This window comes from Aphelocoma coerulescens, chromosome 4 (assembly GCF_041296385.1).
Source record: "Aphelocoma coerulescens isolate FSJ_1873_10779 chromosome 4, UR_Acoe_1.0, whole genome shotgun sequence".
NCBI classification, from domain to species: Eukaryota; Metazoa; Chordata; class Aves; order Passeriformes; family Corvidae; genus Aphelocoma; species Aphelocoma coerulescens.
Window position 1 is genome coordinate 30674459 of NC_091017.1, and position 144179 is coordinate 30818637.

Sequence of the window (144179 nt, forward strand, 5' to 3'; positions counted from 1 at the left end):
CAGGAGTACAGAAATAGTCAAGAGTTTTTCTTTACATCAGTTTAATGTCACACATTTTGTCCTTGGTTTCTGCAGTGACACATTTGATCCATAATTCAGCCCATACATCCTCAACTATTCTATTTTTAGATTTCAGAGAGATACAGATTGGAATTTATAGCTAAATCTAACTTCCCAAACCATAGTCTGACAGGAGATATCAGAGCTAAGTACACAGTAGTTAGTGAAGAGCTGACACAGTGCTTCCATAAAGTCATCACAAAGGTGGAAAAAACCCAGTGGGTCATCTAATCCATCTCCTTGCCTCTGAAACATTTTTCTTTATGGTACAGTTGTACAAGTGCTGTATCTAAGATGGTGAAAATGTTGTTAGAAGTTTTCTAGGGAAATCCCCTGTCTGACGACCAAGGAAGACACAGATTTCCAGATCAGTTTCAGAACTAATTTTCTCCAAGTTTTAGCCTGTAGCTTCCTGGACAACGTGCCTGAATCCAGTCTGCATCACTTTTCAATGAGTAAACAGGAGTTTGGCCAGAGCCTGTCAAATATCAAAATGCCTCAGCTAAATTCTGATCCAAATATACTTTGACCCATATCTGGATCCTGCTTGAACTAATTTCAGTGACTCCAAAATTGCCTTGTATTATTGATATTTCAACTCACATCATGGTGTTTTTCCTCTCAAGAAAACAGGATATTAGGAGGACATCTTCACCTCATGCTGTGCCTAGGGCCTGGCAGCATACCTTCCTACAGGTCTAGACTCTGAGCTTGTGCTTTTACATGTGAAATCCAGAACTAATGCCATCTTTTAAGCTACCATATCACACTTCAGACTCATTTCACTGGCTCTGTATTTCCATCTTTGCACATATCTTATCTTTCAGCATAGCTGCTTTGTACAATTTTCCCTTCCTTTGGATTAGTTCCATCTATTCCTCTGCCTCAATGAGTTAATTTGCATATTTTCACTCCGAATCTCACACTGTTATTCTGTGCCTGTGTTATTATCCTCTACAGCTTTTTTTGTATCTTCTTTTATATTTCCTCCAGGGCAGTTACTTATACTTTCACATCATCTGCAGTTTCCCTTACTCTCACATTAATGAGAACACCTGCATAAAAACTGAGCCTAACACAAATCCCTACCTCATCCATTTTCCTTTTAGGATTAATTTCACTCTCGTGTGTTTGTATAAAACCCCACTCTTCTCAGACGTCCTTGAATGGCAGGGAGTTGGCTTCTCTGCTGCTCTGATTGCTCCATGCCTTACACATGTTATTTGCCCAACCAACCCTTTTCACTTGCAGTATTGGATTCCTTTTTCATTTCAATCTCAAACATAGGAACTTTCTTACATCTCTCTTGACAGCCAGTGTGCTGTAAGGTGTCTGTTTTCTATGTACATGTGAGCAGTCTAGAACAATTTTCTCAATATTCAAAGCATTTGGTTTTAGGTAAGATCTTGACCTCATGCTTGTATTTATGGCTCTGTGGATGACCAGGCAATTTTAACTCACCTATTGGTTGAGATACTCGTGGTAGTTTTCTTAGATTCGTGGCTCCCGAGGCCAACGGGGATGACTCTTGAGCAGCACTCCCCCGTGCTGACTCTCATTAAAGTGTAGCTGCAAGAAAAAACAAGAAAAAAAGTTTTACAATTGCTACCATAACTTTTAATGAGAGCCTTACTGTTAGATCCTGTGCCATGTTTCTAGTCCCATTTTTCTGGCTTCAAGGCTGCAGGAAGCCATCACCAAATCATGAATTACAAATTAGTCACACTTTAACTTTCTTTTTATGAAATACAAACTAGCTCCTAAGTCTTGGGTTTTCTGCCCATAATACATATTTTCCACCTTCTTAATTGTTCTCTAACTCTTCTCTGAACCCATTTCAGTTTGCCAATGTCCTTCTCAAATGACAGAACTGGACACAGATTCCGTTAGTGCTTTCTCCAGTGCCAAACACAAATATCATCACTCCACTGCTGTTTGAGATACCTCTGTTTATACATCCAAGGACTGCATTAGACACTACCCTGTCCAGGAGAAGCTTATTACCCTAACAGCTCAAATTACGCTTCCCATCCTTTACAGAGATGCTGCTTTTTGGGACACAGGAAGATTTCCTCCCCTCATTTTTATTACAAATTGTACCCAGACCATGTATTTGAGTACTAAACTTCAGTTTAAGCCTTACTTTGTTTAGCTTATTCTCAGTTTATTCAGAGAACCACATTGTCCTGTCTGGCTTTTAAGCCCCACACTGCTGCCATTGTACACTTCTTTGGTTTCTGGCAGTTAGTCAATGATCAAGAAGCAGCCACCAGCTGACCACTCTGGAAGCACATATGCTTGCTCATGTTTACCTACTTATAGGTACTGAAGACTTGTCACCCATCTTATTTTTTAAGATGTGCTATGGTAATTTTGTGGCAGCCTTATTTATTATCAAAATATTATGTAAGATCTAATCAAACTCTTACCAGATGTCTGAGCACATTATATCCCCCAATGCTAGCCAAATTTATCCTATCTTTATCTAGCAATCTATTTCAAATATGAAAGCATCCATTTAAGCTCTTTAATAAATAGCAAGTAATAATTATAAGCTCATTAATTCTCTCCTCTATTTTATTATTGAATCCCATTTAAAATATTTTACCCAGTATGAATGTCAGAATGAGAAATAGCAGGAGAAAGCATCTGAATCATGCCATCTTCTGATTGTAAACATTGGCACAGAGCTCAAGATGCCTCTGTCTCTAAATAGTTATTTAAAATTCATCCTAGAAATATTGAGGTCCTCAACCAGCTCATTAAAAACTCCTGGCCGTTGAGAAAGCAAAATAGTTTATTTCTCTCATTTTAATGGATATTTTAACAAAGTTTTTGTTTAATGTGTCCCAGACTTCTCTGGGAACACAGTGAGACTGTCTATCAGTGATGGCTCCATGTATCTGGTAGGTGCCCTCAAGACTTCTCTCAGTTGCCACCTACCCCTGGAAGTAGCAGTATCCCAATTGCATCTATTTCTCTCTCTGAAACTAATCCCCCCTGAACAGTCAAACTGGTACTTTTGCTCAAAAGCAGCTCTCACAGGTGTCACCTTAGCAAACACTCGAGGCATCTCCCAGCAACCCCTTGAGCCTGGTTCTTGCACAAAGCTCAGGGGGGGAGTCTGAGGTCCAATATGCCCTTTCAAGGAGGTGACCAGCAGTGTGAAAGGCAGAGCTACCTGTTCATTGGGGCTTTTCAGTTTGATTTGGTGAGATGGGAGCTAGCTGTTGCCCTTTTCCTCAGAGGACATTCCTCCTTGGAGTGTCTCTAGTGGATTACCACCAGCCTGGATTTAGAATTAGGTGAAGGCTTCAAGCTAAAGCATTTGTCTACACAGCTGGGACCAAGGTCTAGCAAGGACAGTCTTCCAGGAGTTGCTCATGGCCCAGCTGTCCCCACAGCCAAGGGTGTTTGGAGCCCTGCCAGCAGCACGCTCTTGGCAGAGCCTGTAAAACACCTCTTAGAAACTCAGCCTTAGGGAAGGCACATTTCCCCACCTGAACTGCCCCGTTTAGCCCATGTTTTCTGGTGGGAAGCAAAGGATGAAGGAGAGATACAGACTTTTAAGTTTATATCTCCAGTTAAGAAAAAAAAGGTTCAGATCCTGTTTCGTACATGACCTGGCCTGTAGCTTTATTCAGCAACTTCTGTGTTAAGAAAATATTCAGCAGGCAGGGGAAGGGGAGAAGAGGGTTAGAAGCTTAAAGCTGTTCTGCTGCTACACAAAAGATGGGTGTGAATAAATTATATAAAAATAATCCACCTAAAAAATAAGTAGAAAAATAGTGCTAAGCCTATTTAGACGTGGTGATTCTCACTCTATGTTTTATTTATGAAACTGTAATCCTAGAACAGTAAATAGTGCTATTCTTTATCCTCCCATGAAGATAATGTGGTAGAAAGAAAGGCATGTAGCATGCAAAAAAAAACACACAAAAGGAAGAAAGTGATCATGTAATTAAAAGAGATTTCTTTCATGGGGCTTAAGAATGTTTTAAAACAGCATTACATAATGGAGATTTATAAGTGATTGCTTTCACAAAACATATAGTACACTAAAAATGGGGAAAAAAAAACCCCTAAACCCATCATGTTTTACCTCTTTGACACTGCACAAACACCCAGTGTCAAGTATAAAACCGACGGTTTCAGCTGAGACTTGTTAGTAGGCACAACTTCAGCTACTGCAACTGAGAGCAGGCTTGTGTATGCCTGTGTGAACGGGCTCCACACAAACTCCTCATTTGCTCCTCAATTATTCTTTCTGCACTAGTTCCCAAGAACTATTTAGCAGTCCTGGTCGCTCAGCAATCCCCTGTGGTTTCCACACCGAGGTAAACACTGTCATGTGGGGCCCGAGTCTTGGCCCTTAATGCGCTAATTGAAACTTGGCTTTGGGAAGGAAACAAAATGAGGAGAACTGTGGTGGGTCAGAAACCAAAGGTGAATTTTCCCAGCTGGCCAAAAAGGTGAATTTTTCTGGCTGAATGAGGTATGTCCTGATTTTGTGCCAAAACAGGGCTCCAAGTTGAGCTGGAAAAAAATGTAAACATCTCCCACAGTTTTGGTCTGCCACCCAGCAAAAAGCACATGGTTGGCTTATACAAGTAAGACCCCTCCCTGCTCTTGGTTATGTTCATCCAAAGCTTGATTGCACCCTATGAAGCAACAATTAGCAATGGCACAGAATTAAGCAGATTTGTTCGGTGAATTCAGACATTGTAATAGCTTCTGCTCAGGATTCCCACTTTTATCCATTTAGTAGTTGTGATTTTGGTTTGACAGCTTAACCTGTGTGGTAAGGAATAGTGTAAAAACACTTTCTCTCATAAGATGCACCACAACCCTCTCCTTTACTGTGACAGTGGTATTTCTGGGAGAAGAATTTCTTGCACTCTTCCTGGTTCTGTGGGAGTCCACTGGCAGCTCCTCCATAGCCTTCTGCCCCCCCCTTTTTTGGAGGGTATATTCAATGAGAACACCACCCATGACTTCCTTGCTTGATCTGCTGAGCTACTTAGAAACTCACAAGTCTCTGGGGCCAGATGGGATTGACATGAAGGTACTGAGGGAGCTGATGGAAGAGCTCAACAAGCCACTCTCCATCATATATCATCACTCCTGGTTAACCACTGGGGTTTCAGATGACTGGAGGTTGCCCATGTGACACCCAGCTACAAGAATGGTTAGAGGAGGATCTAGGGAGCTACAGGCCTGTTAGCCTGACCTCAGTGCCAGGAAAAGTTATGGAACAGATCATCTTGAGTGTGATCATGCAGCATGTACTGGGCAACCAGGGGATTGGACTCAGCCAGCATGGGTTTAGGAAAATCATGTCCTGCTTGTCCAACCTGATCTCCTTTTGTGACCAGGTGACCTGCCCAGTGGATGAGGGCTGTGGATATGTTTATCTGGATTTCAGAAAAGCCTTTGATACTGTCTCCCATGGCATTTTCTTGGGGGAGCTGGCAACCCATGGCTTGCACAGGTGCACTCTTTTCTGAGTCAAAAACTGGCTGAATGGCTGGAACCAGAGAGTGGGGGTGAATGGATTACATCCAGTTGGTGGCTGGTGACTAGGGGGCTTCCCCAAGTCTCAGTATTGGGGCCAGTTCTGTTTAAAATCTTTGTCAATGATTTGGACAAGGGATTGAGAGCATCCTCAGTCAGTTCACAGACAGCACCAAGCTGTATGGGAGTGTTGATCTGCTGGAGGTTAGTGAGGCTCTGGATCTGGAGGGATCTGGACAGGCTGGATCCATGGGCTGAGGCCAACAGTTTATGGTTCAATAAGGCAAAGTGCCCTGTCTTACACTTGAGTCACAACTACCCCAGGCAGTGCTACAGGCTGGGAACAGAGTGGCTGGAAATCCGCCCAGAGGAAAAGGACCTGGGAGTGCTGGCTGACAGCAGCTGAACATGAGCCAGCTGTGCCCAGGTGGCCAAGAAGGCCAATGGCATCCTGGCCTGAATCAGCAGTAGTGTATCCAGCAGCACCAGGGCAGTGAATGTTCCCCCGTACTGGGCACTGGTGAGGCCACACCTTGAATGCTGTGTTCAGTTCTGGGCCCCTCACAACAAGAAGGACATCGAGGGGCTGGAGTGTGTCCAGAGAAGGGCAGTGGAGCTGCTGAAGGGTCTAGCGAGTAACTTATGTGAGCTGAGCAGCTAAGGGAGCTGGAGGTTTTAGCCTGGAGAAAGGGAGGCTCAGGGGAGACCTTATTGCTCTCTACAACCACCTGAGAGGAGACTGGGGCCAGGTGGGGGTTGGTCTCTTCTCCCAGGCAAACAGTGATAGGATGAGAGGAAATGGCCTCAAGCTGCAGCAGGGGAGGTTCATATTGGACATCAGAAAGAATTTTTTCCCTGAAAGGGTGTTTAAGTCTTGGAACAGAAACTGCCCAGCGAAATGGGGGACTGATCACCCCTGGAAGTGTTCAAGAAACATCTGGACATGGCACTTAGTGCTGTGGTCTAATTGACATGGTGGTGTTCAGTCCAAGAGTTGGCCTTGGAGATCTTTTCCAACCCTAATGCTTCCATGATTCTAGATGCAGAAGTTTGCAAGCAGTCCTACTCATTCACACTTTGTGGCATATGTCTGGCAATAACAAGAAATAGGTGGTAATTTACTTCAATAAACTCACAGTCACGGGACATACAAGAGCATTTCATAAATCTCTATTGATGGTGAAAGGCAAAATTCATCAATATTTTGGTTGGACTTTTCCTTGAACCTGGAAGAGGGCATGAAGACTATTCCAGCCATCTAATTTAAAAACAAAAATTGAATCTAATTCCTTAGTGTGTTTTCAAGTCCACCCTTTGCTATGAATCGCTAAAGGCTTTAAGGTAACTGCTAACCCATCAGCATTGAGGAAAAAGACAAACAAGGAGGAGATAGTATTGGGAACTCCAGGCATCTTCATTTTTTCATAACCAGAAATGCCATATCCCTATCTCAGCATCACCCCGTTCAAACAGGGTTCAAACAAACACAGTCATAAGCATCCTTTGCCTCACTTAGAATGAGAAAGAAGGAAACAGTCCTTGAGAAAACTGAATGATGAAATAGCACAGCTATTCATCTAGACTAGCTGGGACTGCTGTGAGAAGCAGTACTTCACACTCACATACCATATGCACACACAGACTGATGGCCGAGAGCTGCAGCAGAAGCAAAAGTGAGATGGGAACAGAGAATGATTTGGGATTCTGTAGACCTGAGGGACCTGTGGAAGGAGGAGTGGGAGCTTTGTGTCAGTTTGGCATAGGAAGGGCAATTTTTAACTGGGACTGGAATCACTTGGAAATGCTTTTCAGCATCCAGTTCCCTGAAAACAGACGTAACTCCTTCCAGTGCAGTCCTGTATACACTCCTATTTTCCACGTACACCAGAGGTAAAGGTTGAGATGCAGCATCATCCAATGCTGGAAGTTGCACAGCTCACTGTTTAGCTTCCTGACAGTGACTCCACTGCCACAATGACAGAATACAGCAGATGTACCTAAGTTAGAAACTCTTTAGCTACTGCTGTAGCTGTAAAACTCAGTGCTGAAATACCCACCCTGCTGTTCATTCAGTTTCTCCAACCCATTTTGCAGCATTTTCTGCAGTCCCTGATGTTGTGGTACAACAGACAGATGTTACCCACTCTGTTGCAAACTAAGCCCTCCTGAGCCAGCTGGAGGCACCACAACCCTGCAATGCCTGTTGGGAATGAATGGAAAACCTGTGTGATTAACAATTCATGTCTCTATCCTGCCTCTCTGCAAGAAGGATACTGAGGACTGTTGCTTACCTTTGTAGTGCTTTGAGAAGAATGTAAGAAATTTTCTACCCATCTAAATACATTATGCCTTAGGAAATTAGCTGGTGCACAGAGAATCAGATTATGCAGGACTGGAAACAGTGTCTACCCACAAATCGGAAATAAAAATCTTGACCTTAACTTTTTGCTTCTGCAAAGGCCATCTGGTGGTCAATTGGGCATTGGTTATGCAAGTGATGATGTGCACACACTACAGAGAGGCTTTACAGAAGTGCACAGCACTGCAGCAGAGATCCTCCAGCTCCTGCTTCACAGCTTCCAAGAGAGTAGAGCAGAAGTCTGCTCCCCAGACAGCAGTCAAGTGGATGCTGGCAATATTTCTGAACCGGTGATATCTGCTCAGCGCCCTTGTGTGAATGAATATGAACTTCAGCCATCCGTTTTCCAAAATTATCCGTTCTATTACTTCAAAATTTGTACTTCAACAGAAGCCAAAATACTGCCTGCAGTCATTAAAAGAATTGCAAGCAGAAAGGAAAGGGCCTGGGATTTGCTTCTAGGATGGCCCTGCCATACATGATGCTTGGATAAGAGAGAGGATTGTTTAAATTCAAAGGTGAAAGCCTTTGAAAAAAAAATATATATAATTGAAATAAGCTGTGTGGTTTAATTCCAAGCAATTCCAGTTTCCATATATTTTTTTCATATTGTAACCAGCCGTTTATATGCAGCATAACATAGTTTGCAAACAGCACTAAACTATCAGAGAAATTTTCACAATCCTGAGTAACACATAAAATAACCAGGTAGATTTCCAGTTTTCAGTCTGAGAAAACAACAGCAGGCTACCCTACAATAGGGAAATTTGGGTTTCATGGCACACATGCTGTCTACTTTTAAACTACTGTACATTTCAGTGTAGAAACCCCATCAGCAATTTACCATTGTCAGTGGGTTGCCTGGCTAAGAATTAATTCCTCATTTAGATGGCTCCCTTTTATATGCCTTTATGGCAATCGACTTCTGTTCTCACAACCAGTGACAACATGACTATCAGTCCCAGCCGATAAAACCTCTTCTTCCCTTTCTATTTGCTGGGCTGTAGCTCCTGGCTGGAACTCTGCACTGCAGAGCAGACATTAAAAATCATTTTTCTGGAAAATGGGTGGCTCAGGGAAATGTCAATGAGTGGCTGCCTTTGCTTTTCAAGCACTAGAAAGACTCCAGCTGGTCCCTTAGTCTCCTGGTTAAAGGCAGCTGAAAGCAGCTACCATCTGCTTGCATAATGTTTCTCTCTGAAGACTTGGTATCACCAGTCAGTCATAAATGCCTGTGTCCACACAGACTACATATTTCATTTTCAGCAAGCAGTTTAAGGAGTCTAAGGGGCACGAAGATCTATGAGTTACAGTTTTAGCCTATGGATAAGTAGCAATTTTACCTTGGCAGTAGCTGTATGGGAAAAAAATGTTGACAGCTATACAACACAATGCTGACAGCACTCCATCTTCTGTGTAAGCAGGTAGGGAGAGAGGACTGTGGTCTGGGCAGAAGACTGCATGTACCACCAAACTGAATTTGTCTTTGGAGCTGTCTAGGCACAGGGAGAATAACACTTTTGGATCTACCAAGGACTTGTTCTATCTTTCCAGCAGAACAAGGAAGCTGAGTCATGGAGCTCCATCTGTGCTTTGCCAAGAGCAGTATGCCAAGGGAGATCCCAGCCCCTTCTTACATGCTCTTTCAAGCACAGTTCCTTAGCTATTTAGAAATGTATATGCCCAGCACTTTACACCTCCATTTATAGCAATTTCTTAAACAAAAAGCTGATTTTTGCTGTTACTGGCCCAGCTCCATTCCAATTTCCAGAAAAAAATGTAAAGTGAATATCACAGGGTAGATATTGTGCTCCAACTTCCACTCAAAAATTACGGGGTTTTTTCCCAGTTAATGCTGACAGCTGAATTTAACAGTCAGAACTGGGGCTGGAACTGAATTAGCTGCTCTTGTAGGACAGTGCCCATAGCTGTCCCTGAGAATGCTAGTTCTGCTTATGCCTGACTCCCTTTCATGTAAGGAAAGGAAAATGACATTGGCAGAATTGTTGACCACTTTCCTCCTACCAAACTGAACACTGGAATTAAAAAATCCCAATTTGCGGCTGGATGCTGTATGCAGCTGAAGGATATTATGTTAGATCACTGTCTATCAGGTACAGCTAAATGCAGTTTCATGCCAATGTCTCCTACAGTGTTTTAAGTGGGCTTTAATTAACTACTAACTATTGGTTAGTTAAATGTTTTTAACTGAAATTAAATCAATTACACTTTTTTCCTTTTCCCAGAGTGAACATGCTCTGTGGTATGCGTGAGTATCTTCTTTGCTTTGGGTCAGTTGGATATTTATTATTTATTCAAGTATGCAAAGAGCCCTTTTGCTCCTATAATTCCTACTCCACTGTCCTGACAAAACCACATCTTGACTCCTATTATACAGTCCTGATGAGGAACATGGATTTCACCATGTGCATGGTAGTGTCAATTTAGGAATAAAGTAGTAATACTTTGGAACTGATAGTATCTTCTCCTTCCATTATAGAACTTGGCATCAAAGCTGGTCTGACTCAGCCAGCTCTTTCCATTTAAAAGTTGACTATCAATCTTATTATTTAAAAAAAACTCCCAGAGATGCTTATCATAACATTTTGTCCATAATCAATTAGAAGGTGCATTTGCTTTTTCCAGGTCATTAAGATATTTGAGGCTAAGCAACTTCCAGACTTCATAAAAAAAAAGTCTGCAAAGTGTGATGGAAATTTGAACCAGGGTTAATTCCTTGCACACTTCCATCGATGTGACTGACAGGGAGCCTGGGAGGTCAATTGTCTCAGAAAAATACAAGCACCTCCCATGTCTTCCCCTCAGTATAACTGCTTGTTTCAAAACCTTATCTGAGAAACAAACGCTTCTGCCATGGCAGAAATGAATGGGATTAAAAGTAACATTAAATTAATTTTGTGTTCAAAGCACCTTGACCGACAGTCTGAGCGAGTCACTGTAAATGCACAAACTTCCTCCCACTCTTTCCCATAAATATGCCTCAACACTTGACAGACCTCACAAGTAAATGGTGGATTTGTGACCTTGACTATCTCAGCTTTAAATCAGTGCCTAGCAGTACTACCAAGCTTGGTTTATATAATCAGATAAAAATAGGTGGCAAATCCTATTTACTATTAGGCAACTAAGTGCAAAAGGTATGAAAAGTTACATCTGGTCTAGTCTGTTTCCTTGAACAGGTTTATAGGATTGGCTTAAATGCATGGGTTATTCCAGCAACCATACTACATCAAACCTATGGAGACCTATTAAAAAAGCAATGGGAAATAGTGTGGTAAAATATTTGGCTTTTTTTCTTTCTGCCTTCTGCTAACACAAAACTGCAGCCCTGCCTGGTGACCAAAATTGTGCCGCTGTCTGAATGGAGGCACAATCAGAATTGAAGGATTATTTTCTGATCAAAACAGGCAGGGCTATGTTTTGCATATTTAAATTCTGGGGATTACATTTCTTCCCAGCAGCATCTCATGACTACTAACTAACTTACTGCTCTTTCAGATTGCTGTAGCTTCTCATGAGACTGTTTCCCACTTGAAAACCCAACTCAAAATAGAAAGGTAGTGCTCAGCTGCTAAAAATGGATGTAGGCAGGTAGAAAAGACCTTCTGGTACAATCACTGGGCACAATATACAGGAGCAGACTTAAATGTATTAATTTATTTGAGTGAAGCAGAAAGGTAGTGCTAAAGGACCTACAGAAGCATTGCCATTCCAGGTTCTGTGACCTCACTCAATGTTTCAAAGCCATCTTAGCAATTTTATCTATTGTACTTGCCTGGCAGACATGCTGCCTTTCTGCTAAATCACTGGAAGGAAGAGGATGGCATTTACAACTACCACTGTCTGCCTGCAACACACAGAGACAGAGAAAAGATGGAATTACCTAAAATAAACCATTTTCTCCAGTAAAGTGACTTAATAAAAGAAGGGCTAGTAATATGATGTCTGTAGTCTTTTTATGCCTGTATTTCTTCAGATTTTATCCGACAGCCTGCCTATAAACCTTGCCAGAATATCTGGACTCCCTTTTTATTTGGCAGCAGATAAGGCAGAGAGGCCCTTAGATTTAATATATCTTAGAGATAAGAGGTGATAATACCCCTAAATGAAAGTCCTGGAGTTGAAGTTTGCTTACCTACCCTGGCTTCCTCCAAAACTCCAGATGTAGCACAGTTATATCTCTCACAGTCCCATGGTATGAAGTTCACCAAGGGAAAGTGCTGGATTTTGCAGCTGGGATGGGGCAACCCTGAGTGTATGGACAGATTGAGGAATGAGAGGCTGGAAAGCAGTGCCACGGAAAGGAGCCTGGGGGTCCTGGTCCATGGCAAGCTGAACATGAGCCAGCAGTGCCCTGGCAGCCAGGAGGGCCAAGCGTGCCCTGGGGGGCATCAGGCACAGCATGGCCAGCCGGGCAGGGGAGGGGATTGTCCCACTCTGCTCTGCTCTGGGGCAGCCTCACCTCGAGTGCTGGGGGCAGGGCTGGGTGCCACAGTATAAAAATACATTAAGTTGTTAGAGAGTGTCCAGAGGAGGGCCATAGGAATGGTGAAGGGCCTTGAGGGGAAGCTGTGAGGAGCAGCTGAGGTCACTTGGCCTGTTCAGCCTGGAGAAGAGGAGACTGAGGGGAGACCTCATTGCAGTTACAGCTTCCTCATGAGGGGAAGAGGAGGGGCAGACACTGATCTCTTCTCTGTGGGGAGCACTGACAGGACCTGAAGGAATGGCCTGAAGCTGTGTCAGGAGAGGTTTAGGTTATTAGATCTTAGAAAATTGAAATTTAAAATTAGAAAATTAGAAAATAGAAAAAAAGTTACTGGATATCAGAAAAAGGTTCTTCACCCAGGGTGATTGGGCACTGGAACAGCTCCCCAGGGAAATGGTCACAGCACCAAGGCTGAGAGACTTTAAGAAGCTTTTGGACAATGCCCTCAGGCACATGGTGTGACTCTTGGCATGTCCTGTGCAGGGCCAGGAGTTGGACTCGATGATCCTTGTGGGCCCCTTCCGACTCAGGATATTCTGGGGCTCTGTGATTCTGGGATGCCACAGGACACCAGAAGCACATGATAATGGACAGCCACCGCCCCAAAGGAGGCAGAACAGGGTGGATGGGAGGAGGATCTGGCAGACCTGCTCAAAGAGGGCTTCAGAGCATGGTAGCAGGAGCTTCTCTGATCACCTCTGCTGATACTGCTACATCTGCCTTTTGCAGAGCCTGCAAAAGATGTGTTTTGAATATCTGCTTTCTGGCACTAGACTTGAACCTTTGATGCTAACACTTGAAAAGTAGCTGCAAGTCTTCTAAAAGAAGTAGTGTTTTGACCGTACTGCAATTCAAACCATACACTGAACATTCACTTTTACTACTACTTCATAAATAAGTTTATCAAAGATATTAATAAGAAAAAAGTTGTGCGATGACAAAGTTGATCATATCCTGCAGGAGCAGGATGCTCTCCTTCCTCTCTCATCTACTTTTTGAAAAGTAACTGAGAGTTTTGGTATCCAAAAATAGTATCTCAGAGTTGACATAGTAGCTGTTTCCTGCAATGACCTATTTTCACCGCAAGCTTCAAAAAACCCCCACTTGCATGAGCCTGGTTAAATGTAGGAGAAAGTAACTTTGCACTCAGTGAACAGGAAGTCCCTTGTTCCAGCACACCCAGGGTCACACAGTCACTGTTGCACAGCTCCTTTTGCCAGCCTTGAGAGGCAGAGGCACAAGGCAAAGCAGCACCTCTTTGCCACCAAGGCAGCTGCCTCTGCCAGCTGGGCTGTCCTCAGCAGCAGATAGGAATTGGTACAGCATGGGATGATGCACAACAGCTTTTCTGCTTTCTCTCTCATGTCTTTAAAGGCCACTGATGATGCCAGTAATGGACTGCCTTTCACAGCTTGAATTTATGTTTTCAAGCTGCTGTGTAATCAGCTGAAGGGTGAAGGCCTTCTTCCCTTCTTTTGCTGCTGCATAACTCACTTTTCTCTCCTATCTCTTGTCACCCTTACTCTTTTTTCTTTAACCTTCTGGTCCTATGTCACTTTTCTTTACCTTGCCGAGCCTTATTGATAATGAAACAACAATTTAAATAGCTGGCAATTGCAAAGATATTCCAGAATATTCTGTATCCTTGCCAGATGTGTTGCTAATTTAATGTTGTATATTACACTTGGCAATTCCTTCTTTGTTTTATTTAATTAAAGTTTAATTCCCACTAGTTGTAAAAAATACTATTTTTCTAACTCAGCTTTTGTTCTATTGTGAAACTGTATTTTCAGGTACAGTTTTATTCCATTTGAAGAAATCCCAGATTTTTTTTGTCCACAAGAATGTTTGTCCACAAGAATCCAGCTTAGAAAGGAGCCTAAATTTCATTTGCAAAAATGCACTGTACTGTCATATTTTAAGAGCAATGTAACAGTTCTTTATGGACAAAAGTACAGTCAATATCTTTTAGGTATTTTAATGAGATCTAGTCCAGCTGAATAAATTAGTATTCAAGAAACTGAATTAAATTGAGATTCCCAACACCAAGGTTAGTGGTATGATTGACATGCCTGAGGGATGAGATGTCATCCAGAGGGATCTGAGCCCTATAAACTTTGTGAGGTTCAACAGGGCCAAGTGCAAGGTGCTGCACCTGGGTCAGGGCAACCCTCAGTACCAACACAGGCTGGGAATGAACAGACTGAGAGCAGCCCTGCTGAGAAGGATTTGGGGGTGCTGGTGGGTGAGAGGCTGGACATGACCCAGCAATGTGCACTCAGCCCAGAGAGCCAAACGTGCCCTGGGCTGCATCCAAAGCAGCGTGGGCAGCAGGGCCAGGGAGGGGATTCTGCCCCTCTGCTCTGCTCTGCTCTGCTGAGACCCCACCTTCAGTGCTGCATCCAGCTCTGGATGGACATGGATCATGTTGGAGTGAATCCAGAGGAGGGCCACAAAGCTGATCAGAGGGCTAAAGCACCTCTCCTATAAAAACAGGCTGAGAGAGTTGAAGCAGACAGATGTTCCCACCAAATAAGCAGGAGCTATCCCTGCCAATATCCTTCTGCACAACAGCAGTGACCTCCTCCCTCTCTCGGTTGTCCCCATGGCTAAGACCAGCTACAAACTCAGAAATGCCTCAAAACTTCTCTTAATGCAATACAGCTCAGCCAAACTAAGATCTCAGTGTTCAGGGCTTTAGCTGCCCATCCTGGAGATACTATCTGATCTTCTATCTTCTCTGCTTCTGACCTGTCTCATGTAGGAAATCTTCATTCAAAGCATCTTTTCCTCCTCAAGAGAACTAGAGAGTTTAGCTAACAGAATGATTTGTTTCTGGGATCTTGTTTCAGCCTCCCAATACATTGTACTAGATGCCCCAAAGCAGTTAAGTAGGTAAAGAAAATCAAACTTCCCTGTAAAGGTAATGTCTACCGAGGGAAGGCAACACAGTATCAGCACTCCCTGGGACTCCTTGAAGCTCTAGATATGCTTGATGTTTGTTGCAGGGCAGCTTGGCTCTGTGTGGCACTGGATATGGTTTAGTGATGAACACAGTGGTGCTAGATTAATGGCTGGACTTGATGATCTTAGAGGTCTCTTCCAACCTTAATGATTCCATGATTCTATTGAGAGGTACTGGCAGAGCTTAGCCCACTGCACCAAGCACTTAGACTACTTTTGCCAATAGGGAGTTGGATGTGGAAAAGTAAAAGCTCAGCAGTGTGCAGGCTCACCTTCTGTTTCACGCAAATACAAAAAGAAGAATTTTGCTGTGTTTGTCTTTAGAGAAAATTGATTTGGAATGGCCTCCTACATGGCACAGTTTGCTCTTTGCTTCCTTGGAATTCGTTTTTGTTTTGCCTGTTTCAGACAGATGATCACAGTGTGCACATACTACTGAAAATACGGAGTAAGTAATGTTTAACACCTATGGTCCGCTTTTGCTTTGCACTGAGCCACCCATAGGCAGACCCCTGCAAAACTGAAGAGAGGTTAGTGCAAGAAACAATCAAAATGCTGCCAGTCACTGTGTATCAGCTATTCCCAGAAACACAGCTATCCACAACACGTGGATAAACAAAGTAGTTTGAAATCCTGCCCAAATACTGCACATAGGACATGGCTACAAGGTTGTAATAATGATGATAGCACCATTTATCTGGCAGGGAGTTACTGTTTCCATAAACCAGTATACTTCTGAAAGAGACCTGTGCCTCAAGATACTACAGAGGAAGTGGCAATTAAGTGTAGATAGCACATTGTCCTCTTTATGATAAACACAATTATATAACGTTATTATGCAGTGATATTTTTCATAGTCTGCTTTTGCATATGTGCCATTTTAGAAACACAATAAATAACTGGAGATGTTCTTCCCAGTAGATTGGACTGCCTGAGGTTATTCCCATACTAGAGATTCAGTTCTCATAAAGCTTTAAATAAACTGAGACCAAATAAAGGAAATCAAATGCACCATTAGAGGAATAGTAGAGGATTTATTTTCGAAAGGCAGTGCCCTACAGGATCTGTGCATCAATTGCAGATATAAGTACAAAACGAACACAGTGCATTCCAAGCTGAAGTGTGCTGGTAAATGGGAACTGCTAGCAGTAAGCTGGATATATATTGCTTCACACCTGCTTCTCTGTCCTCCACCATGCAAAAAAAGGGACAGCTTTTCTTCTCAGTTCCTCCCAGTCTCACAATCCTTTTGCTTTTCCATACTAAGGACAGAAACAAGGGCAGTGGAAAGAAAGACACAATAATCACTCACACTGAACTTCTTTCTCTCAGGTCTGTTTAAATTTATTTCCCTCAGCTCTGTTGTGTTATCTGCTGACAGGAAAACAAAGGGTGTGGGTAGACTTAAAAAGGGGATTGATTAGTTTTGATGTGGGAATCAGAATTAAATTGCCAGCAACTATTGATGAAATTTCCTGTGTGATTTGTAAACTAGTGAAAGGATGAAAAGTCATGAAAAGCTTGCAAGACAACTTGCAAGAGTGTGTAGATCTCGTCATCTATATTGAATCAAAACATTGTAGGTCTTCACAGAGAAAAGGAAAATATATGAGTAGTGCCTTCAAAATAGACATTTTCCAACAGGATGTTTCAGAGAGATCTGGAGGATTTACTTTTTATTCTCCTTCAATAAATTCATAATTAAAATCAGATTCTTCATCTCCATGAATCCTGAGACTTCAAGTTTAGACTGTGACCACTTCACCTGTTTTAGGAAACTGTAATTTTCTAAAGCAGTATTTCTTAAACCTTTTGCAGATGCATCTCCTTTTGCAGTTCACACAAGCCAGGGTAAGAGCTACTTTTACCTGCTGACAGGACATCAGTCACACCACGATGGATATTAGACTCAATTGTGAGGATTTCTGACTCCTCCTTTTTGATCCCTAGTGACCACAACATACTGTTTGAGAAACATTGACTTGGAATATAAGAAATAAGAGGGTTATTTGTGCAGCTGCTGGTTTTTTTCTGCAATTCATAGAACAACATTGTTGACATGAAGTCCATCATCTCAAGATAACTATAAAGAAAATATACTTCTTAACTATAACCCTCTAGAAAGTAAAATATTTTTGGGACTACTATGAACAAACCTGAACTCCCAGACAGTTCTGCTGTTTGAAGAATTCTACACAAGTTCATGGAGCCTCATTAGCAGGAAGCAGTTATCTTCAGTGCCAATGCTTGCCCAGATATGGTTCTGTTTAGCAGGAAAGCAGGAGAGAGATTCTGTGACCTAGTGAAAAGTATTACAGAAAACAGTCCTAGCCCTTGCAGAAGCTTTCACAATAGAACCAGTCCAGAGAGTAGTGCTTAGAGAGAAGACACTGCATGGTTTAAAGTGTGTTATTGTACAGTTCACCCTAGACTGTAGATAAGATCTACAACTGGATACATTATAACTGGGAATTTTAAAGCAAGAAGCAAATGTTTACAAATGGAGAAAAAAAGTGTCACTGAACTACTCTCCAGTATGGGGGTTGTTTAATGAAGTGAGTGAAGGGATTTTCAGCTTTATAAAAGACATTTTTATAGTTGGACTGTGTTTGTTAAACTTGCATTAAATTAATCACTGGTGTAATCCCAATGACATTAGGCACTGAAATCAACCACTGGTTGGGGCTATCCAGTTACTACAACTTCAGTTAGATTAATTTCCTCACCCTGAGACTAATCAAGGAAGCACACAGGTCTCAAAGAGGGAAAAGAACAGATAAAATTGAGTAAAGAGTGAAGTTTCATTTAGATGTCTACACCCAAATTAAAGCCCCAAGTTAGCAGTTAGGTCTTAATGTTGGAGGCACTGTTTTTCCATAGATATTTCGCTCCCGGTCTTGGCACATCTGAGCACATCAGCTCTACAGAGTGCCCAAGTGACATCAGGGTCCAGAAATAAGCAGTCTTCTGGCTAAAATTCAGTGCAGTAGATATTTCTAGATTGCTGTAGCTATCTTGAAATCAGCCTCCATAAAAGAATTTGACTGAAGAATATATTCCATCCCATTAAAACAGCAGGAAAAAAAGCATCTGTGGCTGGATCATATAGGTGAATGACAGGGTTTGAACACCTTGTTATGCCCTGGTCTGCTCAGTGGGCTTAGGGGAATGTTGTTTGATTCACTCTGGGTGGTGTGTGGGAGAAACAACAATATTCTCAGGAACTTCAATGGCAAACTTTTACTTGCAAACTTTAGAACACTAAGGTAGAATAAGGTACTTGGCAAATTTTAAACCAACATCCAGACAAAGTAAGGTACTTCATAAACTTTAACTTAGCAAATGTAAACTTATCCAACTTGAACTTACCCAGACACAAGGCACTTATTGATGCATTGACTGGAATTTTTTAGTCTGGCTTACAATATATTTGGAGAAGAAGTTAGAATAAGACAGAGAGACAAAAAGAAAGAAAGAGAAAGAAATGCTAAGAGTAGAAAAATATCCCTACCCACAGATTCAGCCACAAGACTAGATTGTTGCAATTTAGCTGTTGGTAAAAGTGATGGTCACAGTCTTGTTCTGTCAGAGGTGGGGAAAGCCCACAAAACATGAAGTCCAATGGGTTAATATACATTTAGGTTTAGGTGGAATGCCCAGGTACCCCCCCTGAGTGGAGAGTTTTACACTGTCTGTTACAACAGTGTGGATCTGTTACAACACTGTGGATCATGCCCAGTCCTTTGGTGGAAGGCCCCAGCAATGAGTCTGGGTGCACTTCGGGGGTCTTTGATGGTTTATGATCCCTTCTAAGACATGATGCTGCCTCTCACATCAGTGCAGTTGAGCCAGTTATGCCCCATCAGAAGGGATGAATAATATGAATGTCCCAATACCTACCCAGGGATGGGAGGAAGTTTACACTGGGTCAATTATGTGGGGGAGGACATTGGCACAATAGAAAGCACTGTGAGATACCTCACAGGATCTGCTTCTTATCAGCCCTCTTCCCTTACCTGTCCCAAACCCCAGTTTCCTACTAAACAAAGGTTTGTTGTGGTCCTCCCCCGGTGCTCAGCCCTCTGCATCTGGGCTGCTTCTGCGCTCATCCTCAGCAAAGCAACCACGCCTTTTGCAAAAGGCCAATTGTTTGAGCCATTAACCATTAACTTTTCAGTCTCTCACACACCTATGGACAATCTTCTTGTTTATGGAGGAGAGAAAATATTGTTTGTAGCGACATTTTTGGGAGTTATAAATATGTAAATCTGTTATTTATAGAATCTGAGTAATGACTACCCCATATGAATCCTTCATACAAAAAAAGCATTAAGCCTAAGGATCAATTTAGTGCCCTCCATTGATGTATCTTTACCTTGATTTCACTTGTGTTCAATCTATTGATTGCATCTACCTTCTTCCTAGAGGCTTATTATATTAAATATAGCATGCCATTCCCTTGTACTGTATACATAAACAAGATTTACAATTAAAAACAAATGTTTTATGACAAACACTGACCATATGAAATTCACTTGAAGTTAATGGGTACTCACCAGGGAGAAAAGAGACAGGTGGGGTTTTTTTCCAGCTTAGGTAACTAGAAAAAAAACATTCCCAAGACAAATATTAAAATTTGTATCTGTATAGATGAACAAAAATCTTTTTTGTAAACTAGTTGCAATGATGTTAAGAGATCTGTTTTTATTTCTATTCTGTATAATAGAAAATAAATTCACAGCCTGACAGATAGGGTACCAAATCTAATGTAAAATCCCCATTCTAGCAACAAATCCTGATTTCATCACTTTAATGGAGCCTCAGTAACTTAAATGACTTCAACAGAACCTTAAATTGTTTTCACACCCCTCTCTTAGTTTCTTTGATCACACTTCTGTCAGTTGTATTATGAGAACTGGTGAAGTATGCTCCATGTAAATTCAGACTTGGCCTTTTGTACAGATTTATAATTGGAGATGAACATTCCGGAGTGATATAAATAGCCATCACAACCTAATTGAGGACAGCCTCAGTGTAAAGGACTGAGAGATAAGAATGAGACTATACAGAGATCCTCAAACTTATGATTTAAAAACTAATTAATACAATTTATTTTGAAAGAAAGAAAAGAGTGATAAGAAAGAAAAAACTCTTCTGAAATGATTTCAACTATTGCAGCTGAGGGAACTCTGTCACCCAGATGTAACAAATGGGGTTCTACAGTCAGGAGAGGAATTCAGTAAACAGGAGGAGGGTGTCACTTGGCCAATTAAATCCACCAAAACTGTAAAATCTCAAAGGTCATGCCCAAGATAAAGACAGTACTAGGATAATTAATTAAAAATTTGAGAATTGATTTCCTCAAAGAAGCAAAAATTGAATAAAAGACAAGAAAGAAATTACAATCAGCCGACAAAGATGTACAAAGTTTTAGGGAAGAGAAAAAAGAGGACACATTAAATGTAAAATGCAGACATAAATTGATAGAAATTAAGAAAACCCCAAAGAGTTCTAGAAATGCACACTGACTTTGTAAGAGATTAATGATTTAATTCTTTGACATTAAAGCCTTATCTGGACTGAGGATGGTACACTCATGGAGTTAATCTGTGGGTAAATGAAAACTTAGTTATTTTGAAAGACAGAACACTTGATGGATGAGAATTAAATTCCAGCTCCTCGCAAGTAAAATTCAGACTCAGAAAGGGAGAAATTCCTCATAACCATTAAGGATACCCACTTTGTCATTGCTGTTTATGTGGAAAGTGATGACACTAAGATGAAATGTTGGGATGCAGAAGTGTGAGACTGGAGGATTTGATCGAATAGATTTGCAAAGGGAACTTTTTAAAAACGACCATTATTTTTTAAATTAAAACTAGGTTGGTGAGTTCTCTGCATCTTTAATGACTTTTAAGATATTCTAAACTATTTGTACTTGTGAGGAAGAGGAAAAGATGCAGTGTGATATTTTATGTGCTGGTGCTGTAAATGTTCACTAGTTCCATATACAAACATCAATCTGGTACAGCTAATCAGGATGTTGAACTCTGGCAGCAACCAGTGGATGAACTCTGAAGATCTCCAATCACTGCTTTTCTTTTAAGGGTCTGACAAGTAGGTTTTTAGATATTTGAATGAGATTTTTAGGACAATCAAAGTGACTTCAGAAAGAAATCACATGCGCTGAGAGCACTCTGAGATTATGGGATAAATTCTGTCCTGGGAATCCTAGTGGAAGCCAACACTATAATTGCCAAGAGAGAACTCTATGTAAGCTTAGGAGGTGATGCTGAGAATGCTAAGCACAACAATGAGGAGACACAAAACAAGAGTAGTTTACAGACAATTGTACCACATCTTTTCTGTGTCAATAAAAAAAAATTGCACTGTTTTCACTAAGTCATGATCAAAATTTACTGGAAGAAATGCTCCAGGACAAGGTTTGCAAGGAGAAGGGGAGATCTTGACTGTAGGCATAAAAAGAAATATTACTAGTATTTACTACACCTAGTCTTAGATTTTATAGAATCTCCTAGAATTTCCTGTTCAAAATAAATCCTACATAGAGCTAATTGAAGCAATTGCTACTGAAGGTACCATACATCTGCAAGACATGCATTAAACTCCAACATCTTTTGTAAGATGAAGCAAAGAACTGGGCATTATCATAACTCAAAGGTAATTTCAACTTCTTAATTACATCAGCTTAATTGAGTCAACACAATTGTAATAGTTTGAGAAGGGAAACAGAAGCCTAGCAAATGAGGAAATATTTTTCTCAGTTTTTATGATTTTCAGTGTTTCTATCAGAACAAACAAAAGGTAACGTGTCTCTAGCCAGACAAAAATGCAGGAGAATATCCCAGCACATTTTTTCATACCTGACCTACATACTGCATTACATCTTCCTAAAGTTAAGCAGCAACCATAGATACTTCAGAGATTTTCTTTCAGACAGAACATTCCCAACAGTCAGCAAATGCACCATACTGGTATAAGTGGGAGGTGGACTTTTCTAGTATAGACTCACATTAAAATTTTCTCATGAGGTATGTGCCTGAGCTTCACTGAGGGCTTATATGTCAATGGAGATAAAAAGTTCCTATTTCTTGTAGAAAACCAGCTGATCCTAAAGGTCTCTAACAAGGGGAACAAGTTGTCACATTCCATAAATGCACCATTCTGACATGTGGGCAAACCTATTGACTGAAGGTGCAAAACCCTAAGATTCTGCATTCATTTTCACTGAAAAGGTCAACGGTGAGTTCTTTTTTTTCAAGAACAGTAGGTGCTTCTGGAGTTTTCTTTCTCCCTTAATAAACCTTATGGAGGAAGAAGTAAAGGTCAGGAGCACTGGTGTAGGAAAGACTACTGCAGCAATCTAAAAAAGAGCACTGAAGAATGGGCATGAGAGTAGCCTCAGAATATGTGAATGCTCTTCCTCTGCTCCCAGTTCCTCAGAGGCTGCACAAAAGGCACTGGGCTTACCCTGATTTAGGAGGATGGAGTAGATAACCTCTTAACCTTCAGCCCTATTATTTTCCATGAATCAGCAGAAAAAGAAACTCCTTCAGTTCTTGAGGTTCCAAACTCCCATTTTTCTTTTCAGGTGTCTAAATTATATAAACACAGGAATCTTATCACTAGACACAAACCAGACCCAACATAATTACAACTCACATCAGTTATCGGTAGATTCTTGGTCCTGCCCCTATTGACTTTCTTAGGAGTGCAAACACATAAAATATACAATGCAAATCTTTTCATACACACAAAAATTTAGGAATAATCACTGTGGTGGTTCTGCTTGTTGGATTTGATCATCAGTAATTTTGTCAATTTTTGTCATCAAGGAAAGCCCATTTTGTTAATACATTACCAATGTGAGCTAGGATGCTTTCAAGGTATCTAACAACTACTGCAAGTGCCTAAAATACCATTTATTTCATGCTAACTTCATCTTTATTCATCACATAGTACCCTATAATTACACATATTCAGAGACTTTAATAAACAGATTTTTACTGCCACAGCCATCTTCACCATAAAAAAAGATGTCTAGCTGTCAGGCTGGCAAGATTTTCTTTCCTTACAACTATTTTTATTGCATATTGAAAATGAGATTGTAGGACAGCAAAGACAGGTGAAATGGATTCTTGCTCAACATACTGAAAATAAGGGTTTGCTCCATTTTCCCTGACATTACCAGCTTTCTTCAGGCTGCACTGTGTGACCTTTTATGAAAGCCACTTTGTGACCATTTCTGGCAGTCACAAATTAGTCTCTGCTGTTTGGTGGTGGAAGACAACCTGCTAGTTCCTTGGAGAAGCAAACCAGCAGCACCACAAATGATAAACTTCCCAAAGTCAAACATGTTTCTTGTTTCAGCCTTGTCAGACAAGCTACAGAGATCTTTAACTTCAATTATTTGTAACTGTCTGGAAATCAGCATAAACTGTCCATATGGGAAGCTTGACAAAGCTGTCAATAATGCCTGTTTCACTGCAAATCTATGCCAAAGAATTTACTGGTTGTATAAAATTAGACAATGATTTTCATTTTTCATTTTAGTTCCCTTCTCATTATTTTAGGAAGAAAGGAATGGGCCTACCATTAGGTAAAAATGTAAGTCAAGGATGCATGCATGAGGAAAGCACAGACAGCAATGAACTGGCATGCATAACACAGTATCCATTACTGAGCCCCTGGGCATGTATTTGACTGAAGCTACTCTCAGTCAGCTTGCACATTTTTGCACGCAATTTATAGTTGAAAATACGTGTTGCTAGTTTGGGTGTTTAGGCAGGTTAAGTCTGACATCTGATTTTCAATAACATGTAGGAAACACCGGAATAATTTACACTCCCATAGCACCACTATACACTCAGAGTAGCACAATTTAAACAGTAAAATGTATGAGTTTGCATCTGGGATGCTGCATTAATTTATTGCATATCTCTGCAGTTTATTTCTGAAGTAAAACCCAGGCTCTCTTGAAATCAATAAGAATTTTACCACCTGCTTCAGCACAGCCCAGATTTTATCCTTATGATGTGGGCTTGCACAGCAGAGGGAGAGAGACAAAAAAGACATCCATAGCATTTTTTGTTTCATGCTCTTGGCTGAAATCATCAGAACTTGAAGAAGGAGCCTCTCTTAGACAATGCTAGTTTTTAAATTTGTTCAGGAGGTCTAGTTTGGTCGCCTGTGGCTTTGGCTACAAAGGGAGATCCTCTGCGGCTCAGGGAACTCCAGCAGCATAGGAAAAGCATTGCCCTCCTGGGAGCAGCTGCTGCAAGGGCCCCTTCAGGCTGTGAAGAGCTCAGCTCACACTACCAAAAGAGGGAGAAAGGAGGCATTGCCAGACCAGACCGTTCATCCCAGGCATCTGCAAGCCTGGAAGTGGCAAGCTGTGGAGCTTTACAAGCGGGCTGAGGTCTGTTTCTCACAGCCCAGATTTGGCACCAACTGAGTGTTGTTCCTTGGCAGTGTCCATACCGATTAAGATCACTGAAGCAAACAGGGAAAACAGTCCTCTCATCCCTGAAAGCAGTTTCTGCTCTGCTAGGGTTAAGCAATGCAAAGAAGATGGATCTCATGTAGTTTCCTTTGGGAATTACCAACACAGCTGCCTGAGTCCTGTGCCTCTTTGTGATTTCTCACCAACACACAACTAGTGTAAATGATGTGGAAATGCTCCTCCCCATGCAATTACAGCCCTTTTAATTACCGTGATACAAGCACTTCCACACAGAAAGCACTGGAAAAGCTGATATTACTCAGAAATTTCCCCAAGGAAAAGTCAGCCATGAAAACTAAACCATTTACAAATTTTGTCCAGAATGCTATGTGTTTTCCTCCTGGGACATCTCACATCCACTTAAGACTATAGAACAGAGGTAGTTATTCTAACTAGACTATTTTACATTGAGAAGCTTGTGATCTATGTGCTGGTTATCCAGAGCGGGCACAGGCACATGCTGTGCTGAGCCACACCGTGCTACACATACTGCTTGGCCTTCTGGATTGTGCTGTGCTCTACATATACCTTAAACCTAAACTCAGCTAGTTAATCATAATGGAAAAGCTTGATGGTTACTATCACTTGGCAGCAGTGATGATGCCACAACATGTCCTTGTCTTTATCTTGAAAGGAAGCAGCTTATTTTACTTCTAAGAAAGTCCTATCAAAACTTGAAGACCTCCATGCCAGTGAATCTCACCCCTGATGGGAAGTCTGCACAGTGTGCCATGCCCTGACCATAGGTCAGTCTGGAGACACATTTGTCTCGAGGTTCCCAGCATCAGAAAGGACACTAGACTTTATAACTTGCTATCACCTTTGAACGAGCACTCCTGGTGCAAGACAATGTAGAGAAGGAATTGTGACATCTTTATTTTCTCCTATTACCTAAATACTCCTGGAGGCATATTAGGGAAGCTAATTAATGCTAATCAGCAGAAGCAAGGATGGGAGGATTTAACTCTAAACACTGCAAAATAGCTGACTTTCCAAACTGTTTTTTTTCTTTACATCACAATTCCATCTGCTTCTTTGAAAACTCATGTGCTTACATCCAACCAGCCAATAATCCCACCCTGCACTTTGAGAGCCAAGGTTACTGGGTAACTCAGGTACTCAGGTTGCTCATAGTTCACTGAGACAAGGTTTGATACCAAAGCTTTTCATGGAGTCAGATTGCAGGCTGCAACTGCGAGACCTATCCTCTTCTGAAATACATCCCACTCAACTTAGCAATGATACAGAAAGAAATACAATGTGAGAATTATAAACTCCTAGTTAATCCCAAACTTTTGTGGGATTTGCCACTCCAGTTGGATCTCTGTAAGTCTATGAGACCTGATCAGATTCATCCAAGGGTATGCAAAGAGCAGGCTGATGTCATCACAAGACCTCTCTCAATGATTTTTGAAGAGTCTTAGGAATCTGGACAGGTCCTAGCAGACTGGAACCTGGCAGATATTTTCCCAATTTTCAAGAAGGCCAAGATGGATGGCCCTCGAAACTACAGGCCTGTCAGTTTCATTTCAGTGACTGGTAAAATTATGGAGAATATTCTGGGAGGTACTGAAGGGACAGGCACTGATCTCTTCTGCCTGGTGACCAGTGACAGGACCCAAGGGAATGGCCTGAAGCTGTGTCAGGGGAGGTTTAAGTTGAATATTAGGAAAAAGGGATTCACCCAGAGGGGGACTGGACACTGGAACAGATTCCCCAGGGAAGTAGTCACAGCACTGGGCCAGACAGAGTTCAAGAAGCTTTTAGAAATGCTGTCATACACGGTGTGATTTTTGGGGTTGTCCTGTGCAGGGCCAAGAGCTGACTCAATGACTCTTCTATCTCAGGATATTCTATAATACTTCATGATTCTACGACAGATGCCTTTGCTTGCTGAGTAGCACAGACAGAATCCTCTGTGATCGTTGAAGTTGCCACTTGCAATGTGGAGGAAAAATGGCTGTGAGCTCATAATAAGAAGGGAAAAATCAGAGAAAAATACATCAGCACATGCAAAATTAGCAGCAGGTATGTGCACACAGTAAACATATAATTTAGAATCATAAAATATCCTAAGTTAGAAGGTACCAACTTGACTTCCTGGAAATCTGATGTCAGCCCTAGTTGCAACTCACTTTAGTATGCTGCATTTAAAATGCTTCCCTTGTATTTGTAAAGGTTGTCTGAGTTCCCCGTTCAGAAAAGACCCTGAAATATCTTGAGGAGAGAAGTTCTTGATTCCTCAGCCCAGCAGCTGAAATTCAGGCATTTGTAAATGAGTTCCTGTGTTGTGCCATCCCTCCAGTCCCTGCAGGCTGTGATCTGGGGAGCTGGCAGGATACTGCAGCTGGCAGAGCTCCTGCTCCCTGAGCATGGGAGTGAGCAAGGCACACACTGTCAGCTTCAACACCTGCTAACTGGGAACAGAGCTCACAGCAGTGATGCAATATCCATCCTATCACTTGCAAAAATACCCACATCTATATCCACGATAAAGCTGAAGTCATGGGTTTCTTATAGTCAGTTTTCTGGTGACAGCTAATGCTGCTTATCATCCCTGTACACCTCAAGCCCTGAAAGTTCTCTGAACAGCAGTGGATGTGAACAGCAAATTCTCTACTGCAAATGCACTGTGAATAACTTGCTGAAGACCTTATTAAAGAATATTACCTGTGATGAGAGAGGTACCAATTTGGAGAAATCTGCTTTGCCATAATGGGTTCTCAGAGCTGCTTTAATGGAGAGTCTAAGATTACTGCTTTAAAACATATAGAGTTTATTTATTACTACCTGGCTTTTATTTATGCTTTTGGCATAGAAGTGCTAATGCACAAACTGTAAGAAAGCCTATTTTTGTCCAAAAAGAGCCTGAGCAACAGTGAACTCTTCTCAGCAAATAGGCCCATACACCACTCCTGACTATAAAACCAGCCATGAACAGCAAGCAGTTGGCCATAGTTTATTCTTCAATAGATTGTATCTGGAAACAAATGGCTTTTCAAAAAGCAGGAGTTTCAGGAAGCTTAAAAGTCTTTTAAAGCAGGCTTTTCTATTTTCCATCTTAAACACAGCACTGCATTCCTGCTCAAAAACTTGTTAGCACAGCTGAGAAAACATGCTTGATAAAAAGGCATAACCCATCAACTCTAAAGATGGGATCAGGTCTTAGCATACAGAACTGAATTAAGAAAAAAAGCTTCCAAAAATATTTGTGGGAGACACTGACTTTCTGTTTCTAATCTTCTTTCAAGGCTTATCATGAATCTCTTCTTTCTTGCTTATTTGCATGTCTTTCAGTAATTACCCCTTTCCATCATTTAGTTTATTGCTAAGCTCCATATTATTTGATATAATTTCCCCCTATTATTCGATATAATTTCCTCTTATTATTCACCTAGTTTTTATTCTTTATTTCCACCTTGTACTTGCATTTTTAAATGTCCTTAGGATTCCTTGAGGGTTTATTCTTCCAGGCTGCTCACACCCTGAAATGTTAGACCTGACAGTTCAATGTGCCTGTGATCATTCTTCTCTGAGACAAGATGTCTTTTCTTATCTTCCCAGCTTCCCCACAGATGCAGAACATTGTGTGTCTTTCCTTATTCCCCTTCAGAGAAGAGGCAAAACAGGGTAGGGTGCTTTTTTGCTTTTTTTTTTTTTTTTTTTTTTTTAAGAGGGAGAGAGAGTGAACAGGTACTGTTCGTATTTCTTCAGCTACGTCTCCTTCTCCTGAAGTGATGAGCATCTCAGCAGGCCCCAAGTCCTTGCCATTTCCCTTGTAGTCTCTACTGCTGGTAAATCTTCCTGTTTCAGCACTGAGGAAAGAAACACTTCTGTTCACAGATGGTCAGAGAAAAAAAAAACAAACCACAGTAGGATTAAATCTACTGCTTCTTACTTAATTATTTTAAGATTTGAGCAGTTGGTGCTGCAAGAAATCAACCACATGACCTCTTGCCTCCAAAAGAGTTTCCGCTTGAGTGCTGAGCACAACTTCATCTTCAAGCAGGAGTCTGACTTGTCAGGTTTCAGAGGAATAAAATACTTTAAAAGTCTCCTTTCTACCTCCTAGACTGCCAGGTAACAGCATTTTGCAGAGGTAGGTGCAGAAACAAGCAAAAGAAGCAGCCATTGAGTGGCTTTGTACTGCGCCATTATGAAAGAACAAACAGCTTTTTTCGAACAGATTTCCCGATCTGTGAGTCTCTCTCGCCACACACAGACACACATGAGAAATACCTGTAGGCTGCCATCACTCCTGGTAACACAAGGCAAATGTATTTATGCTTGGATTGTTGGACAGTGTGTTATGCAACGTGACACCACACACATGCCTGGGAGAAGAGTTTAGAGCAAGGAACATTTTGCTATTGAAACTTGTTTCAGTTGAAAGGGCGGAGCAGAGAGATCAGCAGAGCAGTGCAGTTGGATGTAGCTGCAGAGATTACTTGTGACCCCTGTGACTGGTCAATCAGGCAAATTCCTGCAGCACTCAGTGAGGGACAGCCACCACATCTCCTGCAATGCCTAGCAGGAAGCATTTTGTTACAGTGACAGTGCAACTCTTCTGGTATAACATGCTCCCCCTCTGCTTCAATGAAATATATCACTGGCTGCTTTTACATAGAGAGATATGTTCTCTCCCACCTTGCCTTCTACTTAATTTCCCCACTAATATCAACCTGGAGACTTCTTATTCATAGGTACTTATATTCCAGGTCCAGAAGAAGTCTTAAAGCTAAAACTTTGTTATGTCCAAGATTAAACTACCAAGATGAAAGTAACCAGTCCAAAAGTCCTATGTAGCATCTCAAACCAAACTTTCAAGTCAGTAGGAAACTTCAAAAGACCAAGAATTGAAAACATTATTGTGGTGGGAAAGGGCAGGAAAAGTTAAAAGTGGAAGAAGAGCTCAGGGCACAGGCCAGCAAATATATATTCTTACTTTAAAGTCATTCTCACCTTAGGCATACTGAGATATATGTTACTTAATACAGTGTCATGCAGATGGATGCACACCTAACTCCTTCCAAACTCTTTGCTTCCTGTTGCCAAGTGGTTACTTGTCATTAAAGACAAACAAAACACATTAGGTATTTGCAATGCAATACAGTCATGATCTGTTAAGTGAGGTGGGGTTCTGGAATGTTCTGCTGGCTTTGCAGTTGCCCCAGTGTCACCCCTGATGCTTTGCTGTACCTTTTATAATGTCACAACTGCCTACTTGCAGCCAGAGAGCACTGAGGAAAAGGATGATCCATGACCTTGTCTCACATCAGCTGCTTTCTATCTAGCACAATGTAGGCCTTCTCTTACTTGAGAACTCCTGGTATTCCTGGAGAAAATTAAACCAGAAATAGTTATAATTCTGAAAATCTCCAGACTTCAGGGCTGGTTTTGCTGGGTTCAGAACACTGGCGTTAAGGCAGACCTAGAAGGGGAATGAAACCATCTGTGTATTGACTGAAGAGTGTATTTTACATCATCACTGAAATTGAGGATTATGAAACTGACAGGAGAGGGAAATCCATGGTGTTAAAAATAGGATATTCATTAACGTTTGAAAAGCAAAAAAAAAAAATCTAAGCTCATGATTTCCCCTCTTCATCTGTAACTCCTATTGTTTATAGATTATTTTAATTAATTTTTTTAAAACTTGCAACCTTATGAACATAGCTGAATCTAAAGTCAGTCTTTGGAGACTTTACAAGCACCTAAATGCTTCTGAATCTCAAGAGACTTCCAGATGAAACACTTCATCTATGTCACCATATTTTTATTTTCCTGAAAGTGGGGCTGATATTTTTTTCCCTGTGATAGACACCAACAATTATCTTTGAGAGAAAGATTGTTCCATGGTTAAAAGTGTGGCCCAGGACTCTGGAAACCTACATTTCCATTTGTATTCTGCTCTACTACAGGTGATCCTTATGATGTTGGGCTATTCATTTGATCATTCCTTGGCCCATTTTCCCTTCTCTAAACTGAAGAAAAGAATATTTCCATGCTTCATGGAAGAGTTATGAGCATAAATTAATTCATATTTATGAGGTACTAAAGGGATACTGATGAGTACCATTAAAAGGCTGACTTACAAATAAAACCCTGTCTGTGTTCTGCATTTCCCCTGATATAGCTGTTTTTCTTTACTTCTTAAAGCAAGGACTTTTTTTTTCAGAGTAGTATTTTTTACTTGTGACATTTCTTGACTTTACGTTGGAACAATAAGTACTTGTACATTGCCGTTCCAGCAATTATTTTTATGCATGATATGCTATATATGAAACTTCCAGTGCCCTTTATAGCCAAACAGAATAGAATAGTTTCTTTTAAGATTTCTTTTTAAAGCCCGTGAAAAAGCACCAGACTTGCAGCTGACAAGGCAGAAGCATAGCACCTTTACACAAAAAGCAGAGGGAGGATAGGAAGCAGAGAGAAGAGCATCTTTTATGATTATCATTCCATCCTCAGGAGGGCTGACTCATGGGTGAAACTGCAGAATAAAACCCAGTATGTATAAACTCCGCTTTCTTACTCCATCTGCACAATAGAGGTTTGCAAGGTGTCACCCAAGATGTTTTCAATTTTGGTGACAACCGAAAAATAAATCAGGCTGAAGTCTCTCAAAAGAAAGCAGAGGAGACTATTTTTCTTTTCTTGATAGGTAAGCTTGAACCACTTTGTTGGCATAAAACCCAGGAAACATTTAGCAGAATTTATCCCTGCTGAGAATTTAAATACCAGCTTTGCAAAGGAAATAATGTGTACAAGTTAAGTTTCTTTTGTTGACTGAATGTACTTATTTCTCTAAGTATATTTATGAAGACACACAAGCATTATGTAGAAATGAGCCATGCAACACTATTCTAAAATTCACACAGGAAATAAAAGCTTTCAAAACATGCAGGGAAAGAAATCCTTTGACTACTATAAAAAGCAGCTTTAAAAGCTTGAGAAAAGAAAGCAATTCAAAATCTTTTCCTATGCTTGAGCAGTATTAGGAAAAATAGGAAGCAGTGTGACACCATTCCAACAAGACTGTTTAAGTAAGCTCCTAGTCAGGGGAATTCAGTCAGCCCTCCAATTATCCTTCCCTCTGAAAGTCATTGAGCTGCATGAAAAAGAGCCATAGAAGAAGGAAGCATTTTAAGCCACATACTGCCACTTGCAGGTCAAACAATCCACGACAGCTACACAAGGCAAGGATAGAAGCACACAAATCCATAGCCACGTAATACAGGCTTCAGTGTGAGATTTGGTAGAGTCACTCCGGAAGAATTTACTTGGCATCCTCGAGAGAGAGCAAGTTTGAACAAAGTTAGCTTTGTCACCACGGAAGAAGTTCTTAGCAGCAAGCATGTGTCTGAGAGTAACTGGGTTGCAATGTCCAGGTGACTGGCAGCACAGCAGGATGTCCTGCTTTTCCCAACACAGAAACATCAGCGTGTTGAGTAAATGCTCTTGGATGACAGAAACAACCAACGACACAGCACGTGGTCAGCTTGGGACTGTACCACGGTGAGTCCTGGCCTTGGGGAAAGGCACATGTACTTTTAAACCATCTAAATCACTCCTCAGGGTTTCTCTGGCTCTTGGTGCCAGTCCATGCTGCCTTGGAACAGGTCTACATTGCACTGACAGCAGCATTCCCTCTGGGATGGCTCTGTCGCATCCCGTTCTTCCCCTTTGCTGAGGGAGAAGTGTAGATTTGATCATTTAGATTTCTGTCTGCCACGAGCTACTTTTCTGTAAAAAAAAGATGTCTGCGAGGCTACTCAGGCCAAGGGCTTGACTCCTCACCTGGAGAAAAAAAGAGCAGTTCAGGCTTTAGAATTCTCCAGACATCATGTACAGAAGAATCAAGGGAGAACCAACAGTCAGGAGGGAAAGGAGGGCAGTAGACCTGCCATTCCCTGCACAATATGGTTCCTGGAGCCTCAGAAGCAGGCAGAAGGGCTGGAAGGCAGCACAGCCATGGTGACACTAGTTCAGTGTGTTCCACTTGGCACATTCCCCAGGCTGAGGTCCAGCACAATTCCACCTCAGGTGGCACTTTAAAGCTGCTGGCTGCATTTGAGCAGCAGCACAGCCTGCCCCCCCCCCCCCCACCCAGGGCTCCTGCGCTCTGCAAGGTTTGAAAAATGAAATACAGGAATGTTGGCCTCTGGGTCTGCATCCCAATTTGTATTTGAAGGGAAGGGGATTCACAGACTTTCTGTTGAGTTTGGAGGAGGCAGGGAGTGGAGAAAAATGAGTTCAACACACATGTAAGGGGTGGCCTTCATCTCGCAGCAGAGATACATTCCTGCTGACATTTAAAATTAGGAACTTGTCAATGGCACCTGAATTATACCCTAAATATCATATTCTGGTACATCCATATTGCACTTGCATGAGATCATCACTATAATATCCTAGACACAACTTGGGCTGATATAAAAAGTAGAAGTTGTAAGAAGTGAGAGACTGTAAATATACTAATTACTTTCCAATCAGTAGGGTGATAGAGCACTTCAGCAAAAGAAGACAACCTGGGATTTGTGCTTTGGGTCATATGCTGCTGGACTCTGACCCACTCAGAGAAGTGGGAAAGAGAATTTTTGGATCTTGAAAAGGCGACAGAACCTTCTTGGTTTTGGTTTTTAGGTTCATTGAATTGTTTCTATGAAGTATTATGAATAGATGAGAAGCTGGGAATATTAAATAATGGTATTCACTAAATTAAGTGGAAATAAGAAAAATGCTGTGGAATTAATGAAACATGCTCCTTGAAGTAAAACTTAATTGCTCTATTTTAGTAGTAGATTATAAACATTTCACTCATTGACAGAGAGATAATAATCATAGAACCTAAGCTCAAAGTTATTACTTACTATTTTCAGATCTTTAGATTTTTGCAATCTTTGTAATCAAGTATCTTGTTTTAAGCATTCTAGAGCAGTTATAAATATACATATTCTATACATTTGTATAGGATTCTTCATGAAAAATTTTGATAGAAATTTGCTAACTTATAACGAGTTAAAATGCTGCTGAAAAGGTCTGAACCTAAATTATTAAAAAAAGAAAATGTGCTACACGTACATGCATACAGCATTAACGTGGGGACTCAAAGAATTGTGTATCTCCAGATTTACTTTGTTTGTTTATTATGACTGTAGTACAGTATTTAAATGTCAAATTTTGGCAAGTCTATATTAGAACAAGTACAGCAGCATTCTAGGAAAACTAACAGTGTATTAATATTGTATATTTGGGCTCTCCATCATTTTCTACCATTGGGCTTTCCAGAACAAACACAAACTTGATGCCTAAATGGAATAAATGTATTAAATTATTTTTTTAAAGTCTTGCAAGAGCCTCTTCAGGCTAATTCTTGTAGTTCAGTTTCTTTTTGTAATTACAGAGTGCATTATTTTCATTCTGCATCCAGCAGGACAAGAAGACTCATTTGCAGCCAGTGCCCCGCTGCTTCTTTCTTTGGACTGACAGGGAACCAAGTCCTCTGATTTCTTCTCCTGTGCAGTTAGCACAAGAGCACAAGCCAAAGACTGAGTCTCTCTGCACCAAACCAGCTGACAGCTGGCATGGCCAGCTCCAACCCAGATGTACCACATCCATCTGGACTTGTTCTGACTTCTGAACAGCCCTTTGGGTACAGCTCCACCATGCTCCTCCAGGTTTGAGATTATGGTCCCTCAAAGCCAGCTTTGGACCAATGCTGCTTCATTTGATCTCTGTTGAGGCTCAGCTAATATGTCTAACAGGACCTGAGCTACTCTGCACAGGTTTGCATCTCATTTATCAGTCAGGGGTTTAACAACTGCAATGGAGAGCTGAGTGTCCTGGTACTAAATCTGGTCAGGTACTCAGCACCTCCTCTCTCACTGTTTTTGTGACCCCAAATATTTAGCTCTTTAAAGAACAGGACAATGTCCCATTTATTTTGTTCCTCTAGTTTTAAATCCTGTATTAAGGCTGTACTTGTTACTTGGCCAGCCAAATAAGACTGTGACTATTATAAGTCAACGGCTCGGAAGCCTGGGGTTTAATACTTCATATAAATTCTGGCACCACTCAATTTCCTCAACAACGTGTTCTCAGAGTTAACTGAAATTCCAAGGGGAAAAAAGCATTTCCATATATTAATGGGGTATGGAAAATGCCAGTTCTGCCTTTGACGAAGTTTTAAACAGATGTATATTTCTTCTCATTAACAAACTGAAAAGGTATGCATTTTCTGTCACAGATGCAAATGTAACATTTGTATGGATCAGTAAATACTTTTCCACTGCAATGTAAATAGGCTTGACAGCTTGAATCTGCCACAAATCTCAGTGATAATTATGCAAATGTCATACAATACCAAAGGAAAACAGTTTCTTAAATATTCATGTGGGAATATTTGTGCTTATAGCAAGATACATAATATTCAAAGTGTACTGACCAAAAAATGTCTGTGACAGCTCTATTGTGCATGAACAGTAAGGAATACTCAGGAATACTAAGGAATACTCATCCTTCATATTTGTGATCACAATAATTATTACAAATCTTTCTTGTTAATCTACCTCCAGGGGTATGGCTTTGTAGTCCACCCACAAGAGATCCAACAGCTAAGTATGCACTGCCACACAGACTGCCAGAATATGCCACTATGTCACCACCATTGCATGCCATAGAGGGCTGCTTGAGGACATGTCTGCTGTCATAACCTGAAGGAAGAGGCATTATCTGTGACAAAAGCATCTTTCTTTTACTGGGTCTTTCAGAGTTCTCGGGAAAATTCTCACCTCATTTGTATGTCTGCAGGTTAGCAGCAATTACTATCTTCAAGGGAATTCCATATATAAAGTTTCAGTTTGGAGGGTGAAGAAATCCCCTCAGTCCAGTATTAGAATTGTAATATTTTTGCTATTGTAACAGTAGACCTTCAGACTCACTCTCTTAGATGTTTGCATCTTACATGATCACCAGGTCTAGACTGGTATTGGGCACAGCATTAACCACTTCTGCCTCTGCACTATTGGGAAGCCCAGTGTCTTCAACTGGCAATATCTGGGGATACACAAGAACTCTGCACAGTCCTTTTTGACAAAGGACCCTTGGCAAAATGGATTCCTGGCATTTCGACAGTTAGAAAAGTATCTTCTTGACAATGCATCATCAGTTGTTGGCTCCCCTTTGGTGTTCAAAGGGCCTGGATCTTTCCTAGCAAGGTCACAGTGCTGCCTATTTCAATGAGATCTCAGTATGAGTCCATCTGGGATACCTACTAAAGATACGGAAGCCTAGGAGGTGCTAATAACCCTTTTGAAGATAAGGAGAGTATTTTTCTCTGAGGTCTGTGGAAACACATGCAAAAATATACCTGTAATTCCTTTTCTGACCCTTTCACACCACTATGATCAGGATTCCAGGTTTTAAGATTAACCCATGATGGATGATAAGAAGGCTGGCCTCTATACCAGGCCATGACCACAACGAAAGTAGCTATAAAATGAGTGATGTGAATGAAACTTGTGCAAGCCCTTGGACTGAAAAATCAGTGATTGGTAAGAAGAAAGTAGATTGAAAAATAAATAGACCCTTGCCTCAGAATATTTCCTGCAATCCTCCTCTTTTATCTAAATTGGTCTTTACCAGTGGAAATTGGTTAAAGGTTGTCACACTAGGGGAAAAGTAATAAAATAGCATATAAATGGTATAATATTTATTGCATTCATCCTGTTAATGATTATCTCCCTGCCAGCTGATGTCAGCAGCAAATTACAGTACAGATGAAATCTCTAATTTTTTATCTGATCTCACCATTCCCTCTTTATTTCATAGTGTTACAACAGTACAGTCTATACCTGAGATGAACTTCCTGCACTTCTGTTAAAGTTTTTATATCTGCATTTAAATTTTGAAAGACTAACCTGTGTTACCAATAATAATGATCTTTAACACAAGGATATCTAAGAAACGGGACATACTCTGACCAAATTAAACATCACTGCATCCTTTCAGCCTAGAATACATCCTAGTTTAGACAGTACAGAAAAATTGACTTGATGCTATGAGTATATATCTTACCTCCTATCATACAGAAAATATTCTTCTGCATCTCCAAATATCTCTGTACTTATTGTGCTGTAAGTGTCTAAAGAATCTAACAATAAGCCTTAGCATGGCAACAACTGTACAAATTCAAAGCTCTGCCTCCAGAAGATCTTCTCACTACCCATTTGGATTCAGGGTTAACATTTCCCTCAGCTGATCTAGTGTAAGAGGGAGGGTAATGTTCAAGAGGAACATAACATACAGACAAGGGCAATAGGTTGTTTTGATCTCTTGAGGAAGCCCCCATTTCACCTTTTCCAAAGGAGCACATTCAGTGCTACTTTACAGCCATACTAATAATCAGCAAGTCAGTTTTGTTGGCAAGAAGGAAAAATCCCCTGTACCTCTGTGGCATTCACCTCTATTCAGAGATCATCCTCCCCTTTGGATAGTGACCTGCACCAGCAAAGAGTCTCCTCAGCCCCTTCTCCGCCACACAAACAAACTCAGTACTCATCTTCTCCTGTTCAGATTGTCAGTGAAGCACCCAATTCAACTCTTAGGCAGGCAGCAAAGGTCAAATAAGGATCCTTAGGATCATGCAGGATCTGTTTTCCTCTTCTTCCCTCAGCTACTGCATTTGGGTGTTAGAAATCACAGCCCCCAGAGAGCTCCTTTAAAAGAAATGATCCTTGTAGTACTTTCTTCCCACATGTAGCAAGAGCTGAACAATTCCCTCCTCTCCAGGTCATGTTGCTAATACAGTGTGTGCAGTATAGTTCTCCAAAAGGTGTCCCCCACACATAGAATTCAACAGGTCCTACTGTACCTGTGCAGCCTTTTTTCCTGTGGCCCTGAAGTCTTAACATAGTCTAGAGATTAAAAAGTGTTCTTCTCCACAGAACAGATGTCTCTAGTTATGTGGTGTACTCACAGAAGCTCTGCAGTAGCTATGTCTTCCACATGCTTTCAACATCCTCACAACTTCCCAGGCTCCCTGATGAGACATACCCTGTGAGCAGCCCTCTGTCAATCCAGACACTTCTGCAGCCCAACAGAAATTGTGGTGTGAATTTACACACTTTTTCAGCTTCACTGATAGGAAAAGCAGAGTTGGTACCAAAGCTGGGAAGTCAGTTTCTCAGCTGCTGTATCCAACTCTTTGTACTTTCCTACAGAATCAAAGCCAAACCACACTTCATGGTGATTTCTAGATCTGCAAAGATCACAAGGCTACAAAGAGGGAGTCCTGAATTCTTATTTTCACTCTGACACATCTCTCCTGGCTGCATTGTTATGCCATAATCAAGTAGTTAATTTGAAACATATTACTGTTTTAACTAATACACCATGTGTAATAATAATAATAATAATAATAACAACAAATACAGCAATGTTAACTAATAGAGCATATTAGGCAGGTGACTCCCACCACCACGCTATTCAGAACTGGCTTGAGTGTGCCTATGCAGCTGTGTCCAACCCACCACAAATTATCACTGAAGTGGGAGTGCTAGGTTCCCAAGTCACAGTGTCATTAGGGAGCTGAATCCTTTTGCAATGTTGTTCCATATATACAATAACCATGCTATAACTATCATATATTTTTCAAACAGTTAACTAAGTAATTTACATATCATGTCTTTTACTGTCCTTGCTTTTTGTTACCTTTGGTGTGTGTCTCAACTGTAATTTAGATTTGGCAGGTGCTGCCTGGCTAAAGGTACTTTGAGTTTCTTAAGCTAATCTCTTGCTAAGCACATTCTTATTTGCAATTTTTTACCTTCCTTGTTTTGAAGTCATTGCTGCTGATCATAATAATTTTGGCAAAGCTTCTCTTCTTATTCCTCCTCAAAGAAAGTCCTCCTCATTCAAGGCCTCATAGCACTGTTAGAAATGTTGAGTCTCACCTGCTTTGCCATGCCATGCTATAACACACACTAGCCATTTCAATACTTTGCAAGACACAAAAGCCCTTTTTTCACCTCTATGTCAGCTCCTGAGTGCATTATCCGGCCTTTAAGGCCCTGACCAGCCTCACCTCAGATCCCCATCCACATCCCTACCTGCTGGGGCCCTTTTTAGGGTCAGGTTGGGTTTTTCCCTTATTCCCTTTTTCAAGCTCTGTCATAGTCTATGCTTGGCCAAGGACTCTCAAACTCTGGACTGACTTCCCAGCTAGACCCTAGCCCTGCCTCACCACTGTTAGCACCCATGTGATATCCTGGTGCTCTGTCAGGAATCTCCCTTTTAAGGGTGAGGACTTTCCTCAAGGATAGTAAGTTTTTGGTCCTGTAACCAGGAAGTCTGTGACTTTCATTGTGAGGAATGACAGCTTCTTCCTTGACATCAAAACCAGCCTACACTGAAGACCAAAACTGTAGCAAAGGAAATAACTAGGGTTTGAGGAAAAAATGCTAGTCCTGCAGTGAGCTAAATACCTGTTCTGTGGCCATGCAGTTTTGCAAATCTTCCATTAGAGATGGAGCAGGGACAGAGATTTCAATCTTTAATCTAAGATGCTTCCAGGATGAAGAAATGTTTCCAGGAATACTTAACATGAAGTCAAACTCCAAGGCTATGCTCTGTTTTACTGTACAATATAACATTTTATTGCCTTGTCCTCAGTTGACACTACTTAAGAATTTGGAGCACATACTATGGAAACACATAGTAATTCAAAAGTCACATCGCTGCACCAATTTTACAAATGGCTCAAAGGATGTTGACTCCTCTGTTTATAATGTTAATGGGAGCTCTTATACCCTTCTTTTTGACAGAAAGTTATCCATTGAAGGATGTTGGGATGAGACTAAATACTAATCCAGTAACCTTCTCGTCACAGAAACGGAAGTCTTGTAATATCTGTCTTGCACCCAGGCATAGTAATAACAGGAGAATATCTTATGGGAGCACTGGATTTGATTTTTTGTTAAGAGGTTACAGTATTCAGGTCTTCTGAACTGTGAATGTTTTTCTAATAACTGTCAATATACTTATGGCAAACTGATTCTTTTTGCACTGAAACTTGCAGAATATGAAAAATAAGCATGGTTCTAATCACCATTAGCATGACTTTAGAAAAAAATGGCATGTCAAGTCATTTCATTATTTCTTTAAAGCAGCGCAAGACATTGCTTCTATGAAATGTACATTGCCTTTGTTCATGACACTCTTTCCTTCTGCTTATTGCTCAGACTATATTCTCATTCAGTGTCCTATTATCTGGTCAATATGAACATGAGTCTTTCTTGATTTGACATCCTTCTTCTCCCAGTTGAAAATTAATCTACTTATGGTATTTCTGATTTGCTAATCCAGCACGCTTTGCCAGCTTGGAACCCAGCATTTCATGTCAGGGCAAGCTGTACTACCTGCTGTGTTGTCTGATATAAAAATCCTGGAGGCTCTTCCTATTAACTGCTCCCTAACGAATGAGAGTTTAATCATTGTACTGCTCACCAGTCAGAAACTGCCCCTAAAGACAATACTTTAGCCCTGGGCATGGACAAAGGCTTCTAAGTATCCCCACTAAACAACTCGCTTCTGCAAGTGCTCCCTCCTGAAAGCTCACGCAAGAAGCATTAACACTGCCGACTGGAAAACACACAAAAAAAGACAAAATTAAGACCTTGACAATAAATACTGTACAGGTATATTGCTGACCAGGACTCAGAGATTAAACAAAGGCAGCCATGGCATAACAGAATTGAGACAAACAGCTTCAGATGACATAAGAAAGCAACTGAGTAAGTTGCTCGCTCTCACTGCTTTGTAAAAATGACTACAACAGGAACAGTGTCAGCAAAGTGTGAACTGGAACCTCACAGTCCTATGCTAGGAAGTGCAGCACTTCTCTTAGATAGCACCAGAATAAGTACTGAGGCTCTGACCAGCTAAACTTTGGGTGCCTATATATTGTCTTGTAAATTGCCACAGCCCGTGGTGTAAATCAAATCTCTCCTGATGGGAGAGAGTTTTTAAAGTCCTTGCCAGGAGTTAGTTCAAGAGACAAATGGAGACTTTCAGCCTTCACTGCTGCTAGATAGTTGTTTATTAAGTCTTATCAGAGAAACAGAGTCACTAGCATCACCCAGACACAGCAAAGAGCAGAGAATGCAGGAGAAAGCCCAATTATCAAGATTTACACAGCCTTTTAAAGATAATTTAACCAACGATTACTAAAAACGTACATTATTTTCACTTTCCTACCAATTATTCAGTAACACAGCCAGGAACTGCATATTTTTTGTCCAATCATCCCAAATTACTTTTACTGCAGAATATGGAGTAGTAGAAGAAGAAGGTTTGGAGAACAACAACAATCCTCCATTTTGATGTTTTTTGCCCTTATCTATTTACTACAAAGAGAAGCCCAAAACCTCTAAATTTTTCACCCTGTGACAATCTTACATAGTCTATCACCTAATTCACACCATTGTATTTTCTAGCTCTTGTCTGATAGTTGGCAATTTTTTCCATGCATGAAGGTCAAAACAGTGTTGTTCAGGGGGGTGAAAACCCTTCAAAACAGGAAGAGAAATATTCTCTGCACTCTGGGTTCCTACAGTAAATGATTCCTGTGTACATCAGGTTTTTGAGAATTTTAATAGAAGACATTCCTTCTTCATTACAGCAAAATAACTTGCAGATATCAGGCACAAGCAATGGTGCAGTTCAAGTTATGTAGTAATGAAATGTTGGAGTCTGGCTCTAAAAACAGCTAGGTAAAAAGAAGTACCATAGTTCACTTCATAAAAAGTACCTATGGGAACCAGAATGACTGAGTGCACCTAAAGTATTAGCACGATTAAACACCTAAATTCAGAATGGGATGGCAGGGAAACATTATCATTCTGCTGTGTATATGAGAACATGAGTTACAGGAGAGGTCACATAGATGCAGTAAGAGCCTGTCCTTTTAGCCTGTTGGATTTTTTTTTTAGAAAAAAAGAACTCCTGAAGGATATACCTAAAACACAAAAGTTATCAGGCACATGCTGGGCAATCTCCCAAACAAAACAGCATTCGAAACTTGGGGCCTCGTTCCTACAACTTCGAGATTATTTAGCTGAACGTCACTTTTCAAAATCTTTCTGTGGTAATAAATTCATATCAGTCTATTTTTTATACTAGCTCATTTTTCCATATGTGAAATGCTCTAATTGCTCTAACGCTCTTTCTGTGCAATTTGACAACCATTAAAGCCACTCCTGATGAAAGAATAAAGTCCAACTAGATGTAACATGATAAAACCATTTCTAGCATTTCAGAGTGTACTGCTGAATCCTGAGTAAACTATTAACCTGTTTAACTGGAAAACTAATTGCAATAGCATAGTACAGGGATCCCTCTGAAAATGAACACGCAGTTTCCATCCAAGCAATGTGCTGCACTTAGAGCCAACAGCTGTGGCTACCTATACTCAAAATACTTCAAATCTATCAGCCCAAGTCTAAAACAGGACAGTACCTTGACGCTCTTTGCGTAACCAGACCCAGTGATTAGGGTTCCCTCACTGCCACCTTCATACAGCTGCAGACTCATCTGTTCTGTACTTCTGGGCAGGAGAAGAGAACAGGAAAGTTAAATCCAGATGTCCTCAGGGCAACATGGATGGGAGGGAGCACAGACTGGCTTTTCCACTCCAGTCTGAGTGACTGGTCAACAGTGGAGAGGATTATCTTCACAGTGAAGCTAGTGTGAAGAAAGAGAAACAATACTAAATCGGGAGGAAATAATTTTATTCTCCACACCTGTTCTTCATTGGTATGAAAGTGAAACATCTGTTCCTATTTATAAATGAGCAATGAAGCTGCCACAGAGTAAGACAATGGAAGCTTGTCCTCATGAGATAGCAAAAGTACCTTTTCAAGATAGGCAGCTCAGGAAAGCAGCATGCATTTCCACATTCTGGAACAGGAAGGTAAATCATAATCTGATATAAAAATCCCTCAGAGCCATATTTCCAACACTGCTGAGTTACTTAACTCACAACTTTTGGAATTCCATTATATAAGTTGTAGAAATAATCACACAGCTCTGGGGACAGGCATAAACACAGGTCTGGTCCTGGCTGCTCTTACATTGATGGGAGATGGACACAAGAGGCTACACATGGAAGAGGAAATTGAATCAGAGGTGTTATACATCTGTCATTGAGTCATGAGGGTGCCAAAAATAAACTAAACAAAGCCAACCAGATTTCTTCATTAACTGCCCAACCAGGGAAATATTTTTACATATATCCATTCTCCACAGCATAAATACAGAAATCTTAGTCATCACACCTCACCTTAGAAAGCAAGTTCCTTTAGCCATCACCTCCTTTGACCACCCTCTTCCCAGCGCTTTTATTCAGAGCAGTTGAGGCCATTTCCTCTGCTCCCTGGTCATTGCCTGGCTTCACCTCTTTCTTTCTGGGTGAGGTCGTAAATCCCAGCAGATCAAGGGATTTAGAACTGTATTTAAGAGACTAGCTCATGCTGTTCCCAGGCGGACCGCAGCTTTAGTGATTTGCTGAATAAAAGCACTTTCTTTCCCCTGCTACAATGATTTCTGACACTACTAAAGCTGTGAACCTGTGCTGGAAAACACCTGAGAAGGTGAATTTTATAAATTTTCCCCTGATAAAAGGCACTGAAGTGTGAGGGGCTTTACTGATCACAAAAGAGAAATGCAAATGCTTTGAGAAGACATTATATTTAGTGTTGCAGAAGCAAATCAGAGACAGTAGAAACGATGGTCTGTCTGAATTGAGCTAGTTCCCTTGATTAGCAAAGAGTATGACCAGACAGTATCCCTTACTGGGACAGACAGGAGCCCATTTAGCTACTCAGAGGGGCTGAGATATAGGGCTGAATGTGGGATCAGCACTGCTTGGAAGAACCACTCTAATCCCTGCTACACTGGGTGCTCTGCCCTGGGTGAGGCTGTGGGATTAGTGCTAAATTTTATTTTCTAGAGGAATGACAGAGCCCTGCATTTACACTCATCAGATAAAAGGCGCTAGGCCATAGAGAGAATTTGCTTGGACACCACTGCTGGTCACATGCATGACCTGGAGCAACATAACAACTCCCTTTTTCTTCAGGACTTTTTCAGTATATTTCAGGAGACAAAAAGTCCTGAGTCTTACTACACTGCAGGAAAGGGCTGGCACAAGGTGAATGCAGACACCTAGCTCAGTGTGGCAATGGCAATGATCCAAATGATCAGAGGAGCATAACCAGAATATTTCTGTTAAAATGAGGCTGCAAGCCTGCAAGCCTAGATCTAGTCAAGGGTTTAACACAAGGTTTAATTGCATAGGATTCCAGGAGTGAAGAGCTGCAGCACATAATACATACAAGCTTTCAGGATAACCCTGAAAAGCATGTACTGATTTTTCTTTCTACTACTTACATTTTCTCGTAAATTAAATTACAATTTTACTGGTTTGGTGGTTGGATGTTTTGGTTTTGGTTGGGGTTTTTTTTTGGTTTTGTTTGGTTTTTTGTTTGTTGGGGGTGGGGTTATTATTTAATTTTTTTTTTCTGGAGATTCAGTGAATTGGATGCTTGAGTTCACTAGGAAGCACTTGAAAAACTGGGCTGCTTGTTAAAATGGTTCATGTGAATCTGGGAGTCTCAGATGAGAGTGTGCCAAAATAGTGCCACAGGACAATAGGGAACAGCTTGTGCAGCATGTTAAACTCCAGTGAGTCTGCCTGAAGGCAAGGCTCTGAACTCTGCTTTCTCTCCAGTACTAAATGTGCAGCTGTCTCTTACAGGAAGATAAGAAAACCAAACTCCTTCTTGGCAAAGCAGAAAAAGGCCTTTCTATTTCTCTATCTTGAACATTTGGACGTTTTTGCCTGATATAGATAAAACAGCACTACCAAAATGTTCCACGTAGTCAGAAGCATTCCTTTGTAATTTAGGTGAAATATCCCCAGAATATCAGCAATTCAGATACCTGTCCTGCACTGGGACACTGGACAATTGGAAAATTAAGGAGGAAGGACTGGGGGATGGAAACAGAGTTCACTGTGCTTTTACATTAACAACTTCGTTACAAAGACAATACAAAGACAGTTTTGTTTTGAGCCACTCCATATCTTGTGATTAGCTTTAGTTTCTTTTCCCGTTTTTCTCTCCTGTCATCCATGGGTGAAGATTTGAACATCTTCATCAATAACAGAGATATTACAGACCAAGTTACATGGAAGGAAGAGGGTGGCGTAGCTTTAGAAAGAAAACAGCTGACCCTCTGGCTAGAGCAGACAGACTCAGATCTTGTACAGAGATGCTCTTATAGTCGACTTGATGTACAAATTTTTATATAAAATTAAGAAAATTGTTGCAGTTTTGTCTCTGAGCTAGCTTTTTGTTGACGTGTACCACTTTAGTAGTGGATCTTCCTCAAAAAACTTATTTCCATTCTAAAAGTCATATTGAACTTAAAGGTGTGAGAAGGATTTCAATAGATTGCACTTTGCTTTATTGTTACCCTAAGTATGTGCTTCAGAAACAACCTTCTAATCTTGGAAAAGTATGATATGGACATTGTAAAACTATGCTGAACAATTTTTCCTTTGAATTTTTGATCTTTAGACCAATTTATCAGTATTGAAAACCATTGCTGACTGCATAGATATGAGTTCTGATAATTCAGTTGGCGATTGCTTTGACTGAGAGTCCAGTGCTCTTCTCGGCTGAAGAGACATTTTAGTTTATTTAATTTAAAAGAACTTCATTTGAAGTCGTGTCATTATGAGAAGGAAGGCAACAGAATGAGAGCCTGTCAGATAATATGAATTATGTGTAATCCAAATGACATATGTTGGATTACAAATAATCACAGTGAATAGCACATACCCACCTGCCCACATGGCTCTGCTGATATAAGTGTCCTTACACTTCATTTCATACTCCCCCTTTCATTTTTTAGTGCCCTACTTTTCTGTATCTAAAACCAGCAGATACAGTCTCTGGGCAAGGACCAAGCCTCTGCTCTGTCTAAAACCATTAGGCTGCTCTTGAATGTACATAAATAAATAGGAAAAAGTTCTGTGAGGAAGAAGCATCAAACATTCTATGTCTAAACATTGCCTTTAGATCTAGTAATATATAGAGGCCTGCAATTCTATGCTCTACTTCTTGGTCTCTCTGCAGTGAATAGAAATGGTATTATTGACTTCAGAAAGAACCAGAAATACCCTAAAAACAGCATATACAAACTATGGTATGTGTTTGTCAAAAGACATTAGGACAGAGGCTAAAAAGTTGGCTTTTTTATTCATATCTATAATGGATATTAATCATGGATATATATCCACAATTCATATTATTTTGCTGTGGAATTTCTGTTTCTTGGTATTTTTGTGGTTTGTTTTGCCAGAAGCTCTTGGAAGGAATTTCTCTACAGTAAAGGTAGGTTCCTCTTAAAGTCTATAATAGGGATTTGAGCAAAAGAAAAATAAAAAAGTGAATTAAAGTAAGAAAGGAAAGAAGGCCCTGCAGGAAATACCTGGCTGTGCAATATCCCATCCTGTAGTTTATCCTGTAAAACACCAGTATTTAAACTTCTCCATGGACAGCAGAGGCAGCAATCCTACAAAATTAAAAGTGAATTGGTGCATATGATCAATCTCATTTGGCATCTGACTATCAGTGGAGAAAGTGTTGGACAAGAGGTTAAAACCTTGAATAGAATCCGGATAGCCCAAGACACTATTTGGTTATTTTCCCAATGGTAAGCCTCCTTGGCTCCATTTGGTCTTGGATATAAAGGATGCAACTCTGCATTTGGTTTTAGAAGGAAGCTGAAATACTCAACATCCGTAAGATCTCAAATTCCTGTATTTCTTTGATTTTGCTTCTACTACTTTTTCTTCAGTGCAATCTTTACCAAGTGCTAATTTTTGCTGGTCTGTTCATTTATGTCCTTGGCAACTTTTCTGCTGCACACAAGCTCAAGTTATATACCTGAAGAGTAAAGATGTCTTCATCTTTGTGTGGGAACACCTATTATTTTGAATGCTGCTGGTCATATTAAAAATTAATTTAGATATGAGGACTTTCTGTTGGCCAAAAAAAATGTACTCTATTGCTAAAATAGAAAAGAATACTATCCTTTCTGTGTGAAAGCATTTGGCTGATTCTTGCTCTGAAGGAATGCTTTTTTCCTTTAAAAGCAGGGGGAAGTTCAGAGGCAAAAAAATAAAAATGAGGCACTAGTCAGGCCAGTAAGAGTGTCTGCTCAGCCTGCAGTGAAGGACACGACTCCCAGATGATATCAAATAAATATTGTTCATTTCACAGCCCTCTTCCTAATGTGACACCTCTTTCAAGCAAATGTGCTATCTGGTACTCCCAGTGCATACACCTCACCACCCCTCACATACACCCCTGCTTGTGAAAGTGTGTGTGAGGAGCAATTTAGAGACTTGCCTGGGAATCAGTCCACTGATCTCTGTCTATCTCCTGCTCTACCCAATCACTGCAGCACCTGTTGCCAGTGGGCATGGGAAGGTAAGGACTGATGAAAACAGAGCTAGTCCGAGAGAGAGAGACATATTGTATGCAGGGCAAAACAGATGAAGCAAATGCGGTGAAAGTCCCAAAGACATAGCTTGTTCTATTTCCATTTTGCACTCAGAGAGATTCAGCTGGGAGGGAGGAAGGGAAAAGAGCCAGATCTATAATTGTTAACTTTCTTTCATCCCCCAATCTCTTGATTCATTTTGAAATGCCTTAATACAACAACAATCCTGTTTGCAAAGGGGGGAAAAGAGGGGGTTTTTATATAATAGTAAATGAAACAGTTTATGCAACTGCAATTGTTTTCTTTTTCATCAGCTTCATCACCCTGGCCAAGAAAACGAAACAGGTAACAGACTTGCACGTAACCTAAATACATGTTGACAGACAATTGCCCTGAGATTACATCTCCAACCAAGCAAAAATGTTAAACTATTGTATCCTCTTTCACTAACTTGGTTTCATTTAAGAGACTTTTCTAGTGCTGGAAATCACACGAGCAATTATTTAGATGCAACTTGGAATAACTTCTGCTGCAGCTTCAGCAGTAAAAGATCATATGAATTTATACAGCAGAAGAGATCAGAAATCTTCTCGGTCTGCTGTTCTGCTTCTAAGTGGCTGGCATTAGGTGCTTCGTAAACAGCATCTATGGCCTTTCACTATGAATGCTACCATGAATGAGATATAGGTGATATTAACATGAAAGGTTTCCTTCTAATTTGTGCCAAATTTCCTATCTTTGAAAGTCCTGTAAGTTTCCTTGCTATTATATTACGGCATAGTCAAGGTATCTTAACCTAAGCTACATATTATTTTTACACTGTTATTATTTATCATTGCTCTTTTTTCAGATTCTCAAGCACTTTGCTATTGATTGTTATGGAATTACCCCCAGTCCACACAGTTGTAAGATTCAGTGTCTTAATCTCTTTTAGTAATTAAAAGGATGATTGATCTTCCCATTCTGCCTTGCCAGTTGGTTTGATGACTTCTTTTATTTCCACTGTTCCTACTCTAGTAAGATGAGAAACCCGCAATTTACTGTAAATGAAAACATGCATTCAGTTGAAAATACTGTTTTCCACAGTAATTTCCATTATGTGCTCAATGAAGCCAGTATCATACTTGGATTTAGTATTGTCTGCTCCATGCTGAGCAGACACCACTGCTGGGCTGACTGATGATTGGTTTTCACTCATTTGGCCGCTGAACTTCCCCTGACTTTCAAAGGAGAAGGCAAGTACAAATAAGTTTGCCCTGAAGGTTAACAGTTTCAGGCTGGCGCCAGTCAAGGTAGGAAGGAAATTTTACACGTCTCCTCCATCAAAATGCTTTCCTTCTTGTGCTCTGCTTTCTAGACATAGAAATGGATCAATATAACTGCATACTGAGTGATACAGTTGTGCTTAAGGGCAGAGGTGGCACCTCAGGGAACTGCAACTTGTATCGTGTAGATTAATAGTGTCCTGAATTGCAAGTGGAGAGAGGAGGTCTTGTAAGGCATCACCCTCACTCACAAAACAAAGTGAAGAGAGTGGAAAGCAAGTTTTTCATTCTATGAGGATAAAATGCATCCAAAAGTTCATCAAGGAATTTCACATGGAATTTCTAAAATGCTGTTATTTTGTTTTCCTGTGAATCTGCTAGCTTGGAAGTCACATCATAAGAGCTTGTTTCTCACTTTTGTTTAGGAATTTGTTAAACAAGATGCATGTTGAGTGATCAGGAAAAATTTTCTGTATAAGTTAAATCATATTTTGTTGATACAGCGGAATTCTCCTCAGGCATGTTTTTAAAGACACTGCAAGGTGAAGAGTGCATAGCCATAAACTGTAACTATTTTAATGACCAATGTTGAAAGAAAAAGGGTACCTAGAAAAAGGGTACCTAGAAAAAGGGTACAAAAATGTAAAAATAATATAACATGGTAGAATTGGAAAGTTGGAACTGTATTCACCAGGATGCAGACTATTCTGGTTTTGTATTAAAGGCTAGTAATTAGAATGAAAGAACACAAGGAATCTCATCCTGGTAGCAATGCAGTGGAAGATGAAGTTATATAATAGAATATGATACAATTTCACATCAAACTGTATCATCCTAATTAAGCTGCAGAGGAACATCTTACAGGGCACATAGGGATAGGATAAGGGGTAATGGCTTTAAACTGGCAGGGTATGCTCAGATTAGATACTAGAAATTCTCCACTGTGAGGGTGGTGAGACACGCCCCGTTCCTGCAAGTGTTCAAGGCCAGGTTGAATGGGACTTTGAGCAACCTGATCTAGTGGAAAATGTGCCTGGTCGTGGCAGGAAGGTTGGGACTAGATGATCCTTAAGATCCTTTCTAACCCAAGCCATTCTATGATTTTATAAGTGTTCATTTGACAAGATACATGACATGATCTTATCATGGACATGATATGATAGAGCAAACCAAATGAATGCAGTTTGACTTGCTTTGTTTACATAAATAGCATAAGAGATGCCATTCACATTTCAAGACACAGAATCTACATCCACGAATTTGAAACATGAAAAAAAGAAAGGAAGAAAACAAAGCCTCTACTAATGGCAACTCACAGTACTTCACTGAGAACAGGCTTTGAGGTAACTCCCCTCAGCCTCAGTCCTAGTGATAAATACAACACCTAGCACTGACCTGCTGAGGGGATACAGAAGAATAAGTTTTAGGGCTGCACTGCATTTCAACTGGTGCATTACGGACTTGTAATGCAACTTGTCAGTCTGCAGCAGGAAATAATGCAGTCCTGCCAAGGCACTGCATCCAACAGTATCCCACAAACTGAGTCCAGATTTTAAAGACCTAAATGGGAAAACAGTTATGGTTGAACAAATCCTGACTGTCTTTCTCAAGTCAGTTCAAAACATTTGCACTTTCAAACAACAGAAACCCAAAAGAACTTGTTTTGGAGTTAAAAACTGTCATAAAAAAGATTGTGAGTGGAACAAGTACCACTGCAAGCCAGTAATTACTAAGACTTGTGAACCCTAGGGGATTAATGATTACTAGAGGATTCAAAGCCAAAAGATGGAGACAAAATCAGTCATTACAGACACAGGAAAACACTGGACAAGGGAATTGTTTCTGACAACATTCATTTCTGACCTGGTGAAACAACACTCTAACCAGTTTCATATTTCTCAAATTAATGTCCTAAAGATTTTTTTGGTAGGGGGCCACAGGGGAGAAATCTACACGTGCAGCTCTGCCAGAAAGCAGTCACTACAGCAGATTGCTTCATGTCTTCTTATTTTGCAATGAAAAATCGAAGGAGTGTTATTTTAGCATAAGGAGAGACAAATTCCTCCTCATGGAGGCAGAGAGGATCCATTTATTATTCCAAAAGCTTGCAGCAAGGGCAGCTCAGAGAGCAGAAGGGAATCAGAGGTCCTCGACTCTGCTGCCCTCATGTTGCCTTAAAGTCCCTGGACACAGGGAGACAAAGAGCTCCTTGGCATAGGCCCAGTAAGTGTTTCATGTTATTCCAAGGATGACTTGGCTCAGAGGAGTTTCATTTGTTGTGAGTGGCAGTGGATTTTTTTCTTTTTTTTTTTTTTTAATATACTTAATTTATTTTCATGTCCTTGATGCTTTCCAGAGCAGTTCTTTTCTCATTGTCAGCTTCAGTTAAGGACATCCTGGGAGTATGTGACATCTCCCTGCAGGCCTGGAGCAGGCCTTTCCTAGGGTTGATCCTGGCTGTCACTTGCAGAAATTTTATTCCACTTTCCATAGTTAAGATTGGAAATTACATTGGAAATGAATGGCTGACAATTTGTGGATAAAAATTAACATTCATTACATTCCTGGTAGTTGTCTGAAAAGTTATCTGGATATTGTCCCTACAAGCATGTAGATGTCCACACCAGCAATGTCATGGCAGAGCACAGTGATTCCATACCCCCCAGCATTTTAGGTATCCAAAGGGGCAGGGTTAAGGTAGTTGTGGTAACTGGTGCAAACTGGGAACTACAGCCTAGTTTGAAGTGAAATTGATTGGATAAAAAAATCAACACCAAACAAATTATAACAGGTGCTAGCATTGCCCAGGTGACTGCAAAGACTGTTTAAATCTCTTTCTAGGAGCTGAACTAAAGCAATCTAATCCAATCCAAGCTTGGCCAACATTTGCCTGCAGTGGTGCTTGTAGTTTGTGCTGGAGCAGCTTGGCTGGGGGCTTTCTGTGACTTCCCTGATGGTTATCCACCATCTTATGTGGGTGTGGAGAGTGTAAACAAAGTATCTATACCTTGCCAGTATCATGGTGTACCAGGGTCATGGTGCTCTCCCCTCTGGGGAGGTAGATTCTGTTCCCTGCCCTTCCTGCATGGGGACAGCCAAACAGGGGGAATTGCTGGCATTCCTTTTGGGAGCTCTGCCCTCCTGCATTGCTCCTGTGTAAAGGAATTAATTGTTTGGGCCCTGTTTATCCTTGGACGTGTATATTGGGCCACTGGCAGCTGGAGGCTTGTTAGCACTGCTGGCTGACTGCAGGAATGTCAGTAGCCACGCACGTTTCGCATGTGGGACGAGTAAGTCTGCTCTTAGCTACCCATACCAGAAATACATTACATTTCGTTTTGGCTGCAACTAGCTTAGAACCTCAGTTATTACAATGAGAAGATCAATGCCAGAACTTGTGTATAATTACACTACTGCTCTTGACTGACAGCTTGTAATATACTTTACTACTAGTATTGTCTTCAAGGCTTAGGAGAAGAAATACATATATATCTGCTGTTTAGGACTAGCTCATTCACATTTGTTTTCTAGCTCTTCCTGAAAGAGGTGATTGTTACCAGTGAAGAAATCTTCAAGTCTCTTCAAAACTACAGTAAATAACCTGCTCTGCAGACTGTAAGCTCAAACAGCATTTTTCATCTTCAGATTAAAAATGTAACAAAAGCTTGTGGCTAAAGGAAAATGAAAATGGGAATGATGTAAAAACCATATCTGAAATCAAGACAATATTTACTATCTCATCACTTAGGGCCTGCTTTGGCTAAAGATGTCTTTTTTTAAGTGTACTGTAACTTTTTTTCCTTGTCTTGCCCAATCAGAACAAAAGAAAAGATGAAATGGTTTTAAATGTTAAGACTATGATCTTTGGTGCTGGCTCTATTGCTAGAAGTTGAATTCTTACTCAATCCATTAAAGGGCACTGGTTTCCCATGTCATATCTAGTTTTGATCACAGCAGAGAAATGGGAAACAATAAAAACAGGCATAATGTGAAACAGATTTTTAGCTTTCTGCTTGATTTTTTTTTTTTTGCATCAGTTTCTCACTTTTGAAAATATGTAAGAGTTAATGTGATGATCTGTAAAAAAAAAAAAAAGCCTTTTTATTTCTCTGTTCTTGTAGGAAAGCCTTGCCTTTAAAACAAAATGATATATAAATAGCAGTGTGCTGGAAGAGTGCTGATGCAAACTGGGTAGCTAAAGTTCCCTGTGGTGACTGACAGTATTTTGAAGTGTGGCTTATGAACAGATCCATTTCTAAACAGACTGGGTGAAATTCCCCAGTTTAGTGCATCTCACTTTCTCACTTGAAGGATGTGTCAATCCATTCAGGTGAAACTTCATCCATCTGAAAAAAAGGGAATGGAAAGGGAAAAGAAAGGCATGGATAAGTAGTCAGAGTTGTAGTGTAAACAACTTTGGAGGTTTGATGTAAAGAGTGATAATAATCTGTCTCCTAATAAACTAAATCAGGAGGCATAAAACCACACTGATGAGCCTGATTAAAAAATCTACTCAGCTGGACTACATAAGTAGAGAAATAGGATTAAAAGATGCAGGGACTCACGTTTCTATTCTACACTATTTTCCTTTGGTCCAGTTTCAAGCAAGGTCAAGACTACTGCTGTGCTCAGTTTCATACTGCATTAGCAACATCTTGCTTGCAGGCTTAGCAAGGCCTTACTTACAATAAGTTCCCTCAAGCAGAATCAGGCTCTCTTCAGTTAATTTGCTTCAATGAAGTGCCACATTGTGATGACAAGCAATAAATGCTAAATTAGATCTTTAGTGCATAAATCATACTTAGAAGTGTCCCTCACAGCAAGGGTTCACAGGCAGCACTGTAATTGTGCTGACCAACAAAGCAGTGCTATCCTAGGCTACCAGCTTGCATGCATGGTTATGGTCAATCTCCTGGAAAACTGGCCCTGTGAGTGGGAGAGGAATTAGACAACTTTTAAAGTTTGAAGCAGTGATCAAAAATTATTGTTCCACTGTGCATTCATCTGTCTGTGACTGCCTTGAGTTACTCGGCAAAGGTAAATGAGCCCAGAAAAAGAGAGGAAACAACTGAAAGATATATGTGATCTTTGCAAGTTTTGAGATGTCATTTCACAAACTATAGGGTGGAAGTTCAAGGAAATCTTTGTTAGTAAGAGGAAGGGAAAAAACCCAACCCAAACCTCAAAAACCTAAACAAGACACAGCAGAGGAAAAAAAGGAAGAGGTAGTGGTGAAGGTTGAAGGTTTGGAGCAGTTACACCTCTATCTGCAAGCTCCTTCTGAAAGCTGCTGACAGAGCTTTGGCATCCGATCATCTCCTGACTGCTGATTAACATAGCACTGTTTTATATTTAACTCAGGCCAGAACAGGAGGGGCTGGGGGGTGGGGTTGCACTGCTTATAAGGGGAGCACGGCAGAAACAATGTTCTTCTGTGTCAGTTCCCTCCGTCTCCCAGCCCTGCTGCACTTCTTTTGATCATTCAGATTTCCTCCAAATGCATGTTGTCTTTAATTAATTGAGTGTCCTGTGGAAAGCGAGGTGCGGGAGACAGGCAGAGAACAGCTATAGCTACACAATTAAAATACAAACCAAGACTGCTGAATTTACTGAATGCAAGTGCTGAAGTGACTAATAACCTTTTTTGTGGTTAAAGTTTTGCTCTGAGAACAGATCCAGGAGCAGAGATGGAGGGCATGGATTTTGAAGATGAAAAGTCCAAGAGGTACTGCATGAAGACAAAGCACGTGGCTATCATCTGTGGAGTTGTGGTCATTGTAGGGCTTGCTGTGGGGCTTGGTGTGGGATTGAGCAGACCTAAACCTACAAAGGCAACAGAGCAACCAACAACAGATCAGACAACAACAACAACAACAGATCGGGCAACAACAAAAGATCAGACGACAACAACAGATCAGCCTCCTCCCCCAGTGGATTTGGGTCCCTGTCCTTCCAAGAATGATGAGTCTGGAGACTGGAGAGATTTTAGGCTGCCCACTTATGTCAAGCCTGTCCACTACGATCTGGAAATCAAGCCTGAAATGGAGAATGACACTTACACTGGGACAGTCAATATATCTATTGCTTTGGAAAAACCAACCAGTGCCCTGTGGCTTCACCTGCGAGAGACCAAGGTTACAGAAATACCCACACTCCAGAAATCTTCAGGACAGCAGATTGTTCTGAATGACTGCTTTGAGTACAAGCCACAAGAATACATAGTGATGAAGGCAGCAGCAGAGCTCCCTGTCACTGATGAAAATGATCCCTATGTACTCACCCTGAAGTTTCAAGGCTGGCTGAATGGTTCGCTGGTTGGGTTTTATAGGACCACCTATACTGAGAACGGAACGATCAAGTAAAGCAGTTTTATTTATTAAACTTTCTTCTCTATTTTTACTTCCTCAGGCCTGCTCTATTCCTGTTTCAGCTTTTCAGCCTTGTTTCACCAACTTGCTGACATTTCTGGGCTGTTCTTTAGTTTTCTTATTCCCCTAAGGAAGATGCTGTTTTCAAAACCCTTTGGCTGCTGACTAGTGAATGTGGGGTGGAGGGATGAGGGGTTTGTTATTATTATTATTTTATTCTGGAAAACCTTTTCAAACTCTCCTGGTACGAGCTTACCTTTGAACTGAATGGCTCCCTCAAAGAGCCGGAAGGATCAAGGTCTGTTTTTATCTCTATAGTACAATAAATAGCATACAACCATTACCACTCTCTTATGTTACCTCCAAAGTAACAGTTTTGGTGTAAAATGTTCTTCTGATAGTTTTCCTGATAACATACCTCCTTGATGTTGTAAGCCTGAGGAATATTCAAACCAGAGCTTCCCTGTCTCTCTTGCAGCTGGTTTAAATTATATGTAGGAAAGTCCAAACAATTAAGGTTATTTTTTACTTTTTTTTGTGCTCCATCTCTTCCTTATTAATACAGCAACAGTTATTGAAAGATTACAAAGTCTCTACCAATTCAGCTAACCCATTTCATTTGCCAGGTTTGCACTACTTCAAGGTGGAAGCTTGAAAAAGCCATTGCCCACTGCTGAAAGGCTTTTCATTTCAGTTAATGTATGAAGAGGACACTCACCCATTTTCTGATATTTACATTTCTGAAGTGACTCATTCCAGCCTTTACAGCTGGGAGATAAACTTGGCTAGACTTTTACAAGGTCCTGTAGCAGGAACATGGAGACAAACACTGATGCGTTTTTATGGCATTTCTTTGCCCTTCTGGGACAATGGTGTCATGAATGAGAGTCTCATCAGCTCCATTCAACCACTGACAGGCAATGCCAGGAGTAGCAGCAGTGACAGGCACCACCAGCAGCAAATCCAAGAGGTAGAGGATAAAGCAAGCATTGATTTTTCCTGTGGAGAACAGCAGGGAACAGCTCAAACACCAGGCAGCTCTTTTCCTCTTGTTTTCCTCCATCTATGACCTCACCATTGCTCTGACTTGAAAGGTGCTTTGGTTTTATACTTTGAGCAGCTTTGATTTCATACTCAGAGCATCTGACATCTCCACAGCAGTTTTAATGTTCAACCTCCTAGCATCCTTCTAAGTTGAGGTGTGTTACTTCCTTTTCATTGGTGAAGGATATCTAGATATTAAATTTATAGCCCCAGGTCTGTCACAACACCAGAACAGCAGGACCAGAACACAGGTCTTCTGAGTTGCAGAGCAGGAGAGGTGAGAGCCTATCCCTCAAATCCAGACAGTATAGGCAAAGCATGTGATGCCAGGAAGAAAGGAGAACTTTAAAGAAAGCATAAAATGTGAGCTAACTTTGACTGTTCCTACTTCTTGAATTGGATGCTGGAAGCTGCAATTGCAAGGATGATCCTAGCCAGCAGTGTGAAAACTCTCAATGCAGAAAGGAACTTGAGGGTGTGAGTTTGTTAGGCTTGAGATGGGCTTTAGTAAGAATGAGTGAATGGTAAATTCTCAAGTATTTTTCATGTGATTGAGTTTGGGAAGATTGTTTGTGAGGGTGGCTGAGGTGGTGTACATGATAGTGGTAAGTACAGCTTTGAAAGTAAAGCAACCACCAGCCAAGTTGCTGCTGTACAGCAGAGGAGAGGGGATAGGATGGGGTGAGGAAGGACAGTGAGGGAAGGGTTTCATTACTTATTAAAAATGCATTTTCCCCTGGCTTTCTACTCAAAACCAATGCTGACTAGAATTAGATTTTTTATTTTGCCTTTGTCTGAGGTAGACACCACCTTTGGAAAATTTCAACCCAAATAGTTCTGTTCTTGTGATGTTGCAAGTAAATACAAATCAGACCAGGTAATAGCAATGAACAAACAAGTCTATTAATAGTGGATGTTAAAGAGAAGGGGGACGAGGTGAAAAGGAGGTCCAATATGTAATTAACCTACTCTATTATCCTTTCTGTACGGTGTTAGAAGCAGCAGGACCTTTTGAGAGACTTAATAACATTGGAAAGTCAGCTCCTAGGGGTGAGCTGCTCCCCAGCTGTTTATCTGTGAAGGCAAAGGTTTGCCAAAGCATTGCTATAGGGCCTTTTGTTTACAAACTGGGCACATGCCCAGGCTCTGCTGTTGCTTAGATTCAAATCTCCCACCACACTTCGTGGAAAACAGGTAGATGTGTGTTGAACATGCCTCTAAGTCTGGGATCCTTGAGAGGCTTAGGGAGAAGGATGCCTCATTTGGGAATCCTGTTCAGACAGATCACACAACCCCCATGAGGAAAAAGGTACTTTTGGACATGCCCTGAAGCAGATCTTGAGATACCTTGGAATCATGACTATTTAAATTGATGTGCCCACGTAGGTAGGGAACAAGAAAGCAGAAACTTTGAAAATGTAGATTTTAGACATAGACCTGCCTAGATGCTCCTGTGGGTTCCCAAATCTAGCTGTAAGCACTTAAGTCCTTTGTTAAAACTATTCCTCTGTCTGTGCATTTCATTTTCCCATTGATAAAAAAGGGGTAACAGTCCTTCCCTACTTTGCATGATGCAGTGAGCATAACTACATTACACTTGTATTGTTTTCAGATACTATGGAAAGGAGGAAAAGAAGAGTCCTTGCCTGGTGTAATACGTTATTCAAGTCATTAGTTTCTGTCAAGGAATGTGCTAAAGCCCCCTTGTATTTTTTCCTTAATATTACAAATAATACAAACATGTCACAGCCTCTGGCTTGGATTTTGCACTACTATTAGTGACAAGGTATGGCTTTCCTTTTGTAGGAATTCTCTCTGTTGTCCATAAAAGAACAAGAGGCTGGGACATGGCTAACAGGGATGTATTTAGGATTTTATTGAATACAGTAGGGCAAAGTTTTCTTCTGTGTACAAAAGTAACACTCCTGATTTTCTTCCTCAATAAGAAAGTTTTCTCAGAAGAAGCAACACATCGGAATTTTAAGAAAGACTCGGAGAAAAGTGCTTTAATTAGTTCAGGGAGGAAGGGTTTGACACTAATGCCTTGTACTTTGGGGGAGGAGAAAAAAGGAAAATTCATCATGGTTCTAAATGCATCACTGTTTTATTTTGGGAACAGCTGGATGCAGTCTCAGCCAGATCTTCACTTCTTATTACTATGATGTTTACAACTGCCATCTCCAGTTCACATTTAAAGGTCTGGACATCAACTTCAAGAGGAGAAGCCACCAAGAAGTGAAGAAAATCTTATCTAAAAACTACATTATGCAGCTTGAAAGTGAATTACCACATTTCATGTTTCTACTGCCACTTCTGTGCCTGCCATAGTCTGGAGTTCTCATCATCTAGCCTGTAGGAAGGGTAGTGCTAAGGTTTTTCTCTCCTAAGGTCTGTCTGCCTCCACAAACATATGAGGATAGATGGATTATCACTTTATAAATCAACAGATATATCACAATGTTATCAGTCTGTAGGAACAAAACATAAATGTGTCAAAATATATAGCCAAGTTTTTAACCAATAGCTCTGAAGCATTGCCCTGGAGGCTTGGAGTTAACTCAATTGTGAAATAGCTCTCAAATCCTTTGAAAAGTAGAGAGTGACAGCAAAGAATTCACCAAGCAAAAGAAACTCAATATTGAGTCTAAAATTATGTTAAGGTGAATGTTCATTATGCTTTCTGCCCATGAGCCTTTGAGCTCCTATTCCAAGGAACAAGAATGGAGAGAACCCAGACATATTACCTCCATCAGGCTTCTAAATGACCCTTGCTGCTACAAGTTCCTAATGACCAGTTTAGTATTTAACCGTCACAGGGAAATGCCAAGGGCAACAGAAGCATTGAAAAATTGGTTGTCAAGTGAGCTTGTAGGATTGCTGCAGATCTGTAATTTATGATGTACACTTTTAATTACTTTTTGGAAAGAAAAACTACCTTAATGTAGTTGGAGCAGCTGTAGAAGTGCTGTCAGAAAATGCTCAACATTCCAGATTAATTGAAGGAGCATCTGTGATCCCTTTCACCATCAATCACTGGAGAATATGCTCTGCCACTGTGTGGGTCATTAATGGGGGAGCCCGATGTCACTGAGAGAAGCAAGCACAATATGAACACTCACAACCTTCACCTTATGTTTTTACATGACCCCTATTGTCTAGCTCCTCCAGTTGGTGTTGCATAACTGAGATAACTTTCTAGCCCTCTCAACACAGCTTGCATAGCATGAGTTATGTACTGGGGTGTTCACCTGAACTTTCCATGCTTTCTCCAGCTGTTTCACTAATGGAGTCAGGGGAGCATAACAGCACCACGAGAAAACTGTATGTGGTAAATGCAGAAAAAGAAACACACAGCAGGATGAGATTTATTGGCATTTACACAATTTTAAGGTGTTGCTTCAGGAGATGTTCAAGACCCTAATCCCAATATATGCTGTAGTGGGTAAGCAACTCTTAGAGTGACTTGTTCATTTCAGATGATATCATCAGTTCTTTATTTTAGGGGCATAAACCAATGTGAAGGCACAGAAGGAGGATGAGCAAAATTTTCACTATCCATGAGGGGTCATGCCTATCTTATTGCCTGGCTCCTAAAAATATTTGATGATAAACAATTTGCATTAGCTTTTGCTCTGAAACCTAGAGGATGTTGATGACAGACTGACTATGTGATGTCAGCTCATGCATTTCTGATGTCACCTGCTCTTATGAATGGAAAAATACGCACAAATATTTGTAGTTGAATTTAGTTTGTGAAATCATTAACAAAATATGCTTAGAAATTACAGAAAAGATTTCAAAGCTATGTAATGAAGTCTTGCCAATGTGTTGTTTGTTTCAGGAGCATTGCAGCTACTGATCATGAGCCAACAGATGCACGGAAATCATTTCCCTGCTTTGACGAGCCAAACAAAAAGGCAACTTACAACATATCCATCATCCATCAAGATGTGTACCATGTGCTTTCAAACATGCCGGTAGAGGTATGTCTTTCCCAACTGCTGCCTAAGTGGAATGGTTCTGTAGAGCCACTGAAAAGTAGGGTGGGTCACCAGGTTCTTGCACATTCACAGACTCTACCACTCAGGCACTGTAAAACTCATGGTTAATAAATATTCCATGAACAGAACTGCTTGGCTGTTCTGCACTTGAAGTGCTCCACCAACAACAATATGGCAGCACACAGTCAAATCCAAAGCAAAAATGAAACATCTCCTCTATCTTTAGCCAGCTGACCCTCTGTTCAGGTATTCTGTGTGAGTAACCCCTGCTAACTATAAATAGATATTGGCAGGTTTTATAGTCAAACTGGGTAGGCTTGGAGAATGGGTACTCTGAAAGACAGCTGTTTCCCAGATGGAAAGTCTAAAATAATCATTAAAACTGCGTACTGGTCCAAAATGAGGATCTACTGATCACAATTTAATGGCAAAGAATCCTGCTAGCCAGAAAGACTAGGATTAGGATTTTTAATAATGGAGGATCTGAAACCCCATCTGTCAGCTCATGGGTGTGGATATTTGTCATCCCACCATGTCTATAATTTCCTAAATAATCCATTTCTAGACCTAGTGTGTCAAATTCCAAGTTTTGTATGAAATTCAATGGCATCAATTATCTACCTCTGGGCCTTCTGGAGGAAGACTGAATGGCTTTCAGATGAGAGAGTTTCTACTGATTAGTTCAACTGAATGTGTAAGTCTATTGTATAATTTCTACTAATAAGTTCTGAAGTGGGAGATAAAGTGCCAAGTTTACCAAAAAAAAAAAAAGAAAAAAAGAAAAAAAAAAAAAGAAAGAAAAAAGAACTTCCAGCCTCCAGGCTGCTGGCATTTGCATTTTTCCAATCACTCCCCCACCCAGAAAACAAAGGTCTGCTTTACTGTGTACTGTCATATTTAGAGTCCCCCAAACTTATTCTCCTAGCAATGCAGCTGAGATATCTATTATCAAGCTGATACAGATGCATCCATACCCTTTGCACATTTAAAGCTCTGACCCACTGTTATTAAAACTGTTTCTATGATACCTGGAAGAGCACCAGGCACTTTGATGAACAACACATGAAAGGAGAGTGCTGTACCTTTCCTCACAGACCTCAGATAAGTGAGGGTACAAGCAAGGAAGTAAGGGGATAACACTGTATGTTATCAAGATTTATTGTGTTTTGAGGTTTACTTTACACCTTGACATGTGGACCTTGCCTCTAGTACGGACCTACAATAATAAGCTTGCAAAGGGCTAACTACTGCTTCTTAATTGATTTGCTAAAAAGCAAGTACAGATAAGAAAATGTAGATTATGCTGAATTCATATTGAGGTTTGACTAAGGGATTATAGCAGGGCACTTTTTCATCTGGTCAAGGTCAGTAGCTCTGTTCTTAGTAGTGAAAGAACTTTGGGAAAAATCTTTTCCACAGATGGAAATGTAACAGTTTCTAAAAGCAAGGCACATTGTATGTTATATGTCCTGTAGTAGTTTGGGTGGTGTGGAGCTTTATAAGCAACATGGCAAAATAAGATCAGCAAAATCAGAATCTTGTACATTTCATTTGCATTTTTCACTGGAGTTGAGTTTTTTTCAGGTTTTTTTTCCACTCAAGTCTTGACTGTTGAAATAACAAAAGATATCAAAATAGAGTCAAAATGGGTAAAATAATGGAAAATTAGATTGTGAATACCTTTGTGAAAAGGGGTTATGAATATATCTGTGAAATGGTTTGTTTGCTCATGGAATCATACTACCTGTAACATTAACTGTCTGTGCTTTATTGTGTTTATAACAAACAAGCCTCGTGAACCCCTGTATCTCTAGAAGGCTAATGTCTTTTATATGATTTTGGCTTTTGTTCTATTTAAGTTAGTCATCCAGTCAGAAGCACAAAAAATATCAGACTATAGCAGAAAAGGAATAGAAGAAATATATATTTAGAAGAGAATAATAGAATAAGCTGAGTTGTAAGGGACCCATCAGTATCATTAAGTCCAACTACTGGCCTTGCACAGGATACCCCAAGAATCACACCCTGTGCCTGAGAGCATTGTCCAGATACTTCTGGAACTCTGTCAGGCTTGGTGTTGTGACCACTTCCCTGGGGAACCTGTTCCAGTTTTCACCCTCTGGGTGAAAACCCTTTTCCTAAAATCAAACCTAAACTTCCCCTGACTCAAGTTCATGCCATTTCCTTGAGTCCTGTCACTGGTCATGGGAAAGAAGAGGTCAGTGTTTGCCCCTTCCTATTTAGTGTTGTCAGCAAACTTAGAGAGAAAACCATCTGGGAAAATCAGGAATGTTTCTTAATTGATTTGCAAAATAAAAACTATGATCAGCACTAAATTTCATCTACATTTAAGCAATCTACCAGTTAGCAGTGCTCATTTGTATTTGAATGAGTTCAGGATAGATTCATTAGACTGGTCTTTATCCCAGGTAGCATCCCTGCTTCATGACTTAAATACGTGATGCATGTATTTAAGAGAGGAGAGAATTCAGTCTCTTCTCTGCTCTGTCCAAAGTGAAGTTATTTTATGCTACTATTGCAAGAACAAAACACAGCATACACCAGAAAATTCCTGTTGGCAAAATTCCTGTTCATGTGGACGATTTCAAATCCCTGATGAAATTAGAACAAGGTAAACCTGTTAAGTGCCAAAAAAGCAAAGTACCATTTTATGTATTGCAGAAGAAAACTATCTTGTCTGTTCTCATGCCTTCAGTAATGAAATGCCAGAAGATGCAGACCTGGAGAGGTGATTTGTTTTTCCTATGCAGTTGCAGCCTTCATACAAATGTTGTACTTTTATGTGTGTGTTTGCAATTTCAAAAATCAGTTTAATTACTTTTGTATTTCCACAGAAAACTGTACAGCTTGGCAATGGCTGGAATCGAACAACTTTTGAGAAGTCAGTCCCCATGAGCACTTACTTGGTATGCTTTGCGGTGCACCAGTTTGACTGGGTAGAGAGAATATCTGCTAGTGGAAAACCTGTAAGTCCTTCTGGAGCCTGAACATGGTTCAGATAACAGATGTGCCTTGATTTGCTTTTTTTTTTTAATCTCCTTTTATACAAACAGGGACATATTTTTTCTTTTCCTATAGCTTATTTTATGCAGCCTGTTTTATCAGATTAGGTGTTCACAGTGGTCCCTCTGACCTTGATGACATTCAGTGTTTTGCAGTCCTTCCCTGTCTCCCATCTTTCTGAGATCCCAGTCAGTACCTCTCACACGAGCACACAGGTGAGGAAGAAGCACTCTTTCTACGAACTGATCCCTGACTCGAAGCCCGGTGACTGAAGGAATGTACAAGTTAGGGGGTACAGGAGAGTCACAGGCCATGAATACAAATACTTTATAGTTTTCTGTGGGTTAAAAAGTGTGAATCTAAGCACTTGGTGTTATTACAGCCGTTGAGACATAGGACTGCAGTGCTGTGTGCCATTATGTACTGGCTTGCTTTATTTTACAACAGTGGCAACAGGCAACTGCCCAGTGTAAGTTCTGTAGAAATAAGTATAGAAGTGATAGTGTCTGCCTAAACAGATGGATATTTGGTAGATGCCCTAAAGAAGAGAATAGGTTTGAATCTGAATCCATTAAATTAAAATAGCTCCTTCACTTAGATGCAGTGGGCAGGCCAATCCATTTCTTGCTTAGATACAAGTCTCCTGAAGGTGTAGCATAAAGAGATCACAAGACATTACATTGAATCACAAACTGAAATCCAGAATACAACTTGCCCCTCAGCAGAAACTCCTCATTTAGCCTAAACCTAGTTTGGGATACTCAACCTGCTGTTAATTATTTATTGGTTTAGATCTTTTTCTCATCTGATAAAGACAGTGATCCCTAGGGCTGTATGCCCTTGCTTCTTCCTCTTCCTTTCCCCTTATGTAACACATGGTCATCTTGTTCATGTGAGCTGGCAGTGCTTTCCTCATTTTCTGGAGACAGTGTCACAAATGGACAGGAAATCTAGAATAAAACCCCAGCCAGGCCACTGTTCCCTTAGCAAGTTAGCTGTTCCTTAGTTTCTTTAACTGAAAAAGCTCATCAAATCCTTCCCTACTTAAGGCTGTTCACTGATAAAATCTGTCTTGTAGAAATCTCCAAAGTTCTGATTCAGCTCTTAGCAAAGACTTCCTGTCACAGCACTGTGCTGAGGCCTCCCTCTGTGCCCTCGCTAGTGTCATGCTGTATGCTTATATTATTACTTGACAAATAACTAAAGCTAAATTACACTTAACAAGCAAATGGAGCCTGGTTTGAGATAGAGATGTAATATTCTTAGTTCCCTGCTGTTTGGCTCAGTAATTCACAGGAGTACATTTTTAGGCTACCCAGTCACACAATTTTGTTAACCAACTGCTCTTCAGCAGAGCTGATCCACTCATTATCAGGGACAGGACTTTGACTATTTGGTTTCAATAGATATTCTCTAGAGTTTAGTTTCTTTAAAAATTAGATTTTGTCTAGATTTTTGTGCAAAACATAGCGTGGTAGGGAAAAAAGTGTACTGAAGAAGTGTGTAACACTTTTTTCTACATGCAGAAGTTAAACATTCACTACTTATCCATGCCACGCTCCAGAATATGGCCCCGAGGTCACTATTTGTTTTTTTTCCCCAAGCAAAACAGTACAGCCCACAATGTTCCTGACTGGTTGTAGCTTTTCTAAATAGAAGGGAGTGTTCACTGAAACATGGTAATTAAAGTGTGTGTGTGTGTGTGGAAGCAGGGGTATTCGTGTCAGTACAGAGGTTGCCTGAAGAAACATCTTCTAATTCAGGCATTGGTTACTACATATTTTATTAATGCTGTTCACTAAACAATGTCTGAGGACTTGCCTGCACTAGAAAACTTGGGGTTTAAGTGAGGTTAAAATCATAACTGTTTCCTTTCTCCTAACATGAACATAGCTGTACCAATATAAAATACATGTGTAAGATCCATCACTAAAAATGATCTTTTCCCAAGGAAAACCAGACTATCTTTAGGGTTTTTAATCACATATATAGAAAGTTTTTCTTCCAACCTTTCCAAGGCTTGCTGTCCAACTTGGAAGACCAGCTGAACAATGAGGTATTTAGATTCAACCAGTTACTGAAAAGAACATTCCATAGTTTGCTGTGTAAATTTCTAACAATAAATCCCTCATCTGACAGAAAGTATCCACATGATCCATAAATTACTTTCATAAACAACAGCAAGAGCATACAGTTCACATGACATAGTAAATTACTTGAAAACTCTGCCATTCACTCTGAAAGCCCTAATGAAGACATTCATGGAATCAATGGTGGGAAATGTGCCTACAGCTGGAAACAATGCTCCTGAGCTGATTACCTGTCAGGTACTGCATGTCTGGTTTGGAAAATCGCAGAGGAGATTATACAAATGAAAACCAAAGTCAGTTCTAGTGCAGGCTGAAGGTTTTGGAAACCATTAACATGGATCAGCTAGGGGACTGAAAACTGCTAAATTGGGTAAAGAGCTTACAGAAGTGGAAATTGCAGATTGTAATTGCAAATTGACCCTGGGGGAAAATCCCCTGGCTGGAATGGATTCCCAATTGAATTTCATAAGCTTTTTTTGGTTTAGCATTTTTTTTGTTCCAGCTTTATTTCCGACCGCTTTCCCATCCTCCCCTCTCACTGGAGGAAGTGTAATTTCATGGTATTGAAATTAATGTGTTGTCAGACTCCAGAAGAGTTCTTGGAATAGACCAGCTCCTTTGCTCAGCTTGGGCCCTAAACTGTAAGACAGCACTGAAGGAGCAAACAAGCCACACCAGCATAGCCAGATGAATGTGGCCCATTCATAAGAGTCATGGAGCTGGCAAAACAAGATGGACTGGTTTTCCTAAAACCAGGAACTTCACAGGGTATAGAAATCTCATCCACACTGGAGATTTTCGGGGATAGGGAAGAGAACAGGTTACATACAGCTCCAGCAGGCTTTGGGACAAAGAGATTGAGGGAAAGATCCCCAAAAGACTCCATGAATTCTGAACTCAAACTTTGTCTTCACAATGTGAAGATAACTTCTCAAAAGGTTTTGTCAAGCTGCAGGCCTCCTCATTGTGGGCATGGGTGCCATAAAGACTCTAGTCCTCTAGAGCTTGTTTCCTAGTGTTGACACCAATAGCCGAATGCATACACCAAGCTTCAGGGATAGAAAGGTCAGCATTCAACACATCATTTTTTTGCATTCAGACATGAAGAGGAGCACAGAAATTGTCACTCATCACACACAGGGCTACCAAATGTGCCATTTTTCCTGGACGTGCTTGGTTATAAAAGAGAGAGCTGATTTTTGCCTATGATTTCCTGGGGCACAGCAACCCAGAAAGCACCAGAGCAGTGACTGGGTGGCTGTGTGGCCCAAGGGCCTGGTCAAACAGCCACTCACCTGCATGGGCCAGCATATCTGGGAAGAATCACAGATCTGGTAAATGCACTGTGTTCAGTGGGTTTGAGATCTTCAAACATACAAGGACAAGAGGAAACTATGATGATAATACGTAGGAAAGGTAGGAAGAAGTTGAATAAAATAAGGTGTTATGGACTTCTGACACATTTCAATACAGATGTGCTCCTAAAGATTGATCTGATTGGATCAGTCAAGATCATTGAACTGCTCAGAACAAGTGGATCCCCTTTGACTGTGCTTGCTCAGGTCTCCTTCTGGAGAAAACCAGGCAGTGGGGAAGTAGGGGCTGGCATGCATTCCAGTCCGGCTCCAGGTTTGGCCACCTTGAGCTTCTGGACATGGGTCTTGCCAGTTTTACACTTTAGACAAACAGTGGAAAGTGGGCACAGATTATGTTGATTTGGTTTCTCTTACGTACAACATTTGAAAAACTTTGTTGAATAAATGTGATAGGGAACAGAATTCAGTGTTCAGACCAGTGTCAGAGAAAACCTGCAGTTATAGATATGCATGTTAAATGCCTTTTCAATGTTTGACAGTTGTCTCTCTGTATTTTGCAGCTAAGAGTTTACGCCCAGCCACAGCAAATACACACGGCACAATATGCAGCAAATGTAACAGAAATTATATTCAACTTCCTCGAACAGTACTTTGATTTGAACTATTCTCTTCCAAAACTAGGTGATTATTAACATTTATATTTTTCATTTTGTTAATTCAGTGTCATGGTTATGTTGCTCCTACAGATCTCTGTCCTTTGGTGGAAAACAGCATGGAAGCATTTGGTTGCTAACTGCTGATATACTATGTCAGGATGTTTTAAAACTGTACCAATGTAGTTCAAGATGTTTCCAAATGTCATGATGGATGAGTTGGTCTCAGTTACTGTTTAGTTACCAGTTCTCACAGTTCAGTTTGGTGAACTGAAGAATTGGTCCTGGCGTGTTTATTTTAAAGTGTCTTGTGGAAAATCAAAGGAAGCATTGGTGTCATCAGCAAAGAACCATCATGATTTAAAACAGAGCCAGAAGTTTCAGAAAAATATGTACCACTTCCATGTGAACTTCGGGACAAAAGTCAGCAGTGAGATAAGTGAAGATGTAAACTGCCAGAGAGTATGTCATATTATTTATTAACCTTAGCTCAAAGTGGGTGTGTATCCACTTCCTAGAAAGATGAATGTGGTCCAGCATATAATTTGTAGTTTCTACTGCTGGGCTAAATAAAGATCTGGGACTAAATAAGAGCAGGCACACTCTCAAATTTTGCCCACAAAATTTGCCCACTTTGTTACAAAACAAGCAAAGAGAAAGTAGTGCATTTGGGCTTCCTTTAGCTTGGACTATCTGGACTCTGGATCTGATTCACGCAGTTTAAAATGCACAATAATCAAGCTGGGAATGCAATCAGAGTTTTGGAAATTCTCGCCCCTAAGATGTTCAGAGAAGTAATTCAGTTAGGTTCCTGAACCTAAAAAGATGGTAAATACTAGCTGCAAAGAAGTCAAAACAATATAATGGGGGAAAAAATCCCCCAAACTTTGAAGACAATAATGCTGTGCAAACTTTTGTTGGCTATTTATACCTGTACCTATCAGGCTAACTTATATTACTTTAACGAAAGATTTTTACCTCCTCCTTTCTAAACAGCACCTGAGTTTACTGTAAATATCTGATTGCATTTCAATGACAACTGAATTAGGGAAACCAGTACAATATGTTTTTCTTTCACACACTGGTCCCCAGTAATAATAGGTACTCACCTGTGCTTTATATTCAAACTTTTATTGTCATGAAAGCCTGTTGACTTTGCCATGGCAGCATCTGGATAAAGGCTTGTCTGTGTGACAGGGTGGACTAGTATCTTCAGGTCAGCAGTGTCAGAGGATAGATGCTTTTGTAGATTCTATACTGTTTTTCCCAGAATGTCTATTTGTTGGATCACTAATCTTGACTTACCATGTTGTTCCCTCATTATTAAAAGTTATCCAGGTCAAACCTGATGAATCAAATATGTTTCTGCATAATGGTTTATTTAAATATTGTATTTCACATTGATTTATGGGTTCTGGCATTATCTTTCTCCTTGCATCCTCATTTTGGCTGTCAGTGAAGCCCTTGCCAAACTATCAGCTTTGATTCTGTAATCAAGTTGTTTAATTTAAAATAAGTAATTTCTATCTTCTGTTGGTGTGGGGCAAGGGTTTTTCATTCTATTCAGTTTTAAATCCATCTGTACTTCTTCACTAACCCACATAGAAAGCCTGTGGTCATTATTTGCAGAAGAAAATGCCAGTTCAATTGAGTTTGCAATTCTCATTTAAACCTGTATTGATTAGTGACCATAAATTAGTGACCCCCACAAATTGCCACGCGGAGAAGCAGATGTTGTTCACTGCATGGGGGATTTACTTCAGTTAACATGTCAATAAATATTTTTAGTACGACAGTGTGACAAACAATGTCATGCCTCATTATGCTACAAATAGTTTCAGGAGGTTTACTGCCTAGAGCACATCACCAGACAACAGTATTCATTTCTGGAGCCAAAATTAAGTAATGTATGATACATACGTTCCCAGGAGATGGCACAGCATCACCTCCCAGGACAGATCCTCATCTAGTGCAACTGATCCTACCTCTGTTAATCTGAGCAGAGCCAGGGCACTTGATATCAGCTGCTGTAGGCCAGTTCTCTTCTTAAACGCAGATCATAGCCTGCAGTCCACAGTAGTAAGCCCGAATCACAAATGGTAAGCAAAACAGGCTGTAAATACACAGAGAGAGGACAAGCTAATTGATTTAAAGGATACAGTAGTAATCATTGTCTCTTTTTTTCAATGCAGATAAAATAGCTATTCCAGATTTCGGGACAGGTGCTATGGAGAACTGGGGGCTGATCACATACCGAGAAACAAACCTGCTGTATGATCCCGAGGAGTCAGCCACATCCAACAAGCAGAGAGTAGCTGCTGTGATAGCCCATGAGCTCGTTCATCAGGTATATTTTAGGACATGAGTCACTTTTACAGTGTTTCAAATATATAGTCACCACAGTTTAATCTTGAAAATACTGTCATTAACTTTGTCTCAGGATCTTCTACATGTGCTCAAAATCTGATTGCAAAATACCATGTTAAAACTGATCCCCATCAGAACTTTAAAATACCATTACTACTGCCTTGGAATTTTTCTCAAGAAGCTAGATGCTTGGGCCCAGACTGTCATCCAGCTTATGAAAATCTGTCTAAAATATCTTAGAGAAACTAATTTACGTATGCAGATGTCTCTTTTGGGCAGGCAAACAGGGACAGCTACACACTGTGGAGGCTGTCTGAAAACATATCCTTAAAAACACAAATCATCAAATCAAGGGGAAGAAGCTAAAAATATTTTCAGTGGCACATGAATCATTAGCAATCTCCCCGGTAATATGTAATTTTATAATAAAAGTGATGTGTTAACACAAGGCAAGGCCTTAATTCCTATTCAAACCCCAGAATTATGATAATTTTCATCTGGCAGCAGGAAAAAAGTAAGCAAATGAATGTTCTATATGGAGATGTGAGATACTGAAATGTACATGTACTATTTATCTAAATTTACATCTTTATGTTTATAATTGTAGTGGTTTGGAAATATTGTAACCATGGACTGGTGGGATGACTTGTGGTTAAATGAAGGATTTGCCACTTATTTTGAGTTCCTGGGAGCAAATGCATCAGAACCAGAGTGGCAAATGGTAACTATTTCTGCCTTGTGGAGGGTTGGCGGGGCTGGGAGGAACGTTTTGGAAGGGAGTAAAATTTAGACAGGGATGATGAAGACTTAAAGTATATTTATAGAAAACTAACATAGTGTGGTGCAACATAAAGAAAAAGTTGGTTTAAGTTTTTCTCCTACTATATTATGGTCTGGAATTAGTCAAAGTAAACTTTATGAAGTTTTAGTCTACAGGGAAGAGTTATTATTTTTTAACAAGTGAATCAAGTGTTTGGTTATTATGGCAAAATAACACCTAGGTGTGTTCTGGACCGAACCTTAACAATTTTGCAGAGTTGCTGAAAGGTCTAACTCTGAAAGATGGAAATTATCCTGTATTTATTTAGTTGGGCTGTACTCTCTTCATGGGACTTAGGATCGTTATCTGCTCTGGTAAGGGTTGGGAACCTGGGCCTGTCTCCACATCTTGAGCTATTATCAAGGAAAATACTGGACTCCCATTCAGCTTCTGCCAGCATTGTAAGTGTCATTTCAAATGCTCCAGCTCAGACAATCTCTACTCTGTGCAGTGCAAAAATAGGTAGTGACAGTGGATGGCTGAAGTGCTAACTGTGCCAACTCCAGAGGCTTTAAGGGTGTTACAAAGAAGTAAGCCTTTAATTTGCATTATACTCTGTGAATAAAGGCAGTTTTCTTGCTCCTTCCTTCCTCCCTTCCCAAACAGATGTGATGGCACATAGCATGCATATTTTCCCCCAGCTGTCCAGGTGTCGTGAGGTTCTGGGTACTGGGAGATATAGACCATATGCCAGTGGAAGGGAGCAGAGCAGGTTTTGCATAGGTTCAGCCTGTTGAAATCTGCTATCCCCTGAGCTTGGTGACTTCAGAAGCAGGCGGTGCCTACTTGCTGCTTTCCCTGCCTCTCTCCCTGCAGAGAGGCTGAGAACAGAATCATTCCTGGGTCACTTTTACACTTTAAAGTAGAAGATCTGTGGTCCTAACTATGTAATAAAAATTCTAATTACTGAGTTTAAAATTTAAAAGATGTTTTTGTATCTAGATACTATGTTCATGTAAGATCTAAGACATTTCAATGTTATCCTAGTGAGTATTAGAAGAGGAAAGCTAAATTGAATTTTAGTCTTTTTTGGTCAATATTGATTAGGAAGTACGGGGATTTTGACTGCTGGCTACTTAATCTTTTTTTAAAAAATTTAAATTGCTTAAAAAAAAACATTATAAGCCTTGGGATGGGGAACACTGCCTCCTTCTTCCCTCCCTCCCTTCCTACCCAGCTCCATTTTTGCAAGAGGAGATCATAATGCTTTGTGAATATTGTCACACTTCTGAAATTGGTAACACAGGCTACTCTTTTTGCCTACTGGGGGCAAGGGAGGGTGGGATGGATGTGTCTGGGTTATGATACACACAGGAAAACAGAATCTGCAGAAGAAAATTTATCTTAGTTAAGGAAAAATTGTATCCTTCTCCTCTTAGATGTAAAGAGTTTGCAAGTCCTTCTCTAAAGGGCATGCAATTTCATTCCATTTCAAATTGCCTAGAGAAGTACAGTTCAAGCTACTTATTTGAGAAATAGACATATACTCCTGCCTTTGTTTCTATTCTAATGTCTTCTCTTTCTCAGCTTGAACAGGTTTTAATTGAAGATGTGCTTCCTGTACTGAAGGATGACTCTTTGCTGTCTTCTCACCCAGTTGTAGTCGAGGTGTCATCTCCAGCTGAAATTACCTCTGTGTTTGATGGGATATCCTACAGTAAGGTAGGATATCCTCCCATTGTGACTTTGGATGCAAAGGAAGTGGCGACTTTGGAGAGGAGATAAAAGTCAGGGGTGCTCATAATTAGGACTCCTAATTCACTTGAGCTGTGTCTGTGCAGATCTTTGTTCTAGGACATTCCCAGCTGTTGTCAGGGCACACAGAGGCCTTCTGGAGCCCGTGGCGTCTGGCAGTATTTGCTGTGTGGGGCAGCAGCCCGGAGCTCAGCACTTGTGGGAAAGTGCTGTGAGGTCCAGAGTGTGAGGGACACCAGCAGCTATGCTGAGGATCACCACTTTGAAGACCCAGCCTATGGTCTCCCTCCATATCAGATGTAGCCAAAGCCACTTTGTCCTTAGAAAAGCCTTAGACATGGAACAAAGCAGGTGTCCCCCTGTATCTAACCAGGGAGTCTCTTGACTCAAGGGCCCCAACAGCACTGTTCCCTCCAGTTATTTTCTGCAGTACATCAAGAGACAAGCCCAAAGAAGCACAGGAGGAGCCCTGTCCCTCTTCCCTCTCACCACCACACCAAGGCAAGGAAGGAGCTGGGCCTTTGTACACTCTTCTCTTCAAACAGCCATCTCCCATGCTGCTTCTGAACCTGATACACAGTATTTTTATTGGCAGCTTTTTGTATGACACTGTCAGTATTCCCTCTATGATGCCATAACACGCTTCCACTGAACACACAAAATCCACCATTATTAAATACAGCTTGTTGCTTTCCCCCCAGGCTCCCATTATCAGCTAAACATAAAGTATACATTGCATTGAGTTTAGCTTTAGCTGTGCTACAGTCTGTAACCGTAGATACTACTTTTATTAGCTAGACTTTATCCATCCATTTCCATCAGTTTTCTGTTTTCAATTGTTAAATCCTCTATCCAACAATATGAGCAGTATTTATTGCATCATAAATGCCTCACAGTCAAATCATAAACCATGTAAAAACCTGCATTGTGTAACACTGTTTTTAAATCAAACTAACAAAAGTCACGAAATAGACAGAGCTAAATCAAGTACTCTGGATCAAAATGTATTTTAGTGGTGAGCTAAGCGAGAGACAAACTTTTGCAGGGTCTGAAAAACAATGGAGAAAAAAAAATCCTAGCTTTTACTCATCTCTTTGTGCCCAGATAATTGCTACATGAACTCATTTTTTTAAGGGAAAACACTTGAGGACTTGTGCATTGTTTGGGAACAGTTTGCTTGGGATATAATTTGGCTTGGGTTATAATTTGGCTTGAAAGAGAAAGTCTTTGCGTAGATTTAGCTCAAATTACTGTTGGTATTTATATATAAGTGCATGACAAAATTAACTTGTTTCTTTTTGGCTTTATTTTGGCTTCTCTTTTGCATTTTTCTTATAAAAACAATCTTTTCATGATAATATTCATCACTAAACAAATAAAGCATAATTTGGAATGCTCTCTGTTAGTCTTACCAGAACAACCAGAGGGCTTATACAATCCTAAAACTCTAATGAATTGCTTAAGTGTCTATGGAGTCATTGCAGCATATTCTGTAAGAGATCCTCTAACTGCTGTGTGATTGGTAGGGCATTACATGCTTAGGAAAGCTCTACTAGAGCAGAGCTGGTGAGTAAATAATTAATGTATATAATTGTTTTAATCTGCTTTAAAAAAGTATTTGCAATTCATCTCTTTCTCTTTAATCCTCTGTCTTAATTTGAAAGGTTTTATTAAAGTAGCAGTGATACTTTTTGTCTTAAATAAGTTCTGTTAGAAATTTTCTCTTGGACGCCCACATTTTTGGAACTTCCCAGCTCCAGAAGTTTAGGATTCATGTTCCACATTTCTGCCACAAACAAATCTTGTCATGTACTTGGCAATTACTATGAAATTATGTGGGTGTTGATAAAAGACTCCCCCCTATACCCCCGTCAGAGAACGTCAGGTATTCAAATTAAGGTCACTTTCCTGAGCCTCCCCAAGTAGTTGTAAGAAAAGAAAGTTATTAAAATACTGGCGTTCCTATAATCAGTGATTTTTGTTAGGATGAGTTTTTCTCAAACAAAGTCCATCATGGACTACAGAGGAATGACAAGAGTAGGGGGAGAGACTGAAAAACAATAGTAGAAGGTGCAAGTGACTAACTATACATTACAATTTAAAGCAAGAGAATTCTCCACTGTCACCAAATGCATGTATAAGTGTGTATTTCTACTTTGGCTTTTAATATAAATGGGAGGGGATTGTTTGTGAGAAGTGATATCAGATAAGAAATGGCTGATAGACAAAGCTGAGGAACTGAGGTTCCCTCGTGCATACATGTGGCTGCATGATCACCATTGAACATAAGCAGCCTTATGACTACCACTAATGGGTATCTGTTCTAAATATTACTGAATTGTATTTGAACATATTCCATGGCAAATACATCAGAATTCTGTATCAGAAAACAGTCATCTGCTGACCACCTTGACTCTCCAACAATAGCCTGGAAAGCAGTTTGGGGCATATCTGTTCAAACAGTCCCTCTGCCATGACTCATCCAGTCATTATTCTCAGACACATAAATAGAGGAAACAGGATTTACTGAGAATTCAGATAACATTCTTGTTTTCATGGGACAACTGGATTTTTAAACCTTCATAGCATTAGGCTCTCAACTGCCTCTTGATTTAGTTCAGAAAATGAAAACATGCTAATCCTAAAATCGTATTTTGAATCTTAGATTGAGTTTGCACTGCTTCTTTTTTTTCTTCATCATTTTGTGCACACTCTGGTTTTTGTTGCGCATGGCTCTTCTACTTCTCTCTCCCGTCTTTCTTCTGTTTCTTTCTTCTTTTGAAGTCCTAATTGTTTGGTTTTTTTCTGTGACAGCCAAGTAACTTCTCTGATCCCAGTTCTACCCTGCTTCAGAGGCCAGAGCTCTTACACCAGTCCTCAGCAAATCTCACTCCTTGAGATGGCATTGTAAAGCCCCAGACTTGTAGCAATTTTAGAGTTCCCTTCCTGTTGTGTGGTCAGCTGAAGTCACTGCCTCTCTCAGGCTGTTCCCCTAACAGGAGTAGTCCCCAGCTGCCTTCACCCCTGCCCTGTTCAACACGAAACAGGAAGCCCTGCTCACACAAACTGGTAGAGTGGCAGGATAGTAACCTGCAGCAGCAGGAGCTGAACACAGAAACAAGTGTCTGATCACAACTAAAGACTGATTCTCACACCCACATTTAAGCTCCACCAGATAGGCATGCCATCCCACAAAGGAATTGGAAGAAACACTTCCTTAGTCTGATGAACGGTTTCAATTTTTGCCTTATAAAATACTCCTTCACATGTTGCTTTTTAGATGAACGGAAATCAGTGTTAGAGCAGTGTGGGTTGACCTTCTCCCCTTTCCCTTTGTCCTCAGGGTGCATCAATCCTCAGAATGATTCGAGACTGGATTACACCAGACGTCTTCCAGAAAGGCTGTCAGGTAAAGGTGGCACCAAAACCCACCAGAACTACAGCCCATCTTCATGTGACAGTAGCAAAACCATTATTCAAAAAGTGAATATCAGAGATCCTGGTATTGCTAGCAAAAGTACTTAGTGCATTTCAGTACTGAGTGGACAACATGGAGGTGAAGAAGTTCCATGTTCCCACAGAAGCAGGAATGTGAACTGCATTAAGATTTGATAGCCAGACAGTGAGGATCTAAATTCCTGACAGCTTTTAGCAGCAAAAACCTCCTCCACCCCACTGTTATCCTGTTGTCAGCTGGGATCCCCTCATTCCACTGTAAAGTGTGTCTGCAGCTTGCTATTGCCAGGATCCTCCAACTCAGCCTGCTATGTAGGGACACTCTCAGAGGCATAAGCTCATCCATTCCCTGATGCAGGGACACCCAGCCCTAGAAAGTCAAGGTAATAGGGAGAAGAAAAGGGACATATATTGCACAGTTCATAGTCCTTTCTTGTGGAGGAAAAACATGGTTCTACAAAATTATAGAAAGACAAAATGGAAGAAAGGGGGCCTCCCAGAAGGAGAACGATTGTCTGTCCTTTCCTCTGAACTGACATTGGTTACAAGAGTTGCAGTGCAGGCTTACCACATTTGTTCTTACTTCCCTCCCTCATGAAGAGTACATTTATGGGCTGCTACAAGACAGTTGTATTTTCCTGTACTTCCCCTTCCATATATTCAATCAGAACAGTTACCCGAGATGGGAAAATACAGCCACGTCGTCCCCAAGAGCCTAACCCTTCCCTTCTGCTCAGAGCCTTCAAGAGCACCAACGTAGGCAGCTGTGGCCAACAGCGAAACAAACAGCACCATCTACTGACTGAACATCACCAGGAGCAGTGACAGGGGAGGAAAACACCCGCCAAGCAGCCAGGGAAGACACAGGATAGGAATAAGGTTTAGGCGTTGCGAACTCTTTGGTGAACACCATTACTCCTTGTAACAGTCGTTTTGATTAAAACTTAGAGGTTACTATGAGTCCACAGGTAGTGAAATCTCATTAAATATCCTCCCCCTGCTAAACAACCTCTTACGTTAGTCAGAAATTTGCAACAGGGTATAGTGGTGTCCATTCAAACAAAACACAAAGAACTCTTCAAGTACAAATTTATTTCATACTAACAAGTCACTCTGGGAAAGGCTGACTTTTGGTGTTATGGGATACACTGGACAGCAAAAGAACTTCGTCAGCTGAATGCTGATCTGTTTCATCTCCCACTCACAATGCTACCGCCCACGTGTGGATACCTTGTGCAACTGAGACGTGCTCTCTGTACCCCTGTAAAACTGAATATGTGTATTGTTTTCATAGGCAAAGAAGAGACACTGCTAGTATTTTCACAGTCTTCCATCTCTCTCTAGGCATATTTGAAGAAACATCATTTCCAGAATGCCAACACACAACAATTTTGGGAAGCTCTGGAAGAGGTATGTTTTGCATCCACCCATACCCTTGCTAAAAAATGTTTCATATCTCACCCACTGATTTCAGTTTCTCAAACTTTTTATATTCTGTAACTCTTCTGTCAATGAGAGATCACAAGCTAGGCAGCTTCCCAGTATATTCCAATATCTCTTATTTCTAGCAAATATATATTATTTTCTCTCTCTCTCTCTCTGTCTTTTTTTTTTTTTTTTTTTTTTTTGGCATGAGACTGTGGGAATGAAAGAGGAAACAGGAAAGGAGGTCTTGCTTACAAATAGCCTGCTACTGAAACAATCCCCCGCAACTCAAACTCATTTCATGTGTGAAAACACCTCTCATGCACCATACACAGGCACCCCGTTCTCTTTCTTCTCTATCCAGATTCAGGCGTTTGAAAGCTCTCAGAAGTATCAATTCCTGAGTAATTCTTGTGCTTATCTCCCTCTCTAGCTTCTGAATCCCAGTTGAGTCATCATCTGTGCCATCATTTTCTGATCTTTCCTCTTCCTTGAGGCTGGGCTATTTTTTTCCATCTATCTCATTATCCCCAAAAGCCCACCTGCATACTGCCAGGTTCTTCCCTGATATTATTTCCTTTTCTTCCAACCCTGAGGACACTCGCACAGCCTAAATTGTGCTTTTGTGTCTCTTCTCTAGTTCCTGTCTTCCCCTTGGTTTCAGACTTCTTGCTCAGCAAAAATTCCTACTTTCTCTCTTTAGTCTTCTGCATCTTCACATCATCTACCTCATCTTGAGAAGGAAACACTAGAGGTGACCCTAGCTCACTTCTCTCACAGGTGGCATCCTGGGGAGGTAGTGACAGCTTTCTCCAGCTGTCCAGTTCCTAGGACAGATGTTCATGGTTCACAGAACAAATCAAATTTTACATTGGTGCAGCTGCTGGTGGTTATTACTGACTCTTCCTTCCTCAAAACAGGACACACTGCAAGGAGGCTTCTGGCTTTGGAAAATCTCCCTGTGTCCTTTCTGTCCTGTTCAGTTTTTCTGTCAGAAAAAAATAGAGAGATCTTAGAGCATGCAAGGGACTTCAAAGGTTCCTCAGTATTTCTTGTCCATATTACTGGCCAGTCTCCTGCCTACATATTTCTCATTTCTTCTGTCGGTGCCCAAGTTTCCAATTCATTTCTTTCTTCAATAACAGGTGCTATAGAAGGATTTAATGGAGGAATTTTTGCTCTGAACCAGCTCTTTGCCCCTTTCTGCTCTTCTTTTTCTTGATACCAGAGATACTTTTTTCCTCTTAGGACTGAATTTCCATTTTCACTGCAACCTGTTCCATCATTCATAGGCAAGTAATAAACCTGTGAAGGAAGTCATGGACACATGGACTAGGCAGATGGGCTACCCTGTTTTGGAGATGGGAAATAATTCAGTATTCACACAGAAACGTTTTCTTTTGGATCCCAGTGCAAATGCTTCTCATCCTCCTTCTGATCTTGGGTAAGTTCCTACTGCAAATGTCGATTCAAACCAGGTAGAAATACTGTACATTTACCCTCTACATCTCCCATATACATAGGTAGTATTTTACTCATTCTTGCTAAACTTATTCTCAGCTTTTTTTTTTTTAAGGACTCCAGGAGGAAGTTAGACACAAATATTGCAAATTTAAAACAACATCAGCCCTTTGTCTCAGGGTTTCTTTCTCTAACAGAGTAGAATAAAATTGGACAGGATCTCTCAGGAAACCTGATTTCCACACACAGTTCAGATTGTTGGAAGTCATCTGTTGCATCACTGCAAATTATAGTCTCTCAGACTAAGAAAACTGCCACAAAATTGTCCAGAAATCAGATACTGTGATCCAAGTATTTTATACCACAGTAGTTTATTCCTTTCCTATATGGCCTAGGATCTATAACGTATCACAGGGTCTTCACATACAATACAGGGTCTTCTCTGCATGTCTTAAAACCATGAGTTACTGGGAAGTAGATGGTCATGTATAAATGTCATTAATCCTCATCACGAACTATTTTTTCTCTGTTTTACTTAGGATCATATTGCTTAATTTTAACCATTTAAAAGATAGTTATCCAGGCAAAGTAAGCCATCTTGGGCTGTTATGTGGCCTGTTTAAGACAGGTGGGATATGTATTGGAGCATATTTAAGTAACAGGTGACTAACCTGAAGGGAAATGAACTTTACCTGTGGGTTGGTGGACCTGCACAGAAAAACGGCTTGGCTGCACCATGGCATTAACCAGCTGATTAACTTTTCAGACCTGCTATTCTGCAATTTCTTAGCCAGCCCCAATTCTGAGGCAGTACAACTTTGCTAACATTTCAGTGAAAGAGATTCCAATTAACCCATATTAGAAGGTTTTGCTCCTTGAACTGGACCAATAACTTAATCAGTAAAACTTGCCAGTATGAACCACAACTAAATCAACCCAAATGCATTTTTTTCATTGACTTCTACTAGCTCTTTTAATACAAAGGGCAAGAAAGAGCAGGGAGAAAATGAAGAAGGAAGAAAACAGTTGTGACTACTCTATTTCCCTCTAATTAAAAAGAAAAAAGGAATGAGCAATGAGAAGGCTCAGCTATCGGTAATTTTGAATAGGCATCAAAAGAATTGGAATTAGGTAACTATCCATGTATTTGCAACATTGCATTTCTCCCAACCTAAGCAGAAAATTTCACAGACAAAAAGTACAGCACTGTGCCATCTGAAGGATGGAGTTACAAACTATTTAGGCAAAATTACTTCTTTGTGTTAAAAAATTTGATTTACTGCACTATGTGCTGAGGTAGCAGACTCAGGGATCCTACTTTTTAGTAACTTCAGTTTTTACAGCACATTGCCACTTGTAATTTCTTGAGTAGAAATCCCACTGTTCCTACCTTAATCTGTCAAGAAGCTGAGCTGTGTACTGTCCCTGCCATTGCTAAAGCAAAAGGGGAATTTGTTTCTGAACATTTAGTTTTTATAAATGACTCAAAAATAAGATGTCATAATATGTATTATAATGCTGATATTATTTATCCTGGGACACACTTACTCCCTTGCCTAAAAGTCAATTCACTGAACATCAATATCTCCTCTTTTGATTTAATTCATGAAACCTCCAGGTCTTGTGTATGCTTTATTCTCTGAATAGTCTCCTGAGCTGCTGGCTTGTTCCAAGTTTGTTCGGCTTTAAGGAGTCCTCTCCTGCATGCCAGCACTCCAAAGAAATGGAAGTTTAAAAACCTGTGCTCCTAAAGTAGTGCTGCTGGGCAAATGTGTAGCTGCAGCATAGTGCATTAGGAACACCTACTCAGTATGCATGGTTAACAGGACACAGCTATTGTATCTTATGCTCAGGAGGAGTAATTATGAATGGAATCTCAGGAACATGAAAATGAAATAAAATCTACCTCATTAAATGCATTTACACAAACAAATATAAAAAAATCCCAAACAAAAACCAAAACAAATATGGTTTTGCTCTTGGGAAACACAATACCTCTCTAAATTCCATTGTAGTAAGCTCCATAAGAGAACTAATAAAACTAGAAGTGTATAAATCTGTTAAGATATTTTGTTTAGGAGATACAAAACAATATTTTTTTTCTTCCTGGAGGTAGGAGGAGATACCATAACCTCAATTTTTTTATTTTCTGGAAGTTAATGACCATCCACTTAACCCAGGATTATAAAGATGACTTCTATTTTCCCATAGCACTTGTCACCAAGGGGGAATCCCCCTGGGATGAATTATAATATACTACTATGGAACAGAAGCTGACTGCTAAAAAGGGCTTAATAATTTTAGCAGCCCTATGCAGGCGGCTGACATAATGCTCACAGCATGCTCTGCTGTCCCACTTCCCTGATAGCCTGGTCACAGTCTTGGTCAGGCTGTGCCATGGCTCCATTCCTGCCCAAACTTCTCAGCTTTGTCCTGGGCATGCCCTGGACTGAGGAATCTGCACCTACCCAATAACGTATACAAGGAGCTGAAGAGCAAGAGGTAAGGTCGCATTTGGCTGCCAGTGTTTTATAATGAAGGAATTAGAGTTGTCTTGGAGAGAAAAAACAGGCTGGAAGAGGCAAGAGGTCCTATTAACTGTATCACAGTGGTTGCTTAAACTCTTGCATTTTTTCAATCTGTAAAAAAATTTTGTAATACTTAACACTCATTTCAAGTCAGCATTGCAAAAGATTAACTAGTGTCTGCACAAAGCCCTAGACACATCAACATTAACACTAACACCAATTATTCACATATAGTCTTTTACTAAATTAATTGCTTTGTATTCTGCTAGAGTATTGCCTGACATAATTTATTAAATGTATATGTACATAAGCACACAGTTGGCTTCATAAAACAAGATGCAAGCATTGAAACAAACAAACAAAGACACATAATGGAGGCGGGTTTGTACCATTTTGTTTCAGATATCATTTGATTTTCTTTCCCATTAAATAATTTCAGTTATAAATGGAATATACCAGTCAAATGGAGGCTTGGGAATTCATCAGATTATATTTTATACAACGCATCAAATTCTACAGGTAAATGTCTTCCTCTCTTTTAAGGATAATGAATGGATAAAACTTCTCAATATGCCTTACAAGAAATAGAACACAGAATGAACTTTCATACTTTCCAGTTTTCAGATCTGGGAGCTAGCACACAGCTTGGCTGTACTGCAGTTACTAGTAATTTCAGTGATAAGATTACTATTTCCCCTATACAAACATTATGTCAATTTAGGCTCAGTTTCAGCATAGTACTTAAGCATCTGTTTAAATACAGTCCTATTCAAGCAAACATCTATGCATACTCTTATCTATAATGTGCTAAAATCAATTTGGCTTAGATATGGCTGTTGTCCAGTCCAAGAAAAGAGGTGAAGTGGGAGGCTGATGAAGGCTTCTGTGGCATGGTAAACTGGCAATTTGAGTTCAATTAAAGAAAAAGAATTAGAAATTATTAATCACATTTTCAAATGCTGATTTCAGAACTGAGAAAATTCCTAATGGGTTTTTTTGATCATTATTCTATTATGCAGTCAAATCTGAATTTCTTGTTCTACACCTCCAGTAGACAAAAATGTGGGGAAAAATTACTGACCTTTTTCAGATTTTAAATTACATCCCATTAAACTTCAGAAATATTACAATCACCCCGTCTTTTCTTGTACACGTTTGTTACTTATTTAAAATGTATTTTGTCTTTTGTTCTGTTTTGTTTTTGTTTTTTTTTTTTTTAACCTGGTTGCTTTTATTATTCATGCAAAAGCAAACAAAAAACATCTTATGTCATGATACAATTCAGAAGTTAACACAAAGACATTTTCTTTCTCTGATTTCCACATGACCTTAGGGTAGGCTTCGAGGGGCTATTAACTTCACAAAGCCTGCAAAGTCTTGATTAGGTGCTTAGTTCTACATCCACAAAATTTCTGTCTTGCAGGGAAAACAGCAACTGTAGGGAAAAATGCCTTTAGAAATACTTTGTATGCATCATCCAAACAGAAACGTGCTTTTAATTACAGCCATCCTCAAACCACAAGATTGAAGACCACTGTTTTCAATGGGAAATAGAAAAATTTTCATAAGTAGCATCATCAACTGGACCAGGCCAAGCTTCTGAGAAAGGAACATTTTTCAAGTATTCATTTTTAAATGGGAAAATCCTTAAACATGAATGCTTGAATAAAGTCTCAGCCTATTTTGTAAATCCTTTATCAATAGCTACAAAAATAGAATCAAAGAAAAGTACAGACAGAAAAGTTAAAGTTAGTTGAAACAAACTGAAGAATGAAACTAATGGACGATAAAATATGAGAACTTTAATAGTGCACATGAGGATGAAAAACCTTTAAAAAATATATTTGCAAGAACTGCTTCTTTGCAATTTTTACTTCTTACAACGACACTAAATCTCACCATCCTCACCCTACTCACAATGATCTCCATTTTAAGTTTAACAAACTAGCTTGCCCAAGTAATTACCACAATTCATTGTTCTAAGACAAGTGCTGGCGTTAATCAAAATCTATAAAAACTCATTTTTTCTCAGAGCCATTTAGAAATAAATAATGAAATAAATAAAATTAAGGTTTCGATCTTATTCTGATATCCATTAAAACCAAATAATACTTTTGGAGTTAAGGAATCTCCAGTGAGTTCCATGTCATACAAGGTGCACAAACCAATCACTGTTTGTTTGTTTTGTAGGAATTACACCACCAGCTTCTCCTGATACTTTTCTGAACGTTAATCCAGACCACATTGGATTCTTTCGGGTGAATTATGATAGTCAAAACTGGGCCAGGTTAAGCACTCTTCTGCTCCAAAACCACACAGTAAGTGGCATAATGTCTAACCTGTCTGGTGGGTCTCTTATAAGAGATCTGTAGAGGCAGGGGTTTTTCTGCAAATAATCTGTATATCCTTGATCCCTCTTTTCCTCTTTTCACACAGAGTTTTTCAGTTGCTGATCGTGCAGGGATTTTGGATGACGCTTTTTCTTTAGCAAGGTAAACTATTTTCCTGCAGAGATTTCCACACAAGTTTTTCACTTTCTGTTGCCTAATAATTAGTATTCATGCAACCCAGGTGGTTGAAAGAAATTATCTGAATTTGGTACGAGCCTTAATTCTTTGTTGCTTTATCTTGTCCTCCAAAAGAGGTGCATTTAAGTACGCATTGGCAACTTGCATTATCAATGCAATCAATAGAAATGGTCCCTTTCAGTACCATGGCAAGAAAAAAAGCCGGCTTTAATTGCACATGTCTTAGAAAGGGGTGTTTTCTCTACATAATTAACAATAATAGTAGCACTCCAGAAGAAGTTAGGTATCCAGAAAAGTAGAGGCATGCCTACAGTGCATACTAAGGCATTGGGTAGCTCCCACCTCAGCTGCTTTTTCTAGAAACTTGATTGGGAACTTCTGCATCTTGTGCCCAGCCATGCTGACAGATAATTTTAGGTGACCTGTAACAGCCTCTAAGTCTCCTTAGCCTTTCAGAATGTCTCCAACCAGCAAGTCCTTTCTTTTTTATAGTATTAATGTAGTCAGTTAAGGGCTGCCCACTTCTAGGCACACTGGGCTGGCTGCACATATGAACAGGATTCTCACAACAGCACAATAGTGCGTGCCTACTTGGTTATCTCTTTGGAAAACACCTTCCAAGTTACATTCCAGACTACTTTCTCCCTCACAAACTTTACTATTTCAGGCCTTCTAAAATAAATAGTAAATCTAATATCTTTGAAGAAGCAAGTTCTTCAAATTCATTAAAATAACAGAAGTTATGTTTTCTCCTTCCACAGACCTGGACTTGTGAATTACTCTGTTCCCCTGGAGCTCACAAAATACCTAAGAAACGAAACAGAGTATTTACCTTGGCATACAGCTGTATCAGCTGTAACTTACCTCACAAACATGCTTGAAGATGATACAAATGTCTATTCCCTGTTTCAGGTGATGAAGCAAAATAAAAGCCAATCCAGCTTGGGACCACTGAATCTGAGAGTTCAGAATCTCTAACAAGAATAATACTGAAGTTAAAGTGATTTTCAGTGCTGCTGAACTATTAATATTTACTTTTCATTACTGTTCTCTTAAAAAAAAAACAACCAAACCACTAAACATGTTTAGTAGTGGTATCTGAATTACCTGGATTCTGCATTCAGGACCATGCACTTGGAGAAAAGAAATTATGCCTAATTATTCTTATAATCTGTCACCATAAGGCATGTTACAGACATTTATTAGTAAAGGCTGTCCTGCATTCAATAAAGAAGTATTTATAGGGCAGCAAAATCTCTGATACCTGTCCTCAGCACCAACGATGGCTATATTTCTATGTGGCAGTGAGCAGGTTTGTTAGTTGACCTAAAATACTGAACGTGATTTAATGGTCACTAAAGTAAGTATGTCCTGAACTATCTATCATCTCTGGAAAGCAGTTGGGGCAGTGTGTCCTTGCTGTACCCCAGCCTTCATCTGGCAGCACAGACAAGGTTGGAGAAAAGCAGGTTGGCTTTGTCCTATCTGCACATCAGTATTGCAAGCACTCAGACTTGGCATGCTCTTGGGATCTGGAAAGATTGTGTGTGTGCCTGTTCATACTACTTTTCATTCAAGAGATGCTAGTTCTGGGAAAAAATGAAGGAGAATAAACTATGAAATTAAATATATTATTATTTAAAGAAATCTACACAAGTAACAACACCCTTTTTCTACCTCAGGGATATTTTCGCAATCTGGTAAAACCAATTGTGGATCAACTGCGCTGGGAGGATACTGGAGGCCATTTAGAGAGGTGGGACAATCTTTATTTTTTCCATCTCACGTTTTTGATGCATTCAAAGAATAGTTAGCAATAGGAAGATATCTCTCTCCCTCCTTCTCTCTCTTTCCAAGGCTTCTTCGTGCATCTGTTCTAGACTTCGCCTGCAGTATGAATGACTCAGAAGCTTTGAACAACGCCTCTCAACTCTTCAATAGATGGTTACAGGGAGAAACGTGAGTGCTCCCATCTTTTGTGGTTTGTGAATAACACAGCAAGTAACTGGGTCACTGATCTCAAGTAGGAAAGGGGGAAGAATATTTAAGTACTCTTTCTTTATTTTAGTATTGCTGCAAATCTCCGACTCATAGTATATCGCTATGGGATGCAGAACTCAGGCAATGAGACATCATGGAATTACATGTTCCAGAAATACCAAGAAACTTCATTAGCCCAAGAAAAAGAAAAGCTGCTATATGGCCTGGCATCAGTGAGGAACATCACCCTTTTGGACAGGTGATTTAAACACACATAGATCTCTCTTTTCCTACAGAAGCAGCTGGTCACTGTTTCCTCATTCCCTGCTTCCTCTCTTCTGTGCTGTCATTTTGGTCAGATTACAGCATGAGGTATGCAACACATTTTCAAGACCAGTTATCGAACATGCCCCTTTGAGATTGTACCACAGCGGGTAAAAAGCCTTGTTCTTTTACTGGAAAGATATTGAAGACATGGTAGTTGCTGCACACAATCAACAACCTTCAGCTCTTCCAACAGTGCATTTACCCTGTGCAATTTTAGTTGTTTAATAGTTAAGCATCAGGAGTAAATTAGTCATCCATTTCCTCTTTAATCAGTGAAGGGAGGCTGGACCTACAAAGCACTGCTTATCCCAGACCAGGAAAGGGGCTTAAAATTGATGGAAAGAATTGCTTTTGGGTGTTGTCAGTCACTCTCCATTGGCTCCAGTTTGCTTAGCCTAGATGTCTACCTTCCACATAGCTAAAATTAGGCAAACAGCCTTGAGCAACTGCTATTAACAGTCCTATGAAGGCATCCATGTGAACTTGCAAATGCTCCCTGTGCTGCTGTGCAGAAGTACTCAAGCTAGAACCAAAAATGTTGAATTCATGCTGCTATGGCAATGATCAGGAGTCTGGATACTGCCCCAGACTGGTCCAGCTGTCAGATTGGGCAAGTATCTCACCAGCTCTGCATAAGCACACCAGCTACTTTAAGCTTACGTGATAACTTTGCATGTTGTTGTATCATGTAGCAGACATGCAAGCAAACATCTACACCAGGGCCATTCACCACTCTATTGGAGCCCTATCTAAATATCATAACATGGAGCAGACTCTGCTTGAAAGAGTTCCAAGTTTAAAGGAGGTGAACCAAGGAAGTATAGGAGATTCAGGAAGAGTAAATATAGGAGTTAGAGTAATTGAAATAATGGTAGGAAGCAGCTGCATTCCTAAATTCTTTTGACCACAACAGCCATAATCTAAAGCCACTAAAAAACAAGTGGCTGACATGATTAAGACATTATTAGAATTAGTTAGATCAGCCTATATTTGCAGAAAATAAAAAATCCCTCCTAAGGCAGGGAAAGCTTGTCTTTCAATTTACTATCAAAATAACAAGAAAGGAAGAAAGAACAAACAGATTGAAAAAAATTGTCCATTACATATAGAAAAAAAAAGACAATCTTTAATCCCAGCACAGAACAGCTTGAAAGGGTGTTCTTCTGCAGCTGGTGCTGTGAATCCATGACCATGCTACTCATCTCCCTGCAAACATGTGTGCCTCACCCTGTCAGTCAAAACCATCTGTGCCATAACTGGAAGTATAACTGCAGCACTTGCAGGCATGCTCTGCCCAAATGAATTTTAATTTTGTATGGATAAAAGTTTCCAAACAAGCAGTACAGATGTCAATGTGAGCAAGCCACCTGTGCTATTCGTGGTCCCTGTAAGATCTTTCTTTAAAGTCTGGATTACTACTTTTTTTGGTGCTTGGCTGAACTATTAACTGATCCAATCTTGTTTTCTCTACTGATCCAATCTTGTTTTCTCTACTTCATTAAAATATAGGAATAATAATGGGGTTTGGCTATTTTCAAGTAGAGACATAAACCCTACCTATTTTGCTAAAGAGATTCCTAACTAAGATTTCTTTCAATACATTTATCTCTTGACACATTTATGTTTTAGGTCTGTGTTCTTTACCTTTAAAATGCTGTAGGAAAAAAATAATATTCCAGTTTGGAAATGGCTCTCATTGATCCTTATGGCATTTCCCTTAGGTATCTGAAATGTATTTACAACACCAGCCTCATCAAAAGCCAAGATGTGTTCACAGTCCTGAGATACATCTCATATAACACCTATGGGAAAACAATGGCCTGGGACTGGATACGACTGAACTGGCAGTACTTAGTTGACAGGTACTCCAATGAACTCATTGGAAACCACATCCACCTGTAAATCTTGTTACATGCCATGCTTTTCTGTGTTTTCATTATACAGCTATAATTACTGGCCTTTGCAAAATGAAAACTGAAAGCTTATTCAACACAATTATATCCATTTGCTGTGGAAAAAGTACTTTATTGCTAACTTGAAAACCATTCTTTCCCTAAATGATCACTACCAGTAAATGGTGATCAAGTAGAGAAAGTTTACCAAGGCCATAGAAGTCTGGTTATTGCATGGAAATTAGTGAATCAAGTCTCCACTCTTGTGACTGATTTCATAACAAGAAGACAGAGTATAAAATTGGGGGCTTTTTTTATTTTATTCTAATGGTAACAGCAAGCAGCAGACATACAGCGGCAGTAATAGAAAACCTTTTAGCTTTGCTCCTCGCCATTTGAGTGACTTCTCTCTCCTTCCATCTTCTTTCTAAGTGCTTGGTGAGGGCACAGAAGGAAAGCACACCTGCAAGCCTAGAGATGTGAACTGGACAGTTTTTGTATTGCCAAACAGCAATATTCCTAATTTCCAGCTTGAGACAATCAGTAATCACTTAAAAAAAATTATTCCACCATAAGAGGTCACTCCATTAGTAAACATATTTAAGAACAGCTCAGATATTATGTAGGGGTGCTATTTTTCAACTATTTTTTAAAATACTGAAATTTGAGTTTATCTGCTATATTGTAACACAATTAGAAGTTTATGTTTCAGATAATTATGGTTTTGCATCAAGCATCATTATTAAATTGTTTTTCTAGATTCACTATAAATGACAGAACCCTTGGTCGAATAGTAACTATTACCCAAACCTACAACACTGAACTCCAGCTTTGGCAGGTATGGTGACGTCAATTCTCTTGGGTTTAAGTCAATATATTTAACGATCTTCTGGCCAGGAATTTTTTTTTTTTTTTGTCTTCTAAATGCATAAAGCAGCAGGAGTTAACTGTGAAACTATTCCAGTGCTACTAGCATGAGCTTATAGATCTCTCCCAGCCAAATTTACCCTTGACTGTGTCTTTGTAAAAAGCCGCTTGCCCGATAGCAGCATTATTTACTTCACATCAATTATTTTTCTCTTTTCCAGATGGAAAATTTCTTTGAAAAATATCCTAATGCTGGGGCAGGAGAATTGCCCAGGAGTCAGTCACTGGAGCAAGTCAAGAGCAACATTGAATGGCTAAAAGAAAACAAGGAGGAAATACAAACATGGCTGAACGCACAGTAAGGCTTCAAAGTCTTACTTTGTGAAAAAGATCAGGCACTCAGATTTTCAAAGATGTTTAGCAATGTGGATTTCTCACCTAGGTATCTTAGAGGACCAAGACCTAACATTTTTTTCTACAAACACTCAGGAGACCACTGCCGGAGCAGTGTTTGTGTAATTGCTTAGCAGGAATAGCTTTATATGTTGAGAGCTGAATTTGCCTGAACAAACAGGACAAAGATTTAAAGTCACTCAAGGCAGAAGTGATGGCAGAACTCGCTGATCACTCTGGTCTCACTCCTTATGCACACCACTCTGAAAAGCTACTTCTTGGTTCGCACAGTATATCTAGTACACTCAGGGATTCCTTTCCAAGTGCACCTCATAGGAGCTTTCTCCTGAAGGAAAGGGAATTAAACAGTAATTTTAACATTGTCTGAAGATCATCCCCTATATTTATAGCTGTGAAAATTCTACATCTGGGATTTAGATTTGCTTTTTGATACTACAGAAAGGCCAGTTAAGCTTTCCTCTCAATTGATTTTTGAAGTTTAACTACCAGTACACAAGGGATCAATATTATCAACTTCTTTTTCAATGTTATTAGTTGGGATTCTGTAGCTTAGGGTAGGGGTTGTCTTGGTTATTTTTGTCTTATTTCTAAATCTTTTCAAAACAAAAAAAGAGTACTTGTGGCAGCCAATATGACAAGCAAGACAAGCTTTACTTACTGTTTGTTTTCTTATAGAAAAATAAAATGTAAAAGTCTACCTGAAATCTCAGTCTCTTTCTCATGAAATGATGAAACTTCCTGGGTTATAGAAAAACTGTTACATAGCTCAGCTGTGCTGTACATAATAGCCTCAGTGACTTCTGAGGGGGGAAAAATCTATTAACTCCTCTGAGAAAACACAGAAAAAATGGCAACTGCACCCAGAGGGATCAGATGAGTCCCACTGCTGCAATTCAGTCTATTGCAGGAATACAGACAGCAAAGAAAGAATTCTCAGTCCCAAGTCCCTCTGCCCTCATGATGCTGGAGAAGGGATCAGGCCTACTCTGCCTGCCTTTCCCAAGCTGGAAGCTGGGGGGCTTTGGAGCTTCCAGATTTCCATGTGCTGTGTCCTGACACTGCTTGAGCAGCAAATGTGAGCACCTCCTTGCCTTCTCACTGGTCTCCTGAGCAGAGGCCATAACCAGCTAGAGCCAGTGTCTGCCCAGATGTCCTGGGAGCAGGATCACAGAGCACCTCAGAGTAGGTAGCCCTGTGAGATTTCATGCACAGCTGTCAGGAAACTCTGCAGTTGGATCAGAGGACAGAAGCATGGAAAAGCACTTCTCTTACCTTCATCCTGCAATGCTATTCAGAGGGAAGAGGAGATGACTCTAAGGTACAGGAATTTTGTACAGACTATGTGCCCGACTCTGGGCCTTGGTACGGCACAGAGGACTCCAGAACAGCTTATATAGTCCCAGATGGAAACACTTTACCCACACTTCATTCAAGGCCAGTACTGTTTTGGCTCTCTCTCTAGACACCCAAATAGCTGTGACAAGACCAGACAAATCCAGTGTCAAAGTCAGTTGTCCTGTTGTACTGCTTTTGGCTGGGATAGAGTTAATTTCTTTCACTGCAGCTGGTGTGGGCTATGTTTTTTATTTGTGCTGGAAACTGTGTTGATAAAACAGGGATGTTTTCATTACTGCTGAGCAGTGCTTACACAGTGTCAGGGCCTTTTCTGCCTCTCACACCACCCCACCAGCAAGGAAACTGAGTGCACAAACTGGGAGGGGACACAGCTGAGACAGCTGATCCCAACTCACCCAAGGGATATTCCATACCATACTGCATCATGCTCAGCATATAGAGCTGAGTGAAGGAGAAGAAAGAAGGGAGGGATGTTCAGAATGATGGCCATTTGTGTTTGCAAGTAACCACTGCATGTGATGGAGCCCTGCTTTCATAGAGATGGCTGAACACCATACCAGCTCATCAGAAGTGGTGAAGGAATTCCTTGTTTTGCTTTACTTGCATCCACAGCTTTTACTTTAATTATTAAACTATCTCAATCCATGAGTTTTCTTGGTTTTACATGCTCAGTTCTCTCCCCTATCCCACCAAGAGAGAGTGAGTGAGTAGCTGTGTGAGGCTGAGATGCCAGCTGGGGTTAAAACACAAGACCTGTCAAAGGAAAATGTCTGCAAACAAAACATGGCAGGATTTTGCCTAACAGGGGTTACAACTTGCTACAGACACCAACTGCTCTTTAAGCTGAGGAGGTGACAAAGAGCCAGGCAATTTCTTCCAGTTTTTCTTGTTGTTCAGATTCACACACAGAGGACAGTGAAAGTGAAGCAGCTGCCCACACCCAAAACTACCAGCAGCACATGGTAGTCTTGTATTTAGGCAGCTGCCAACTAAGTACAACATATGACAACTCATCTTCACTATTTTACACTTTTGATGAACTGAAGGAGTAGGAGCCAAACAAAAACTCTCTTGGTTTCAAGGTCACAAACAGGTCTGGTAGCATCACACAGTAATGCTATCAGCACATTGTATCACTGAGACCATCAACAGTACAAATTTCTGTGCACTGTCAGTATGTTTTGATTGAAGGTTTTCAACTTCAGCTGGCCATGTTGTGCAACACTGCAAAACCAATATGAAGATGTTCAGGCACACAGCTCAGTCGTTTTCCCTTTCCAAGATGATTTAATGAAATTTTGGCAAAAAGAACTGATTTTATTATTCATACATTTCTAACACAAGTCTCTGTAGAAAGAGAAGTATGACTATTATGGGAGTGGTGCAAGATTAAGAAGTTACTTTAAGATATTTTTATCCCTTGTTACATGTAGCCCCTACTACCATCAAGTGGGACCAGGCCAGCCAACCTTGTCAGCTACAGTAGTAGGCTTTCATCAAGGAAAACATGGGAAATAATGAAGATTTTCTATGATGCTGGAAAACTACAGTGAAAGCAGCCTTCATCCAAATCACACAGACAATACCACTGTTTCAGACAAGACACATATTGGTAGCATTGTGTATCGCTGTAGTAGAAAGAATAAAAAAGCTTAGTCAGAGACAGAGAACAGAAACATACCACTGAAGCACAGAGAGAAAGAGAAGCCAAGGACAAGCCTGAACAACTACTGAGCTCATGATCCTGGGTGAATGAGGGAGACAAGGAGATTTAAAGAGTGAACCAAGCAATTGCCACCTGTCATTTGATTCTCATTCTGTTCAGGAAGTTGTGACCAAATGCAGCTTTTGTGCCTGAGCCACACTGGATCAGAGAGAGTTTTGACTAGTGCTTGGATACTTTTGATGTTACAGAAAGGTTAGCTGGATTTCTACACTGATCTTAAGTGGATAGAGGAACGTGGAAGTAAGTCCAAAAGCCCCAGAAGGCAGCTGCTTTTATGATAGGGTAAAGGTTCTGTCAATTTTAAGTAATGTTCTCTAGATTATGCAGTGCTCTTGCTACCTTTAAATGGCTCATGGAGAATGTACTGTGTGGCATGTGCCTCTTTCAGACTGTTTGTCCGAGAAGGATAACAAATCTGCTACATGCTAAATCTTTCAGTCAGGAACTAGTGCATTTATAAATGGTCTGCGATAAGCTTAAGAATGCCAATTTGAAACTGAATCCAAAGAAATGTGAACTGTTTTAAAAAGAGATAATTTTCCCTTGGTCATTCGATCAGCAAGGAAGGAATTTCTACTGATAAAGCCGAGTGAGGGAGTGCAGAGCCAGCTGGCCCCTTAGATCCACACAGCTTTTTGAGGCTCTGCAGTTCCTATTGTACCACACCAAAAGCTATTGCACACAGTGAGGCAGAGAAATGTCTTGAGTAATGGAAGTGCAATGTGGTGGAGTTAGAGGGGCCACTTACAACTTCTGCAGTGTTGCCTTACACCGGCTCTGCAAATCTGTCTCATATCAGCTACAGCAGTGCGTCCTATAGAGCCTGAGCCCAAGGGTCCCAGGAGGCTGTCAGCCTGATAGGAGCATGAAAATGCTTTATCTTGATAATTCAGGTAAAGAAACAACTGAAGACATTGTCTTACTGCACAGAGCAAAAAAATGAATAGCACCAATGGGAACACCAAGGCGTCTACAGTTGCCCAACTGAGCCAGTTTCTAAACCAGCAGTTAGGATCACTATGAGTATGCAAGCATAAAAAAAAGACCCCCACCTTAAACATATGGTATGTCTGTTGAAATAGAACGTGACTGGGACGTATCCCTCCAGTCCTCTCACAGTAACCAGTGCCATTTCTTGGCATTTTGTGTGATGGCATCTTCCAGCAGCTTTTGGGACTCAAGGTGAGAGGGAAAAAACTAGCCTGTGCTGGGCACAGGAAAGCCTAGATAAGCAGGGTCTGAAGGATAGGACCTTATCCTGTTGTTAGCAACAATGATACCATACTGCCAGATTAAAGCTTCGTCTTGTATTATATGTATCCAGTTATGAAAATTAGTCAAACAAGGTTGAGTTTGCTTTCCCAAGTGTTTACACAGAATCCAGTTGACCCAGAGGTATTCCATTAGAAGTCAGTTGTCCTGGAGGTATTTCAACCTCACATCCACACCTATGGCAGTTGAATGTATGCCTGTATGTGGAAAACTGGTACAGAAAGATATAGGTATATGAGACTGAGGAAATATTCTCTAGCTCACAGGGACTACAGTGATGCACAAGGCTGCCCAGATACCTGAATTTTTCCAAGATGTGCTTCAGAAAAAAACCCCTACAAATATATTTATAAAGCATCTGAAACGGATATGGTTCAGGTAAGTCTGAGAATTTCTGGCTTCCCCGTGTACATTCTAAAGAGTCATGAGGGAAGAGCAAATCCTGAAAATATGACCACAATATAATATCTAGGAAATACCATTAGTAAGTAGCACTCGCTAGTGGTTTCAGTAATCTGTCACTTGCAGAAAACCTTTCCATATCAACCCTCCCTTCCTCACAAATTGATGTCCAGAGACTGATACCAAGCTGACATCTGCTTGCTGATGGTTTAATGATGCTGAAACAACATGCATGGATGGTCTCAAGAACCAGGTAGTCAGGGAAAGGAAGACATTCAGGCATGAGAGAGGACTGGAGCCTAACTCTTCAAAAGGAAAGCTGGAGGTACAAGGTCATTATTTTAGTAAAAAGCAAAAGTGAATTTGAAATAGATGTTGCAGTTATAAATGTTATATCCACCACACAATCTTCACCCAGCTTAAACCATGAATGTTCATTTTCCTTTGGAGATGGATGAGATGGCCAGCTGAGTTCTAAATATCCTCCCCAATATTTTCTTTAACTGCTTGCAGTGAACAAGGGACTGCTCACTGATATGATTTCTTCCAAGGAGTGCAAGGCCAGATGTGGGTGATGAGGTTCTGCTATTCCAGAGTTCCCATTCTGTTTTTCCTACTGTCAAATGCATTTGTACACCACAGGTCAGCAAAGAAGCCTCTCCAACCAGGAACTGCAAACCCCTGAGCTACAGAGCTTATATCTGCAGCAGCTCTGCAACTTAGGGCTGGTTTTTATGTTTTTCTCAGAGGGATCCTGAAACCAAAAAACTGCACGATGCACTCTGGAGGGTAGCTAGCATAGCTATTAGCCAGAGCAAAAGTTGCAGAATTTCATGCCAGAAAAGGCGTTAAGCTGTAGGTCAAGTTCTCATAAGCCAAAGGTGTTACTGTGGCAGCCTAAGAGAAAGATTTTCCAGGTGTCTGGTGGGCAGCCAAAAACTGATTGGATTCATTTATTTTAGCAAATATTCACTTTCAGCAAACTGAAATTATGGCCCACCCAGGTTCCTTAAGCAAATTCAGCTGGAGAAAACACTACGGACCTGAAGTTACATAAACCCTGATGAAAAGTCATCATCCCTGCTTTTTCTTGGGCTGGAGCACTTGCAAAGAAAGCAAACAGATCAAGACTCAGTTCTGCCTCCTCCAAAGAAATGCACGTGAACTCTTCCACGTGACTCTACTGGGCCTGGTCTTGCAAGTTTTCCCATGGTACTTAAATAATAGCCAGAATCAAAAGTAGTTAGTAACTTCCTAGTTTGTTGCTTCATATGAGCACGTGAGAACACTGGATTGCCAGACTTTTTTATTAGTATTTTATTACAGAGTATTTTTATCATTACTTTAAGTAAAGATGGATATCCTCAACAGAAGCTGCTAATAAGCTTAGATCTGTATCAATATGCCCTAAGTAATTAGAAATGTAGAGGAGCACCATTCCATATTACAGTGGTTTGAGTAATAGCCTGAAAGGGCAGACTTGGTTTAAAATTCTCTCCAGCAGAAATAATAATTCATGAAGTCTTCCACTTTCCACACAAGATCTCCAGCTACTGCATGTAAGGGGCATTCCTCTCCTTCAGTACTCTTGTAAATGCAACCCTTCTTTTACTCTACCACCTGAAGGACTCCAAACCAAAATGCTCAGTCCTGTGAAAGGCAATGTTTCTGTGTCAGGCAAGACAAGTTTTCTGCTGAGGAAATGAAAAGCTGAAGTCAAAACTTCATTCAAGCTGCACAGACACACTCCCCTTCTCCTACTTCAGGAGAAAAACAAACAAAAAAATTTGCTCCTCCAGTGAATGCCCCAAAATAGCTTGGCTTCACAGACAAGCTGTTCAGCTCCCTGGCCCAACTGCAACAGAGGAAAGACAAGCTCCAGGTATGAAAGACAACCAGTGCAAACTAGGAGGTGAACCAGAGCCAACTGCCCCCTCAGGTATCACCTTAACCACAAAGCAGAAGCACACAGTTGAGCAATTTGAGAAGGGCTGATGCAAGCTGGGGCTGGTTTTAATGAACATTGAGTCAGTCACCAAGTATTACAAAAAAGAACAGCCAGCCAAGCCAACAACACACAGTTAACACTGAAGCGCCACAACCAAAGGCAAGGTCAGCCATGGCTAACATCAGATTGTAGGAAGGGGAAATCAGGTACCACGCCAAAGGCCACATCTTAGCTGGCACTAGTGTGGCCCAGTCAGAAAGTCAGGGCTAGGCCTAAGAATGGCATTCATGCAAGCAAGGTGCTAAGGTGCTACACTAACACGCCAGTACGGCGCCTTCTGCTCTGCGCCCCAGACAGACCCCTCCTCATGTCCCCTGCTCATGGCTGCAGATGCACAGCTAGGAGAAAACCGAGCAGAGCAAGAAAGGTTTGGGCATCTTTGCATTTTGAATGAATGGAGAACAATTCATTTGGCCGAAACTGCTCGTTCTGCTCTAATGGATGGGTGGGTTTACTCAGGAAAAAGACATTTTTGGGGTACTTCTGGCCTGCCCAGGTGAACTGGAAACAGTGTGCAGGACAGGGAAAGAGAGAGGCAGTTAAATTACCAAAGCAAGCTGACACCCATGTCCTAGTGACACACACAGCTTGTGTTCTGTTTATTTAAATACACTTGGCTTAGGGATTAACAGTTCTGCAGAAAATATTTAAGAGATCTTTGCAAAATATTGAAGGTATTTTTATTCTTTAGTCAGGACTCCTTGCACAGGAGATTAATGCAATCTGCCCAAGACAAATCAGGTGGGGAAAATTAGGGACAGAAAAAAAAGAAAGCTTCAGAAAACATATCAGTAAAATATCATTAAGTTTTTACTATGGGAAATACATTATTCCAAAAACATATATTAAAGCAAAACATAAATTTCCTACTATAATTAAGAGTTATTGCTCAAATACTTCTTAAAATTTAATACAAAAATTTCGATCTATTTTCTGTGCTCTCTAGAAAAACAATGAGTATTGATGGTCTGGGAAACATGGTTTGTCCTTTTACTGGGTTGTAATACCTAGAGTGATTTTATGGTTAAACAAATCTTGAGCAATGGAAATAAATCGGATAATAATGAAGATGCATCATGGTGATGAACTTCTTTTCCTCTTAAAGAAAGAAAAAAAATCTACTTTATGGGAGATAGAGGACGTGTAGTGATTTTCCCCAGTTTTACTTCTTCACAGTGTATTAAGAGCAGCCTCTAGTGACAGTTGGTAGCCATTACATTTAATTATACTGGCTTTAACACAGCGTGAAGGAACAGAAACACCTCCTTAACTATTTATAATTAATTATTATATAATAATATATGAATAATATTTATATACTAAATATATTATGTAATATATAAATATATAATTGTTTATAACTATTTATAATTATAATTAATATCATTATATTTATATATTTATGATACATCTTAAAAAAATAAACAAACCAGCCCCAACCTGGTCTTAGAGACCAGCCATTAGGCACACAGAGGCTTCTAAGTAACATGGCATAAAACTACTTAACCTAGAATAAATGGTAATCATTAAGGCTAAAATTCATAGGTATAAAAAAAATAACAACCAACCCACATATTAAGCTTCTGTGTTACTTCGTAAAGTTACATTTAGCCATAGAATGGCCTGGGTTGGAAGCGGCCTTAAAGATCATCTAGTTCAACACCCTTGCTGCAGCCAGAGACACCTTCCACTAGACCAGGTTGCTCAAAGGCCCATCCAACGTGGCCTTGAACATCTGCAGAGATGGGGCACCCACAGCTTCTCTGGGCATCTTGTGTCAGTGCCTCACCACCCTCGCAATAGAGAATTTCTTCCTAATATCCAATCTAAAACCTACCCTCCTTCTGATTAATGCCATCCCCCCTTGTCCTGTCCCTACATGCCTTCATATAATGTTCCTCTCCAGCTCCCTTGTAGGCTCCCCTTAGCTACTGGAAGGTGCTACAAGGTCTCCCCAGAGCCTTCTCTTCTCCAGGCTGTATGACTCTTTCAGTCTGTCTTCACAGGTGAGGTTCTCCAGCCCTCTGAGCATCTTTGTGACCCCACTCTAGTTTCGGTCCAACAGTTCCATGCCCTTCTCATACTGGGGGCCCCAGAGCTGAACACAGTGCTCCTGCTGGGGTCCTGTGAGAGCAGAGTAGAAGGGTAGAATCCCTTCTCTCACCCCACTGGCCACACTGCTTTGGATGCAATCCAGGACACCGTTTGGCTTTCTGGGCTGCAAACACACATTCTTGGGTCACGTTTAGCTTCTCATCGGCCAACATCCCCAAGTCCTTCTCCTCAGGGCTGCTCTCAATCCATTCTCTGTTCAGCCTGTATTTGTGCTTGGGATTGCCCTGACCCAGGGCAGGACCCTGGCATTTGTCCTTGCTGAACTTCATGACACTCACCCAAGACCACTTCTCAAGCCTGTCAAGGTCCCACTGCATGACATCCTTTCCCCTCCAGTATGTTGACCACACCTCACAGCTTAGTGTTACTGGCAGACTGCCTGAGAGCACACTCAATCCCACTGTCCATGCTGCCGATGAAGATGTTAAACAGTGCTGGTCCCAATCCCAACCTCTGAGGAACGGCACTCATCATTAGAAATTGCTGAGAATGCAAGTTACGTCTCAAAAAGCAGTGGGCACTGCCATGATGAACCAAAAGGCCAAACATTCAGAACACAAAACAGTCACAACAAGCTTGCACACACATCTGTATACAGAAGGTGTGCTGCATTCTGGCATGATGGCTATTTTACCTCAAGCAGTTGTTTGCAATTAGAAAAAAACCTTCCTAGTAAAACCAGGCATGTGTCATTTGCAATCATAAATGCCCATAAACTCCCTAACATCATTCTGAGCTAGGTATTTTTTAGCTTTTTTCACCAATAGCAAACGAGACATTAGGAAGATATTTCATCTTCTTGCAAACTTGACCTTTTTGGACACGCACACACACACTTGTGCTTTGTGGAAACAAGCACCTGCCTGTGATCATGTAGGGGGCCTGTGCTCAGCAAAATGCTGAGGGGTCATGGCAGGACCCAAACAAGCTCTGGCTGCTTGAGGTGTGGCAGGGAATGGCAAAGCCAGTTCCTCCCAGAGGCAGTGTCCCCCCACAGTCCTGCCAGTAGCCCACAACAATGCCCTTAGCATTTCCAAAACAGGCTTGTGTTTGTTTTTTTAATCCATTGCTTTGGGAAGTCATATGTTCTTTTATTCCTCAATGAAAAGAGGTTAGGAAATATTTGTTTAAGAAGCCTGAGCACCTGCCTTTAAGTAATTTCTTCATTTACAGAAGGAGGACTCATCTACCTCTGCCTGTGGCAGCTGCTCTCCTGCAGACATGGCTCTGCCCAGACCTCTGAAGAATTGTTCTGGCCAGTCAAGCTTTGCTTATAGAAAATGAACCCAGGCTCACAGTCATGACAGTGTCTGTAACACTTTTGCAGCTTTACAAAGGGAGGCTGAAGAGGCAGGGGGAGTTCAGGAATGTTGTCCCAGGCGGGACAGCAGCAAGGCATCAGGCTGTCCTCTCAGCACGTCAGAGCAGCACCTGGCACAGGCAGTGCAGCCCCTCTCCTCAGCCAGCCGGGCGGGCGGGCAGGCTGGGAGGAGAAGCTGCCAGAGGGATGGGCTCCCTCGCATGGCTGGCTTCCCATGAGCTATGGAGAACAAAAGGTTGCACCCAGTGGGGGGCAGTGCTCACCCTGGTGGGCACGAGGGTTTGGAACATCATGCCTGGTGTTCAGGCACGTCTGCTGCTCCCACCTACCTCCTCCGATGGGGTGGCCTTGCTCTTATGCAGTCTGAGGGGACTGAGGCCTCTTGTAAACACTCATCTCATACCAGTCGAGCTGCTGGTTCAGCGTTTTGAAGCATAAAGCCTCTCCTGAGAGTGCAGGTGGAGGCTTGGCCCTACCGCTGGGCTCTGGGCCACAGCTGAGTGGGGTTCTGCGGCCTGGCACCCCCTGCAGCTGCACCCCTCCAGCACCTGGAGTGGCTCTGGCTTCACCTCCTGTCCCTGGCTCTCCCAAGGTCACCATCCTGAGGGAGATACATCTCTCTTAGGGGTCCATGAGCTTGCCAAGTGTTTGTGTCTCCACGTGGCAGGCAGGGCCATGGGAGGGAGAAGGAAAGGCCCTGCCACCATCCTGCGTGATCTGCAGCGCACAGTCCCCCTGCAGGAGGCTGGGCAGCACCCAAACCTCGGGCAGGTCGAGCCCCCCACACCGCTGGAGCACCCGGGAGGCCAGGGGCGGGTGGCCAGCTGCTCACCTTACAGCCACTCATCGGACGCTAATCCAATCATCCCGCTAATGAAATCAGGCTGTGCCGCTAATGAAATCACCCTGCAGCAGGCAGCAGGGCTTCACAGCGCTGCCGCCCTCAGCATCGCGCCGCATGTGCTGGTGGGCAGCCTCCGCCGAGAGCCCCCCAGAGCTACTCCGGCAGCACGGGCTCCAAGCCTCTGCCACAGCGGGCCCCGTCCTGCCAGCAGGCAGAAGGGAGCAGAGAGCAGGATGGCTCAGAACAAGACACCAGTTCTTGGTTTTCAAAGTTCCCGGTTTTCCAGTTCCCTGCCAGCATGGGAGCTGCTGTCCACACGTCCTGGGAGGGGACGCGGCCTCGGCCGAGCCCTCCTCTGGCGATGGCCTCCCCAGACCATGTGGCACGGATGTTCAGGGAGGGAGCTGGTGTCTGCAGCACTCGTGGCGACTGCGCAGCCAGCTTTGGGATAATGCTGCTAATTAATATCTCCCACAAATTAGCAGAGAAGCATCCCACCGCCCTGGCCTCTCTAGGACTTATTCCCAAGTGTTTCCTGAGTATTTATCAAAATGAGAAAGGGCACCCTTTTCCTTATGAAATTATTTACATCTTATACTATCATGCCAACAGGCTAGAAGGGGATAAAAAGAATGCTAACACTGTTTCCTTTGAATGTCTTTTTTTTCCTCAGGAGACTTCTGAAGATGCCACAAAATACATCATATCAATGTTTCTTTTTTACTTTAAAAGCTGCGGGATGGAGGGGAGCAAATTGAAGGGCTCAACTGATGTTTGGAGCGAGGTCTACCTTAAACTGGATGATTTTTTTTTTCTTCTAGCAACTTGGAGCTGAAAGAAATGAAGGAGATGGCGATAACAGTATTGTTTGTATGAAACTTACTCATAGCAAAGGCTTTAGCATTCTGCAAGCTAGTGTGCTCCTCAAAAGGTCTGCTAGTTAATTGGTATGTTTTTTAAGGGAAGATTTTAATGGTGTAGGAGGCATAAGCCTTTGTAAATAATATTATCTTAAATGCAGAAGGCCTTATCATGCACTCCTTGCTCAGGCAAGTCTCCTCCTGAGATCATCTGGAGTTTTGTGTAAGGAGCACAGAATCAAGTCCATAATGACCCAGCTGCTTAATCGAGTGGTACAGAGGAACACATTTGAGCAGTTTTCAGGCACATCTGCTAGACATCAGTACTGCCGTGATCTCACTAGAGGGAGCAATTTATTTTGAAATATTAGTCAATATTAGCTCAGCACTTAACTGGGCCACTAGTGGGTCAAAATTAAGAAGACTTTCTCAAGCAAATACACATTTTAAGATACAAAGACAAACAAGGGGAATAGAGAAATGAAAAGACAGTGATAGTTAAAAATCCCAGCTTCTGAAACAATGAGTTGTAAAGAGAAAAAGGATTTTATGCAACATATGGAGATGACTTTTATAATGTTTTTCCTGCTGAAACATCTACAGTGGAGGTTCTGTTCCTGTTTCCAGTAGAAATTCCTGTTTTCAGGAATTACAGATCATTTTGGTTGGCTCTTGATGTGAGATTTTAAAACATGGATAAGCTATTCCCTTTTCTTATCATAGGCTGTAAAAGGAAATAAATTCCCAGATGCCTCGAGATTCTGAGAAGCATTGCTAGCACTCAGGCTCTGTCAACATTTCCATCTGAAACTATTATTTAATGTTGAGTCATAAACACCTTTCTGTAAACATTTATTTAGTGCCTGACAAGATCTGCTCTCTAAAGGGGTGGGGGATGGTGTTTTTCCAAAAAAACAGGGGTTTAAAACATTTTTAATGATATCTTTAAAGGCTGTGTTCTAAATCTGTCATGGTTCAATACTGTCCTTATTCAAATTCTATATTGGGGTAAGTTTGTTCTGGACTCATACAGTGCCTGGCACAGTAAGGTTCTCAGAGACCCAAGGCACTGCAGCGAAAGCAAATAATACGGATTTAATACTGACTGTGTTTATGCAGTCTGACCCTGAGTACTGCTTAGCTCCTGGGTACTGCTGTCTGGCTCAGCTACGTCTTGACTCCGTGTTGGGGTGAAATGTGGGAATGTGATCCCTCTGCTTTGCCCCCTGCCCAGTCTGGAGGGAGGAAAGGCAGTCTGTGAACTAGCAGGGAGCCAGAGCGACCTCCCTGAGGTGCAGTAATATGGAGCACCGCTGTCCCACAGGCAAGACACAGCCACCGGGATTTAATCCCTCCTCACAAAGCCCAAATGATCAGCTTGTGCTGATCTGTGTGAGCAGAAGCTGGGTCTTTGTTTCATGTGCTCAGCAGTCTCTGTATGTAAGATCACTGAGTCTGTTTGCTTTGGTGGGTTTTGGGTACAGCCTTTAAAAGCCCTAAACTTGCCATCTGGTCCACTAAAGAGGAGCCTTCTTTCTATGGAGCACCAACTGCGTGATACAATTTGCAGGATGAGAGCTGAAAAGTTCTGTGTGTTAGTAAGTGAAATAACATCACTGCCACCTCCCAGATGTATTAGACCGAAATTATTGTTATGAGCAGAAATTACAAGCATCACAGTTAGTTGGAGATGGTGTTGGCTCTGTGCCTTGTTGAAACAAAAATCAGTTGTTATTTTCCAGATCTGACACACACAAAGGAAGGCTTACCCCCATACCCTCACTGCATTTCGGGATGGAGGTATGTGCTCCACGCTCCCCCAGGCTCCGGCCGCGTGCTGGTACAGAGAGCACAGTGTTATGCTTAAGGAAGCCGTGCTGGTGATACAGCAGGATCCACCTGGATCTAGGTGCCATTTATCAGGGTGATAAACTGACCCCAAGGAAGGGGAGAGGAAAAGGAGGGCTGTGCAATTTTCACCTCTATCACAACCTGCAACAAAAGCCTCACTTTTACTGCTGCTGACATTTTACTGTTGAGAAAATCAAATCTCAATTTTCAGTGGAAAATTTTAAAAGGAGGGTAAGTACAAGTGAGTGCAGATTTAAGGCTACCTTCAAAAGTGATCGAATAGTGGAAGAAAATAACTTTCTATAGTTTTAATCTCTGCCAATCCACAAGGTTGGGGATTTTTTGTTGCAGACTGAAATTTTCTGGTAATACTTTATATTAAAAAATCCAGTCCTGGTTTGTTCTACTTGCTTTAGTCTACAGGTGAATAGAGATTTAGTAGATGTGCTGTCAGACAAGGAGGAAGCAAAATCTGACAGACCGACAGAATGGGCCTAATAGCCAGTTCATACAGAAAGTCTTTTGTTAACATTGATGTAACTCCTTTGCTAAGAGACCAGGCAAAAATCTGCTTGGTTCTTTCAGCAAAGCACTGAAGCACAAATCAAACCTTAACTATGTGAATATCACTGAGCTTTTGTATGTATACCTAGTGTTAGAAATTTCAAAATATTTGCATATTCATTTAACTGCTGAGGGATCTCCCACTGCTTCAAGAAAAATTCCAGAAAAATTCTGAATGCTTAAAGGAGATTTTAAAATATTAAACAAACATTGCTTTCACATGCCTGCCTTCCAGCTTACAATCATTTCTGGTGGCACCTGTCAATGTGTGTATATATATATAAATATATATATATGTGTTTCTGTTCTCTTAGAATTATTGCAGTGCCTATCTTTATTGCACTGGGTCAGATAGTATTGATGTAATTGAATGGTAAGTAGCACATAGGAGACCATGTAATATCTAAAAATTCCTTTAGCATCTTGGCTCAACTGAGGCAGCAACAATAGCCTGCATTCTGGAATGTTTGATTTCTATTATTGAAAATCCTGAGTGGCCTAAAACCCAATCTAAACAAGTATGTATGTAATGTGCACTAAAGTGTACATAGTCTTTTAATATTTGATAAATCCGTAATATTTAGTTGTCCATTTCACAAGAAACTTCTTTATGGACCCAGGCTCCTTTGGACTAGCAGCAGTGTTAACAGAACCAAGTTAACTCTTAACACAACCAATATATGATATTTTTTTTTTGTTTACCATTAAAATGTGTTGCCAGATTAATAGAGATTGAGTTTCTTAGAATTACAGGCATTTTAGGAAAACTTCAGAGGGCTCTGTATTGCTATTATTTTAAAATGTTTGGTATTACATGTAAAGCCAAACATGTTATATGTAAAAAAATAAACAAATAGAGATGTTGCATTATTTGCAATCCTCAGCTTAGGCACAAATTTCTTCCTTTCCCACATTTGGTTGGAGGAAGTGGGGTTAAGCCTCTGCATCCAACAAGCTACACCTAGTTCACATGAGTAGATTGCTGTACAAAATCCACAAAGGCATCCACTAATCAATTCTTTGCAGGAAAGTGGGTTCATCTATTTTTGCTACAAGGAAAAGTTTTTCTTTGCAAAAAGCCCTTTGCCCTTTGCCATATGAATTAGCAGTACACTGCTGTTAGTCTAAGTGGATTAAAAAAGGGTAGAGACTCCTGGTCCATGAAAGCCTGCTCTATAGCTAGATTTTGTACAAGTGCAACTGTGTCGGCTGTGTGAGAGACCTGGTGAGGGGGAAGCACAAGGGGGGGTCTTTTAACTTCATCTACAGCTCCTGGTATCAATGCACTTACAGTGGCAGGAAGGTGCTTGCAATTCATTCCTTTTCCTGGTGAAGAATAAAAACATCAGTATGGGGTCTTTATGTTGGTATAATGGCAGTCACGATATGGGGCAGAGGGGAATGGCTGTGTTTGTGCTCTTATGCCCGAGTGGTGGAAGAGACACAGCTTCTGTGTGCAGACACAGCCGAAGTAATGCGCTTCCCAAGGAAGACAACAGTGCAGCTGTAAAGCACTGGGCTTAAGAATTTTGCTTGTGAGCATATCGAGGAGCTTGGCATGCTGACTAGATAAATGTTTAAAAATAAGTCTAGTGCCCAAGCTGACAAGCTTGTGCCTTTTTGAATATAATAATCTGAAGAAGAGAATGGGTTTATCTGGAAGTTTGTTTCATTTGACTGAGGCTCTCATCAGGGATGTAACGCGTACTTGCCATTTTTGTTACTCACCTGAATATTTTTGGTATCTTGAAACAAGGAAGATAAAGAGGGTTGTATTCTATTAATCATCCTTCTCTTTGTTCTCAAGCTACCTCTGTTCCCTCTATCCCTCTTCCAATCATACCTCCCTTGCCAAATCTTTAGAAAAAAGGTAATCACTGCTATATTCTTTCAGGGACTCCAGCACTTACTGGTACAACATGTAATTCTTGTGTCTAATTTGTGTTTTTGTCATCTGACAGGGAGCTAGTAAAAAAAAAAATCACATTAAAATGAAATTTTATAAAGAACAGATGTGAGCTTTTTTTTTGTGAAAAATGTTTGGGTTTTAAAATGTTCAAAGTTTTTAAGGAAAAAAAGCAATCTAATTCTGTCTGCCTTTTGTGATTTTCCTTCTTTTTCTTTTGTTCCTGTCTCTATTTTCCTGAGCTTAGAGGGCAAATATAATTTTCCTGGGCAAGACAAAGAGGAAGAGTATTGTCTTCGGTTTTATTGTGGTGAAGTAAGCACAGAGAGGGTAAAGTCAAGAATTATCCACAAAATTGGGATACCAGAGAGGTTACATTGTATTCTTCGGGTACTCACCATTACATGGTACAAATTCCGCTGGCATTATTCACCAGTAACGTCTAGAAATTATTTTCACTGGACGAAATAGGGTTTGAAGAAGGATTTTGCAGAAAATTGTGTTGTTTCCTGTTACCTTAGGGCAAACACTTTTGATAGCCTCCTCTTCTGCATGCCCTTCCCACCTGTGTAGCAAGCCCTGTTTTCTTCTCGTGAGGTAAGAAGAGAAAGACAGGTGGTCCAGTTTGCCACACAGAGAGAAGAGAAAATGGGGTGGGCTGGAACTGGGTTCCTGTGTGCAGAATTGTGGGGATGGAAGCATGTCATTCCCAGACCAACTGATAGTGACAGTCCTGCTTCCTCTCCAACCACAGCTGCCGCCACCTCAGCCCTGAGCCCTTCCTGGGTGGAAACAGCAGCCACCTGGCTTTGCATTGCTGTGGCAGAGGTGATACAGGCGGTGGGGCCCACTCAGGCTGAGCTCTTTTCCCAGCATGTTCTTCACCATGATGATGGAAATTCTTCTCTAACCAAAATCACTGTTGTTGCCTTCCTTATCCACACCAATTGCCTGCTTACAAACTCCAGAATGGATACAACCCATCACAGCTCTTCCTAATGCCACAGTGCCCTTGTCTGTGCTGTCTCTCGTGGTCTCTGGCTTTGACTGTTCTGATTCAAACAAGGTTTAGTTCCCCACCATCTCTACAGAGAAAGTGCTCAGCCCTCCCTAAATTTCAGCCTGGCCTGGATAATTTAATTCTTTTGTCAAGTTCTGCTTTGCAAAAAGTGGTGATTCCAGCTGTCACTTGACCACAAACTCTCTTTAAGATCTTCCTTAAGTGGAGCCTGGGCTGGATAGCTGGGGTTCAGGACAGCCTGCGGGTCTGTTTGACAGATGCCTGGGTGGTTCCAAGAAGTGAAGCAAGCAGCAGCCCCTGTCTTGCCATCGGTGCAGGGAGCTGGCTGGGACGTACTGCAGCAGCTTGGCTTTGTAACACATCTGGGCCTGTTTCCTACAGCAGACAGAGTTTGATGCAAGCTGGTGGGGTACCACACATGTAAGCTTCAGATAATTTAGCTGCCCAGCTCTAAGAAGTTTTTCTAGAGCACATCCAAACTAGAATTTCAGAAATTTGGCTGATAATATTTAGGAAAGGAAAGGGCATGTTCCTCACTCCAGAATAACATTTTCAGCAAATTAACATCCCTGCTCCTAAGCATACACAAGCCATTGCTTTGCAGCAGGATGAGAGTGTTTTTCTCTCTTTGGAAAATGAGCCAAATGATAGATTAGTTTCATTATCCCTGGAAACACTGGATGAGCCATTTGTGTTGAATCTTTAACCAAAAGATATGTAAATCAGCAACCAAAGATAGACAACCATCATGGATTTATTTAGTATGAAGGAAAGTATGGAAAAATTTTAAGTGCTTAAAATAGTCATTTACATGAGGCAACTGTACATTCTAATGGATGCCATGTAGTGCCATATTTCCCAATAACAGCATTTACTAATACAGGCATCTGTGTCTCACCTTTTGCTAAAGCACTTCCTCAAGGAACATATTTCACTGGTGTGTTAACAATTATCTCACTTTTCTTAACACATTAACAGTGAATTTAAATATGCTTCATAAGGGGGTCTTCCCCCAGCTGCTCAGATCCCATATCCAAACAACCTCCTGTGTGCTGTCTTCCTCTCCCCTACACAGGCAAATTAAGCTGTCCCTATCTTATTCCCATCTTTCCCTTGCAGCTACAGCTGCAAGAAACCAACTGAGTTGCAGGCAAAAATATCACTGGTTCCTCTGGTGGCTTGAAGGTGTCTAAGAGAATAAAGTCCAGTCTGGGTCTTCAAGATGGACCAGCAACATCCTCTCCCTCACGGGTCTTTAAAGCAGCTACAACCAGCAGTATCCTAGGAATGCAGTTTCCGTGCAGTACTTCTTTTTGGTGGCAACATCTAGTCTACTGAACATGATCCCATAGGATTTGCAGCTCATTGGGGAGACAAAAACTTCTCCCAGAATCTTCACAAGCAGATCCCTGGAAGGGTCAAGGATCTGGATCTATGCCAAAAGAAGTAGAATCCTTCTGTGAATGTGAAGTTATTGTCGCCTTTTGCATATAGATGCATTGAGGTGGGGAGCTTAAGCAACACACCCAGAGTTACAAAGCAACCAAGTGGTAGAGCAGAAACAGACATCTGGCATCCTGACTCCTATTTGTCTCTAGTTTCTATTCTCTCTTTCACTGGTGCTTTCAAATCTGTAGTTACCATTGCTGTAATACACTTAGAAGTGAATACAAATAAGTATTTTTTTTCTAGTGGGCAATAAAGATGAGTTGATTTTGCACAGTTGTAAAATTCTGTTACGTATAAAGGATACTTTATTTTATAATAGCTATTAGAATGTTTGTTTGTGGGATTTTCTTGGGCTGGAAACTTCAGACGGAGCATTGCTTTGAGCTAATCATTTAGCAAAGGACAAAGATGCCTTAGATTGCTGACTCGTCCTATAGTTAATGGTTCTCTCGGGCTTTTCTCTGTCAAATGTGGCAACTATGACATCAAATGTTATCTCTGTAAACACATGCCAACTCAAAATAGCACATGGGGGGGGAAGGACAAAGAGTTCCTTATCCTATATTTTAGGCAAGATTATGGTCGCCAGCATGTTCCTCTCAGCACAGAAAAAAATATACTTCAGTTCACCTACACTTCACAAAATTTAATTTTCAAAAATAAATTACTGGTGCAACAAACCATTTCGCTTTCAAATTAGCCACATTGGGGAATCATACTCTAAGTGCATAAAATATGTAATTCTTACTTCTGGGATGTCAGAATTTGAGTTATATCACCTGCAGAGGGCCACTATAGGTATGAGGATAGATACAGCTATTGTAGACCTTTCTCTAAAGATTTCCCAGGGCAGTAGACTGGCACTTCAGACAACCAGACTGTTTTGTTGATCTGCCACTGATCTGCCATGTGACCTTGAGCAAGTCTTTTCACTTTCCTCTAGCTCTGTTTCTCCTCCTACAATTTGCCTTATCTATTTAAATGGCAGCCTTTCTGAGCAGGGAATTTCTCACCTTGTGCTAGCTAGCAGTGCTTAGCTGAATGTGAACCCGTCTTCCTTGGGATTATTGTATTGCAAAGCCAGCAAGTAACTACCAATTAAAAGCACTAACATAAAATACTAATAAGCTCTTTTTCCAGAGGGAATGTTAGTACAGTCAGAGAAACAGTGATTCCTCTTTCTCACTGATCCACTACTTCAGTTCTGCTGCTCTTCATATCTAAAAGCTGAAGCAGTGACACAGCATCACCAGTGCTGCCACTTTATGGTCAAAGTTTTTTGGAGGTAAGCCTCAAAACCATGAAGATGTGGGGTGTAGCAGCATGAAGCGGAGCTGGCCAAGCTGTGGCTGCTGAGCTGCACTTGGCTTAGGAGCCAGTCAAATCCACTCCCATGCTGGGTTTTATCAAGGAGGATGAGAGGTGCTCCTAATCCTGGCCGTGAGTGAAAGTGAGCTTGCAGAGCTGCCAAGGCTCTGGCTGCAGTGCTGGACCTCAGCCACCCGTGCTGACAGCCCTGGGTTGGCAGTGTGTACTGTCCCAGGGGCTGGGTACCTCTGATGATGGCTAGCTCCAGGGCTCACAGGCACCACAACCATGCTGAGCCACGCAGACCAAAGTCTGCAAAGCTCCCTCCCTTTAGCCTGCACACACAGTGTGGAGCGGCAGGGGATAAATAACCCAGGTGGTTCACAGCCCACCAAGACCTCTGTGCCTGAGGAGGTAATTTAGAGGCAGCTGAATGGCATTACTGCTTCACCTGGGCAATGGTGCACCTCTCCAGAATTAATAAGCAAGAGCCTTGCATAGCTTAATTTATGTGTGTGACACCTGTTCCTGAACATTGAAAATAGTATAAAATAAAAACCACCCTAAACTGACCTTTCTTCATTTTTCATGGCTTACTATCCATAGAAATCTCCAAGCAAGCAATCTGTACAGCCTGTGGAGTTGCATCCCACCAGACTTTTGCTTAGGGACTTTGACTGATAGACCAGTAGTGCAGGAAAGCTCTGTCTTCCCCCAGAACCAATGGCATTAAACCCTGTTTAAAGTGGAGAGGTTTTCTGGGGTTGAACCATAATTTTTGGATGGAAGGTATTTTTTGGTGGTGATATAATATGTGCTACAGCCCATGTTGATTTTGGTGAAGCAGCTTATTATCCTAACTAGGAGTTGTTTGTAAATTTGTCCAGAAATACCTAATATATTTTATGAGCTAGGTGCAAGTTGTCAGCCTGCAGCACATCCACAGTAGAGCCATTTCCTTGGCATTCTTCCCATAAATTAGACAAATGCCCAGACTATCTAAGGCAGCAGTTCACTTCATAGAACAGGATTTCTTAACACGGGTCCTAGGAGAAATGGTCCTGCCTAACTCATCTGCACAATTTGGGAAGCTGAGGCTTTCTCCCAAAAGGTTTGTATGGCACATGCTCATCATCCTGACAGCTTCCTTTTCCCAGCCAAGCAGTCACTTTCCCCCTCCATCTGCAAGCTGGGAAAAACAAGCATAGGGAAGTGCAGCCTGTGCCTTTCTCTCGCGCACACACACATGGCAAATCCCAAAGCTTTCTGCCTGGAATCCCCCTGAGTCAGTAAACAGCTGGATTTGTATCCCAGTCAGGAGGCAGCTCTCAGAGGAACATCTGGCTCCAGTCTCTATCTTGTCTGCTGTTCCTTCACACATCTACTTCCTTAAAAAGAGCTTACTGGGGTGAGCAGGAAGGAAAACTGGCTCCAGGTCCTTTTGGCTATTTAAAGAGGACCACCCTGTTGCACTGTCAAACAAAAGTTATATATGTCCTACAAAAAATACAATACTTAAGTAAGGGAGACAATTAGATGTAGTTGCCTATTGCAATGCTGCTCCAACATCTTTGGGATGACTCGGAAGTTTATGTGTGCAAGAATGCTGACTGCTGCTTGCTTTCCCTTCAGTTTGTTCTTCCAGGCTGTTAGAGAAAGGGCTCTGCACAGAAAGGAGTGAGCAAAACTTTTGGGTGTTTGAGGAAATGGCATTAAATATTAAACAGGGATGTCAGTCTGCTCAGAATTCCAGATGACACCCTTGTTTTGCAAACTGCCCCAAAAGAGGCTAGTGGCAATATTTTTAGAGGCTCATATTGCTTAGTGTGAATTGCTTAGCAGTTGAGTGTCTTCTCCGACAATTTCCAAATAGGCACAAGCCTAATGAGAAAGGAGAAGAACAAAGAACACTGCTGTGGGGCAATAGATTTGAGGGAAAAAACTGTGATTTTGTGGTCAGTCAAATATGGAATGTGCTGATGGTTCCTTAAGATTTTCTAATGGAAAAATCATAAGCTGCAAATAGTTAAATCAGAGTCTCTATTTCTCAGCAAACATCTTAAATTACACATTAAAAATCTCTTAAACACTTTAGCTTAAGGGAGGCCCTGTCTAGCTCTAGATCCTTTGCCTTTTGGGAATTTTGCAGCAGACCACCCACTGGGAAAATGAAAAGTTGGCATCTCTACCACTGTGGCACTTTTTCTGGAGACGAGCCCCTAAAACACTGTGCTCTTTTCCCTGGGAGGACCAAATGAAAAGGTCTGACTTGGTCAACCTAATTTGACAAAGCAGAGATGTATAAATCACTCATGGCATAGTAGCTAAACTATTAGGTACTCTATTTACCTGTATTTGGACAAACGTCCTGCTTCACCCCGCTACTTACATGTAGTGTAATCAGCTCACACTTGTCTACAATTTCACAGAGAGACATGCTATATGCTGTAGATGACTTATCTCAGCTAATGAGCTAGTTGTACTAATTATTATAAATCTGTCCCAGCCTATTAAAGTCTTTCCTTAATGATATTGCAGTGAGGTGGCTGCTTCATTCTGAGTCAGTTTTTCCTGTTGCTATGCTTATCTTTTTGATTGAAACCTTTTGTGGTTCCTTAGTGAAGGTAGCCAATTTCCAGTTTATAGGCAAACAAGCCACTTTGTCTCCAGACAGTTTTACGAAGATTATGTTTTTCACCAGAGTAAAAGGTATGGAGTTGGAACATCAATCTTATGAATTAAAAACCAATAACAAGAACAACAAAAATAAAAAGTAAAAAATAATAAAAAAAAATGCAAACAACACAAAAATTAAAGTGTGCATTATGCATAGGAACTACCCATTTCTAGACAGAAATTAAGGATTTAATTTGTTGTCCATATGCTGAAATGCTCTTCCTTACCAAGTTAACGGAGCTTTTCACAAACACCAATGCACTTTTATCTTTACACCATATGGGAGACAATTGTTGCTCTAGTTAGGCAATTGTTCCTCAAAGGGCAGCTGAAAAAGAATGTCTGCATGGCATATGAACTACACAGGACCTTTCGGGTGCACACACCGAGGGCCCGATGAAAACACACTGTAATTCCCTCGAAGCTTGCTTGCATGCCTGATTTCCTTCCTGTGGTTGAATCCATAGGATTATTCAACACGTTTTTGACTGCTTAAAGCATTACACCAATCTAGATGACCAGGATTTGCACTTGGATCTGAAGGTCTTGAAGCATCCCAGATCCTTCAGTTTAAACACCATCTTAGTGGCTTGACCTTGTCCATGGGCCTGAAACATGAACTAGTGCTGGTGTCCTGCATTTCACTGAGTTCAGCATATGTACAGCCTATTTGCAACCTAGTTGGATAGGCTCAGCTTCAGAACCTGCCAGATTTTAGGATGGGCCCATGACACCATGGCCAAGGGCCCTCTGTGTAGAAGGGTCCAGGAGACACGGTGTGTCTGTCTGACCCTCTTTGCTGAAGGCAAAAGATAAGGTCATTCTGAACTTACATGCGTAGTATCCAGCAATTGTCTCACCCTCTTGGTGCTGGGGGCCCAAACCCAACTCAGTCCCCAGATCCCTAGGGGTTTTACTGTTTGCTCACAGAGGGAGTTGGTAAGAAGAGTTCACTTCCAGGGGAAAGAGACATCCCATCCATAAACACATCACAGGGGAATATGGGAGAGTGGGAAGAAGCTGAAAGTGGGGTTACTACTGTGCCTCCAGTCAACAGCAACTGTTGCAGACTCTTGGCTACAGTCTAAAACATCAAGAGCTCCTTGGGGTACTGTGTCTCCAGCACCAGTCACTACGCCAGATTGCATGGCAGCAGTTTAATCCCAGAGGCCGCGGAGCCAGCATTGCGTATCTGATGTCACGCCTTTCGGAGTTCAGCAGTGTTGGACTATAGCATTATGTGGAGACGAGTGTTGGGTGCTCTCTTGAGCTTCTTGCCAAGATATCAAGAACTGCTTTTTGCAATTTTATACTTTTCGCTCATTTGGCTAAAGTCCATGTTTCTAGCCTCAAATCACACATCTCCTAACAGACAGAGGGAGGCTTTTCTTTGTACCTCTGGGAGACCTCAGTGCACTGAGAAGAATTCCTCGAGCAGGTACCTTCCCAAGCACCCTGCAGTTCCCTCCAGTGGAAAAAATGGCAGGACAGGACTGGAACATTACTTCTTGAGGGCTGTTCTAGGCTCTGCTTTTTCCTTTGTAACAGCCTGACATTCCTAATCCTCAGGATGGCATTCTGCCCGCAACACTCCACACACTCTGTTGGTATATACATGTAAACTAAATTTGCAGTGAAATTAATCAGAGGCCATGAAGAATAACAAAGAATAAATTATGAGTATCTTCATTACCTTTATAGAATCTACATTATGACTACCAACTTAGTTGTCCCATTTTCCCTCTGCAGGCTTCTTTCAATTAGATTTCTTTCAAGAAAGTGAAAATGTGCCACTAAAATAAACCAGTAAAACAAATTTGCTTGGGTTACATCACCAAAGAATTAGATTCAAAATTATCGCTCTTGTAACATACCACCCTTGAGCTGATCTAGAGAGCATACAGATTTTTTCTTAATATGCCAGCACATTGGTTTCAGTGGCGTTGTATTTGATGGAGCTTTCTTCTTGTGACAGTCACTGCACAGGACATCTTGTAGGAATCAGAAATAAGATGTCTTTTCTTCTTCTCAAGCTGTTTCATCTTTTCTTCTTATTCATTCTTTGGCTTCATTTCTCCAGCCAGAAGAGAGAAGTAAGGGAACCACTCCATGATTTTTAATGCAATGTGTTTCTAACATGCATCTGCATGGTGTCTGCTCATGCCTGCAACCTCCACACAGGGTCAGCATGGTCTTCATAGCCTGGACAGCCTGGTCTCTTCCTTCCCCCATGAAAAGCCTTCACAGAGCTCCTTTAGCGGGTTTTCTCCAATTTTAATTCATCTGTTTCCCTAAACATGAAACACACCCTGGTTCCGAACAGCTGATCGATTGCTGTGGCCAGAGATTAAGTATTTTCTGGTTGGGAATTTTTTCATTCTGGGCACTGTAGAACCTCCAGTTATTCTCCTTGCCCAGCCATGCAAGGTTAAATGAGCCTGTCTAAGGCCATGAAAAGGGAAGCTGTTCCCAGTCCTTCCTCTCCAGCCTAGGAGCCTGGTCCTGGTTCAGCATGTTCTGTGGGCACGTGCTCCATTCCTGCTGTCTTCCAGTCTGAGTCGAGTAGTACTCATCCTGTTCAAATGCCATCGGAGGCCAATGGGATTTATGTATATGCATACATGCCCCATTGGATCGACAAGCATGTCACAGCTTCTGCTCCTTCCAGCACAAGGAGGAAAACACCACACTGACCAGTGCAGGCCCATAACATTACCATGTAAAAAATGCTTGCCTGGGTCCCCAAGCTGTGTTATTTATGTCCCCAGAATTGCCAGCTCTACCGGAGGGAATTTGAGTGGTCTCAAATAGCAGTGCCTGGCCATCACAAGAATTAAGTACTCCATTGTCATGGAAAGAATTGTTAGAGCTGCGCTCCAGTTTCAGAAGCCTTTTTGTTCAGAAGACAGAATAATGCAACATGTCCTGTGCCCTAGATAATTCAAAGGAAACACCCCGAAAGTTTCTGAGAACCTACAACTGTCAGTTAATGAGCAATGAGACCACTCTTAGAGGTAATTAATATCCCTTTTTGTTGTGAAAAAAACCCAAACCAAAATAAAAAAAACCCACCCTCGTCAGTAGGAGCCAATTTTTCTGCTCTGCATCAGGGGGTGAAGTTTTAAACAGCATCTCAGGTGCATGGTCCAGGACTAAAAAAATGACCTGTGCTATGAAACATTCCCTCCCCAAGTCCTTTACTTGGATTCACTGAGCCATAGCTGTTGACATGTGAGAATGGCTGTCGCCCTGATCGTGTCAAGCCAACATTATTTGTCGGGGATGTTGCCGGTCACCCACTGATTACAAGCTAAAGTCTCTGACCTCCTGGCTCAGCCAGCAGTTACAAGTACATCAAGTAGGACAAAGGTGTCCCTTAACATCCAAATAAACCATGAGAATAAAGCCCAACTGCCTGTTGGTGTTAACAAAACACATGGAGTATTTTTATCTCTGGAAAGCTATTTCCTATTTGTAATACTACTTGAAACCCCTTCCAAGTTTTCATTTGATGTTTCTTGCATTCATATATTTTATGTATCTTATTTTCATTTTCCAAACATGGTTATTAAAAAATGTTCTCGGGGTTATGGGCCTTGTGGTAGGAATTTCTGTTTTGGGGAAAGAATGCCAGAGTTGGAGGTTTTTGCCAGAAGGATGTGAAAGCTGAAGGAAATAACAATGACTGGGGCTAGAGATTTGTCACAGGGAGTTAGAACATGAAAATTTACAGTCTGGCCATGAGAGAGTCCAGGCTAAAGCCATGAATTTATAGGAAGCTTTGCCAAAAGCTGGATACTATTATTTTACTCAAACTCTGTTTTGCTTTGCATGAAAAAAAAAAAATTTAGAAAAATTGAGAAATGCCAGAGACTTTGGCTCTGCATATAGAAAAAAGAGGGCAGAAAAGCCACCTCCTTCTCCGCTGCTCTTCCCATCCCAGCTGAGGAGTGGAAAGCACGCATGACCTTCCCTGGAGAAATCATGGGAATTCAACCACCCCAAACCTCAGAGGGAGGGTTTCTTCTTGCTTGGGAACTGCCCTTGCACTGAGCACTGCCAGCTCAGACTCTTCTGTCTTCAAAGGAGCACCAAACAGGCTGGGACCCACTCACAATGACACATCGTCCTCCAGCCTGGCAAGAAATTGCTTCATTCCTTAGTTCTGCATCTACCAAAGCAGATGCAAGAGTTTGTAGCTTGGAAGGTTGAAAACTACATTGTCACAGGCTTGTAGATTCCTGCTCCTCTCCAGATAATGCAGCCTTGAAAGTGCCCATCAAGGTTTTTCGTAACAGAAAGGCTTTATACTTCTTTATGCTTTTGTTGTCCCAGTGACATTAGTCGTTGGTGGGCTTGGTTTATATTAGTTGAATGAAACAAAAGAGTTCTCTTCACTTTCATCTTAAAAGTACAAGATCTGGATCTGCTGGAAAATTACTTGTGAGATCTCTGGATCTCTTTCTTGCACAGAAGTAGCCACATATATTTATTGCTTTACATATGGCCACAATCCAGCAAATCACTCAGGCATGTGAATAACTTTCAGCATGGAAGTAGTCCCTCGTGAGGCAGTGGGACTACCACCACACTAAATATACACATCAAGTGATGAGCTCAGCTCCACCCTTGTGTTTTCTCGAGGGCTGCCATTTCTCCACATACACACCCAGCAGGCCAGGGGGCTTGTTCCTCGGGTTCCTTTCCAATTGCGTAAATCTCAGCAGCAGATTTGAATTGTGGGCTACTCTCTCACTGACCCTTGCCCGTGTCTGCCCACCGAGGCTATGCAGTACTGCGCTCCAGTCAGATTAGATATTCTTCCTCTTTCCCCTTTAATCCCGAGAAAAATACGTAACGAATTTGCAGGGGGGGAGCCTTGATGAGTTTTATAGAGCCTTGCTGCAATGTGTGAGTAGCTCTTCTTATCGCAGGCACAGACACAGACCCCTCGAAGGGCGGGAGCAGCAGGGACAGCTGCAAGCCGCCCCACCTAGGCTGGCCCCGGGCGGTGGGGGCTCTGCCGCCCTGGAGGGTTGAGGGCCGGGTCTGTCCCGCTTGTTCTTCTCCTCGCCGTAGTATGGAGAGAGCGAGGCGGCCCCAGCGCCCCGACGGTTGCGACCCTCGGGGTTCCCCCGAGAGCTCACCTCACGGGGGGCTGAGACTGCATCCCAGGGCTTGTGGACCCAGGGTAGGACCGCAGACAGCCAGTGGGATTTCGAGGGAGAGAAAAGGGGGGAGAGGAGGGAATGGCAAATACTACGTAGCAACGGTAAGACATGAAGCCGAGAGCACTAAGTGCATACCAGGATTTATAGGTGGACTTTACAGGACGTTTTACTACAGCCTGGGAGATGATTCATTTTTATACATAGCCTATTACACCGCAGGGCCGCTCCAGCCGGTTAATGTTCAACGCGGGCCGGGCTTAGCGGTGGGCGCAAGTCCGCGGCCGGGGAAGGGGCTGCGGCCATCGGCCTCGCCCTGCGCCGGGCCCCGCCACGGCCCCTCAGCCCCTGGAGCTGAGGTCAAACGCCAGGAAACACTGGAAGGCGATCACGCCCCCCCATTCCTATCAGGCGTCCCGGTGTGTGCGTGGCCAGTCCCAAAGCGTCCGGAGCATCCCTCTCATCTGCGGGCGGTGGCTACAGAGCGCAGCCCGCACAGCACTCTGTATGTGTGTGCGCGTGTGTGTCTGTGTCCGTGTAAAGTACGCGTGTGTGTGCAATCGACACGCGTGCGTGTATTACACGGGAGTGAACCTGAGGCGCTTCCCCGCTGCACTCCGGCTTGGTGGGGACACTCAGGGCCGGGGCCGGGTCTCTCCCACACTCTTGCACACTCTCTGCACACTTGCGCACACACAGGGCTCAGACGGCTCCTTTCTCAGAGCCGCGCCCCGCCGCCCGGGCAGGGGGCTGACTCCAAAGGGTGCTCAGGTCTTCCTCACCGCCGGAGCGAGGCACTCGCGGCCTCCGGCTGCCGGGTGTGCTACTGGGGAGTTTGTGGCTTTTTTTTTTTTTTTTTTTTTTTTAATGCTTTTATTTTTTTCTTTTCTCCTGGTTTTGGGTTGGCCGTCAGCCGCATCCATACCCCGCTCCCGACGGGAGGTTCTAGCCGCGCAATTCGCGCCGCTAGCCCAAGAGTCCCGGGGATATGGCTTTGTACAGTCGCGGCCGCACAGGGCCTGCCGAGCCGCCTCCTCTCTGCGTGGGGTCCGGCCCAGGCTCTTGCCGAGGCAGTGCCGCGGGAGGATACGTGTCCCCAGCTCGGTCACGCTGCCTCCTTCCCGTGGGGCTGAGGACGGTGAAGCCCCGCTCTCCTGCTGCCACCGCCGGGTGCGTCGCTAGAGCTGCCGGGCACGGGCTGGTGGCGGCCGTGCGAGGTCGCGGGGCCGGGGTCAGGCCGGTGGCCCCCCCGCGCAGTCACAGCCCGCCCTCCGAGAAGGCAGGCGCGGCTCGGATCCCTCTGTGGCTGCGGCAGCGTTTGCCCTGCCCCGCCTGGCTCCGCGGCGGCGGCAGCGACCCGCGCTGCCCCCTGCACTTCGGGGCAGGCGGGGGGTGGTCACAGCCGCAAGGGCGAAAGCGACCAAACAAGCCACCCTCGCCCCCGAAATCACGGATCGACCAGAGGGACGTTCGTCGAGCACCGCCAGAGGGCTGGCTCCCTGCGCAGGGGCGCGGAGCACCGGCTCCGTCCTGCCCGCTCCAGTCCCGCGGATCTGCCTGGCACGAGTGGTGCCGAGGTCCCGAAAAGCGGCCTCAAAATGCCTTTATTTTTTCATTCAAAACCTCCAACAAAATAAAACACACAAACAAAACAAAACGAAAATAAATAAAAAAAAAAAACGAAAACCAAAAAATATTTCCTTGCCCCTTAAAATTTGCAAGTTAGAGTTTATTTTATTTCCTCTCTCTTAGAAGTAGATGCAGAAGGCTGGAGAAATTAATTCCAAAAGGGGTTCGCATTTAGAAAACTTCAGATTTAGCAATCAATTAGTCCGGCATTGTATGGAGCTCCGAAGGTGTAAATCCTTCCAAGTTTCTGGATTATTGACTGTTACGCTCTATCGGGTGCCTAATATCCAGACCTACATATGTAATACGCGTACCAAAGCAGGCATTTAGCAAGGTAAAATTATAGGCCCCGAAAAAGCGTGTTAGCGCCAGTGATGTGAGCCGGGCCCCTGTCCTCCCTCCTTGTCTTAAGCCGGGATGTGAAACCCCCCCTCCATGCCACTCGCACACCCCCTGCAACCCTGTCCGCGCCGGCGGGGGAAGGCGGGCTGCAAACCTGCAAGTGCCGTCGCCCCCACTCCACAACGGAGCATTATTGAAAGAAAAAAAAAATGCCCCCGAAAGCAGTTTTATTGAAGAAAGAAAAAAAAACAACAAACCCTTCCCCGGGCTCAGATGTCAACTATTTTCCCAAGGAAGTTACTTCCCTCCAAAAATGCTAATGAATGTCTAAGGAAGAAAAAAAAAGGGTGTTTTTTTTTTATAGGTAGAAACAACCGTACAGGTATGTAAAGATCGGTATCTCGCTGGTTTGGGAAGGCACACGCGGATGAGCGCGCACGTACTAAAAACAAAGCAAGGAAAGGACAACGGGAAGCACAGACAATAACCAAAAGGAGATACATCCATATCTGAGCGTCATTTTGACCTTTGCGAGGCGAGGCACTGCGATCTGACGGCCGGGGACTCGCGCACGCCGCCGGGGTTCAAAGTGCGGGAAGGCACCGTCCGAAAACAAAAGAACGGAGCCGTACCGGGACACGGGCCCGGGGCCAGTGCGAGGACAGGGAGCCCGGGGACCCCCGGCCCCGGCTGGAAGGGGCGCGCTCCCGGCGCCGTTCCGCGGCCGCGGCCGCAGCACCGATCGGGGGGTGGTGGGGGCTGCGCGGGCCGGCAGGACTGTGGATTGGGATGTGGATTGGGATGTGGATTGGGAGGCAGACGGCGCTGCCCGCTCGCACGCCCCGCGCGGGGGGTTGCGCAGCAGGCGGCCTGAATCGGCCTTTCCGAGGGTCGAGGGGGGTGCGAGGGGGTGTGAGCCCCTTGTTTAACCACTCTCCCCCCCGCTTCTGCAAATAGATATTTTGCAAATTCCCCATTTCGTTGTGGCTCTTTCTCCCCTCTTTGCGGCCTCCATTGTTCCAGGTTCACACTGCCACCGCCGATAAGGAGAAGGAAAGCCCCCGGAAAAAAAAAAATGAAAGAAAAAAAAAACCCACCACGACCCAAGATTTTGATTTACGACCTAATCAAAACATTATATCTTTGGTCAAGTGGCGCAGAAAAATGATGACCCTCAAGGCTTCAGCTAGGGGGAGAAAGAGATATTCAGATTACTCTCGGAGTGATTTATGTCCTCTCTGAGCGGTCACGTTGATTTTTCATCGTTTGAGCCATTACACAGTAGACTGAAAAACTCTGATCCAAATTTTTTTTTTTTTGGTCAGGAATCGGTATATATTATTCTTCTAAATGTATATGCGTACACTATGTATTATATATCTAATATTTCTCCACGCTCACACATATTCTAAATATATATATATACCGACATTTTATATGTATATATATATATTTATATTTATAAGAGAGGACCATAAATAACCAAAGCCACCGAGAAGAAACGAGAGCCGAAAAAGGCGTGTAAAATACCGTGCCGAAACCCGCAGCGATCCGCTCGCTGATTTCCAAGCCCGTCCCGCCGAGAGGGTTTGGGCAGAAAAGCTCTCTCGTTTCTCCGGCTCCCCCGATCCCCGAGGGGGGCTCCCGGGCTGCCAGCCCTTCGCCGCCGTCACCCTCAGACCCTTCGCCCGCAGCCCAGTGAGGAAGAGGAGGAGAAGAAGGAGGAAGAAGGGGACATTTTTGGCAGCTCCTGGCACTCACCGGGTGAGGTGTTGACACGGTGCGAAAAAACCGAGGGGAGCGGCGTTGGGTCGGGGAGGCGGCGAGGCCGGACAAGAGGGGGGGCGGCCTCCCGCCTCCCCCCGTCCCAAGCACGGAGGTTCTTTCTCTCCAGCGACCCCCTGGCAAGGACAGACGGAGGAAAAGAAAGCAGAAAGACGCGTAAAATACTAAAATAATTTTAAAGCCCCCAACCTCGCAACAAAATGAGAGAGATGAAAAAAGAAATCTAATAAAAATGTGATGAGGAAGGAAAAAAGGGAGGGAAAGAAAATAAAAATAAGGGTTGTTAAAAGGAAATAAAAAATGAGGAGGGGGAAAGTGGAGGTTGGGGTTTGCCCACACTGCAAGTGTACCCACGGGAGAGTACCCTGATTTCGTGTGGGGAAAGCATTTTCCTCGTGGGAAAGCGCGGGGCGCTGACCTCTCCCCTCTCCCTCTCTTCTCTACTCGTCTAACCTCTGGGGGGGAAGGAACCCCCTCCGCCGTGTCCGCCCACCCCCGGGCTACCTCGGCAGCTCCTCCCGACCTCACAAAGGCGCGCAACGAGCGCGCAAAGGCCGCTCAAGGAGCAAGCTCGCCCTCACCGCGTAGAGTTTCCTCCCTGCCGTCCCCTGCGCCCCTCGCCACTTTACGCGCCTGCGGAATTTCTTCGTGTCTCGATATTCCCGCCGGATCCTGCGGCTGCCCACCCTCTCGGCAGCCCCTCCTCACCCGCCCGGGGTGTGAGCCGATGGGAGGGCCGAGCAGCAATTCATCTTGATTTGTTTCAATTGTCTGGCAATGGCAAAGTTATAATCCTGTATAATTTCACGAACAAGCAGGTTGAGAATGAATGGGTCAATATTATTTAAAACAAAACACACGAGAGCACGACCTTTCCCTTCAACGACGTGTTGCAGCACGAAGTCGCAGGAAACTCGGGCTAACCTCTCACCCCCCGCGCTCCACGGGGTTGCGGTTATTTGGGCTGCTCTTTGTTTCTCTTCATGTCTGAAAGGGGGATTTGGAAATAGAAATGTAATATTACATGAAGGATCTCCCCGCTAAAGGGAAAGAAGGTGAGCGTAGGGGGCGGCAAAGGGGACAGATTATTGAACAGGAGCAGTTTGTTTGCAAGCTGGCTTTTTAAAATTCCCCCCCCCCCCTTTTTTTTTTCTCCCCCACTCCCTTTTCTTTAATGTAATAAAAGCTTCCTTCACAGCAGGACAAATTTATGCTCGAGATGCAGCAACTTTGTGGCTGGTAATTCTCGAGTTCAACGATGGCAAATAATCCATTTTCTCGGGGCTGCACAGGGGAATAAATGGACCCAAGAGATCCAAGTCCCATGTTTCTCTAGTATGCAATGTTCGTATGAGGGATATTTTTTTTAATGCGGAAAAAAAAAAAAAAAAAAAAGCCAGCATTTATTTGGATTGCAAAAGTACTACCCCGAGTTGCCAGAGAACGAGATCCAGTGTCAACTATCAGTCAATCATGGCAGACTACTTGTTGCTGCGCAGCTTGGCTCAGTAAATAAAAAATCCAGACAGAACTGTATGCTGTATATTTTACTCCCATGAAATAAAACACATTTTTTTTTCATGTTTGCTGAAAAGTAAAACAATAATATTGTACGAAATGTTATACACAGGGCATGTTTTACATTGCAATATCAGAAACATCATTGCATCCACCAGAGGTACTATTCTAAAACTGATATTCACACAATTTTTTAATAATTATATGTTAGAAACATACAGTGTCGCATTTAGTATATACATTCCCTTGCTCGCAAGCGAAAAAATCCTAATCGCTTCTGTGTAACATGCTTTATTTTAAAGCCTAACCTTTTAAAAACACTGTTGTGATATTACTAACAACTGCTTTTATAAAATTAATTTGACATTTCGATATATATACATCCTTTCAGTCATTTTTATGTTAACAATGCTAAACTTAAAAAATAACAAGCTTATAGTAACATTAAAATGTCATATCATATCCAGTCAAACATTTGTCCATATATATATATATATGTCCTTGTAACTGTTGAAATACTCTTAGTGAAAGAAAGATCTCAGAATCTGTAGGAGGTCCTTTGAAAACAAAGGAACTATCTTATTTCAGTGGTTTCCTCTTTTTTTTTTCTCCTCTCTCTCTCTCTCTTCCTCTCTGCCTCTGATTTTTCCTCCTTTCTTTTTCTCTCTAGTGCCCATTACTTTCTAGTGAAATTCTCAGTCTCTGCGGGAAATGGGGAGGGATTCCCACGCAGTGTTTCCTACTTGGATATTTCACACGGGTCTGTCCACCGCGTACTGGCAAGCGCTCAGGTTGGAAGCGGGGTTCTGCACACTGGCATAGCCAAAACTGGAGTGCTGCTTGGCTTTAAGTCTCAGACTCGCCAAGCTCGAGTTACATGTGTCCCTATAAACATACGGAGGTGTTGGAGGAGCATAAGGACAGGCTGGCGTTGGCACTGCAGAATTTAGGGAGGGATTGCTCAAGTTGTTCAAGTTATTCAGGCTGTTGAGGCTGGAGCCGGGCACCCCGGTGACTGCAGAAGGTACCATGCTTGAAGACATACTCATGGAGGATATGGAGTTTGGAGGGGAGAACATGCTCTGAGAAGACAGAGGGTTGACATTCATGGAGTTGAAAAAAGGAAAGCTTTTGGTGGAGAGGGAGGCGGAGGTCAGGCCCTTGGCTGCCCAGTTGTTGTACGAGTAGCCGGGGTACATGTCATCGTAGGGCTGCATGAGGCCGTTAAACTGCGGACCGAAGCCGTTTTTGCAGAGCTCAGCTTGCTGGTTCCTTTCTCTCTTTCTCCATTTGGCTCTGCGGTTCTTGAACCAAACCTTTGGAAACGGGAGGAGAAGGAGGGAGGGAGATGCGAGTTAGTCAGGAACCACCACCACCACCGCAGCCCTTTGCAGGTTCTCGGGGCAACAGCCGAGCCTGTCCGTATAGAAGTTATATATAAAAATGTATACGGATATATATATATATATATATGAATATATCTCCACATAGAGGTTCACCTCCTCCTCTGTGGAACCCTGCACTGGGCCGGGGCAGGGATGCGCTGCCGGGCAGCCGAGCATCCTCGGGGCCGCCCGGGTTTAGCAAGGCAGATTCATGGCCGCATCATTCCACTCTCACCACAGCCCCCCCGTCCCCCCTCCCAACCCCCCTGAAGCCCTCCACATAATTTGTGATGCTCTAATTCGCGCCACAGAGGCCAACGCTTCCTTCTTATTCTCTCTCTTCTCTCCTGCCCCCCGCCCCTTCATTTCTCTCTTGGGGCTTTCCCCCCCCCCCTCCTTCTCTCTTGGCTTTTTCCGTACTGAAGCCATCCAGGAAAAATACAAAAGTGCAAAACCGAGAGTAAAACGGCTGGAAACCCGCAGAATATTTAAGGCGATGGTACGGGAAAGGAGGGGGAAGCCAGCAACTAATAAATCCTCGCTTCAGTTTGTTAAAGCTGCAAGTTCCTCTAGCGTGAAAGCTTCCAGAACCGAAAACCACTTTCTAAACAAACTTGTTCGACTGCTCTTTGGAGGGGGGGAAAGGGGGAGGAAAAAAAAAAAAGAAGGAAAAAATCACCATTTAACAACGTGCTAAATTAGATCTAAGGGACCCTCCCCACAGACAATGGGAAAAACGTGCCCTTTCCCAATCCACATCTGGGTGTCTGACCCGTCGGGCAGCCGCCAGCAGCCGCCTTACCGTGTGTATTGAAACCACCGCGGCCCCGGGGTGTTTGTGGTAATCTCCACCCTGGTCGAGTCGGGCGGGGGCCGCCCGGGCACCACGGGGACGGGCCCCGTCTGGAGGCACTGCGCGGACCCATACAAAAACTTCCGCGGAAGCCGCGCCGCCACCGACAGCGCTTCGTGCTCCGGGAGGACAGCGGCCTCGGCCGGGCCCCGCTCCCGCCGCGTGGCTGCCCCGGCGCCAACACCGCCGGCCTGGGGCTGAGAGCCGGCCCCGCTCGCTGCCGCCCCCGGTTCTCACTGTCTCGCTTTCCTCAAGCGACCTCGGGGAGAGGATTTATGTGAGATTTCCGAAAATCTGGAGGTTCGGCCCACTTATAGGCTTCTTTTTGTGTGCGTGCGTTGGGGTTTGTTGTTTTTCTTTTTTTCCCCCAGCGCGGCGTTTGCAGGCGAGCAGGATCCGGCCGTGGTATCTCTGCAGCGCCGCGATGGTCCCATAAATCTCAGAGGGGGGTAGAGAGTGGAGAGAGATTCTCGTCGAATTGTGAAACCCAAAGAAATAGAAAATGCAAGGAAGGGCACGTTGGGAGTGCCTCGGAGTGAAGCAAAGGCTCTTGTGTATTTTACATCTTTTTCTCATTAGAGACAGCGCAGGTTGCAGCCTGTTCCAAGTTGCTTTCTTGGCTAATGTTTTCATTAGCGTTTCGATCAAAAGGAGCGGGACGCATTGCACGGTGAGGGCGAAACGTGCAGCAAACCATATTTCAGAGACACAGAGAGAGATCCCAATCTGTCTCCCTTTGACAGAAATGTCCTGCTCTGCCCTACTTTTGTGCAAAGGCTCTGAAGTTTACATACACGCCGAAATCGAAAGCAGCTGCAAATATTTCAGCCCTCCTTCCCTTTCCCAGCCCTCCCTGACCCCCGCTGCTCCGAGCCGGGGTGCCGTGTCGGGACTTACCCTAACCCTGGCCTCGGTGAGGTTGGTCCAGACGGCGATCTCCTCCCGGGTGGACATGTCCGGATAGCGATTCCGCTGGAAGGTGGCCTCCAGCTCCTGCAACTGCTGGCTGGTGAAGTGAGTCCGCTGCCGCCGCTGCCTCTTCTTCTTGGAGGGGTCCTCGGGCCCCGCATCCTCATTCTTGCTCTGTTGGCTCTTATCCTTCTCTGTAAGTGGGGGAAACAAAAAAAACAAGGCGGAAAACGAGGGCGCCTCAGCCTCCTCAGCCTCCTCTCCAGCGGCCGGGCGAAAGCTTGTCCCCAGTGCTACTGGATCCCATAGACTGCCCCGAACGCGACTCGATGCTGTAATGATTAACCCGCGCCGGCCTCCCGCCGCCGCGGCCCCTCCGCGCCCCGCGGACACCCACGGGCGGCTCCTCCCGGTGGAGCAGCCACCGCCGGGACAGCGAGACGGAGCCGCCTCTCCGTATGCGAGCTTTCTGCCTATGTGCATGCATACTATTCTCCCGTCTGCATACACGTAATTCGTTTTATTTGCTTATCTACACCCATATTATTCGCCCGCCTGTAACAATATTCTTTGTCCGTATATACCCCTATTTGTCCGTCTGTGTCGATATTACTCTCCCATCAACCCCCACGTTATTTGCCGATCTGTATCCATGTAACTCGCATACCAGTATACATGCTGTTCTCCTCTCCTTACACATGTCATTATCTTCCTATACGCCGACACACAGACACTGCACGCGAAAAACCACGAAACGCATCTCGGCCCGGGTGCGGGATGCTCCCGGGCAGAGGGGCGGCGGCGCATCGCGGTCCCCGGGGCTGCCAGCCGGGCCGGAGCAGGACGGGGCGGCGGGGCGCCCGTCGGGCTGGGGTCCCTGCCTCTCACCCCCTCTTACCTGCGGCCTCGGGGCTGGAGGTGTCGGAGATGGTGTGCACCTCCAGCCGGTGCTTGGCGGACTCCAGGGAGGAGCGCGCCTGCCCCGGCGCCAGCGCCGTCGCCATGGTCAGCGCGGGCTGGTGGTGATGGCAGGATGATGAAGAGGAGGAGGAGGAGGAAGGTGAGGAGGAGCACAGCTTATTCCCGGCTCCGAGGCGCTCCAGGCTTAACGGGTCCTTCATGCAGTTCATCGGCAAAAGGACGCCAAAGTCTACGTGCGCGCCTGGGGGGTCGATAGGAGAAGGTGTGCGTGTGTCTATAGGTGTCGGTACGTGTAGGAGGGTCCGCGCAGCGCCCCCTCCGCGGACGCGGAGCAGCCCCGCCGCTCCGGGGGTCAGGGCTGCCGGCCGGGAAGCCGCGCCGGGGCGGGCGACGTTCGACTAGAGCCCGGGCGGCACGGCGAGCCTCGAAGCCCCCGCCGCCTGGGGGGGCGCGGCGGCGGCGACAGGAGAGCGGGCGAGTCCGGTCCTGTAAGAGCCGTCACGGCGACACGGCTGCTCCCCGGCCGGCGGCCCCCGGCCCGCCGCGGGGCTCCGCGGGGCGGGGGCGGCGAGGCGCGGCGGCGCTCCGCGGGGCGCTCCTCTCCGCTGCCCGCGCATGGACCCGCGCCGCGGCCGGCCCCGCACCGCATCAGCTCAGGCGCTTCCCTCTTGGCCTGACATCTTAAACCGGCGGCGGCCTTCCCCGAGCCGCACGTCACCCACCCCGCCCCGCCCCGCCCCCGCTCCGCCCCTTCACCGCCCGCCCCGCCCCGCCTGCGCCCCGCCCCGCCCGCGCGGCCCTGCGCGCCCCGCGCCGTCCCCCGCTCTCTCCCGGTGATGGGCACACCCGCCCCCCTCCCAAAACTTCCGCCCGGTGTGCCCCGCGGCGGTACCCGCGCCCAGAGAGCCCGGCCTCCGCCGCCGGCTCACGGGGCACCCCGTCGGAGCGGCTCCGAGCGCGTCCGCTCCGCGCCTCGCCGCACTCCCGGACCTGCGGGGGTGAGGAGCGGGGAGCTCGGCATTGCCAGAGCCGCTGCAGCAGGGTGGAGGAAAGCCCGATTCCCTCCTTATGGAGGGGGTGGAAAATAAACGGGACGGGGGCGCGGCCGGTTAGACGGCGGACCTTGTGCTGATAACAGCGACAATTAAACACAAACGACAACAACCTCCCCTCTGAGACACAGCTACGGAAAGCTTCACACCGCGCTCGGAGGCTCACGACCTTTTGTAGTCCCCGCACTCGCCGGCTTTCTGCTCTTCCTCTGCCCGCACTGAAGGCGGAGATCACGGGGGAAAAATCCTCTCCTCGGTTCTGCCATTCCCGCCCCTTCCCTGTAACCGGCTTCCCAAAAGCTAGCCCCCAAGGAGGCTTTCCACCCTGGTTTTACAACTTACTCGCACAGTAATCCGCGGGACCATTCCCCCCTCTCGGTATGGACCCGGAGGAACCGTCCCGCGCCCCCGGGGCGCCCGGAGCAGCCCACGATCCCGCGCCCACGCAAGCCGTTCACAGAGTTTGGCCGAGTCCCACACCGGGCCGGGCGCAGGCATACAAACCTCTCACACACCTCTCCGAGCTTTGGGGACAGTACTTGACCCCTCGCCCGGCAGTAGAGGGACGGGATACACTGTCCCCCAGTCCCCGTTCGTGGGACCGCTTATAGCCCCGGAATGAGGCTGCTGCGGACCCGTGGTTAGCCGGAGAAAGGAGGAGTGAGTGGGGCTGTTTCACACGCGTCTAAGGCGGGGACAGGTTGTCATCCCATGCTAGTCAGGTCCTCCTGGGGCAGAGGTGCTGTCCCCGAGCCCTAACCCGCAAAGCCGACATTTCCCCGGGGGAGTCGTGGCCGTGGTAGGGATGGGGATTCCGAAGGAGCCCAGGAGGGGAAAATGCAGGTTTACGTCTCTATCTTCAGTTTATCTGGCTGGTCACTGGTACTGAAAAGTTACCGAAAGCTTCCTCTTGATGTGGCCCTACACATGCGCATCCCAGCGCCCAAACTTTTCTGTATCCCGTTCCCATCCCGTCCGCCACAACCCCCCCACCCCTCCCTCCCTCAAGGGTCTTCCTTAGTCGCTGATTCTCGTTCGAGGTACGTATCATCCATCGCAATCTTAGTTATCACTAAATTATACATATTACTTTCGGAGCCTGTTAGTAAAGAAGGTTAAATTAATTTACATTCTGCTCATTATCTGGTGTTTAAATGACGTGTTTTTATCCCTGAGATTTGGCAAAGAATCTCTTTCCTCAGACCCCACAGCGTTTCGATGGAGACAATGCTCTTACATTTGTAGTGGATTTTAATCTGATAAGACTCTAATTTGCTTAAGTCTTTTAAATAGGGGGTTTTAAATGATTCTAGCCGTTTTCTTATTGAATTTCCTCTAATTCCCCCAAGATCATAAAGTATATGTGTAAAGTAAATATTTCCTCCCTTTGCACCGGCAGCAGATGACCTATAACTAAGTCAATATGATTCCAGCTCCATTCTGCACAATTTGTTTACCAATCATATCCCAGTTTCTTCTTAACCTCTCGCTACCTCTGTGGTCCCGCACCTAGAACCGCCCCCCGCCGGCCTTTCCCCATGGCAGGGCCGTGCCAAGACCGCGGGCAGGGGGCTGCCCCAGCCCCGGCCGAGCGGGCGCGGCCTCGCCCTCTCTGCGATGGACACCTGGGAGGGGGCGCTGCCCCTCTCCAGCCCCCACGTCGGGGTTATAACAAGTGTGCAAAGCCCTGGGGAGGGGGAGCCAGAGGGAGAGGTGACATGGTGGTATCTCCTCCTATCCGGTTTTTTTTCCAGACAGGGCAATGCATCCCTGTCGTAGATTACACCCAACACCACTTTTTTTTTTTTTTTTTTTTCTTTTTTCTTCAATCATTTTTGGGCAATGCTGGTTTCTTCCGCCTCGACTCGAAACGGAAAGTCCCTCCCGCGTGCGGGGCGCAGAGTGCTTGTTACTCCCTTTATGCCCACGCAGGGCGAGCGCCGGTGCCCGCCAGCCGCAGCCTCGCTGTCTCGGGACATTTGACGGGGGCAGGCCGTTCCCGGCGCGCTCTCCCAGGGAACGGGGAGAGGAGGAGAAGGGCCCGGCCACCGCACCGCCCTCTCACACCTTCCCTAGTTACAGCCCGCGTCTCACAATCACAGGCGGGACAGACCCTCCAGCCGTCCCCGCGCCCCGAAAAGGAGTGCACAACACTGGCCCGGGCCCCGGCAGCCCAAAGGGAGAGGCTGTCGGCATTTCCTTACGTGCCTTTGATTAAAACTCCCCCAGCCCGGGCAGGAGGGGAGCTACCACACAGCATTAGTTGTCATGGTGACCATAAATCACGTAAATCCAAAAATACCCACCTATAATCTGAGATGAAGCTTTTATTTCCCAAGTGAAATAATATTTTAAAAGCTGTCAGCCAACCGAAAAACAACCTAATTGTAGTCACCCAGGTAATATATTAGAGGTAAAGGTTTCAATTAAAATGTCAAGTGTTTTAAAATTTTTTTTTTTTTTTTTTTTTTTTTTTTTCCTGGTGGAAGCTCCCATCGCCTCTCGGGTTCGGGTCCTGGCCACGAAGCCATCCCCGCCAGCTCACCCGTGTACCGGCTGTCCACGCCTGCAGCGTGTGGCTGCCATCTCCAAATAAAACCCCTAAACTATTTTGGGAATTGCTCTCTTCCCCTTTCGCCCTGCACTGCAGGGCCCGTCGGAGATGCGCCCCGGTGGGCTGGGGGGCATCTGCCGCCTGCGAAAAATGGAGCATCGGGGCTGCTCCCTCTCTGCTTCAGCTTTTTAATTTCGTGGGAGTTTTGATGTGGTTTTTTTCCCCGTTTGTTTGTTTGTTTGGGGTTTTTGTACGTGTATGTGTTTGTGTGCCCTTTTTTTTTTTTTTTTTTTTTTTTTCCCTTCACAGTGTTTTTTGAGCTCACCCGGGATGCCCGGAGTCCGCCCCGGTGCGGGAGGCGGGAGGGCCGAGAGTAGGACCGGGAGCTGAGCGGCTCGGCTGGGGGTGCCGGAGGGTGGCCAGACCTACTGCGGGTATTTATTTTCCCACTTTTCCTTTATCTCCTCACGAGATCTTTGTTTCTAGGCGTAATACTCTCCTAAATGGATAAATTGGTTCTTATGTAGAGCCTCCAACTAGTCCTGTTGTCTTTTACCTTTGGCTTGTTGTCTTTCGCCTATCTTGGATTACCGGGTATTCTCCTCGATGAAGAGCCATTAATTACCCATTCAGTCAATATTAGGAAGACTACAGAGCTTTTTACATAGGATTAAGAAGACATCAGATTGTTCCGTTAGTATATTCCTACTCACGAATAAGCTTTCGTTATACATTTAGTTTTCCCTGGAGTGAGGCTAACAACTGCTGCATATATTATTCTCAGACGACAACCGCGGAGGGGGAAGATTCTATAAGCGAAGAGCAATGAATAACTTCTAATTTGCGCTTGGCGGGGGGCGCGGGACGGGGCGCGCACCTTCCGCGGCGCCCCGCAGGGCCAGCGCACCAGCGGAGAGCTTGAGCCCTGGATAGCGGACATCTCGGCTCCACGTCTCGGGTCACAATTCCGGGGACAAATTTGGCCACGCTATGTGGAGGGGAGAGTGTCGCTCGGCTCTGCCTGGCGGCCCAGCGGCGGCAGCGACGCTCCGGCTCCGCCTCGGCCCCCCCGCTCTGGCTCCCTCCCGCGGGGGCAGAGGCTGCGCGCCCACCTCGTCCCGGGGCTCAAAAAAGGCACCGGCGACCTTTGCTTTGCACGCTGCAGTGTCTTCAAAGGGTCTGAATGGAAAGCTGAATCAGCGTTAGGTTTTTAAGTTTTTGTTTTTGAAAAAGAAATGTTCAGGTACGGAACATTCAGACCAATTTTTTTTCTTTTTCCTTTTTTTTTTTTTTTTTTTTTTTGGCGATAGAGTTGAAACAATCCATTTGGAATGCTGAATGGTGATATAAGACGGAATGTAATTTAAACATTTTATGCTGGAAGCTGCTGTTTCAGCAGATTCACCCAGATTATCGATTACAAGGAAGGATTCCCTAAGCAGAATTCACAGACCTAGCAAATCATATAGATTATATATACATATATACACGTACACACAAATAGCTTAAGCATCCTTTCCCTGCACAAAAATTATTCAGATAAACCCACCACTGACAACCATTTACGTGTGCCGTGGGTCTGCCGAAGCATGTGCTGAAGTTTTCCTAATTTTGTGGGACTGGTCAGCCAGCAGCAATATTCCCGTCTCTCTGAAGAAACCTGACACCCTCCGGGCTGCGTTTGACACTCTAGGCTGCAATAATATTTTCATACTTTCCCATTTTCCTTTCCTCGGCGTGGCCACGGACTCGTATCTTCTGGAATAACCCTCCCCCTCCGCGCCCCATTCCCCGTGGGAACCCGGCATGCCGTGTCATTTTGGAGGGTCTCCTACTGAATTTCGTTTCCTCCTTTCGTAGAGCCATCGATTTGACCAAACAGTCGCATGTTTTGTTATTAGTGCCAGTGGCTCTAGTTAGCGATCATTCTCCTCGTGGCCACCGACGGTGCCTATCTCGCGAAATTACCTCACCGCCTTCGTAATTTCCAAAGCCGAACAGTGACAGAGGGGGGTCCACAATCACCCCTGCTTCCTTCCCCTCCTCCCCCGCCAGCCAGTCCCAAGGATCAGACTTTTTGCAAAGTAAATCCCAAAAGCATGACGTCCTTACGGTCAGATAAGACAAAAATCAACGCGTACCGCGAGATTTTAAGCAAATCAAAGCCATGACCCAAAAATCCCTCCGGTATCACGAGAAAACACCCGTGATTTCTACGATTTACAGCAAGCCGCCCAAACAGCTCAGGGCGTCTCGGGACTTGCCATTATCCGTCGCACAGAGGCAGGGACTGAGGCAGCACACAGGGTTCGTCCCCACATCTGCAGGGATATATTCCCATATCTGCAGGGATATATCCGTATCCGAGGTCGTCGCGCTTTCCCTTCTCCGTAAATGGGAACGTTTTAATGGTCAGGCACAACACCGCGTTGCTTCTTGGACTCGGACGTACATTTTAATTAATGGCATTAAAGGTGTTTAGATAGCAATTTCCCCTGCAGCCCGGCGAGTAAAAAACAGACCGGCTAGTATGGTAACAAGGCAGGAAATTTTGCGTGTACTACAATAATCCAGGTTCATAATTGATGTTTAAGAAAATAACCATTTGTTTCTCGGCAGAGGAAGTTAAAGTTACCATGTCAGGGAGCATATGTGGATATTACTTTTATAAATACTTAGTCGAATAAAGCTGACTTGGAAGGGGCTCATAAATTTATTATATCAGAAAGGTCCCCACTTTCCCATTAGATCGTGCTAAGGGCTTTGATTAAGACCACCTGTTCATCGGGAAGAAAAGGCAGGGGAGGGTAAAAAGGCCTTTCTTATTTGCAAACCATATATAAAGCAATGTCACCCTTCCTTTCCACATTATTTAACACTTATTACTGGCCGAGGGAAAAAGTGCCAGACTCTGGTAAAGCCTATTTGTGCACAATTTAATATCGTGTATGTTTCCGGGATTAAAAATTATCGGCTCGTAATACTCTGGCGTTTGGAATTACCCCGGATTTTTCTCGCTAACCTTCCTTTAGCCTAAGCGTTTCTTCTTCTAGGGGTTTTGATGTCCAGCTAGCAAATCCTGTTTAAAGTCCCCGGGGGCGGGTGGACTCGGGAAGGGGACGTGGCCTCTCCTGAAATCATTGGATGTTATTTGAGAAATAGCGAGCTGTTTGGCCAAACAGGGTTAATACAGTATTCTTACAAGGAAGTGTTTAACCACGAGACCAGGAATACGTGCATTATTAATTCACTCTAGTTTCCTGTATTATTAATTCAGGTTAATGTATTTTATTTAAACAAAATTACGTTTATCTTGGATTAAACAGTCTCTCGAAATACAGAGCGCTTGTTTTCTTCTTTGTAATATGTTTGCATTGCTGTTTTTCTTTACCACCCCTCGGGCTCGCCTGTCAGACCCCCTGAAATGGGCAAGGGAAGAGAGGCAGGGGTTCGCTCTGCCTGCAGACGCGGCGCTGTGGGGGTGCCTACCTCTGGGGGCGGGAGAGGGCTGGCGGCTTGTTTACGGGCGAGGGGGTGGTGTCAAAAAATAGAAAATAAAAATAAATACGAGAGCGACGCTGCGGATGTCTAAACGGCGCGCTGACAGCGATGCTTTTTTGGGGGACACGCGCTGGCGGCGGGAGTTGATGCGCGGCTGCAGCCGCGGGGGTGCGCGCACCCCCTTTGCCCTTTCCCTTCCCTCTCCCGCGGCCGCGCACCTCCAGGCGCAGGCGGCACCCGGCTCCCAGCGCGCCGCCGGCGGGCAGCAGAGGGCGCCCTGGCGCCGCGCAGCCGGGCCCGACGAGGCGCTGCTGCCGCCGCCGCCCCGCAGCGCTCCCGCGGAGCGGCGCGGAGGGGCCGCCGCGTGTCACCGGCACCGGGGGCGGCTGCTCGGACACCGCGCTGCCGGCGGGCTCCGTGCCGCCCTCCGGCGCCTCGCTGATCTCCCCCTTTGGATGTCCGCCTTCCCAGAAAAAAGACGCTCGACGGCGGCGGGCTACACCCCTGGGGACGGGGACACGGGCCAGGGGGGACAGGGAAGAGGTAACTGGGTGGGTGGGTGGTCAGCGCCCGACGCTGCGGAGCCCTTCGCGGAGGCGGCGCCGCTTTCCGGGGGCCGGCCCGCCTGGCTCCACACCCGCGCACCGCTCCGCACGGCAGCGGGGCAGCTGTGCCTCCGGCCCGGCGGGTGGTGGTGTCTCTTACCTAGCTGAACACAGGCGGAGACAAGTTTGCGGCAGTTGGACTCCATTACCCGTTATCTGCAAAAGATGAAGGCACCGGAGTTTTAAAACAATTATTTTGGGATTGAAAAATACATGCCAAAACCCGAAACCCAGCCGCCCCGGGAGCTACGTCGCAACGATGCGGGCTGGATCCCGCACCTTTCTCCAGTGATACACGCAGAGTGTCCCGTCTCCCTGCGTCAGCCTCGGGTCCCACATAAGTCACACCACAGGACAGGCGCAAACACCCGCGGCTGTTTCCCAGCCCGTCGGACCGTCTGGCCTCCCTCCACCTCCAGTTATTTGGGGACGTGTAGGAGAGTCCCCTAACCTCGTCACCGTGCTCTGCCGCGGGACAGGCGGATCCCGGAGGCAGGGGTGCCGTAGGGCAGCGGGTACCAGCAGCCGCTCCCCCACCGCGGCGGAAGTTGCGCGGCAGCGGCTGCGCCTCCGCGCTCCCCTGCCGCCACCGCCGCCTCCCTCTATCTGAGAGGTCGGGCAGTAAAATCACAGGATTAGTGCCTGATTGAGATGTCTGTTCGTGAGATATTACAAAATTCATTATCACAGCTCTCTACTAACTCGATATGAAGTAACACAGATGGGATTTTATTAGTCCAGGCTTCAAATGTTTACTTATGATAATTTCAGGGGAAATTTGCATGTCACCATCATTTCGGTAATCTTTCTTCTTCTTTTTCGCTTCTTTTTTAATGTCTGGACCGAGTGCATTATTAGCTGGTGCTTAGAAATCCGGCAGCCTGGAGCCGAGGCATGTTTGGGATGAGCAGCGCCAGACGCAGCACCTACCGAGAAGGCCCCCGGCTCTGCCACCCTCTGCCGAGCAGGCAGGATAAGGCCGTGAAAAAAGGGGAGAAAAGGGGGGGAAATAAAAAAAAAAAAAAAAAAAAAAAGGAAAAGAGGGGGGGTTTAAAGGAAAAGGGAAGGTGCAGTTATCGGGATTCCTCGGGGTCATATCGTGACATGGCGATTTATATTCCCAGCTGAACGACGCCAGGGAGGAACTCTGCTCCCTCCAGCAGCCGGGCCTAGCACAGAGCAGTGCCTAAATTAATCGGGAAGGCGATTAAGAGAACCTTAATTCTTCGCCGATGGTCCTTATTTCGGGATCGGTCTCCGTCAAGATTAGTCCTGCGTGACAAATGCCCTCCCTCGCGGCCTGCCTCTATGGCTGATTTATCTCACGAGTGGAGACACACGGCTCCCCCCACGTACATGCACCGCCACCGACGGGAAGTTTTTCCTCTCTATTGAAATGCTGGTCTCCTCGGAGAAAAGTGCCTCTCTCAGACGGATTATTATTCCTTCCTCGCCCGTATTGCTCCTTTCCCTTTTTCCTCTCCGTATCCTCTTAATTTTTGTTGCAAGGCACTTCGCAGCACGGGGCCAAGGGGAGCGTTTTCCCATTGTCTCCAGCCCGGCGACTCAAACGAAAGCAACTTCACTTGTTTTTCCACTTCCCTTTCTCCGAGTACCCAGATTTAAGTACCTCCGAACCTCTGCGCGGCCCACAGCCCCAGCAAACGCACCAGCCGTGAGACCTTCCCTTTCTCCACGGCCGGGCCCTCTCAGCAGCAACCTGCTCGGAGCAACTGCAGAGCGCGGACAGGAAAGAGGTGTCACACGGGATAATTTTTTTTTTTCCTTGTGGGTATCTATCACTGTTCCTTCGGAAAAAAAAAAAAATCCACAATCCCCAAAAAACTGGAGTCGCCTGGCAAGGATCTCAGCACCGCCTGAAATGCTGTGGTCCGTGATTTTGGCGGGAGGCTTTCCGCCAGAGGCCCGCGGCCGCTGGCTCTCAAACGAAAGGGGGTTCCGTGCGGGGCCTACCCTCCGCTGTGCCCGCGGGGCAGCCGTGCCCCGCCGTTCTCTCGCTGGCGGTGCTGGTGGGTCCCAGCCGCACACCCCGCAGCCGGCACGGCAGACCCGCCCGCATCGCTTTTGGGCGGCCCGAGCCCGTGCCGGCGCCGCTGCCGCCCCCCCGCCCGGGTCCGCGTCTCCGCGGCAGGAAGGCGCTGCCTGCGCGGCCGGTTCCTCGGCGCCCGCCCCGCCGGGGGAGGTGGGGACCAGCACGGCGGACAAGCGGAGCGGGGGCAGCGCTCGCGTCCCTCGCTGACAGCCCTGCGGGACGGGCCGCAGCCGCCCGGGAGGACATCAGCAACCCGAGTCCGCAGGACCCTGCCCAGCCGGCCCGCGATACCGCCGCTCGTCCCGGGGCGCGCAGAGCCTGGACCTGCCCGGTTCGTGGCCCCGCGCCCGTCCCGCCGATACCCCCCGAGCCTTCCGCACTCACCGGGCCCGGTTGCGCTGCTCGCCCCGCTGCTCTCGCTGCTGGTGCCTGTGGCTGGCGGGGGCGGCGGGGCCGCGCCGGGCTCCTGCGCTGGCTGCGGGGCCGCGGAGCCGCCGCTGGCTCCCTCCTTCCCCGGCCCTCCCGCGCCCCCGCCCCGCCCCGCCCGCCTCCCCGGGCCCTGACGTCACACAGGCTCCGCCGAGCGCTCCCCGCCGCCGCGGGGCCGGGCCGGGCCGGGGCGGGCGGCTCCGCGGCTCTCCGCGGGCACGGGCGCAGCGGCGGCGGTGGCAGCCCCCGTCCGCGAAGGGGGCAGGGGGCAGGAGGAAGGACAAAAGTCGGCGGAGGCGGCGCGGCGGCGGGCTAGGTAGCCAGAGGAAAACCGAGGTGAGCGAGGACGGCTGTGGCCTCTCCGCGCCCGCGCAGGGCGCGCCCTGCTCCGCCCGGCTGGGGAGGGGGGCACAAGTAACTGTGGCCGAAGTTTCCTGGGCCGGGCCGGCGGCTGTCCTTGCACCAGGTGTGAAGAGGGATCGGCAACCCATTGGGAGAGGTCTTGGTTTCCTGTTTTAACCCACTTTTTTTTTTTTCAATTTTTTCTTACTTCTTTTATATATATATAATTTTTTTTTTTTTTAAATTCGGGGTGTTCTTGTTCGTGCCTGTATCGGTAGCGCAGTGCCGGGATAACTGAAATCCTGCCGCTCCTTTCTATTACTCGCCCTACATCATTTACGCACGATAGCGAGAAAACGCTACTCTCTCTTCCTTTTCCCCAAAGCACACCGAGCTGCCTCCAGGGGAAAATTTATTTTCGATTTGTGGCGTGTTCCGTGTTTAAGAAAATGTCGAAGTCGGATTTCTCTATTCAGATCAAACTAAAGCTATCACTTTTTCTCGCAGCATTTCCGCGGCTTTGTTTATAGAGGAACCACGCAAAAATAAAATAGGCGCTTTACTAACTCAGAGGCTATACCTGATCTCTTTGTGGCTATTTTTAAATTATTTCAGCCTGGAGTGAGTTTTAGTTATTTATAGCCGTGAGCAGGGGGCTAGCCAGTCATTGCTGGAGGGGAAAGCGAACCTTGGAAGAGGTCAAGTTTTCCGCGGGTCGTTAAGTCAGCGGCTCCTGGGGAAGCCCAGCCGCAGCCGGCAGCACCGCCGCTCCACGGCGTGCTCAGAAAACCCTTTGATTGTGACGCCGCAGCGGTTGCCGCGCCAAGCGGAGGGGGTGACTTTCTTTCGCAAGAAATGAAATCGTGTGGGAAAATCTAGGGAGAAATAAATTAGTTAACTGCATCCTTGGCTACCTGCGTTTCCATCCCTGGGAGCGCTCTGCCAGGTGAAATCCAGTTTCTCCTCGCATCCGAAGAAAAAGCGGGAGTGAGAGGGTCCCGGAGCTCCTACCTCTCACTTTTGTTTACCTGGGAAAAGCAAAGTGCTTGCGCCGGTGTGCATCTTCCCCACACCCCCAGCCCCGTTGTGTGTTGGGCAGGGAAGGCTGGGACGCCCGCCTTGGCAGCGCGGCCGCGGAGCGGGGCCGCCCGCCGTTCACCGACCGCCTCCGCGCCGGACGGCAGCGGTCTCCGTCCGCCCCGGAGAGGCTAAAGTGAGCAGCTGGTGGGAAATGCAAATGGCTCCTGGAGAAACATAAGATACTGGATGATTTTCATTCCCTCCTCGAGTGTGTGGAAGGAGCTGGACATACGTTTCACGCTCCTAATCCTTCTTTTACATTTTTAGTCATACTCCTATTAAACAACTAATTAATGCCTAGAATCACCAGGGAATACATTAGACATGCTGCCGTGGAAGAGGGGTTCCAGGGTGTCTGGAAACTATGGAGCCGACTTAATACGAGGATTTCAATTTTTTTTTTTCCCCTTCTGTCAAAGCAATAAATGTAATAATAGATTTCAGGGCAAGCAAAGGCCGCGACGGCTGTATTTATAGTCTATCTCCTCCCTTTCGCCAGCGCATTGACAACAGCTTTAAAACCCCCGAGGAGGCTCGGGAGCCATTCCCCGGCGGGCTGAGGAGGCAGTGGCGGGGGGCTTGCAGCTGCCCCGGCCCGGCTGGGTCACGAAGAGCAGCGCGGACAGCCCTCCGTCATGGCCCCCAGCAGGCAAGCCGGCTTTCCGAACCGCTTGGAAAGAGGTTCGGAGTTTTTTATGGCCCCGACAGACGGAAAAGCTGCTTTCTTAAAACCTATCGCGACTATCCGTTTCCAGACACCTGGCGCAGGCAGCGGTGCTCCCGACTGCGGCGGGTGCCGTGGGGCTTTTCCCCGGGTGATCCCGGGTCACAGAGTGGGTGAGGCAAAGGAGAACCCGGTCAGCTTCCCCGCTGCCCAGGGACGAAGGAAGGAAGGGGAAAAAAAGGCATAAAAGCCTCCCCCAAACAAAAAAAACCCCAAACCCAAAAAACCAAACCAACCAACAAACAAACAAACAAAAAATCCCAAAGCGTATGTAGCGGAGACTGGGCGCAGAGTCCAGCCGTGTTTCGGGCAGCCCTCAGCGTCTGGCGCAGGCCGCCAGCGCTGGGGGACCGGCGGAAAAAGGAGTTATCCTCCAAAGTGCGCGATGGGGCAATTCACGACCATTTACTTTCCTCAATCCCGGATTATGATCTCAACCCTCGCAAGCAAACCCTCCCGTCTCCCCCCAGCCTCTCCTCCCACCTCTCTGAGCTCCTTATCTGTCAGCAAACGAGTATGTAAATACCTATAGCTGGCTATGTTTAACACACTCAAACATTATTGATTTGTTGGGCTGCTCGAATATTTTCTTCCTGTCCAGATCTGGTTTCAAATTGCTCATTCAGGCTGTTCGTCCCGATGTTACAATACAGTAATTGTTAAAAAATTAAGCATTTCAAATGGACCCATTGATTTGCATATAAATTAAAATTATTACGCCTCGCGAATTCCAGTGTTTTATAATCATTTCGAAATTAGCGCTTAACCACTTGATCTGAAAGAAAATATAAATGTCTGTATTGACTTACTAATGAATTGCCTAATTAAAACGTCCCGAGGACGTAGTTCGTTAGGAAGATTGTTAAATCGGAGCACATTAGGGGTAGGGATGACGGTGCGAGCCGGAGCGAAGCAACCTCTGTTAACACAGGGTAATATACGCAGTGATTCCCATATTTATTATTCTTTGCTTTGATCCCTTACCCCTCTTCTATTATTTCTTTTTAAAAAATTATTTATTTACTCCCTCTCTCTTTCTTTCTCTCCTTCTCTTTTTTATTTATTTATTTTTTAATAATGAAGTAAAAAGAAGAAGAAGCGCAAGTATCTGCCTCTGTGCTCCGAGCCTGTGGTTGCCGCTTCCCGGGCGGGCGCGGATGTCCTCGGCCGGGGCCGCTCTCGGCTCGCACCTTCCCGGCAGCGACCGTCTGCTGGAAGCAGGGAAGAGCAATCAGAACCGGCGAGGCCCGTCCCGCCGAAGAGATGCTAACACGGCACTTACCTTCGTCATGAAACTAGGGATAAAAAGGTAGCTCTTCCTAGGAGAGGCAGTCCAAAGGAATGCGAGAAGTTCAGGAAAAAAAAAAAAAAAAAAAAAAAGGGGGGAAAAAAAGAAAAAAGAAAGAAAGAAGGAAAAAAAAAAAGACCGGCGGTGCGAAAATCTGTAGCCTCGGGGGCTAGCCAGCAACCCCTTTCATTTCAAACACTTATTGATTTGCTGGTGTCATCTTTGGCGACGCAGAAGGACACTTAAAAGAATTTCTGATGGGGCTCTGATCTGAGAAACGAGGTGACCTGACCGGGCTCTCACCAAATTCTTAATTACCACATCAACTGCCTTAAAAATAATAAAAAAACCCAAACCTTAAAAAAAAAAAAAAAAAAAAAAAACAACAAAAAACCAACACGGAAAAAAAGGGGGGGGGGGAAGAGCAGGGGAAAAAAAAGGGGGAGGAATATTTGACAGCACTAGAGTTTGCTTATCCGAACTTTTTAACCACTCAGAAACTCTCCTTGTCTCCTGCTCCCACCGCTGTAGCCACAGCCCTGCATTCAGATGCCCTCATCCCCTCCCGCCCCAGCTTCTGCTCCCTGCAGCCCCGTGCTCTCGGTCCACCGGCGCAGCGACCCGACCAGCCCGCGGGCGCGGAGCAGTCGCGGGGCGCTGCGGAGGGGCCAGCGCCGTGAAACCGCGCTTCCTCCCGGCGACCAAGGCTGCGCGCACCCCCGAAGCCCCCTTTTTTTCACCCAGACCGAACACAGGTCTGGGGAACAGCCCGCCGCGGGCCAGGGACGGGAGCATGGGAAGGGAGTTGCTAAAGAAAACACTTCAAATGCAGCAGATCTCGGAGGAGAAGGGGAGAGAGGTCAGGACAAGGGGTGTGTGTGAGTGTGTGTGTGCATTTGCGTGTGTTACACTCGGCCAGACATGCAAGCCTGCGACTTGTCTGCAGCCAGCTGTTTGAGTGTCATCAAAACTAGATGTATACACTTCGAGCAGGGGAGCAAAAAGGAAAATTCAGATGAAGAAATGAACATGAAAAACATATTGTTGAAGGCACTGAGAGGCAAACAGTGTTTGGTGTTGCTTGTACACAGGCGTACAATGCTGACAGATGACAGCATGCTCTTGGCTGAAGAGAAATACACTGCCTTTGTCCCACATGGTGTACACACATATGCACATTCCTTCTTCCCACTCTGGCTGCTGTTTCTGCAGGACAAAGCAAAACCCATCCTTTATATGCATCATTATCCCCCACCCCCTTTTCTATTTCTCCCCCACCTCCCCTCCTCCCCACCACTCCTCCCATGTGTGGCTGTTCTTTATTTTAGTATCAGAAAGCTGAGGGATGGGATTAGCAGCTATTTTGGCATCTCTGATTCTATCCACCTCACAGCAGTGGCTGGACCCAGGCTGTGAAAGCCCAGCAGGCTGTTGCTTAGCATTTTGTACCCTTGTTAGCTTTGAAGGGGCATTGTCCTTTCCAAACAAATGCCAGTCCCACCAGATCACATCTACCCATCAAGTAAGGCTGATGACGTCCCTGTTTTCTGTGTCTGCCATCCCTTCCCCATTTCCAGTGGGTCACCAGCTCGAGTACAGCAATCGGGACTGTCTAATTACACCTGAGTCTTACGCTCTCTGTTGAGCCTCAGCTCCTCAAAATTCTGGTTTGTAGGATGGCACCACCCATCAGTAGGAATTAGCCTAGAATTCGTTTTCAAACCTCATTGTATGACTTCAGTCACTTGTGACAGAAATTCTCGGCTCATAGCTTGCTCACATCCTGCTTCCAGTACAGTGTACTTAACACGTCTGTCTTCTCCCTACAAGCCTGATGCTTTGCAATACTGTCATTGAACTTCCTTCTCAGCAGTGTCACATTGTAGCAAAGGGAATGAATGAAACCACCCCTTGTTATCTTATAGGAGCTGGATTCAAATCTGAAAGATTTGGGAGTTTAGTAGACAAACCCTAAAAGAGGTGCCACTTGGATCTTTTTTGACACAACTCTCTATGTTGCTTTGAACACCATTTCCAAAGCTTATAAAAACCCAGGATCTCTGTATAGTTGCTTAATTTATTTTCATCCATACTTGGTAAAATTAGACCTTCTGGTAAGTGCTGCAGGTGTAAGCTGAAGAGGATGTCACATTTTTCAAAAAACAGGTACTACACTACAACAGTGCTGCCAGTGTTGGAGTGTCACGGTCTCCCTGTCACTTTCATCTGGAAAGCAAGGCAAGGTGTCACACCTCCTGTCCATCACAGCACAGAGGGACCCATCCCTCATGCCATGAGTGCTGGCAGTGTTTGTGCTCACCCTCTTCAGGGAGCCTCTGTCATGCTCATCAAGTGACTGCTTCTCCTGTGTCTCACTTGCCTTTTTTGCTTCCACTCCATGTCTCAAGCTGCAAAATGCTCCACTTAAAATGTGTGATCTCTGGCTGTGGCCTTTGAGTGTTTCTGAAGGAGAAGGGAGAGAAATGCTGCCAGAATGACCCTAAATTATTGGTATGTTGCAGTTTTGTTACAAAACAGTACTCTTTCCTACTTTGGGCGCAAGCACAATTGCTTATTGAAGCAGATGAAGTAAATGTGCATTACTCGGACTTTGCTCTCCTCTCACACACGATTTTATGATCATTCAGTGTGATGATGTGCAATCGATCCATTCCTAGGTCTTGGTATCTTTGCTGAGCTACACATGGCTGAAAAGGTAGATGCACACTCAAAGTATCTGTCTGTGCCTGATCTCACATCATTCCTTACAGCAAACTTTTCTATCTCCTTTCTGCCTTCTCTGTCTGGGCTGTCCCTGTCCTGGTGCAGGTCCCCCACACCCTCAGCCCCTCACCACACTTGCCCCCCCTCACCACAGAGGCCCCCAGAGCACATCTTCTGTCCTGGCTGATGGTATTTTTTTGGTAAGAATGTTTGGGAAGGGGTGTTGTGTGTGCTTTGAAGTTCTGATGTGAGTTTTTGGGATGTACAGTCAGGTTTTGGTAGGTGGCAGGACTGTTGCACTACCTGGCCTTTGGAGATGGCAGGAGCTGGCTATGACGGGTCCTGGGCGGCTCATGGCTGCCTGAGGGGCGGCTGCACAGCAGCCTCACTGCAGCCACTGCTATGCCTCCTCCCCCATGGCTGGGACACGTACAAACCCACCCAGGAGTGCAGGGTATCACAAACCCCCTTCCCTGCTGGCAGTGGGGTGAGGAGAAGGAGGGGAAAATCCCACCCAGCCTAGGAAGGCCTAGCTCTTGTGTTGGAAGGGACACCTGTCACTGCCTTCCTCTATGGCGTGAGGTGACGGGATGTGGCCAGAGTCAAGACAGGTTTCAGGGCCTGAGGATCTGGCTGAAAGCATGGGAAACAGAGCTTAATTTAACAGTTTAATTGGGACAGCCTGGTAAGCCCTGTCGCTGTGAGGGAAGGCTCCAGCCCCAATGCCCCTGACCCACCGGGAAGGACTTGCTGCCCTGGTGCCAACCCCTCAGCACTCCCACCAACTCAGGGTGGCTGCTGGGCAGTCAGAATGGCTGGTCAGGCTGTGTCCCACCCTTTGGAAAGTCTCCATGCTTTAGGAAGGTTAAAGTATTAACTAGCATTTGGGGAAATCGCTTGAGGAAGGGCAAAGGTGGCAGCACCCGGTGGGTCGTTCTCCATCTGGGAGCGTGGCCAAGCTCTCTTACTCCCTGTAATACACTGTGTCCAAGTGCTGGCTCCTTATTAGACACTGCATTTAAAAAGTATTTCACTTGGAAATGTAATGCTAAATTTTCTTCACCAGCTGAGCGCTGCTGCCCTACTTTATTTTTATTTTCCCCTTCCCTAATTTTATATGGAGCTATTCTGACATTCTCCATCAGAGAAGATGTTGAATGCTTTCAGAAAAATATATGTTCTGACGGAATTTATGATGTGATCTGCTCTTCAAATTTATGGTTAGCTTGAAGTGGTAGGTTAGGTAAAACGGCTCCTGATGACATTGCAGCAATCACATAAAGCCACATATTTAAGCATGTTTGGACAGCTTACCAAAAAGTGTTTGGAAACAGAATGTGGGTATAATAAAATAAAGAATAGAGTTGGAAAGATTGCCAGGTTAAAAAGCCCCACAGAGTCCAAATCCTAAGCTAAAAGACAAGTTTATAGGTACACTGTAGGAATGTCTTAATATTCCCCAGGTAGAAGAAACACTCACTTTGAGGTCAAACTTGAAGAGAAAAGGCAAAATGTTCTTACTACTAATTTTGGTGAAAATTTTCATTTTGGGAATGAGTGTGTTCAAATCGCTTCAGTAGACAAGAAAGCAGAAGAGGAGAACCTGCCAGCCACATTT

The 144179-nt window shown here is 43.5% G+C and overlaps 2 protein-coding genes and 1 long non-coding RNA gene across 3 annotated transcripts; 1 reads left to right on the plus strand and 2 right to left on the minus strand.

Moving 5' to 3' along the window:
- Nucleotides 1-16441: 16441 nt before the first annotated feature.
- On the minus strand, nt 16442-42664 carry LOC138109005 (uncharacterized). The gene is made up of 4 exons (XR_011150198.1): nt 42445-42664; nt 19961-20004; nt 17561-17667; nt 16442-16666 (listed from the first exon to the last, which is right to left on the minus strand). It is a non-coding gene; the product is annotated as an uncharacterized lncRNA (long non-coding RNA).
- Nucleotides 42665-42851: 187 nt separating this feature from the next.
- On the plus strand, nt 42852-89724 carry ENPEP (glutamyl aminopeptidase). Its single transcript, XM_069013353.1, has 21 exons — nt 42852-42898; nt 54421-55122; nt 60018-60159; nt 63033-63164; nt 67168-67288; nt 69453-69607; nt 70235-70348; nt 71975-72109; nt 75486-75551; nt 76943-77008; nt 78316-78467; nt 81452-81531; nt 83203-83330; nt 83449-83504; nt 84302-84452; nt 85223-85296; nt 85398-85499; nt 85609-85779; nt 87569-87709; nt 88499-88577; nt 88828-89724. Exons 2-21 carry the CDS (start codon nt 54452-54454, stop codon nt 88966-88968), a joined length of 2877 nt encoding a protein of 958 aa, XP_068869454.1. The 5' UTR covers nt 42852-42898; nt 54421-54451; the 3' UTR covers nt 88969-89724.
- A 32874-nt stretch (nt 89725-122598) lies between these two features.
- On the minus strand, nt 122599-126427 carry PITX2 (paired like homeodomain 2). The gene is made up of 3 exons (XM_069012106.1): nt 126187-126427; nt 125277-125482; nt 122599-123457 (listed from the first exon to the last, which is right to left on the minus strand). Exons 1-3 carry the CDS (start codon nt 126416-126418, stop codon nt 122894-122896), a joined length of 1002 nt encoding a protein of 333 aa, XP_068868207.1. The 5' UTR covers nt 126419-126427; the 3' UTR covers nt 122599-122893.
- Between the last annotated feature and the right edge of the window lie 17752 nt (nt 126428-144179).

Bases quoted from the DNA above. Each gene is read 5' to 3' on its own strand.
- ENPEP (XM_069013353.1), top strand. From the start codon at position 54,452: ATGGAGGGCATGGATTTTGAAGATGAAAAGTCCAAGAGGTACTGCATG. The intron at 77,009-78,315 runs GTATGTTTTGCA...CATCATTCATAG, and splicing joins TTTGGGAAGCTCTGGAAGAG to GCAAGTAATAAACCTGTGAA. The intron at 83,505-84,301 runs GTAAACTATTTT...CTCCTTCCACAG, and splicing joins GACGCTTTTTCTTTAGCAAG to ACCTGGACTTGTGAATTACT.
- PITX2 (XM_069012106.1), bottom strand. From the start codon at position 126,418: ATGAACTGCATGAAGGACCCGTTAAGCCTGGAGCGCCTCGGAGCCGGG. The intron at 125,483-126,186 runs GTAAGAGGGGGT...CCCCACTTACAG, and splicing joins CTCCAGCCCCGAGGCCGCAG to AGAAGGATAAGAGCCAACAG. The intron at 123,458-125,276 runs GTAAGTCCCGAC...CCGTTTCCAAAG, and splicing joins TCACCGAGGCCAGGGTTAGG to GTTTGGTTCAAGAACCGCAG.